This window comes from Phyllopteryx taeniolatus, chromosome 14 (genome assembly GCF_024500385.1).
Source record: "Phyllopteryx taeniolatus isolate TA_2022b chromosome 14, UOR_Ptae_1.2, whole genome shotgun sequence".
NCBI classification, from domain to species: Eukaryota; Metazoa; Chordata; class Actinopteri; order Syngnathiformes; family Syngnathidae; genus Phyllopteryx; species Phyllopteryx taeniolatus.
This window is the reverse complement of record NC_084515.1, coordinates 15,167,799-15,292,682: the sequence shown is the minus strand read 5'-3', so window position 1 is coordinate 15,292,682 and position 124,884 is coordinate 15,167,799. Positions and strand designations below refer to the sequence as shown.

Below are 124,884 nucleotides of genomic sequence, written 5' to 3'. Positions count from 1 at the left end.
TGTAAAAATAGTAATTATTACTTCGGGCCATTTTATTGTTTTTGACTCAGTAATACATAGATACTCTCATTTTTATCTTTGGTTGGGCACCTACTATACCTTTCGTTGAGTAGCTAGTCGGTACCAGCTGATCAGATGTTAAATCCCGTCACTACCAACAGTGATCAGGACCTTTCTCTGCATCATCTTGAGAACTTTACGACCCTGATTTTTCAGGTGTCCACCCTGCAAGGCACCTTGCCTGCCTGTCAGACCACTCACGCCACTGTCAAGCCGGCCTGCTATCAGCCAAATAGTTGTTCGTAAGTGAATTCTGAACAGGCGGGCGGTCGGTGCATCTAGCTTTCTGGCTGGCTAGCTAATACATTTAGCGCCGATAATTATTAATTGAGATAGACGCATATCATCGAGCCGGACTGCGTGGTGGCCACTAGGGAGATTCCCTGGCATTTAGACGCATGATTGACACAACAAAGCGCATCCTGACCTGACCGGAATTTGTAATACCAGTACCTTCTCTTTTGTGACCAGATGTGCATAACAGAGCCAATTTGTGAACCCCCTCTAAAGGCGTCTTTTAGCAGTGTTTGATTAATGAAGCTTCCAGCAGACACAGAGCTGTAGTATCATTTATTTGTTTCTGTCCAACAACAAATGCTAGTCATTTGTTTCACTCATAGAACCCCAGAGGGAAATAAGTGTCTCTCTATGCGCTAAGTGCTCAGCAGTGTTCATTGGCGTTGGCTAACTAGGTGTCTTTATTCGACTTTTTACAGCTAGTTAGACGGAAGATTGTTGGCAATTTTTTCTTGGGAAAACAAAAGAGAGCTGCCAAGAGTGGTCCGAAATAGTAATGATACTGTGGGAGCCCTAAACAATGAACTAAAACTTGGAAGTAATTTCCCACAGGATGAACTCGGAAAATTGTAGCAGACGACTGATTAGAGGCCAAGAAAATTGCTTGAAGGCTGCGGCGTGCTGGCAAGAACGTGGATCAAAATGACCCCAAATGCATTAGGAATTTTTCTCTATTACTGAGCAATCTTTTGTTACTCAGCAGGGATGAATGAAATAATCTATCTCCAGATACATTTAACGGGCATTTAAGGTAAGTGTAGCTAAATAACATTAAGGAATTTCTTTCAGGAAATCGCTAGCTAGCTTATAGCTTTAACAAGCTTTGCCAATTATAAAGTCACTGTTAACATTCTAGCTTTTTTAGGTTTTCAGCAATGTATAGTTACTCAGCAGGGATGAATGAAATAATCTATCTACAGATACACTTAACGGGCATTCAAGGTAAGTGAAGCTAAATAACAGTACAGTATTTCTTACTGGAGATAGCTAGCTAGCTTATAGCTTTAACAATCTTTGCCAATTATAAAGTCACTGAACATTCTAGCTTGTTAAGTAGCAAATGTATTTTCAAAGTCAAATATAGTATGTTTTCTTTTGTAGTGTATTCTCATTTTATATAGTATTTTTCTAACTTGCTTATTATACATTTAATACCCAAGTTATGGAAAGGTTTAGATGTGGATTCAAATTATGTGTGTTATATCGATCTATCTAGTCTTGCTAGCTGGATAGCTCAGGTTTAGTAAGATAGTGATGGTAACTATAGTTGTATAAATTCGTGAGTTGTGTTTTTTTTCTCTCCTTTTTTTACAGGCATTAAAGTATCTTGCAAGGTTAACACCGTAGATGGTAAGAGTTTTGTTTTGGTTTACAGATACTAATACTGCAGTGTTTCCCAACCTTCTGTCATCTGGTAGAAGACCATTTCATTGTTCTGCTTGTCACTATATGTTGCTGGTATAGATTGACGTGAAATTTATCACGTTTTAACATAAAACTTATCATATTAAAATGGGATAAATTTCCCGTTTCAATGGGATAAGTTTCACGTTTCAACGTGATAATTTATCATGTTAAAACATGAAAAATTTTATTTCTTCATTCGAGAAAGCAAAACGAAGCACTTACTTCCGGTTCAGGTTACTGGCGGAGCGCGATGAAGTACATGTCTTCTTTTTTGCGTTTTATCGATCAAATGTTACTTGCTCTGTAACTACGCTGCTCTTCTATAATACTGTAAGAATTAACAATGAGGCCAAGTGATTAAAAAGACGGGAAACAAAGTGAAATTTATGAAATGTGACAACTTATCACATTAAAACTTGCAACTTATTGCGTTAAAACGAAGTACTGAAGGTATTCTTTATTTTTTTTTTTTTTTCTGCCGTTGCAGCAATACGCTTCCTTATTTTTGGCTAACACCTGAAGTGGTGAGTGTATTTTCTTTGCACATGATCTAATACTGTATCTTCTTCATCAGCTAGCTTACTTATTGATAAAAATAGTTTAGTTTTCCCAGCCTTTCACACAGAGGCACCTCTTAAATAAACACATAACATTACCAACCACATATATATATATATCTATATATATATATATATATATATATATATAAAATGAACGTTATTGTACAGTTATGTCAGTAAGTCATGACTGGATGGCGTACAGTTAGCGCAATAGCACATCTTTCAGCTGCGGCTGAGAATGACCACACACGAGCTCAGCGGGAGCTCTTGCTATGTGCACATGTTGCGGGTGGCGCATTTTATGAGTTTTGATGTCGAGAGACTGATGGAGAGGCCAAGGATGCAGACGTGCGAGTCGTCCGTGGCTCTCTGCCTGCTTGCAAAAGCTTTTTATTTGCTTATAAATCACATTAAAAGCACTAAGAAAAATACCTTGTTTAAAGAATAGAGACCCTCACATAAAGGCTCGGTGTTGTGTGATGTCATTTTCATAAAGGCTGACGACAGCGTTTGCATGATGCATATATATTGGTTTATTATCACCCAGTCACCTGTACGCTGTATTATCTCCTAAAGCAAATTGAATTGTGTTATGGAACAATATAATATACATGGGAAAATGATCACACGTCCTTTTCTCGATGAGATGAAAGGCTGGTTGACTTGCAAGTTGTTCTTATCTCAAATTATTCGCACAGGAAATGTAATGTAAAGTCAAAACACAGGCCTTAATGGCATTACATTACTCTTCAGGCAATGTTTTAAGTAACAATAATAGTAATAATACATTTTATTTATAAAACCACTTCACATGGATCGCACAATCTCAAAGTGCTACAATATCAAAGTAGACATACAAGCACAACTACGGTAGATGTAAAGACAGCTACAGTATCTAATAGAAAGGAAAGCAAGGTCGAAGGTAGAAATTTCAGCGAGAGTTTTTTAAAGAGGTACTGTAGGTTTTAAAGCCATTTGTTAAAGTATCCACAGCCTGTGGTGCCCTTTGTGTAAGTTAAATTTTACTGTACAAATTTGTCTTTCTGTTCAAAAACAACAACAAAATAAAAGACAAACTACCCCAAGGAACACCTAGTGGTGTGATCACACTTCCTCTCCACTCCTCCAACCCCAATTCCAATGAAGTTGGGACGTTGTGTTAAACATAAATAAAAACCGAATACAACGATTTGCAAATCATGTTCGACCTATATTTAATTGAATACACTACAAAGACAAGATACTTAATGTTCAAACTGAGAAACTTGATTGTTTTTAGCAAATAATCATGAACTTAGAATTTTATGGCTGCAACACATTCCAAAAAAAGCTGGGACGGGGGTTCATGTTTACCACTGTGTTACATCACCTTTTGTTTTAACAACATTCAATAAACGTTTGGGAACTGAGGACACTAATTGTTGAAGCTTTGTAGGTGGAATTCTTTCCCATTCTTGCTTGATGTACAGCTTCAGCTGTTCAACAGTCTGGGGTCTCTGTTGTTGGTTTTCGGCCTTGCCGCTTACATGCAGTGATTTCTCCAGATTCTCTGAACCTTTTGATGATATCATGGACCGTAGATGATTCAATCCCTAAATTCGTCACAATTGTACGATGAGGAACATTGTCCTTAAACTGTTTGACTATTTTCTCACGCACTTGTTCACAAAGAGGTGAACCTCGCCCCATCTTTGCTTGTTCACCTGGGGGATGTTCCAAACAGGTGTTTGATGAGCATTTCTCAACTTTCTCACTCTTTTTTTTTCCACCTGTCCCAGCTTTTTTGGAACGTGCTGCAGCCATAAAATTCCAAGTTAATGATTACTTGCTAAAACAATAAAGTTGATCAGTTTGAACATTCAATATCTTGTCTTTCCAGTGTATTCAATGAAATATAGGTTGAACATGATTTGCAAATCATTGTATTCTGTTTTGATTTATGTTTAACACGACGTCCCAACTTCATTGGAATTGGGTTGCAGGATGCATTCAAAAGTAAAAAAAATAAAAGTCAAAGTTTTCGAAGAGATGAAAGCACGTCTTCTCCCTCTTCGGCGGCAAATTAAAGAGCTGGTAGACGCCAGAGAGGACATTAGCAGCTTTATCATTTGGGCGCCTTTGATGTTACAGCCGCCGGTGAGTTTGGACATCATTTCACGTCAGCGCTGGTAAAATAAATAAATAAATAAATAAATAGATAACACACATCAAACAACACGCCACATTCCAAATCACATCACACATACACATACGGTCCGAATACAGCTGATTATACCACACATGCCACAGCACTGCAATGCTGTCTGTGACTGATCAGCTGCCAACGTGTGTTTACGTTTAAGGCCTCTGGACTTCTAACTTATTAATACTGTATGTAGCTTACTATAACTGATTTCTACACTTGACAGAATGTTACTTGTCCACATATTGAAAAGTAAATCTATTATAATTACATATAATGAAAGAGTATACGTGTAACTGTAACTGCAAAAAATTTCATTCAAATCTTTGAATTATTGCAATTTTTTGTATCGTCTTTGTGGTTAACTTCATTTTGCACTTGTAGGACAGTAAACAATGTCAAAATTATTATTATTATAAATTATTTTGGCATTATTTCCTCTGGGAAAAACTGTGGTGTAGCTTCCTTAGAATGGACTGTGTTCACCTTTAGAGATTCCGCAGTATCACAAACTTTTTTGTTTACTTTTTGACCTCCTCCACCAAGGTCTTGCTGGGAAAAATAATATTAACAATATTATTCAAGTAAAAACGTGGCGCTCTTGCAGACATCATATACCCGGATAGGAATCTTTCCTTTCGCCTAAGCAGGAACTATGCATAATTGCATTAGGACAACCACAATGCAGAAGGGCTATTCTATTTCCTCAGGGCCTGTGTAAATGTACAGCTTACATTCCTCCACGTTTCACTCTGCACAAACAAGATAAAGACTCTCCGACGCTTGCTCGCCGCTGTCCCACAGTGCAACACTGCACTGAAGTCGGCGGCCCAGTTGGCGGCTCTGGTTTGAATTTGCAGCCCAAGCTAAGAGTCAAAACAGCCTTCGAGCAATAATCTTTCATACCTGGGGCCTATCCCTCTGTATTGGAGTTATGGACTCTGTGAATGGATGTGCAGTAAATATACATTTGCAAGTGTGGTGAAAATCTGGATTCAATCCTCTCAGAGTATATAAGGAAGTCTAATTCATGTATTTTCCATTTGCCATCTAAATCAATAGTATGGGATAATTTATCCTTAAAAGCAGCATCGAATCTTTTTATGTTATTACTCTGCCTTGTAATAAGGAGAATAATGTTTCTGTTGCTGTATGGCGACACCCGCTGACCAATTTTAATGGTAATATTTAATATTGGTGGACCAGCCAGAACACCTCTCATGTCGTGTTCGCACTCGCTAGCATCATTGCCAAGTACTATACAGCGTTGTAGCAAGTACTTTAGCCATAACATGATCAATGTTGCCTTCAGGCCGTGGTGTTATTAAATATGAGTTTGTAGTACTTCCAGTATGATGTATTAATATTACTGACTTAATGAATTTCTGACTTTTTGCTTCCATCTCTTTCGCGCAAATTGAGTTACACTGTTTCCAGTTTGTCATTAAAGCCACCACATATAATACTTGTATCTTGAAACAACAGAATTATTAATCAAGTTGATGGTATAATGGTTTGTAAGGAGGACAGTTGCTCTGCTGTTGCCATGGCAACAATGGACCACCAATTTTAGTATTGTATAATATTGGTGGACCAGCTAGGGCACGGATGAGTCCAGGTCAGGATACTATTTAAAGCACCAATATGTAATCATTTCTGGTTGAAATAACACCTGAAAAATTGCTACACTGACTTTTCATGAGGAAAATATCTGTCATGGCAACCCTGCTAGTCCGTAACATTGTTGGACCAGCCAGGACACCTCTCAGGTTGTGCAAACAATAGCGCCATGGCTAATGCTGCGGTCCTGAGTTTTCCTGTGCAATAAAATAACCACACGTTGATTTCAAAAGATGATGTCATTAGATAAGATGAGTTCTGTTAGCTTGTAGCACTGTTAGCATTTACTAGCTTGGCATCTTTAGCTTCTGACTTTTTGCCTCCATTTTTTTTTTTAGCTCAAATTGATTCATGTTGTTTCCAGTTTACTATTTCAAGCATCAATATAGAATAATTCAACCTTAACGTAGCAGCTGCGAAAATCATCACACAACGAGTCGCTGCAAGAACGAGGATGGGACCTGCGTCACGCTCAACTGCGGCTGCCTTACTCTGCCAACACTACGCGAAATGTTGCCGGTTTGGTGTTATATTTTTGGCAATTTACAATCAATTGAAAATATATGAGCGGTGATCAACTTACCTGATGACCTGGTGAGAAAGGTGACATCACCGTTCGTTCGTACATTGCCACCGGTGGTTTTCCAAGGCCAGCAATATGAAGCCATCTGCATATAGGACAGCACTGTTATAGATGTTTACCCTTGATTTGAAGTAGAGAGCTGTCCAATTCCTTCTGTTTAACTTTTGTTAAATGATTCAGCCAAGAAACTACAGTAAAGTCTCCTTTTGCGCAAGGCTGTGTGAATCCCCCAGCGAGGCTCGTGAGCACGGGGTGCACGTGATGATTTTTCAAAAGATAATTGAATAGTATTGTCAATTACTGTCAGGACATGGAGACAGTTTTAACATACAGTATATGTATATCAAGTGTTTTTTTTGTTTTTTGTTTTTTTTGGAAAACTGCAAATTTCAGCTTTAAGTCTGATTATACCAGTAGGCTGCCAAACAGCGGTAAAGCTGTTTCTGACATTTTACAGTAAACACACAGAGGCTAGATGTGTTTTTGTTGGGTTCTCTCCTTTGAAATAATAGCAACACATTCCCCCCTCCCACCCTGTGACACAACATATGACTGCCATTAGCCCAAAAGCTCCGGGGAGGAGGAATTTTCCGATATTTAAGCAATTGTTCCCACAGTTTGTGGCCATTTGGGAGCAGATGTAATGATTGTCATTTTTTTAACGCGTAGCAGAGGAATTGAGAAAAAAGGCAATATCTGAGTGCGCTGCATGGCTCCCCATCAAGCACAAGCAGCACTTAAAACTCATGAAACTAAATATGAGCCTTTTATTTTCCTGCGTGTCACTTCAAAGTGCTGTTTGATAGGTCAATTTGTGCAGACGTTCTCGTCAAAAAACAGTCATCACACTGATGTCTTATATAATATTGAATAATACATAACTGATTTTCTTTATGGTGTCTTTTAATTCATAGCAATGAATGGCACAAGCGTCAGCATAAAAATGCTGATTTATTTCTTCGAACCATTCTAGAATGCAAATAGTTACAAAAACACTTTGCATAATTCCCCATGAACCAGGAAGTAGTCCACTACTAACAATCAGACAGGAAAACAAACAACAATACAACTCACTTTTCTTCATGTCATTTATTTAATTAAGTCATGATAAAATGACTCCCCTGCCCCAGAATAAAAATAATAATTGCCTTACATCATCCAGAAGTGGTACACGAATTAGAAAACAAACCCAAAAAATAAAAATAAAATGGCGCCCTGCAATTATTTATTTTCACGTTTTATGTTTTTGTTATTTGAATCACAATGGAACCATTCTCCCAATTCCAGAATGTAAACGGTAATAGCCAACCAGGCAAAGCATCTCATGTAATACTCCATGAACCAGGAAGTAACCTACAAACAATTGGACAGAAAAACAACCAAAAACAGAACTTTTGCTTTTTTTTTTTACTTTTGTTAGTCATTTATTTTCTCATATTGTCATTTGACTCACGATCGAGCCGTTCACGTCGAGCGCTCGTCTCCTTTTGATTTGCCATCCATTACGAGCAGTAGCGATAAGTGACATATTAAAGGCAACGTCCTTTCAAATGAAACATCTAATTGGAGGCTATAATGCGATAAAGCAGCGATCTAGTCAGCCTGCCGTATATCGCCGCCGACTTCCCAGTTTGAGCGTTACACAGCAGGGGTGGGGGTTGTCTCTGATCCATGCTGTATTTAAAAGTTTAATTCACAGCTAATGTACTTACACCATAGTAGCAGCGAGCACACCCCACTGGCGCCCGGCCGGCCTCGCTTTTGCAATGAGTAGTGTAGCATGTGGAGTTAATTAGGAGGAAAATCAATGTCACGCTCGCGCAGAAAGCAAACGTTTTCCCGCGCTGCCCATTTGAAAATTAAAGTTACATGCAGGAAAAACGTCCTGATTTTGGGCCTTCTCGCAGGCGCTTTAATGACTCTTTTACAACAGACTGCATCAACAAGGGTTCCAATTTCACCCAAATATTTGGCTTAGGCGCACCGAAAAGCTCGCATGAAACCATGACAACACGCAACTGGAAGTAGAAAATAAATGTTTCAATGTGAGCTTTGTTTAGGAAAAATCCTTCTCTAAACTTTCTGGGAACATGTGAACATAAATACTGTAAGACTTCTTTTTTTTTTCCATCTTATTTTTTAACAAAAACATCCTTGTAGCAATGGAATAACATATATTATGTGACTGCAGGAGGCCCAAGAAAACCATGATCATTTTATCAAAAAATTTTTTCAATGTTCTTCTGGAGAAGTTTACACTTGAAATAAAGTTTTCGGGAATCAAAAGTTGTTTTCAATGTTCTTCTGGAGAAGTTTACACTTGAAATAAAGTTTTCGGGAAAGCACGTCGAGCACCACTTGTTCCCATTGCGCCCACGTCGTTTCACTTTCATAGCGTCTGCCTGCAAGAGTGCATCCGAAATGACATGCTGCTCCTCAGCAAGTCAAATTCAGGAATAAAAAGAGCTTTTCGATTGGAAACTTGAATTATAATTTTTTTTTTTGCCCACCTGGTTGACTTCTTTTGCGACAAGGACAAGAGTTTCTGGAGAAGATTGTGCCGAAAATCACTGGCATCAGATATCGGCGGCTTAGCCTGAAGGTGGCAGTAGTGAGACACGGGTGCGGTTGATCGATGACACCAAGAAAAAACAGACAGCAAATAAACTCCACCAGTGCTAATTGTTTCCGCAGAGCGGAAAGAATGAAATCAATTCCTTTGCATATCGTTGAATGTTCTATTTGCATGTGTTAGTGAGTTGTTTCTGTCGAAATAACATTTGTTTGATAGTTTAAAATTACTGCAATATTGATGCTAATTTCTGTTAGCGTTAAGCTATCAAGACTTATTTTAGCCTAAACTTTGTGGTTCGATTGAACATTTTCGGTGCTTAAATATATGATGTTTAAACGTCCTTTGTTTTGTGTATGTCACAACTTCAACTGAAGCTTGAAGAAGGAACACTTTGCTTCTTATTTGTTAGATATCTGCTAACCGAAAAAGTGCATGCGGCAGAATAGCTAACAGTTCTCCGAATCCAGAATCAGAATCATCTTTATTTGCCTAGTATGTCCAAAAACACACAAGAAATTTGGCTCCGGTAGTTGGAGCCGCTCTAGTACGACAACAGACAGTCAATTTACAAAACACTTTGGAGACAGAAAGACATTGACAAAAAAAAAAAAAAACAGTCACTGAGCAGTAAAGGGTTGCTAGTTATCTGGTATTGCCGGTACCGGTACATTTTTTTTTTTTTTTTGGACAATTGTGCAAAAAGATGCAGAGTCCTCTAGCACTTAGAGCAGTTCGAATGACTAATATTGCAATAGTCCGGTGCAATGACCATTGTGCAAAGGGCGCCGAGACTTCAAGGAGTGTATGTGGTTTAAAGTGACGAGTAGTGCGATAATCTGGGACAATGTTGGTTGTGCAAATGTTACCGATACTCCTCAATCAGTGTGCAACTGGAGCAGATGCTACTCTGGCATGAGTGGCCAGTATATGCAAATAGTGCAGCATGGCGAGACAACTACAGTGAGTGCACGAGTAATGCATAATTGGCCCCACGGAAAAATGACAACGAACTCAAGTCAAAAAATTGCCAGCATGTTGTAATGGAATTGTAGGTTAGCTGTTTAAGAAGTTGATCGCAAAAGGGAAGATACTGTTGGAATGTCTGCTAGTTCTCGTTTGCATTGATCGGTAGCGCCTACCTGAGCTGGGAAGGAGCCGGAAGAGCTGGTGTGACCGTGCGGAAGACGACGATACGGAGGAGACGGACGATGCATAGTGGCAGCAATTCATGCGTGACTGGGGCATTGTCACTGCTCTTGGCCGGTGCGGCAACAGACAATGTGAGCGGGTACCCTCATTAAATTCACCAAAATCACATTAAACCAGCTGTGCCGGCAATCAGATGTGGTCTGAGCGGGCGTAAGTTTAGACCGACTTTCTGCCAGCAAATTGTCACTCCGCCATGTGCATCTCCAAGGACACACCCTCGCTGCGACAGAACAGCCAGCCTGGTGCAGGCCGGTCTGCCAAATTGGCAAACGTGCGCACGTGCTGAGAGTCACGTTTCAAACTGATATGTAATCAATCATGTAAAGTCAAAATGTTCCCAACGGCTTTGATGATTTATTCACTAAGTCCACTTTGATGAGTCACAGCCACACAGGTGACAGAGATAGAGATGACGTGCTATCACGTCCAAGGACGAGTAAGATCTAATTCTCATGATATACGCATTATGGCCAAGTGGAATCTGAAGACTTGTATATCCTATTTATGTTGACGATGGCTCCTCTGTCGTGATTTGTCATCCTTTCGGGAAAGGCGCACTATATCTGGGACAAATCCCTCTTCACCCCTGCGGAAATGAACGAACACAGCTTCGTCCGTGCCGATTTTCCACAGGCGCCCTGAAGGTCTCGCCGCCGTATCTCAAGCGAGCCAGCTTCAAATTTGAATTATGCTGATTAGAGTTCTACTGTGGTCAGAAGATTGCTCCCTCCAAATCAATGCCTGATGAGCTTGGCCTTTAAAACAAGAAAAAGAAAAAAAGAGAGAGCAATTCAATTAAAATTGCAGATTGACGTGCAGGGTTTAGTAATGGTGGGTTGAGGGACTGTTTCCTCATGTGCGTGAGCTGGTCAGCTCTGGATTTGGGCTTTAGGGCCTTTGTGAGCTTGTTAAAAAAAATGCTCTTGTTCACTTTTCCAGCTGTAGCCTTTTCAACGGCGCATTAAACAACAGATACCCTTGAAAAGAGACAACCGGAGGAAACAAGACATACTGCTTACTCTTTTTATTCTCTGGTGACATTTGGATGGGGGGAAAGATAAAAGCAGTTTATGATAACGTCATGGGCCTTTCTTCACGCATTGACCAAACAACAACATCTTGCAGTAGCGAGCCTTACGATATTATCACAATATTTTCCCCACACTAATATCAGAACACGATTATTTTTTAATTTTTCATTTAATTTTTTTTTTTTACACAAACTACCAGGGGTCGTTAGAGAATCATGATACGTTACGGTATCACGATAACAAGGATTGTGCAATAATTCTCTGTAACTATCAAAGGTGGGTATCAGCGTAACTAGCCGAACTATATTATCCCGATATTTTGCCCAAAATAACGATAGCCTCACGATACATAGTATCATGATACAGCAAGTGTGTCCGAACTATTATGGGAATGACAGAGTAACTCAGTATATGATATGACAACTATAAGCTTTATTAAGACTCTTTAAAAACTTTCAGATTTTGGTGGAATTGTGAATCGTAATCATGTTTGTCGTGTCGGAATAGAGCATTTTAGCGCTGCCATGTACATCGTGTTTGCAAAGATTGTTTTGCAGTGTGTCGCTAGCTAGAATTTTAGTGCTGGGATGTTGCTGGAAAAACAACCAGAAATTTTGGTGTGTAACATTTTGTACTATTTCCGACTAAGATTAGTTTGCTGTCTAAATAAGTCAACAAGATCTCATCAGCAATGGGAAGTTGAGCCACATCCACACTAAGTCATAACTCCTTCAGTCGGCGTTGTTCCGCTCAATGCAACGCTTGCATTCAAAGACTCATTCGGAACACTTCGTGTGACAGTCTTCCGAGAAGTCTATAAATTGCTTGGTATTGATTTATAGCAATGGAGGCAAAAGGGGAGGTTGTGTGTTTGCCGATATACGACAATGGCGTGGCAACAGGGCTTCGCAACATTCTGCTGTCCAATGAAGCACGCGTATTGTCAAAAAAAACAAATTGATTGATTGCAAAATTTGTAATAAATGTCGTCAAATACCCATCCTCGTTCCCATATGTTTGTTAATGAATGGAAGACAACCTTTACTCGTCCCACAAGGGGGACATTTGCATATGTGTTCCCACTGTGCTCGTTAATTGATTAGCAAGGTATTATATATCATATTGATCCGTGCATTTTCTATCGCGCTTGTCCTCATAAGAGTCGCAGGGAAACTGGAGCCAATCCCAGCTGACTTTGTGTGAGAGGCAGTGTCGAATGCCAGGAGTGGAGCAGAGAAAACCCTTCACGAGATTCCGACCGTGAACCTCAGAACTGTGAGGCAGACAAGCTAACCGCTAGCCTTATGCATATACAATATACATATGCAGTATATATATTGATATACTGTACTGTATATCGGTTTTGCAGAAGGAAAAAGCTAAGTTGTCGAATTCCAGTTCAGCACTAACATTTCCCTGCTGTGTGTTTTCCATCACTTGCTCACATTGAATCTGTCATTCTGTCTGGAAATGGACGAACGGCGGACAAATGAAACAGGTTTCGGATTTCAGCGTCGCCTTCCACACTCGCGATATACACATGGAAGCAGGCACGAGCGTAAGATCTGGAAGCCTCACAAGAGCCGCATCCATCTTCTCCGACGTCGTCCAGACGAGAAGAAGTTTGGCCATCGGCTCTCCTCGCTGGACCTGTCCGTCACTGTCAGTGTGGCTCAGGCGTGCAGGACTCGTTCTCCCTCTCGGACTGGGCGAGCTCAGTCTCACGACAGACTCGATGTCGCGTCTGATTCCGAGCAATATTGAAAAAGCTGCAACGATGGAGTGAAAAGAAAAATGGAAATGGGCGGTCAGGACAAATTTGCCCAAATCCCACAACTCAGGTGGGAGCACCTCACACCAGACGGGGTGTCACGACAGTGCATGTGCAGGCGCACACTGTCTGGACCACATGTGCAAATTCTATCATGAAGCGCTGAGCTTTCCACAGGACTCTTTCAAATAAACCACAACAGGCACCAAAGCCGGCTTCGCAACCTCCCACAGAGACACGGCGGAGGGAGAGTCTGTGGAGAAGTGAGAGCGGGGGATTGGAATTTAATTAAAGTCTTAAAGCCCCCCCGAGTCAAATATGAGACAAAGGGATGAGGCGCAAATGGAAAAGGGGTGCCTTTGTTTGTCCGCTGGCTACCACAAGAAAATAACTGGCGGAGACGTCTGTGCAAGAACCAGTTCAAAGTTTTTGATGGATGAACAACTGACTGAGGCATTGGCTCTTTCATCCCAGCTTCTTTTAATTATGTATGGAAAGCCCTGCCTTCAATAACAGGCCGCAAGCAACACTGACAAATATAGACCTGATGACACGTCTCGGGCGCCAGCTCAATCGATACACGGGCGGCTGACAAAGTCAAAGAAAAAAAACATAAACAACGGGCAAGGAGGAAGATTTGACCGCTTAAGAGAGCCACGTGACCACCGCCAGCCAATCGGTGAGAAAAACGAGGCTACGTGACTAAATATAGTGAAATGACAAGCGGGTTCACTTCAGATTTGCTCCAAATTGTTTGTGTGCTACGGAAACGCCTGAATAAGATGCACCGAAGGAAATTGTGACGTTGATGTGCTACGCGAAAGCCTGAAAAATAAGCCCGGTGCTCGATTGCAGTGTGCCTGCTACACACGAGCCTGGAACGAGAACAGAACAGAACGACCGCATGACAGCAGTGTGCCACTGGAAAGTCCGAAAAAGGAGCACCAAGTGCCGGAGAAGCGTGACAGCAGCTGTTGCTTGCGAGCTAACAAACTCACACAAATTGTCGCTGTCGGGCGGAAATTTGGTCAAGTTCAAGATTTTTTTTCTCAAATCGATTCTATAGGTCAGTCCCTACATGATGAATCAATCTAAAGACACTTCGACTGTCTGAGGAGTCTTGGTAAGTTCACCTCTTCCTCACGGCGTTATGTCTGTGAAGGTTGAATTTCCCAAAAACTAAGAAATCCTCGGTAGACAAAATCGAGTTAAAATAGATTGGATTTGAGTCTGTTTTGTTCCAAATGGATAGTTGTAATACTTGAGAATGCAGAATGAAGCCCATGAGCCACGAAGGGAAATTTACGTGCGGATTGATTTCCGACCATTAGACAGCCTAGTCAGCACATCGTTGTTGTTTTTTTTACTGCAAAACTCATGGCTCTTAGAGATTGGGAAGATGTATGTAACCACAGCCGTTGAGCTTTGGTTGACCATTGAGGCCTTTTCTCGTTTGATTTCCTGAGAACTAATGGTTTTGGAGATGCGAGGATTCGGCCGAAATCTGATGATCCAGCAAGTTTTTGGCCTCGGTGCAGGTCTTTAATCTTGAATTTGCTTTGGAAAACCTGTTTGTGTTTTCTTTTTTTTTTTATATATAATACGAGTTGAACATGAAAGTCACCGCTTCTGTGTGTTTTCACATTGCCGACCATAAACGCAATTGTGCAGCTCCCTATATAAAAAGAATATGGCCTTGTGATGGCATTCAAAGCTGCTTTTTGGTCCTCAAACATCAAGGGAATTTTGTAGAGGAATCTGCAGAGTGAGTTAAGGGTCGCGGGCCTGCTCCCCATCCGTTGTATTCCAGTCAAGGTGGGGCAACCGGGATGGAAACCAGATTCAACGCTCTGCTGACTTTTCCACCTACAGCAAGGACACTTTAATGCCCTCAGGACAAGTTTTGCTGCTCATTTGTAAAAACTAAACTACACTAAGTGGGGAAGCAGGATTTTTTTTCAGATGAAACCCGGACTTTGCATCGGCGTACCCTGGGAAAAAGCGGGAACGTCTTGGCTTCTGCCTTCACAAGAGGTTTGTCAAGGGGGGGGGAGACACCTTCTGGTGCACAAATCCAGATGTGGGTCAGTGCCAAAAAAATTCCACAATCCTGACTCGCCGAGTCGGGAGGGAGGCTGGAAAACCATGGCCGTGTAAATAACGTCAGCGAATCAACCCCCCCCCCCCCCCCCCCCCCCCTCACGGCAATCCTTTTTCAAGAAGAAACTGGAGACATTTCAGGCTGGGAATACTAACTGCATGTCAAGAAAATACAAGAACGGGGGGGGGGGGGGGGGGGGGGGGGCATCGGCGCTTCAGCCATGATTGTTTTGGGCATCCGTGATGCTAATGAAGCGTTTCCAAATTGGTTGGGCGCACTGCAAATTGTTCCATAATGACGCAGTCCAAAAGTCAAGATGTCTAGAATGGACCTTCTTTTAAGATGTAACTGACACTCTGTCTGGGTAAATACAAAGGTCTCCATCTTCTCTACAGCGTGGGAAAAAGAATATCTGTGCATCCCGCCTCGGATTCTCCTCCCCAAAAAATGTGTTCGGGAAACACCCCGCGCATAAAAAAATAATCTTTGTCAGTCTCTCTCGCAACAAACGTGATGACTTTACTCCCGGCGGGAAGCAGCGAGGTGTTACCCCGGCCAGATGTTTCATATTTCCACGGTCAATGCATCAGAGATGATGCATCACTCAAAAGGACGCCGTGTTTGGGGAGAGACGATTTGAGCGCAAACGGCGGCGGGCGGCGGTGGGAAATGTTCAAGTGAGCCGCATAAATGTTAATGTCGCACTGTGGACTTCATATCTGGCCGCCACCCTGGAGCTTGGCGTTTGCGCTTCGTAAAATAGCAGGTGGGCGACATCTGGACCTTTTGTAGAAGCTTCATGAAATGGATCTACCAAAGATGTAATAATAAGGAATAATTACAGTTGCATCTGGAAAAACGTGTGTTAAAAGTCACTTTTAACAATTTGAGCATGCACACACTCTTGTCAATCGGGCTACATTTGGGCATTTCCCCTCCCTTGCGATTAAATTCAGCAAAGCCCCGTTCCTTGGAGGTCTCTAAAAGATTATCCTGTGGTTTGGAGTGTGTTGAAAATCGGTTTATGTGTAAGCAAGATGTCAGTCGTCGTGCCAAAAATGACCTGTGAGAGGCAACACGATGCCACAGGGCATCCAGACTGCTTGAAAATGACTAAAAGGACAAAAGAGTTGAAGAAATAGAAGAACCTAGGCTAACTGTTAGCGTACTCTATCTGGTAACTAACTACATTGCGTTTAACATTTACGATTACCGCGACCATTTTCCCATCAGACCAGGGAGTAAAACTAAGTCTTAATACCCAAACCTCAGGATGCTGTAATCGATCAGGATTATCTTTTAGACTTTGAGACATCCGCTAATTGGGTCTTTTGTGGACTTAAATCGGAAGGAGAGGGAAAATGCTCAAATTCAGCTTGACTATCGGTACGTGTGTGCCCACTGCACCCAATGTGGTGAACGCGGGTAACCGGCATCTTCGCGATAGGAAGAAATATGGCTTGGAGCTGAAGCGAGGATAAGTTCACGTGGAGATGGGAGGGGAGGGGCAAAGAGTGTTTGAGTTTCTTTGGTGCTTTCGAAAAGTTCTGCAAACAGAACATCATCTAAATGATCCCCATTCACACGGAGCTGAGAACTTGCCTGAAGACGCCGTTTGCACACACAGCCACCCAACCACTTTGCCTCGCAGTCTTATTTTTAATATTCTACTTGTCTTGTATTTTGGTCGAGCATATGTGCTATGAGAGTAATGTGTCTTTGCTGGTCGCAGCAAATGTAAGCGATACCCACGCAACAACCCCCAGCATTTTCTAAAACCTTTTTACAGCAGCTTTTATTTAGGAAGGGCCCCGTTGTGAATGGCTCCTTATGTCTTCCGTCAGTGTCGAGCCATAGCATAGCGAAAGACCCCGAAATGAATGAATTCACTTTGGGACAAATTGTTTTGCAGTCACAAGTAATCAGAGGTCCACCAGCGTCCCAGAAGGGATAGTGGTTTCACTAAGTTCACATTTATCGTCCTTATCAGTTTTCTCATTAAATGTGCTATTTGACTTACTCGACATCCAATGAATTTGTCATTTTTCACACTTGAGAGAATTACATGTTGATGTTTTAAAGTCCTCACTCCAAAACTATGCAATATTTCACGTTGTTACACCCCAAAATGATGAAATGTTTTTTCTGTTCTTCACCTTAGAGGGAGCCAAACAGTCCCAAAGAGCAGTTTGCACAACAGATTAGACTAAAACCAGAGCCAAGACATTCGATATTATTTTGAGAGATTTTAAACATATGTTTTTGTTGTTAAGTCAACGCAAATAGTGCTACACACCAGTAAGAATGTATAAAGAGGCCAGAGCCAGGCATGTCACTACAGATCACAGATAAATTAGTCTCCTGCCAGTAGTAGTAATTGTTGTTTTAGCAGATAGAAATATTAGTAGTATCATTACTAGAATAACATCAATAGTTATAATCATAATATTGAAATATAAATATATAATACATATATATATATATATATATACCATATAAAACATTTAATTCATTAATTCTTTATGATTTACTTTATTCAAAATTATATAACAAAATTATTTGTATTTATTGTTGTATTTTCTAACATTGGCAGTACCGCATGCAACAAACGACTGAAAAAAAGAAACAAATACAAATGTGTATATATATATATATATATACACATATATACATATATATACACATATATACATATATATATACATATATACATATATGTATATATACACAACCCCAATTCCAATGAAGAATACAATGATTTGCAAGTCATGTTCGACCTATATTTAATTGAATACACTACAAAGACCAGATATTTAATGTTCAAACTGATCAAGTTGATTGTTTTTAGCAAATAATCATTAACTTAGAATTTTATGGCTGCAACACGTTCCATAAAAGAGTGAGAAAGTTGAGGAATGCTCCTCAAACGAACATCCCACAGGTGAACAGGCTCATTGGGAGCAGGTGGGTGCCATGATTGGGTAGAAAAGGAGCTTCCCTGAATTGCTCAGCCATTCACAAGCAAAGATGGGGCGAGGTTCACCTCTTTGTGAACAAGTGCGTGAGAAAGTAGTCCAACAGTTTAAGGACAATGCTCCTCAACGTACAATTGCAAGGAATTTAGGGATTTCGTCATCTACGGTCCAGAATATCATCAAAAGGTTCCGAGAATCTGGAGAAGTACTCGGTGAAAACTCAACGCAGTCTCAGGAAGAACAAGCATACTCCACACAGGAAAATACAGATTTCGAACCCGGAACCTCTGAACTGCGAGGCAGTTGTGCTAACCGCTTGGGAACCGTGCTGCCACCACCACCAGACTACGCAAATGTAATTTTTTACGACAAAAAAGGTTTCGAGTGAATTACAGGCAGCGGGAATAGCCGTTTGTGCCCCTTTGACGCAAATAGCGGCTGAATTGAGGCCTAAACAAAGTGTGACATGTATGAAGCGTGACACGGCAACGTGACCGCTTGTATTTACCCGCGTCTCCCTCCCACCGCAGGTTCGGCGCGTCGCCGAGGTTGACGAACTTCCCTGGAAAGTGTCGCAGCCCCTGCCAAGTTTGTGTCACCTTCAGGTACGTGTCCATTCAACGTCCCGCGCTCTTAAGCGGAGCTGGCTGCCACGTGCTGCCTCCACCTATGTGTGGAATTAGAATGACAGCAGGAGGGAATGCAGTCAATGCCGGCCCAAGCACAAGGGCTACAAATGCCAGCCAGGGCCCCTCCCCAGTTTTTGCATTAGCAATGTAATTGCATGCTACTCGTGTTACTGCTCCCTATTCAAATATTTATAACTTTAGACATAAACACAGGAATTGTAATGACTCGAAAGCACTCGATACATGACCGCTGCTACATAGTTTGCTTACATGGTGGGTTGTTGCAACGACTACATTTGAACCTCCAAAGTGGAGCACAAAGCAATTTTCCCCCCGCGAAAAAATTCTGTAAAGGAAATTAATCTGTTCCAGAGTTAAACTGTTGCCATTACACAATCGTATTCTTAACTGTCATATAAGTACATATCAAGAGACATTCACCACTAGAGGAAACTAAAATATTGTTTAAAAAAAAAAAATAATAATAATAATAAATAAAAAAATTAAAAAAATAAATAAATACTTTGAAGCCGGCGAACGTAATAGAAAAGGAACGGGAAGTGATTGTCTGTCAATAGCTAATATGTATCTTTCTTTCTGAGATCTTATTTAAAGTTTGCTACTGGGAAGGAAACGTCAAGACCTTTTTAATTATGACTGTAGCTTCCACAGGGTGTCAAATATCAAACACAATAAAGCAGGTATTAAAATCTCTTTGCTGTCATGAGTCTACCCTATTTGTTTTGCGCTTCAGTACAATCAAATACTGCATGTCACATATCGCTGCACTCTGCGAGGTCTTGATGTCATGTTGTTGTTGCCACTCAGTTATTGCAACGCAGCAATCCCCCCCCAAAAAAAAACAGCCAAAGGCTCTTGTGCGAGTCACTCGATTGCCACGCCAGAGCCGAAACACATCAATGTGTCAAAGATGTCAAATCCGTCAGCATAGACACAACCGCGCCGCACCGACGTTCGTTCATCAGTTCACCATTAAGTGACGAGAAAGTTGTGACACGCAAGCTGGCAGCTGTCACCGCCGTGATTTCATATCGGCGATAAAACATAAGTAATGATGCTATGACAATGTTCGTGAAACTCAGCATTGTCGCTGCTCATTGAAAACGGCGTAGCAGCAAATCTTCTGAGATTTTCATCTGAAAAATTCAGCAATCAATTGAAGTACATTTTATTGATTTGTTTTTGTTTTTCCACGTTTGGAGTTACGTGCGTTTCATGGTGGGGCCACATTTTGCATGTATGTCTACAACATTGAGATGGAAAACATCTATTTTAATGAAAATTTTATCTAACTTGTGTTGGGGGGGGGGGGGGGGGGATCACAAAACTATGACAGTTTTATTAATTATGTGTATCACTGATCGCAATACATTTTGCATGTATTGCCAGTATTTGGAGATTAACCCCTTTTTCCACCAAAATACAAAATAAATATATATATAATGAAAACATTTACTTGTTTCTCAGGAAAAAGGGGGGAAAACACAATAATGAAAAAAAAGTTATTTATTGATTTATTTTAAATAAATAATAAAATGTTGAAATACAGTGGACCTGCGTATATTTGTGGTTTGGCAAATTCAACTGTTCACAGATTTTTACTTTTTACTTTTACTGAACCCTTCACTATTTACAGAAAAACTTGCCTAGTTGTGAGTTTCTGTGATGTGTGTGGGGGGGGGGGGGGAGTCTGAAAATATGTTTCTATTTTCATGGCAAAATACCATCTACAGTATGTTTCTTTATTGTAAACGAACGGGCAGCCATAACCATGCCAAAAAAAATAACAACTTCTAACTCATTGTCCCCCCCCTATTTAAAAAAAAAATATATATATATATATATATATATATATATATATATATTGGCGCTACCAATAATTCTTGCTAGCTAGATTTTTTTTCTCTTTTTAAAAATTCTTTGGGGTTTTTTTTTTTTTTTTTTTTTTAGCTGGGGGGATCACAGAAAAAAAAATCACAATTATGTGTAACTCCAAAATGTGCATGTATTTCCACAGAATTTAATTAAAGATAAATATTTTGGAGCAATCGTCAAATTTTTGAGATTTATTAAAAACTTTTTCCCTTTAAAAAAAAAATCAAGACTTAGATACTGGACAGGGATGACATCCATCTGTTCCATTACATAAAAACAATCAAACATTAAAAGCATCATGTTTTGCCAAAGAAACTGTATTTTCTGGAATTGACGCCAAGATCCATAAACAACCAGTGGGATTACAATCCAAAAAGAAGAAAAACATTTATTTTGTGTTTTTCTGTAAAATGATTTCATATGTATTAAAGATCTAAGTGCGCATGAGTGTGATTTAGTCAGGGGGAGTCCATGCAAATTCTAGAAATGGATTATTTCCAGCCAATTCAGAGTGAAAAGGTTTGTTGTTGTTGTTTTGTTTAATAAAACATTGTTCTCGGTGACTGCTCGTCAAGGGGTTGGTTACCCTGACCGCAGAGCCATAAATAATATTTTACCGCGCGTATCTGCTTCAACCTGATATATCTACCCTTTTAATTCTCCCAGCAAAATCCAATATCTGCATGATCCTGCAGACGTAAGCCAAGTGGAGAGAATACAGATGAGACGGATAGCGCCTCTCATTGCTGCCAGGACCTCCTCCAACAACATGGAAACACACGGTGACCTTGGCTGATTAAACATTCGGAGAAAATGTAGCTTCAATAAAGGTGCTGCACTGCAAAAGGAGATTTTTTTTTTTTTTAATTCCAAATTCAATATTACAATCTTTGTGGAGTGGTATGTATGCATACAATGTGCAGGATTTATAGATCAATGCAGTTTCATTGCATGTGCCCCGTGGGAGTTAATATCATTATTCATTTCAATGACGGGCGAGGGGGGGGGGGGGGGGGGGGGGGGTAAAGATCACGAGTAAAGCGCGAAGACTACCGCCACATGATTTGACAGCAAACAAACTCCACAAGGTTATATAGTGAGCGTCGTGTTGACAAAAATAGACGTGAAACAGTTTAGCCTTAATCCCACCTGAGACTTTTTTTTAGTCCATCTGAGGCGCACTCCATTCTGTCAGCCCAATTTGCATGACTTTATATGACTTCACAGTTGCATTTTGCAGTTTTAATCATTGCTTTTTAAAAAATGTCTTGCGGTTATGTTTGCCTGGGGTGCTATTTAAAAAACAAAACAAAAAAAAAACAAGAAAAAAGTAACTGCGCTACCAGAGGCTGTTTTATGACAACAGAGATGCTTCCTTGTCACCTCTTCCCAATTGTCACACTTGACTTCACACTTTGGGCCTGTCAAAATAAAAAAGTTCTATTACGTGAGATAAAACTGCAAGATAATGTAAAATCCTTTCACTGGCTGCATGGTCGGGTAATGAGGATGTGAGAAACTTTTTGAGGGTGTGGCACTGGAAGTGTGTTTCCTCGAGGAGGAGAAAGTGGTGTTTACTTGGAATGACTGGAAACTTAATGAGATCGGAATTAAAGGGTGTCAAGTCAGCTTTTAAGTAGCAATAAAGTCTAAAAGCAAGTGAAAATTTAGGCCTGACTTTCCAGTGAAAAAGGAACAAATGTAGGGGACTTGTTTATGTTCTCTGGGCTGCTTTGCTGTGCAAGGTACAATAAAATCTCAAAACCTTCTGCGGTCTAAACCGCAGGTCATGGGCACTTCAACATGATAGACCCAAAACACAACAGAGACGTTTCCTTGTCACCCCAAATACCGCTTTTCAAATTGTTAAACGCGACCTTAAGTTTCGGGCTTTGTCAATATTAAAAGGCTGCAAAATAGTGTGAAATCCTGCATGGTCAGGAAATGATGTGAGAGAAAATTTGTGTTTTGTTTTTTTGTTTTTGCGGGAGGCTGCACTGGGAGCGTGTGGGACGTGAGGAGGAGAAAGTGGTGTTTACTTGGAATGGTTTGAAACTTAATGAGATCAGAATCGAACGACATAACATCAACTTTGAAGTAGCAGTGACGTTTAAAAGTAAAAACATGAACAAATTAGGCCCACTTTGTAAAATCTGTTCACGGATGAGCATATTTTAGCATAGCTGTGTGGTCCGTCACCTGCAATGGCTGAGTGGTTAAGGCTTTGGGCTTGAAATCAACTACTATCTATGCTTCTGGCACGAAGTGTCGCCAATCTGCGCAGAGTACATTAAAATGTCAAGCCTATCCAGGCCTCCTGGGATTGCCAGTTGCTCATCCATAAGGACTTGGTGGGGTCTGGAGCTGCACCTGGAGTATCTCGGTTTGAGTCAAAAAGCTCGTTTTGGGTCTGGGGCTGCTTTTCACATCATGCACTGGGTATCGTGTGCAGGATACAGTGAAATCTGAAGTCATGTTTGTCACCTGTGATGGCCAAGCGGTTAAGGTCCTGGTATCCATGTTTTTGGATTGCCAATAGCCTTGGAATTGTTATGAAATATAGAGGAGGTTTGTTTATGCCCTGAGGCTGCTTTTCTGTATCCAGTGGAGGAAGAATTGTGCAGGGTAAAATGAATTCTCAAGTCTTGTTTGTGTGCAGTGATCACCAACCAGTTAGGACGGTGGATTTGAAAACCTATGGGATCTGCCTGCGCCGGTTAGAACTCTGCTCGCAACGTGTTTATTTTAGGGGTGGCAGTAGCTAATCTGGAAAGATTTGGGATTGCGGTCTTTATTGTCATTGCACAGTGTACAATGAAATTGGTGTAATATCCAACATTGGTGTAAAAGAGATACACTTAAAAGAAAAAATACACAAAGTGACACGTCTTAAAATAAGAATAACAATAATTCTATTGTTTTGGTCATTGCAATGTTTCATGAATCATTGTGATGGCTCTGTTGTAGAAGCTACCTGAGTCTAGTTGTCAAAGAGATTCCTTCAAGCCAGATTTGAACTGGCGACCCAAGGATTTCAGCATTACCATAGCTACTACAGTTCTCTGCTCCACCAACTGAGCTATTAAAGGAGATACTGTAACAGTGTAATCCCAAACTCAGAGGATCCCGATGACGGTTCGTAGATTAAACAACAACTGGACTGGTATTTCCTGGAAAATATTCTCTTTTTTGTATCAAGTGTGGAGAGCAGTAAGCCACGTCTATGCGCACCTCCGCCTCTTTCACTTTAGTAGTTGGAGATGTGCTGGTGATAATGGTAATGGTTTAGAAAGTCATTCTGAAGCAAATGTACTACCTATTGTTAGAAAACATGGTCTTGGTTATGTTCTGGGGTTGCTTCTCTACTTCCAGCACAGGGTGTCTTCAGTTTGTACCCAAAGAAATATGTATCAAAACGATCAAGGCATTCTGGACCGGAATGTGCTGCCCAGTGTCAGAATCTGGATCTCCGTTATGTTCTGGGGCTGCTTTTCTACATGTGGGACACGTTGTTGAGTAATTTTATGTATATCGCAACAATATAATGCAAATGTCTTGCCTCACCCCTCGTTCTGGTGAATCCAAGCAAAGCCACTGGGCTTGGACTGATCCGTGGTTTAATTTTCATAGCAGATTGTTGCCCCCTTTGAAGCCTTCACCTACCACATGGTGGTAGTGGAAATGGACTCTGTTAATACCTGGAATATCTTCCCGTCGTGGCTGCTGGGGGCCCCTGCAGCCTCTCAGCGAGATTGGTGAGGAACAAAGAACGAAGTGTGTAAGCCTGGCATACGTCTCTATTCGGCAGGGCTTTATGAGCCTTTCATCCGACGCCGCTCTGATCCTTCTTGGCCGTAATTGCGATGGCGGGAGACACAGGAAGCTCAGCTATGAGGAGAGTAAAAATAAATGACACTCGTATCTTTGGGATTTTGTCGTGTTAAGGATGGCGTGCAGGCTTCCACCGCCTGCTAACTGCTAATCTCTCACGTCCACGGGAGGAATGCTAAGCACCGGTTGAAAAGTGCATTAACGACGATACAGTCGCAGTCACATCTTGTTAAAAGCACACGCAAGCATCTGCAGTTGATAAATATTTAGAGCAGAGGCAGCGGGTGTTTCATTCGGTCGGTACGGGCAACCGCAGGCTGCTGCGTCGATGCCAACAAAGTCATTTGTCACGTACTCAGACAAATAAGACGGCGACGCTTTCGTGCAATGGCACAAAGAACTGTCAGAAATTTGCCGTCTTATTTGAAAACTCACAGTGGAGATTAAAACATCCAGCAGGCGTTAGTAGACAGGATGTAACCTTCACAAAATGAACTTGGATGCTTAGTTTATGATTGCAGTGTCTTAAGTGACCCAAACTAAGGAAGCATGTTAAGAATTCAACAGGAATGAATACTGTAACACTTTTTTGGACATTTGTATGAAGATCTTTGAAAACATCAGAAAGTTGCGGTCAGATATTCAGGAGGGAGATGAATGTGTCTTTCTTTCTTTCTTTCTTTCTGATTTGCTAAAATCATCTTCCTCCAGCAAGGCGTTTTGGCGCCACCTCTTGCTTTGGCATGCACTTGACAACCTGTGCGGACAGAGCAAATAAGCAGTTTTCGAACTTGATTTCGGAGCTCATTTATATACTCCACTCCATGGCACTGCTGTGACTCGCTGCTGTGTTTTATCGCCTTTGGCTAGATGTGTTCAAGGACACAGGGGAAACGAATACTTCAAGACTGAGAGCTCTCGCTGTTTGCGTCGAAATAAGAATTTCCATCAACGTCGCTCTCGCACATATTATTGACACTTCGGAGGAAGGCCGCGGATTTGATCTCAGGTTTAATGATTCCGTCGCGAGTGATTTATGACACAGGCTTATCCGCCACTGCTGCGGGTCCATTTGATGCATTGTGACTGAAGCGATGTTGTCCCGAGGAGAGGTCTACCTGTTGCCTCCATCCCCGAGGCAAAAGCAAAACACCTCAGGCGGGAGCTTGTTTTTCCAACTTCCCCCTGAGTCCTTGCTTACTACACCGCAGCCAACTTACAGGGAATGAAACTTTTGTTGTTCTTTTAAATTATTCATTACTGATTTATGGTACTGTGTTGTTGCGGTAATTATGCCAAAAGTTTTTCAAAAGTGTATTCTAGGTGGGGCCAGGCAATGCGCAGATCTAAATATGGAAAAAAGAAAGTATTTCAGGCGTGAACCTTGACGAAACACTCAGTACTTCAACAAGATACTCTCTAAATTATGAGTTGGGTTTGTTTTGCTCTCATTGTTGTCTCCTGCATCTATTATTGGCTTTTAATAAGGCACAGGTACAGAAAAGTCTACTTTCTGGAATGAAACACAGTAAAAATATGAAACCAATCCCCATTTGGATCAGCTGTAAATTATACACTTCTATAGACCTTTGTGTTCCTGAAGCAGCAAAGGTATTTGAACAATGGCAGTGGAGTTTTGAATGAATTGCCTTTAAATGCCACTACAATGGATTTGAAATAAAACAAATCTATTGTCTTGAGATCAGGCTCCAGATTGTACAATTCAAGAATATTCTGTTTGTTACCCTTCAAAATGTCTAGTAGGCCTTGATGGAGGCAATCAACATAAAATGTCTGCCTCCACCCTGGTGCCGTTTTGCCATGCCTTCACTTGCCGCTTGGAAAAGATGCTCTCGTGCCTTGAAATCAGGCCACTGACTTGCCCATTGAGGAATATTCAATTTACTTGCCTTCTTAAAGCCATGTAGGCTTTAGTGGTCCCCTGGGAATGGAGATAATGGTTGTAGTTCCTCAATACTATTAGCCACATTTTTGTGAAAGCTCTCAAATGAAAGCTGAACGTCTACACTTTAATCACATCTTGATTGTTTGATTTCCAATCCACTGTGATGATGTATAAAGAATAAATTCAAAGACTTCTGGACTGTATTACTACAACTGGCGGGGGGAGTGATGGATTACCTGTCTGATGGCCATTTCCATACTTGTGTGAGGTGAATGCAGTAGTTGTCTGGAAGGCCGAAAAAATACATTCATCAATTCCCAAACACACAGCGGGTTCAAGTTCAAAGTTCACAAAGTCAGAATGCATTGCTGACTGATGCTTTTTTTGCTTGCTTTTTGTTTTTTTACTTCGTTGTGTTAGAAAGCAGGCCTTGTTTGTGATGCCTTTCTTTGTGGCAACCGTGTTGCCTGGTCTCAACATGACTTTCTAAACCATCGCGACCAGCGTCGTGTCTTATCGGCCTCGGCCTCACGCGCACACTCACACGCGTACACAAACACGAGCGCTGGCGAGCTGTGCAGAGCCATGGTGCAGTTTTTAATATTCTCACGGGTCACCAGCAGGACTGTTTGCATCCGCTTTGAAGGATTATATATGTCAGTTCGCTCACTGTCCGGGACTCCAGAGGAAGGACGGCGGATGGAAAAGAGTCGAGGCGAACCCGAGCGCCCCGCCCCCGAGCTCGAGGCGGACGTTTAAAAGAGCTTACTCCTTTAGCTTTCGCTCTGGCTTTGATCTGGCTCGGGCGGCCATGTTGCACGCGGCGTTATCCTCAAATAATCTCTGTCATCTTTTTTTCCAAAATAAGTGAGAAATGACACCACACCGGGGACGTCTGGGTCGCCTCGCTGGATATTTTCACCCCTCAAACGTGAATCACCTTATCTACGGATAAAACACGCATCGCTAAAAAACATTAGAGCATAATGAAATCATTGGAATGTACTGCTCCCAGACAACTTCCTCGCTATAATTTGCTTGACTTGGAATTTCTCATGCGCGCACGACCTGACCGTGGCAGTCAAACAATGAAGCAGTGTAGTTCGGAAAGGGGGCGCATTTTGCGCTGAAGATGTTGTTCGCTGACTTCAAAGGGCATATTGTGCTGCTATCCTAAATTAGCTGCTCGCACTACTGTGTGAGCACGTCCTCAGCTGGCATGAATACATTACAACGTGGCGGGGAAATTGCAGGGCGATGCACTTGTTCGCGTGCAAGCAGACCATACTCGTGGTTATGATGCGATACCACTTAAGGCCCTATCTAAGTTCACCAGACAGAAGGTCCAACAAACTGCTACAGACATGTCTTAAAGGGGACATGTTAAGGAAATTTTACTATTCAATGTCTTGCATACAAATAATTGTACCTGCCTACTCAACAAGTGTGAAATGACACAAAGTAGATTTGTTATATTTGTCTAAGATCTGTCTGTGAGCGTGGCCTTGTGCACTTTCACCCCACTGTTGGGTTGATTTACATAATAGAATTGCACGTGTATTTTACCCAACCACATAACTTTGCCTTAGTAATGTCTGCTAAGCTAAATGCTAAAGGGATAGCGAAACTAGCATCTATTTGGCAGTGTTATAACACTTCACGCAAGGAATGTTTGAAGATAAACAGTGCCGCAACACATGTAGACAGACAATAAATACCTTTTTTTTTCTTTATCCCCTGTAAATAAACGACTAATATTACTGCAGCTTACTGAGTCAACCACAGTGGTTGTGAAACTCTTCATTTGTAGTATACTTCCCCACAGTGTGTGTGGGTGGAAGTGCAGATGGGCTTGCTCAGAGAAATCAAAAATAATCAGATCACAAAAGATTTACTTGCTTGTTTAATTTTACGCTAGATGAGTGCGCGGGCACTGCAGAGACCCAACTATTAGTACATAAGCCAGTAAAATAACAATTTTCCGTAGTCCCCTTGTAAATGGCAAGAAGGCCGTTTTCTCGTTTGCACTCGCACATCGTCTATCAGCTTGTCTCCTGACATCAGTCAGCAGCTACTATTAGGATGTTGCATGTGGTTTCAGGACATTACCCATTTCCTTCTCTGTATATCAAAGCTCGCTCCTTCCCACCTTCCCTCCCCGCTAATTCACTCCAGATGAGCACAATGGGACATTTGTTTCATAGCGAACAGACACACATGTATACAGCCGTGTCAGACAGGCCTCAAACAGCTGGCTTTAGAGCCCCGTGCACCACTTTTAATCACGCATTTGTTTGCGTAATTGAAGGATTTTCAAGCAGATGCGCCAGAGACTCAGTAGGCCTTGCAGCAAAAGTGCTCATTGTTTAATCCTGTCATGTACGTGATATAAATCATGTGTAAACAGAGCAGTCATCCAAGCGAGTGTCAGAATTTATCTGTGGATTTATTATTGTTGAAGGACAATTCTGCTCCTTGTGCAATAGAGTCGTACACCATGACCTGCCAGAAAGACCTAGACACCCCCCCCCTCCCATTTATAAACTAATTGAATTTCAAACAGACATTATTATATTATTATTATACATTGATCGTTATGACCCCCCGTCCCAAATAACTATACTCTATACCAAATTTGTCATTATTTTCCGATGTTTCTTGAGAGCGCAATATTTTGATTCTGTGGGTCCAACAGAATTTGGTACCTGAAACTTGTTATAAAATGGTGGTAGAACCATGTCTCCCAGAGAGGTAATGATGTTATTACGATTAAATACACACATTATACAGGTATATCGGTTTGTATGACAAATGTAATATTTTATAAGGGCCATTCCACCAAATTGGTGCCATTTGCATCCCCAAGAAATTAAATGTATTCATGCACAAGAAAATGAACTGTAAAATATTTTTATTATAACGCAAAGTGTTCTGCACATTGATATGACTCCTCATCCCAACTATACTTTTAAGTTTTTTTTGTTTATTTTTTAAATTAAAAACACACAAAAAAGCTACATCTAGACTAAAAACTCACTCCTGTTACTTTCAATTCTCTTACTAAAAAAAGAGTTTCACGGCAATAAAACAATGAGATAACAAAATGAAATTCCCTATGATTGGCCAGTTCACATTTGGAGTAGTTCAATTTTTGTATTAGACCATGTAAACTCCTCATAGGAAGGCTTGAGCTGGGATTCAATCCCTGAACCTCAGAACTGTGAGGTAGATGTGATAACCACTATCACACCATGCGGCCCTGTGTTAATATCGGGCTGGAAAAAAAGGTTTTCAAAATCATGTGACGTGTATTGGCTGTCTGTAAAAAGGGTAGCCTAAGACGTTTGAGGGCAGCAAAGTCATTATCATCAGTGATGCTGTTCAAAGCAATGCGTCAGTTGCGCAAATAATGGGCAGAGAAAGTGAGAGTGAGCCAAGATGGCTTCTCACTCATTCACTCATTCATCTGAGGGAGAGTAAATGATTCTCTTTGAAGCACGGCCTGGCGCGGAAGATAGAAAAGGGGAGCGGGGGGGGGAGAAGCCAATATGGAGAGCAGCTGGTCAGCTGGGATGAAAATGACATGTTGTTTGCCGGGAACGTAAACAGGAAGGAAGCTAAAACCGGGAGATAAATGAGTGAAAACATGCTGCTTATAAGGGGTGTGTCAGAAAGGTTCCAGGACTGGCATCACAAAAGATATATTTTAAAACCAAACGACAAAGTACAAGTTTTCCCCTTGGATGTAATCCACCTGGAGTGTAACTCACTTTCCCAGCCTTCTCTGCCACACTTTCATGCACTCCTGGGAGCATTTTTTTTACTTCGAAACGGGTCCCCTTGATGACCTCCATGACTCCCATGAGGGGAAAAGCCAGGAAGTGTTGGATGCTCAGGGCAGTTGTCCTGCCACAACTCTTGCCTCTTCTCACACACTGAACGAAGCAAACGCTGCAGAATCTCTCGACATGCCGGCTGATCGTCTGGCCCACATTAAGAGGAAAAACTCATAGTTTGGATTGGAAATACATCTTTTATGACACTTTCTGACGTACCTGGTATTTACGGTAATATTCCAATCCACCATCTTACATGGATTTTCTATGGAAGACACGCTGACGTTGTGTCAGAATAACTACACGTTGGTAGTTTATAATTTTGGCTTTAGGACAAAAATAGAAACCACCTACGTAACTGTAAAAATTCACAGGACGTGACTCACGTGTGAGTTGCATTTGTTAAGAGGAGCATATAATTCATTTAAATGCAGCTAATGATAAAAGATAACAGACGGACAGGAAGGATAAACCGTTTTTTTGTTTTTTTGGGAGGTTTTTTGTTCACAATTGTGCAATGGGAATCTGCTGTCCTCTTGCGGAAAAGAGTCTAATTACATCTCAGTCATTCTTCAGTGAAAGAGGCCAGTGGGGACCTCCAAAGTCAAACAAGTGAAGAAAATGCCTCAAAGGCCAAACAAAACTTCAATCAGCAGCTTTGTGTTGTCTGTGTTTTACTTTTTCTTTTGCTTTTTTTCTTTTTTTTTTTGTGACACCACCACAGAACGGTTGCAGAGATGGCAGAGAAAAAGTGTGTTGATAACCATTGAACAGGAAATGATATTGCAATTAAATGTCAATTGAATAGACATATTCATACTGTATTACGAAGCAGTTACAGTAATCCCTCGCTATCTCACGGTTCACTTATTGCGGATTCAGTGCATCAGATTAAAACCAATTTTTGTATTGATCAGTGTCGTGCAGTTACTCACCTGCACGTGACAAATGGTCTCTTACTCTTTGCAGGAAAACAAACTTTTGAGTATTCTTAACTCATACATTTGGTAAATCACAAATTGCCTGAGGATACAAACAACATGACCCGAATGCCACTGTTTAACACACAAGCCAGTTTCATGAAATAAGTTCACAAATACCTAGTTTAGCCCGACGTATAGCTAATGCACACACACATAACAATATGAACAGGAACAAATGCAAGTAAAGAGAAACATTTAGCTTGATTTTCTACAATTACAGTATTGTAGTAAAAAACATCACCGCAAAGAATTCTGGAAAAGCAGCAGGATCTGCCGGCCCTACTTCCCATACTGCTACATCGCCAGGACCGTCAGTGTGAGGCACGGTACCCAACGCTTAAGGCAGGAAATTGCACGTGTACGTCACATTCTCATAGCTTGACGTTCACAACACTCAAGCACAGTACAGCCACCTTTAGTGTTCGTGCTTGTGTAGTGTGTGTGGCTGGCGACCTCAAGTGGACAAAAAGAAGACTTGCACTTCTCTAAAGTACCATTTATTGGCATTTTCTGGAATGTAAACTAATCATAATGATAGCACGAAAATGACTTGAGAAGCTCACCAATACCAACAAAGTATTTCCTGTTCCTTCTCTTGTCATGTGTCTGAGGCATCTTCAAAAGGTGAAGTGGTATTATTCGAATTGTATTATCCAGTGGTTAATTTGCATGTACAATTAAGAGATTTTGAAAGTTGTGACACGATCCAAGGTGGGGAATTTGTGAAGTTATGACGAGATAAACAAGTGCGCTGGAGAAGACGAGGAGGCCTGCTATCCAGCGGTAAACACAAGTCACGGCGCACTTTATCAAAGGGTGACATTGTGATGGCACTTCCATCCGTCACATCTGTGATAATTAGACGCGACATAGCTGTAGAGGGGGAAGAACTGACACTGCGACAAACTCATTTATGACGTCTTTATTTATCAGCAGAAATAAAGTTTTGTTGATTTTTTTTTATACAGGATCAAACCGCATTTTAAGGTTGCTGAAAACGTCAGTCAAAAAAAAAACATCATCCCTTTCCTTTTGATCATAAACTTTATTTTTTATGCTTTAATCCAGTGATTCTCAGTGTGGCGCGTGCACCCCCTCTAGTGGTATGCGAAATAATCACACAATGAAATGTTCAAACTGCACATGTTATAGTGGCTCAAACCTTTATTTTAATTCAGTACAGTACATTTGTTATGGACAGTTCAGTTGTATTTAACTTTTAAAAACAATAAATTTGCATTTAATTTCATAACAGTTTGTTTTCAGATATTTATTTTGGTACAGTTTTATTTAACTTTTGTTTGAGCCATTATTTAAGTACAAATTTTCAGTGGCTTACAATAGTAAATATACTTCTTAGGAATCAAACTTCTGCCTCGTTTTTTTATGAACACACTATGCTACTAAATTATAATGTTCATTATAGTGGTGCATGGAGAGTATTTTTTTTCGTTAGTACTTGGTGTAAAAAAGTTTGAGAACCTCTGGTGTAGATGATGTGTTGTATGTTGGTTCAAATGCATTCCATTTGTGGTTTAACTTATGTTTACACTTGTCTGACAGTGTTCATTTAATTCAGATGTATCAGTGAGTAGATTATTGTCATCCTTAATAGGTTTTACATTTGATTTGAACAGTGGTTCTCAAACATTTTGCACCTAGTACCACTTAAAAAAACACAGGGTTTGACTTGTGGGGAGGGGAAAAAAGGGGGAAAACTTTTTTTTTGGGAAGCAGTTGTGCAATGATTTTCAATCAATGACTTGGTGGAACACTTCCCCACTTGGACCTTGTGCAGAATTATCATTGTTGTGGGTGTTTAGGAGAAGACGGAGGGCATTTTTAAAGGTACACACACACATTCTACTGGCGTCAACAGTCGTTAAAAAAAGAGTTAAGCGAGTCATGTTTAAAGAAAATGTGATTTTGGAGTAGGCTATAGTCACCAGTAAGAGCAAACGTGTGGAGTTTGTGCCGGAAGAGGGGGAGCCGTCCGTCCGTCCATCCGTCGGGGCGGGCGGGCGGTGAGCTCCAACAGTGACCGCTAGCTTCAGTTCATGTCAGCCACACATTAGCCAACCGAGCCGTAGTGGGACCCTTCCACGGGGGTAGGGGGGAACAAGGACGCCGGGCCGACAGATGAAGAGTGGCGACCGCTGCTGCTCGGGGACTTATTCAAAGCACACCGAATTATTTGTTTTTGTTTGATTTAAACGCGATTATCGCCTGGTGCAGGGAGGCTAGCTAGCTAGCTAGCCAACCAGCCGCCATCTCCCCCCCTCTCTCTCTCCCTCTTTCTCTCTCTCTCTCTCTCCCTCTCTCTCAGTCGGGAGCGAGCGCCCGTGTGTCTTCCGCCATGGGGAACGCTGCCACCGCCAAGAAGGGCAACGAGCTAGAGAGCGGTGAGTCCGGCATGTGTTCGCCTTCGAGCGGCTTTCGTGGTTAGTTTCGTTGGATCGATCACGAACCTCGAATGTGCAGCTAGCTAGCCTAGCCTAGCCTAGCCTAGCCTGCTAGCCCGTGGCGCCACCATAACTCTGAGGGCCATCTGTCACACGCCACTTTTGATTTAAATAACAGCCAGCATTTTGAGGTTACGCGTTATTACACAGCGTTCGCTCATGTTCGTTTTGTTGACGCAACAAAGCTAGTCGCATCAGGACCACCTCGGTGGTATAACTGAACCACTGTAGCCTCGTTAATGAGTACCATGAAGCAAACAACAACAAAAGAGCAATGACAAAAACAAAGTGACGACACGTGTCAATGTGTTGTTTCAAAATGACGACACGTGTCAATGTGTTGTTTTTACGTGACACTTGATTTGGAATAAACCCGACCCCCGTCATTTCAACGCCCCTTGATTGTTGGAGCACTTCAGGGCCTCTTTCTATGTATGTGTCGTCACTTGGCACGTCGTATTTACATGCTACACATACATCAATCACTTCATCATCTGTGTTGTAGATGGATTGGAACGGCTCAAAACAAAAAAAACACACACACACCAGTAATTGTCGTGAAATAGCTCTAAACTTCTAGGGTGAGGTTTAGTGGATCTGCCCCTGGGGGCTCCACGACCACATTTTTATTCTGGGCTACATAAACAAAGCTCACTGCACAGCACAGTGACCAAATATGGCCAAGAAATGACAAATGCCCTCTCTTTGCATTCATAAAAGTAGTGCTGCACAAACTATGTCACCCCACCCATTCTACCATCAAGGTTCAACATTTGGGAGGCGCACAACTCATCGTTGACCTGAGCAGGCTCATCATCAGACCTCCGTCAGAGGATAAGGAGCATTACAAGCTTTGAAAGCATTGACGTAACTTGGCCTAGACCGGTCGGTGTGAGCGTGCTCTTATGCGCTCAACTGGTCAACATTACGTTAGCAGACATCCCTGTCAACTAAATCATCTTTTCTCCAAGCAAGCTTGTGAAAATAAGGCGTTTTTCTGTTTTATTTGTGCTTCGGAGGAGGCAAATCTTTTTACAAGTATGATATCTTATATTTTATGCCTCAAGTCATAGAATTAGGAGAATCGAGTTAGTGAGGATAAGCGGTACGGCAGATGAATGAAAAAAACATATTTCATAATTTAAGAGTGAAAATAAATTGTAATATATAATGATGTAAAACAAGAATAATCTGATTATGAAAATAAAGTTGTACTATTATGAGAAAAAAAGTTGTACCGTGTTAAAAAAATGTACTGGTAATATTACAAAAATTAAGTCAGAATGTTGTGATAAAAATGCTGCATTATACTTACAAAAATGTAGTCGTAATATGCCTTAAAATATGACTGATACAAGAAAAAAAACACTAATATTATGGGACCTAAGTCACAATGTACAACAAAAAAGAATAGAAAAATGTAGTCCAAATGTTGCGGGGGAAAAAAATCCTTAAATAATAAGGAAAAAGGCGCAATGTTGCGAGAAAAAGACATATTAGAAAAATTGAGTATGAAATTATGAGAAAATTGTAATATTATGACAATCCAGCCATAATGTCAAAGGCATAAAATTAGAATTTTACAAGAAAAAAGTCCCAACAATGAAGTGGGAGTGTTGCGCAAAACAGTTGTAATGTTGTGAGAGGATTAAGACATAATATTACGAGAATAAAGTCACAATATCAGAAAAATTCAGTTGTAATGTCTCAAGAATTAATTTACAATACACTATTATGAGAAAAAAAAAGTTGGAATATTAAGAGAATTCAGTTGCAATATTACAAGAATTCAGTCATAGTGTCACGAATAATGTTTTGATAATATTTACTGTCTAGCTTGTTTCGGTACAATAATTAGATTACATGGTTGCAATAAAAGGTTGTACTATTACGAGAATGAAGTCGGAATGTTGAGAGAATAAATGTGCTTATTTTCTCAACGTCGACCTGCTGACAAATACTTCGGAAGTTGTCATTACGATTTATTAGCAGTTTGACGAGCGACGGCATCAGTCAACGTTTGTTTCCCAAGCATGGCCCAATGACAGCTAGCTCCTCGGCACTTAAAGCTTTCTCAGCTGACACGGTTGGCCCCGGTCGCAGATTTATCTGGAGCGCAGCCGCTCTGACGAGGAAACCTGGTTACCCACAGAGCTGAATACACACAAGATTAGCTTGTGTTTTACAGCGCGCGTACGTAGCTTGAGCACATTACATTAACACGTTGACATCATTTGTCATCCGGTTACAGGATGAGGACACTTTCTGTGCAACTTGATCAGATCATCAGTTAATATGTTATGCTTTGAGGACGGTGTACTTCTCAGACTAGTTACACATGTCCTGCTTATAATTCTTAAAATGAAACAAAAAATACACATACAAATGCATTGTTTACCATAGCCGAAGGAGTGAAACCGCTAGGTTAGCCTCTGGTGTTCGCTTCGAGCTAACTAGCCAGCTGCTAACAAAGCATTTCTTTAATGTCAGTAGGAAATTTTGAGGTACCACAGTACAGGGCGTCTTCATTTTTTCGACCGTCTCGACGATTGAGGTTTCAGTGTTCAGAATGGCGCACGATTAACCAGCTTGCGCAGCAGTGTAAGAGTTTGTGGTCATGTGGCACAAGAAGGCACATTTGGCTACCATTTACTTGTTTTAGATGTATTTCCTTGGAGTGTTTCTCGTACAAATATTGACTGTAATTATGACTTGTGTTAGTGTCGGTTAGAGACTGTGTGTTCAGACTTGTGTACAAATTTGGGTTACGTCGCCACCTTAGGAACTGAAGTGAGTCCCCCTTGTATTGGATAACATGTGTGTACCTATTATTATGACTGGTGATTTCCCCCCATGGTTACAGTTCAACAATTTTTACTGCCATGAGAATGAGTTATTGTTTTTTTGCTAACAGTCAATATTAGACAAAAGTACTCTTTGATCTATGGAGCAATGAATACAATTTCCATTTATTTGTAGGTTTTGTCTGTTTTCTTACTTTTTTTCCTTTCAAGCCTTTGCCCGTATGCCCAGCTGGTCTCCTGCATAATGTCAACTTTATTTTCATTTTTGTCGTCATTACATACCGTATGTTTGTTGTGGTTTTGGTCTACATAAACTCTTGTCTTCTCTTTCTCTCTTCTGTGTCATTCCATCCGTGTGGTGGTGGGTGATTGTTCCTGTGAAAAATAAAACACCCTCGGTGATCAATAGAGACGTTTGGTATGCACAAAAAAAGGAGATGAGCCTGCAAATTTTGCACGCGGGTCTCATTGTGCGACACTTGCTCGATGTGCTTGCTGTTATTGTGTGCTTTGATAATAAGTGTGTCTTTTTGTTGTTGTCGCACACATTCTCTCAATCTGGATATCTGCTGTGCTTGCCATACTTTGGTTTGTCTTTGCTTACAATTCTGTGTTTTATAAACCTTCCCCTTTTAAAAAAAGTGATGCTCAGAGAGAAACTTTCCTCTTTGAATGTTGTTCTTCCCTTGATTTGAGGCTACTAAGTACCAGAAATGTGACTTCTTTACCTGGAATGCGTCACTCGTCTTGCCTGTCTGTTTTTGTTTCCGTGTGTTTGTGTCATTTAAACAATTAATATCCAGATGAGAGTTCCCCTTACAACCTGATTTTCCTTTGCCCCTCTGATGCGCCTCATGTACAGACTTTTACCATTCCTACCTTTAAAAAAAAAAAAAAAGCAAGTGTTTTAATGTCTGTATTCCAAAAAGAATGTCTGCTAATTTTTCTTTTTCTTTTTTTAACCCTCCATAGTTAAAGAGTTTCTAGCCAAAGCCAAAGAAGATTTCTTGCGGAAATGGGAATGCCCACCACAGGTCAGAATGCTGTTTAGAGTAACTCAATTGATAAATTGCAGTGGCATGCAAACATGCTGTTCCCTCCCCGCAGAGCACGACGTGCCTCGATGACTTTGACAGACTAAAGACTCTGGGGACTGGCTCGTTTGGGAGGGTCATGCTTGTGAAACTCAAAGGAACAGAGCAGTACTTTGCCATGAAAATACTGGACAAGCAGAAGGTCTGTTTTATTTATATAAGGCTGTATAAAGTGTTGTCAGGGTTTGAGGTGGAGCAGCATACATCTAATGAGATCCAATACAAAAGCTGTGTCAAATAAACACCATACCTAAATTGTGTCACTTCAATTTTGAAGTCACTCAAATGTCAGTTCAGTTTTTTTTCTACTGGCCTTAATATTAGGATCTAATCAGATTTGTGTGTGTGTGTGTGTGTGTGTGTTTATGGTACATGCAATTTGTCCTTTATTCATTTGTGCATTGTTTTTTTTATTCGATTTTAGACACACTTTAAGAGTTATACATTTGCAGTTGTCATGCTCTTCCTAAGTTTGTGCTCAGTGCAGACATTGGTGAAATGTCAAATTGTTTTTAGTCTCGTATACGCGTGCGCTTTTGCACATGCAATTATGGGTATTTTAAGTTTTAGAAAAGATGACATGACCGTTTTTCAAAAATGAAAAGGTCAAATGCGGGTCCCTGGCCGAGACTGGCTTAGAAACCCCTTTTATACGTTGTAAATAAATAATATTTGTATGCCGGGTGGTGGGATCATGTGTGGTCGTCTCATGCCGTCCAGTTCTAGTTTAACAATATGTTTATTACTGTGAGAGGTGTTTCTTGTATCTACATGCAAATATTCCAAATATCTCTGAGCATGAAGCAGTAATAAACATATTGTTCATGTCTCTCTGACCGTGTCCATCAAAATGGAGCTTTTTGATCCATCGCTTGTCCGTGATCTCGCCAAAGTGTGCGGGTGTACCTAATGTTGTGGCCAGAGTGCTCCGCCAGCTTTATGAGGACATTTTCTGACTTATTTTTTTGTTTTGTTTTGTTTTTATGACTCAGGTCGTGAAACTTAAACAAATAGAACACACGTTAAACGAGAAGAGGATATTACAAGCCGTCAGCTTCCCCTTTCTTGTCAAACTTGAGTATGCCTTTAAGGTAAGATAGCCTCCTTCATTTCACTCTTTTCAGCTTTATAATAAAAGATATTGACGTGATATTGTTGTTTTAGGACAACTCCAATTTGTACATGGTGATGGAGTATGTTCCCGGAGGCGAGATGTTCTCGCACTTAAGACGGATCGGGAGGTTCAGGTGAGGCCCTCGGAGGAAGAAACACTCACTTCAAATCTTTAGTTTGTTTTGACTGGTGGTTTTGCAGGTATTGATTTATTTTTATTTTTTTAACACCTCCACTTTCTCCGCAGCGAGCCGCACGCGCGCTTCTACGCCGCCCAGATCGTGCTGACATTTGAGTACCTCCATTCGCTAGATCTCATCTACAGAGATTTGAAACCCGAGAACCTTCTCATCGACCACCACGGCTACATTCAGGTGAGCCTCGTGCGCGGCCATCGATATATCACGGCGGCTCTTTTGTGGCGGCTGTTTCCTCACGTGCCGCATTCACTCTTTTCAGGTGACGGACTTCGGATTTGCCAAGCGCGTAAAAGGCAGAACTTGGACATTGTGCGGCACACCGGAGTACCTGGCCCCAGAAATCATTCTCAGCAAAGTACGCCATTTTAGAAATGTATTCAAACCTCCATATTTGAATGGAAGACACTTGTAAGCCATATATATATAAAACAATCAAATGAAAAACGGTAAGTACGGCAGTAACTGAGCCTGCCTTCTTGTGCCCTGTGGCCCAGCAAACTAGTTTGTGAGCTCGAAATGACGTATGTCGAGACCACCGTAAACGGGGGGGGCCTGAATGAATTTGGCTATGATTCTCGTATCCCCGTTTCTTTCTAAGCGATGTTCATGCTCAAAATTGCATTTTATTTTTGTATTCAAAAACAGTAGAACCTCGGATTTTGTTCGCATTCCAAAATGATGTATAATTTTGGGATTTCCAACAGTCCTGCAAGTGTAAAAAAATAAGTTAACCACCCTTAATATTAAAACAAACAAACAAAAAATGAACAGAACACTTTTAACACACAGTGATGCGTTCACATGTCATCTTTTTGACAGTCTTGACATGATTTTTTTGTCAACATTTATGGTGACTTGCGTAGCTTCCTGTCTTTATTCTTTTTCCATTTTTCGTCTTAACACCCCATGTTGAGGCTGCTCAGTCTTTTGGAGTAAGTGTGGCGTAAAAGCACCAACAACACTTAGTCCTTTGAGCACTGACAATTTGTATTTATTTTAACCTTTATTTGTCCAGGTAAGGCAATTGAGAGCAGATTCTCAGGTATTTGCAATGCTGACATGGCTGCAGACAGCAGAGTAAAACAAAGCAAAATAAAAGCAAATACCAATGTGTTGCCCGGCAGCGGTTCAAGGTTTTGTGCGACTTGAGAGCCATTTTTTACGAAAATTGGATGACCGTATTGTCGTTCAAAAATAGAGGTTCAGGTCAGTGTAACTTATTATTATCATCAAATATCCTTAATTTGAGACTCTTGAGCAATTTGGGGAGGCGATGAGTAGAATTTCTTTTATTTATTTGTATTTTTTTATCCCTAGAGTCATTTGGTGTGATTATTCTTTCAGGGTTACAACAAAGCTGTGGACTGGTGGGCCCTGGGAGTCCTCATCTATGAGATGGCGGCCGGCTACCCTCCGTTCTTCGCTGACCAGCCCATTCAGATCTACGAGAAGATCGTCTCTGGCAAGGTAGGAGCGTAGGGGTGTCTTTGGTATTAATGTTGAACAACGGAACGACTTTGTTCTGTCTTCTCAGGTGCGCTTCCCCTCCCACTTCAGCTCGGACTTGAAGGATCTGCTGAGGAACCTGCTGCAGGTGGACCTGACCAAGCGCTTCGGCAACCTCAAAAATGGCGTCAACGACATCAAGGGCCACAAGTGGTTTGCCACTACGGACTGGATCGCAATCTACGAGAGGAAGGCAAGACGCTATTTTCTGCCATTGTAGCATTCCTGCTGGCTAGATTACACTTAATGAAGTGCAGGGCACATTTTACACTTTGGTGTTACATCCCATCGTTTGCGACTACACTCCAGCAGTGGATTTGTCTATATAAGCCACTACAGGGGGTCCTTTATGAGGGCGTTCCATTCTCATTTGGTCAATGTAAGCTTCATTTGTACGCCGTGTTATAAAGGTGGAATTTTTTATATACAGTCCTTGTCATCAAACATGCGTGCCTCTGGACTGTTGATGCAGATGTGCTAACCACTAGCCCACATTGCTGCTTGTAGAAGAATAACATTGAATGAATAATTATGTTGTTTTTTTTTCTTTTTTCTTTTTACTGTGGCAGGTGGAGGCCCCATTCATACCAAAGTGCAGAGGCCCCGGGGACACCAGCAACTTCGACGACTACGACGAGGAGGAGATCCGCGTTTCCGTCACGGAAAAATGCGTGAAGGAGTTTGCCGAGTTTTAGGGACGTGACGTGATGCGTGACGACAGGATATGTCAGGGAAATAAAGGGATCTTTGCACTCTTCTGAGGACTTTAAGGAAATTAAGCAAAGGCCAGGTTTCCTCCCTCCGTCCTATCCTTGCCACTTGTACAACACACACAGCTCAATGGGGTTGCCATGATCCTTTGGTGCCGATTACCTCTCACTGTCACCTACACCTGCGTATTAAAGCAGACTCACCACCTTTTCTTTTTTTAACCGATCCACTTTTTATTTTGTACTTTTTAAAGGAGGTAGTTGTCATCACCCCCTTTTTTCAATGGACAAAAAGTAAGACGAGAGGGGATGGACTCGTGTTCCGTTCTTGGCCCGGCTTTGAGAAGTAGCAATCTTCATTTGCCCCGTTTTGTACGACGCCGAGTGTTTCAGAGGGCAACTAAACTGAGTCTGCTCGCTTTCTTTGGTTTTTGCCTTAGAAAGAGCAAAAGCATCCTCCTCGGTATTCCCGACTCCAGACGCTGAGAATAAGCAACCTTGTTACATTATTACCCGTGTCATTTGTTACTCTGGTTTTTGTCTCAGTGTCTACTATATTAGTCATATTTTTGTTTTGGTTTTTTCCCTAGATTTCAGGTCTCCCTTTGTTTCAATACAATGTGACTGATGTACATTTAAAAAGTGAAAGGAAATCCTTTTGGGATTTCTTAAATTTAGTCTAAAAGGTGAGATGGTCAATGTGAATAGTGTTGGAGCTTTGCACTTCAACGTGGTTAGTGAAACCTTTAAGGAAAAGAAGTACAGACTATTATCAGTTATTGATTTTGACATTTTAATAAACAGAACATGAAACTGCAGCTCTCTCTGTTACCGGCCGAGAAGTTTTTGTTTCATTTTATTTTTGAGGAATGTGGATTGCAAACTTATTAGGTGTGCAAATTTGACCGCTTTGATTTCAAGGTACTGTTTTTTCTTCACCGTACATTGACTACATGAACTGCTCCTTTGTATCACATGTAACCCTGTTCTTGTTCAGCTCATTCATTACATTATACGTATATGCATTGTTTCATATGTTTTATTTATACACATTAGAGATGCTATTAAATTTATTTTTAAAAGTGTTTCATTTGTGGAGTGTCCTTTGATTAACGTCACTGTAGTTTAAAATCTTTTTATGTGAACTCTCATTTGTGCGTAAAATATGGGTTCCGTCATACAGCTGCAGCTTTTGTCTACTGACTTTCCATAGCCGTGCCAGCGGAAAGCATTATGGGTAATGTAGTTCTGCAGTAGGCATGCACGTGTCCCCTTCCCCTTTCACCGCCTGATCTCGGGAGTGGAAACATGGCGGGTTTGGAGCTGCTGTCCGACCAAGGCTACCGTCTGGATGGACGCAAAGCCACCGAGCTTCGCAAGGTTCAAGCCCGCATGGGTGTGTTCGCCCAGGCCGATGGCTCGGCGTATTTAGAGCAGGGAAACACCAAAGCCTTAGCGGTTGTGTACGGACCACACGAAGTAAGTAGCACCGGAAGTTAGCCCCTGTGCTAACTTTTGCTCCAAAGATGCAACGTACTCGAGGAGCGCAAACACTTGAAAAGAAAGCTGTTGGCCGTTTGACAACCATATAGTCTTGAAATGGGAAAAAAAGATTCATTTAAAAATATTCATCAAAGAAACGCATATATTGGGTAAATAATTCTAGCGATAGCAGATTGTCGTAATTTGCCGTGGAAATGTATATAAAATTAATATTTACAGTACAGTATAATGGAAATAGTTGTCATTTATATTTATTTTAATTGAATATTTTCACTGTATCTATATATTTAGAATTTTAATACTAAATTATATTTGTCACTGTATATCTATATAATTCTTATGTATGATAACTAATATTGAAAATAAAAATACATAATTTATACAAAAATTACATTTTAAAACTAGTATAATGAAATAAGTATTTGTAATATAATATTCATTAAAACATATGGGTGGACAGTCAGCACCACAGTTGATGACAACCTGACACCATAAAGATATCTTATGTATTCATGTTAAAAATGATAAAAATCAGCAATGACAATATAGGAGAAAATCTATTAAAACATCCACAAGTAGATGAACTTTGCTCCAAATCAATTTAAAAGCATCTTTTGGAAGTTGTCTTACAAATATTTCTCCATTATCTTAAAAAAAAAATTTAAAAAAAAAATCCCGATTGATTGGTTGACATCGAAGCTCGTTTCACCCTTCAGATGCGAGGTTCCCGCAGTCGGACCCTTCACGACCGGGCCGTCATCAACTGCCAGTACAGCATGGCCACGTTCAGCACGTCGGAGAGGAAGAGGAGGCCGCACGGCGACCGCAAGTCTACGGAGATGAGCCTCCACCTCAAGCAGACGTTCGAAGCCGCCGTGATGACGCAACTCTACCCGCGCTCTCAAATAGACATTTACGTCAAGGTAAATGTACTCCCGTGAGATGTTGTTTTTGTATTTTCCTTTGAATGCATTTTTTTAACAGTTTCCAGGAGTCTCAGTTGCATGCTCTGTGCCACGGTTAAGGAAATATATCACACACCCTGTTTCTATACTATCCTTTATGTTATTATTATTCTATATAATTGTGAGCGCAGCTTTCGTTAGCGTGACAACTGGGGACGGAGACTAACAGAGGCTTCATCTCGCCAGAAAGTGTATAAAAATAATTTTCACTCATGGAGACAGCAGTTCTTACACTACATCGTGTCCCAACCTTTGTTAAGTCAAGGCACATGTTTTAGTTTAAAATTCAATTTGCCCCAATGTGTCCCCTTTAAGTGAGTGTTAATATGATTGTTGTTGTTTTTTTCCCCACCAACAGATTCTCCAGTCAGACGGCGGCAACTACAGCGTGTGCGTGAATGCCGCCACACTGGCCGTGATCGACGCCGGCATCCCCATGCTGGACTACGTGTGCGCCTCCACCGTGGGCTTCGTGGACGAGACGCCGCTCGCCGACCTTTGCTACGCCGAGGAGAGCGGCGGCGTGAGCTCCCTGGCGCTAGCGCTGCTGCCCCGCGGCGGGCAGATCGCGCTGCTGCAGATGGACGCCAGGCTGCATCAGGACCACCTGGAGGCCATGATGGACGCCGCCATGACGGCTTGCAAAGGTGTGAGCAAGGTGCTCGACCAGGTGGTGCGTCAGCACCTACGAGAGGCCTCGCTGGCCACTGGAGACTGACACCTGCACTTGCTTGCTTATTTTAGAACAACAATCTTTGACTTTCCAGGACTCAAACATGTGGAGAATCAAACAGTTTTCGACATTTATGACCATTACTTTTCCACAAAATGCCATTGTACATTATTGTGTATATGTGAAAAACAATAAATGTGTGCTTTCTATGATTCTACAGTTATGGCCCAAAAACCAACAACACATGCATTGGGGGGCGAGGGTTCAAATCCCGGCCCCGCCTGTGTGGAGTTTGCATGTTCCGGTTTCCTCCCACATCCCAAAAACATGCGTGGTAGGTTGATTGAAGACTCTAAATTGCCCGTAGGTGTGAATGTGAGTGCGAATGGTCGTTTGTTTATGTGTGCCCTGCGATTGGCTGGGGACCAGTTCAGGGTGTACCCCGCCTCCTGCCCGAAGATAGCTGGGATAGGTTCCAGCACTCCCGCGACCCTTGTGAGGAGAAACGGTTCAGAAAATTGATTATAGCCCCGCAAGCTATGCCATCAAGGGTAAATATAATTTTTGAAAAGGTCCCCCAAAGCGGCCGAGAAGGCCATTAACGATTACCGGATGTTGGTCCGCCATGCTATTGCTCCGTGTGGAAACAACGAGAATGCAAGCAAGTGTGGTTTCTATGAGCGAACGATAAGCTTTCTTCCGTCGGCGGCTCTGACCGGCGTTTACACTGGGACAGGGTAAATATTTTGCATTTAATCTCTTAAAACATCACAAAACATTTAAGCGAGTTATTCACGAATAGTTTCGTGTTCACGCTTGAAAAACTAAATGTGTCGTCCCTGTGCTGAAGCTAGCTAGTTAGCCGGGTGCGGGCTGTCAGAAGTGCCAGAGCTAGCCCTAATATGTCTGTTTCATGTTTATATATGTATATTCAGATGTGGTCTTATAAAATATGTTTGTCGCAGTTTTCATTCCAGAGCACCACAATGGGACTCATATCTGATCCCAATCAAAGAAGGGCATTGATCAGCCTGCTCACTCGCCTCAATGCTCCAATCTGGTGTGTTTATGATCTCCAGTTCCTCAGTTTTGCACTTACATTCATATCCGTTGCATTTATTCATGTTCTTCTTCCTCTTTTTGAGGAGCTCTATTTATAATTAGAGGATAAAATTATATTAGATAGATATATTGAAAAAATGAATTACATTCCCTTAAAAAAAAAAAAGAGAGAAGGCCTACATTGCCAAATGACAAAGACATAAACTACACTAAGAGGTGCACAATATATAGGTATTTATAGAAATGAAGTTCAAAACTCATCCTCATTGCCATGCACTGCTTGCACTAACAGCATGGCTGTGATCAGAGATGCACTAGTTTACAAAAAGCAGACAGTGATTCTAATGTAGCGACCTTTCCGGCCCCTCTAGCCTTTTCCGAAAAGTGATTAGTGACTTTATTTCCTGCTAAGAAACGGACAACATGAAAGGAAAAAAGTCTCACACACTTTTACGGTAAAGCAATAGACATGGAAGGCAATCGCAGTTACTCACGCCCAACCCTGCCAATTGCACATTTCTATTTTGCAAAAGAAGGCCTCACCTCTACATCTCTGTGAGAAAAGAGAGGGGGTGCAGTGATGTCATTTCTAATGTCATGCATAACTGTCTCGGGATTCCAAAAACTACAATTGACATCATTTTTATTGGTAAATCTTATTTTTATATAATTAGTTAGTTATGGACGAGTTTAAGAAATACATTTTACCTTGTTGATAATTAAATATGCACACATACTGTAAAAGCCAGCCCTTCTTCCATGAAAGTCACCTACAAGCTTTTTTTAATAAGATGAAGTGGCATACTGTAGAAGTTGCGTGTTCGAAACAGAGCTGTCCTTGAACCGTTATCACAAGAATAACCAGACCAACAACTGGCGATAACATCGTTCTTCTTCTTCCTCTCACCCTTCGTTCACCTCCTCCAGTGTGCTCTGCTACATGGTGGGCGTGGCCTGGTTCATGGGTTTGGCCTTCGAGCCGTTCACCATGCGTACGTACATGTCCGAGAACGCCATGGGCTCCACCATGGTGGAGGAACACTTCCCGGCCGGGGAGAGGGCGCTGGTCACGGCCAGGGAATTTGCGGCGCAAAAGAAGAAAGCAGGGTAAGGCGAACGGCGTTGGGATGGATCATGGGTGGCCCGCGCTTTTGTCGGAAGCAAATGATTTGTTTGTGTGCGCTTTGCAGCGGGATGCCGGTGAACTGGCTGGTGAAAACCATGCAGGATCGAGGCCTGGAGGTGTTCACGCAGAGCTTCTCCCGCACGCTCCCCTTCCCGGATGAAAACAGAGAGAGATTTGTAATTCAACTCTTCTTGCACGTCTTCTGAGTTCAACTCTCACCACTCAACTTTTCTGCCGCCTTTTTCCCATCAAGTTGGTGAAAGGTACAAATGTGTACGGCATCCTGCGGTCTCCACGAGCGCCGCGGACCGAAGCCCTGGTGCTGACCGCGCCGTGTAGCCAAGGCCACGCCAACAACCAGGCTGTGGGGCTGCTGCTGGTTTTGGCGCAGTACTTCAGAAGTAAGTTCCGCATAAAACTATGAAAATGTCAACATCTATTGTGCAAAAAGTAAGCCTCAGTTGCTAGCTCAGATTTTTTTTTAATGACCCTTTTTTAAAGCAGTCATTTATGTGCACCATTTGGGTAAAAAAAAAAAAACTGTCTTGCAAAAATATTTAAAATTTCTTAATTGCAGTATACTAGTTATAATAAAATAGAAATTAAAATATAAAAGAGAAAATCATTTGATTATATATGGATTTTATTTTATTTTTATTATTTGGATATTAGTGTTTGTTTCCTCATGGAATTGTTTTCTCAGTAAACAGAAGACCTCTGCCAAAGCAATTTTTGTAGCAGTTTGTTTTGTATTTTGTTTATTTTATTTGTCAGAATATATATATTTTTTAAAGAACACATCAAAAGGAGGACTTCTGACAAGGCAGAACAGTCTGCTACATGGTAGAGATAAAAAAAAAAAACATTTTAGAATTTTTTAGAATGTTGCTTAGATTATGTAAAAAAAACTTTAAAAAAAAAAATTTGTTTTACAAAATATATGTTCTGGTTCCATTCAAATTAAAAGAAATTGGCGAGGAGAAGTTCCTGTAAAGGCAGAACATTAGCCCATTTTTTAAAAATTTTTTTTACCATTTTTTAAAATCAAAATTAGCTTTAGTTTGTTTCTTAGAATATTATTTCTATTTTGTGGTTGTATTCAAATAAAGAACTTTTAAACATAACAAAATATACATTTGAAAAATCAGTAGCCCCTTTATATATATATTTTTGTTTGTTTTGTTCATGTTTTTTTTTAAAGATTATTTGTAATTTGAGAAATTTGTTTTTCCCCCTCAGTTTTTTACCCCCCAGAACAGTCCATAGCATAATAACAAAAATCATCTAAAAACTCATGCCACCTGGCTAACGTCTTTTCTGTGGTGGTAAGGTGCATTACGAAGTGCCGCTGCCCAACAACCGCACGCTTTTTCCTCCCCGGTGGGTCACTGCCCAGCTTGTCCGCAATGCTCGCGGACTGCAACAAAAAAAAAAAAAGTGAAACTAAACTCATCAAGTCGTACCTTTAGCTGGTTTTGCACACAAATGAAAAGAGCCATGCACAGTTTGGCGGAAATACGTTTTTCTGTATGGTCATTCAAATGAAATGCTGACTTCAGATTTTCACACCAAAAACCTTGGTACCTTTCCTCTTAATAGATCAGGTGTACTGGGCCAAGGACATCATCTTCCTGGTCAATGAACACGATCTGATCGGCATGCAGGCCTGGCTGGAGGGATACCACCACACCAACACCACAGGTGACCGAGCGTCCCTCTCCTCCTCGTGCACACCGCCGGTCCAACTGTCAGGCTTCATCCACGTCTTCCTCCGTGCAGGCATGCACTGGTCGCCTCTCCAAGGCCGCGGCGGTTCCATCCAGGCGGCGCTCTCTCTGGAGCTCAGCAGCGACGTGGTGACCAGCCTGGACATCGTGCTCGAGGGGCTCAACGGGCAGCTGCCCAACCTGGACCTCACCAACCTCTTCTCCGCTTTCTGTCAGAAGATTGGTGTCCTGTGCACCATCCAGGGCAAGGTAGGAAAGCTGCAAAAATTCTTCCAGGAATTTCCCCTGAACTTCATAAACAAGAGCATTCAGTATATAGGTTTGCATGTTAGATAAAACACACATTTTATTGTTCTAGGTTGCCTTGCCTCACCTGTAAACTCATCCATTTTCCCCACATAAAAGAATACACACGAAAAATATTGAAATGAGCAAAAATCCAGTCAATCTGATTTGATTCCAAATGTGTGTATGCAGGGTCATAAAACTATCATGTCAAGCTGTGTTTAATCCATTTCTGATACAGTTTGAACATTTGAAAGTAATGTAAAAATAAATAAATAAATAAACTAAACTGCATCAGGGGGTGACTTTTTGGAATAATATGAAACAATGTTACCATACGATTAAAATTTATGTGAAGTGAAATTGGAGTTTCAAACAAAATAAAGAGAAATGCGTTGAAATGACAAGAAAAGAAGCAGACTGGGCATAACAAAACAGTGCCACAGCCCCTGGGAACATAAACATGGACGCCCGCATTTTAAATAATCCATGAAATGTTTTGTCACAGTTGCAGAGGAACGACTGGGACAGCACGTTGGGCTACAGCCACGCCGTACAGACGATGATGCTGATGGTGCTCAAGCAGGCCAGCGGCCGTCCGTGGGGCGACCACGGGCTCTTCATGCGCTACCACGTGGAGGCGGTCACCATCAAAGGCATCAACAGCTTCCGCCAGTACAAGACGGACATGACCACCGTCGGCAGGTCTGTGTTACGTTCCCGTCTCTTACCTCACTTGATGCTTACACTTGTCGAAAATGACACATGAAGGATAAATGTATCAAATTTGTAGGTTTGAGCTGAAATAGATGCTCACGGGTGCCAGGAGACGTGAAGCCGTTGAAACTCATTCACTGCCAGCCCTCCCAGTTACAATGGATATTTGACTTCTATCGCCGTCAATGGCAGTGAATGTGTTTTAAAATGGTGTTTGTGTTTTGTATTCACTAAATAAAAAGATTAGTTATATACAGCTCTGGAAAAGAATGGAGAAACTACTGCAAAATTCAGTTTATCCCCCTGTGTGTGTGTGTGTGTGCCGCTTCTAGGCTCTTGGAGGGAATGTATCGCAAGCTGAATAACCTCCTGGAGCGCCTGCACCAGTCCTACTTCTTCTACCTTCTGCCCTCGCTCTCCAACTTTGTTTCCATCAGTTACTACATGCCAGCGTTCGGCTTGATCTGCGTCATCTTGCTGCTGCGCGTATCCTTCCTTTCAGTGGGGTAAAACAATAAAAAAAAAAAAAAGCTAACAGCAGGATTCCTCGCATGTTCAGTTTTAGTCCTTGATTGAAACACAGGCTTTGGATCTTTGGGTTCAACTCTCGCCGCCTCCAGCGACACAAGACGGCGTCGCCAATGCAGAGCAGGTTACCATGGCTACACGCAAGACGAGTTTTTAAACTCTCCGTCCACGTGAATGTACATTATTCTCCTCCGATCAGTCCAGTCCCGGCGTGCTGTCCGTGCTGACCCCTCTGGTGATCAGCCACCTGACCGGGGCGGCCCTCTACGCGCTGCCCGTCCGCTTCCAAGGGATGGCGGTGGAGCACTTCCCGGTGTCTGAGACGGAGGCCGTGGTGCTGACGTCTATCGCAGTTTACACGGCCGGGTTGGCTCTGCCTCACAACACGCACAGGTGACATCAGACCACGATTCGTGACCACAAAAATTCTGGCACATTTTAAAATAATGATTGTAATGTCAATGTCATTTAAAAAAAAAAAAAGTGCATAGTTTATGTAGTATTTGATTAATATATAAAGTATTGTTAGAAAAAAAAACATACTATAGCTTGTGATGTTACTATTATCATTACTATAGCATTAAAAAATGATAACATACATTGTGATACTGCTTTTATCAATACTTTTTCAATAATAAAAATGTCAAACTGTATCAGAAATGTTCTCTCTTTTCTAACATAGCATAAAAAACAACAATACCACACTTTGTGATATCAGTTATTAATACTATATCGTTAAGAAACAAATGAAAGCCACACATTGCAGTATCACAATACTGTATAACTAGAAAAATAATATTGCAATATCATTAGCGATATTGTATAGTTGGAAAGAAATATTTACCATACACTATGATACTGCTATTATTGATCCTGCATTGTTTGAAAAACAAATGTATACCAAATGTTGCAGTACTGCTCTTATCAATACTGTATCGATAACAGGTAAACATTTTAATATCACTATTATTGTTAGTGTATCGTTAGAGGGGGGAAAAGGGAAAAAAAACATAACATCGCTGTTATTGACACTCTGTGGTTATGGTTAGCAAAATATACTATTCTTTACTCGGTTGCACTCTTTATTCTTTACTTTCTTTGACATATGACTTGTTGATAATGTATCACTAGAAAAAAAACTAGCAAAAACAAAATATCTCTTGGTGATACCGTATTGTAAAAAAATAAAAATAAAATACAGTTCTTTCCAATATTGCTATTATTGATCACGTATTGTTAGAAAAATAACTACTGTCGTGTTACTCCGCTTTCGCAGGCGAATGTCGAAGCGCGAAGATGCATTCTCTGTATACCGTACTTTGCAATGTGGCTATTTCGTCTCAGACTTAATTGACATGTCTCAAGTCGTCATTTTCACTTGCTGTGTGTTCGACAGACTTGTTTCCGGCGAGGGCACGGAGCAGGGCTGGAGAGTTTTGAAGCTGGTGGCCGTGTTGTACTTGGCCGTGCTGCTGGGCTGCACCGCCCTCGTCAACTTTTCGCTGGGCTTCATCCTCGCCCTCACACTCGTGCCCGTGGCCGCCGTCGTCACGCCGCACGTCCCCAAGTAGAAACGCCCGCAACGCGCCTCGGCCGTCTTTTCTTCGAACTGACGGCTTCCTCTGTCCCTCAGGTTCCCGATGGCCGTTTTCACGGTGGTCCTCAGCCCCGCCTGCACGCTGCTCTTCTCCGTCTTCGCCTTCCGCGAGTTGCAGGAGATGCCGCTGGGCTTCCAGGACAGCTGGCTGCTCTTCCTGTCGGTCATCTCGCAGGGCATCCTGGACCACGAGCTGTACGGCTCGCTGGTCTTCCCGCTGGTGGCGCTGCTCGTGTATCCCTGCTGGCTGCTCTTCTGGAACATTCTCTTCTGGAAATAGACCACGGACAAGCCTTCAACAAAGGTGATCTCAGGTTCTTCTCCCACCAGGTATTGACAGTTAATCCACTGGAGGAATGACTGTACACTTTTTTTTTTTTTTTTACGTTACTTCTGTTAGGGCTGGGCATAAGTGTCAATTGATTGCTTGAATCTTGAAGTAATGGAGGCAATAATGGAGTGCACCACTTAGCTTCAACCAGATTCAGTCCCTACGAGTTTGCCGTTTGAAGAACTTTCCAAGATATGTGGAAATAATTGATTGTTGCTCATTTATTTTCCCCTTAGTCAATATGGTAAATGTATTTAAATACCCTTATTTGTATTAACAATTCCTTAATTTACTGATCTCCAACAGTGTATTTATGCAAAAAAAACAACAACTGATGAATGTCTTTATGTATGTTGTTTTATTTGGATTTAAGAGATGGCACATTGGAGGGTGGTGAGTTTTTTTTTTTTTTATGTATATATTCTTGTTTTGATACTTTGTTTTGCTTTTTAAATGATGAATTTGCGAGTGGCTTTAAAACAGGATGTTGACTTAATGAATTCATTTTTTTCATTTTGTAAATTTTTTCTCAATAAGACAGCCATGGTGGTATGATGCATTGTTTATTCAGCTAACGTCATTTGACTTTTTACACAGTAATATGTACTGAAAACATCATTCCGTCGCTGTCACAACTTGAGGGAATCGAATAAAATCAAATCAGCTACTAAAATGTACATCAATTATGAATCCTTTAAAAAAAACACGCCCATTAAAATAGATTTGTAAAGAGTAAACATCCTCTCATCTCCAACTTCACAGTTTTGCCCTGACGGAAATCTAACGATCCCCACACCTTCCGTCACCACCTCCCCTCCAATAAATATAAGGGCCTCTTTTTTTTTTTTTTTTTTTTTCAAAAATGAAATTAAAAAGTAAGAGGTGTGGCTAAACTCAAAGCATCTTGTGGAAAATGGCCGAACTCTCTTCTCCGGCGTCATGCTACAGTGCTTTAAATGTCTCCAGCAGCCAATCGGCTGCCGGGACTCTCAGTGCACTTGACAATCATCGTGGTGTGTGTGTGTGTGTGTGGACAACGTATGGCAACACCGGCGTAGCGCGTGGGGGCGGGGCAGAGGGAAGAGTGCGAGAGCAGACGGCGGCGACGGGCGGTCAGCTGCTGGTTGAGGCCGGCTCGCCGCGCGCTGCCTGCTGCGGGGCGTCGGCGGCGGCGTGTGCGTCGGGTTTGGCCGTAGCGCAGATCTCGCAGCCCGGACGAGAAGGCTTGTTGATGAAAGTGCATGAGGGACACGCCCACTCCGTCTACATGAAGCAGAGGATCATAAAATGTTAGGGTTAGCAAAGACTTTCCCAATCGTCTTTCTGCAATGTAGTTCCTCCCTCGGAGCCCTGTGTACTCGAACAAGCAGCAAACTGAAGAAACAAATTGACCCATTTTAGGCCCACAACCTACATTACATTACCCTCGCTTAACAATTTGATGTCGCAAGTAAAATCCCTAGAACACTAAAAGTAATTATTGGGGGGGGGGGGGGGGGGGGGTTATTGTCAAGTTCCAAGGAAAAGAAGCATGCATCTCCAGTTTAAAAAAAAAATAAAAAATCTACACATGTACTGCATATAATTGTGTACATTTGTTATATAAGAATGAAATCTACAAAAAATATACGCATGTATTATTACAAATTATTACATACATATCTATCCAAAGAAAAGCAAACATCTCCAAAGACTTTTAAGTTAAGAAAAAAACGAAAACATTTTTAAATATATGCATACAAAATATTAAAACGATGGAATACACCATAACAAATGTTTTTATTCAGACAGTGACAATATACGCATTTTCTTTTCAAGAGTGGTCCAGAAAGTGTGTGGTTTTGATGGTTACCTGTGTTCGGGCAGCTTTGTTGTTCAGCTGCAGGTGCTCCATGTCAAACACAACCTGGAGGTCAGCTGGTTTATCGCCACCAACTGTGAGAAAAAAATAAATAAAACTAATTAATAAGAAATACTGAGTGGTAAAATAACCCCATTTTTATAAAGGTTATAAAGGTACAGGCAGCAATGAAATGCAAACATCCAAGCACACAGAATAGAAACATCATGGTCAGTTGCTGATAAAGTATTATTAATCAGGCCTAATCCCGGTCCAGACTTTGAAATGTTCAGCATCGTCCTATATAACTGGCGCAACCGTGTGCGGACGCACCCTGGTTGCTGTTGGGTAACCGCGGCGGCAGTGTGCTGTAGCCCCGGCGGTCTTGAGATGCGGGCCCGTTGCCGGACAGAAGAGGCGGGGCGGACACGGCGCCCTCCAGGTCCTGCTGGAACAGCTGTCGGGTGATGCGGGCCTGGCGCGCCGAGATTAGGTAGAGGTACGCCGTGTCGCCGTCGCGCTGCACGCCGTAGGAGGCCAGCGAGCGAGTGTCTGCGCACAGACACTGACCCATCACCCAGCGCTGCACGCGCGGGTGAAAGCTGTACTCCACAAACACCTGCGCGGAGGGAACGGCGCCGCTCAGTGATGTTCTTTGGTTTTGTTTTTTTCTTTTTCTTGTTGTGTTGAGTTGGAACCTGTTGTTTGAGTGAAGCCACCGTCATGTAGGGGAAGACTTTGACGGTGAAGCAACAGGAAGAAGAGACATCCTCCACCACCACAGACAGACTGCAAGACATGTTTACGGGACAATTATTGATTATTAATAACCCTCAATGACTTTTTAAGATGCAACGGAACCTCCAACGTGGAACACAAGTAGGGTTTCAAAACGGGGTTAGTGTTTAAAAACGGGAATTTGGGTTTCAAAACGAGGTTAGGGTTTCAGAGTACGGTTTTGTAAAAGTGGTTAGGGGTTCAGAGTAGGGTTTCAAAACAGGTTCAGTGTTTCGGAGTAAGGTTTCAAAACGGGGTTAGTGTTTCAAATTAGGGTTTAAAATGGGGTTTGGGTTTCAGAGTAGGGTTTCAAAACGGGATTATCGTTTCAAAGTAGGGTTTCCAAACGGGGTTCGGGTTTTAAAATAGGGCTTTACAATAGGTTAAGGTTTCAAAATTGGGTTTAGGCTTCAAAGTAGGGTTTCAAACTAGGGTTTCAAGACAGGGTTAGGGGTTTTAAAGTAGGGTTTCAAAATGGGGTTCGGGTTTCAAAGTAGGGTTTCAAGTCAGGGTTATGGTTTTGAAGGAGGGTTAGGATTGCAGATTAGGGTTTCAAATTGGGGCTTTAAAACAGGGTTACGGTTTCAAAACGGGGTTAGGGTTTCAGAGTAGGGTTTCAAAACGGGGTTAGGGTTTCAAACTAGGGTTTTAAAGTAGGGTTTGAAAACCGGGTTAGGGTTTTAAAGCGGGATTCGGGTTTCAAAACGGGGTTAGGGTTTAGAGTAGCGTTTCAAAGTAGGGTTTCAAAACAGGGTTAGTGTTTCCAAATAGGGTTTCAAAATAGTGTTTCAAAACAGGGTCAGGGTTTCAAACTAGGGTTTCAAGACAGGGTTAGGGGTTTTAAAGTAGGGTTTCAAAACGGGGTTCGGGTTTCAAAGTAGGGTTTCAAGTCAGGGTTATGGTTTCGAAGTAGGGTTAGGATTTCAGAGTAGGGTTTCAAAAATGGGTTGGGGTTTCAAATTGGGGCTTTAAATCAGGGTTACGGTTTCAAAACGGGGTTAGGGTTTCAAAGTAGAGTTTCAAACTAGGGTTTTAAAGTAGGGTTTGAAAACCGGGTTAGGGTTTCAAAGCGGGATTCGGGTTTCAAAACGGGGTTAGGGTTTCAGAGTAGCGTTTCAAAGTAGGGTTTCAAAACAGGGTTAGTGTTTCCAAATAGGGTTTCAAAATACTGTTTCAAAACAGGGTCAGGGTTTCAAGATGGGGTTAGGGTTTCAAAGTAGGGTTTTCAAGCACCAAACCCCCCCCCCCCGGATTGATCTCTATTTTTTTTATTATTTAATCGTAATTTTTTGGTTTAGAAAATGGAGCTGTTGCAAGTGTCTTGGAAACAAGAATATTAATTTTCCATACTTTTTAAGACCTGGAAATTTTGTATTTATAAATTCCATACTTTTCCATATTTGCGTAGGGAACCTGTTATTTTTTTTTGGGTGGGGGGAAATCTTAATGAAATATTTCTTAAAATCTATTCAATACACATTTAAAAATAAAAGTACCGTATTTTCACGACCATAAGGCGCACTTAAAAGTCGTAAATGTTCTCCAAAAACTAAATCAATAAAAGCTTCCCAATAATACGGACGTCAATGCTCTTCGGTTAAGGAATGCAACCAGCAAGGTTAATTTGAATCTTGAGATGCATTCAAAAATGTAGTTCATTAGCTTTCTGAGACTTTTCTTCTGAAATACAATATCAGATCTTCATCCAACCTCTTTTAGTGGAGTCCTTGGTGGTCTGTCACACAGATCTGGACTTGTCTTGCGATACCAATGGGATTATGTTGGGGTGGCTTTGGCTCAGTAGGTAGAACAGGTTCGAATCCCTGCTACGACTGCCCGCATGTCGAAGTGTCACATGGCAGCAGTCGCCCAGTGGTTTGTGAATGTGAGGCTTTGTTTAGCGCTTTGGGCACTGTGATGATGTAGATAAAGTGCTTGATCAAAAAATAACGTGAGTACATTGTTAAATACTTCAATAAAGTACAATCGAACTCAGTTTTGCTCCCGCTGCCTTTTTAAAAACATTGTTTTAGCGTGCATGCATGCCACCGTATGTTTTACCATGCCTGCGCCCAATAATACGGTGCGCCTTATGGATGTGTTAAATACAGAAATAAGACCCCCGTAACTGAGACTGCGTCTTTTAATACGGTGCGCCCTATGGTCGCGAAAATACGGTATTTAATATTTTTAGGCATTCAATCTATTTTATTTTATTTTTTTATATAAAACTAAAATAAAATGATTATCTTTTAATCAAATTCCAAAGTTTTCATGTTTACTTTTGAATACCTTACCCTGCTTGAGGCTTCCTGTAGTCTAAATCCAACTCAAAGTGAATCGGGAAAAAACGTGGAGCATTAACAGAATTGATTTGTGTGTTCCAATTCGCTGCATACACGTTATAATCGACTTTTAACTGCTCCACAAATTCCATTTTGTCGCATTTCATCCGCACACGTCTTGTAGGATGCGTGTACCTGATCTCCCCGGTGGCGTAGTTCTTCTCGGCCGGCTGGATGCTCAGCGCCGCTTTCTGGCGGGCCAGAGCGGACGCGTGCTGGGCGGCGGCTTGGGCGTCGCCTGCCTCCACCGCCTTGACGAGCTCCAGGCAAAGCTCCTCTGAGGCAAAAAAAAAAAGAAAAAGAGCTGGCGGCACAATGAGGACATTTGTCAGGGTGTTAAGGCTACCGGATGTTGGCGACACGCACCGGCGAGCGGCAGTGACGTTTCCGTCGCGGCGTCGGCGGCCTGCGTGTGCTTGCCGCTTCCTTCGTTGACGGCCATGTTTGCAACTGTCGGAGATATTGAAAATAAAAAGCGTCACGCGTGCTCGTCGACGTACGTCAATGTCGGGAAGGCGGCGAACCGACCCCGCCGGGCCTCTCGCAGAGACGACGTGACCACGGTGGCCCACTCCTCGGCCTCGCGGTCGCAGCGGAAGGAGAAGCGGATGAAGTCGTGGGGCGGCGCCGTCAGACGCATCTCGTGGCAGCGCGCCGACTTCACCTCGTAGTGCACCGAGCGCAGGTCGAACTCCACCAACTGAGGACGGAAAACCGCACCGTGACTCACGGTGCATCCACATTCCTCAAATTGTGGACAGCAGCGTTTCGTAGTGAGGAGATGATCACGATGATACCGGATTTTTTCAAGTAGCATCTGTGCCGTAAAATGAGTTCGGCAGATGTGCACATTGTCCAATTTCGCTTCATTGATCCGAAATATATATTTTTTTATTTACTCTAAGTAATAGTAAATATCTGCTAATGGGGGAATTCACAAATTGAGAATATACGAGGAACAATGCATCTTTGTTCAGCGTGTCTCTATGCCAGGAATGTACAGGCAGAACAATGAAATGCTCTTCTGGTCACGTACCATTCTGCCGTAGTCTCAAAGGTGCCTCCTTTTCCCAAATATGACCTCAAAGCACCACTTTGTGGGGTCATTTATTAGTTTGTCTAGATTAGATTTTGAGAAGGCTAGGCAGACCCATAGTGAAACTTTTTAGAATTCTTCACTTATTTTATGGAACCCTCCCTAATTTGGTTTGTCATATGAAGCAATATGTCTAAATTGCATACATTTGTCATTAGGTCAACATGGAATTATGTTTTCCACATGTGTGTGTTTATACATATGTATAACTCAATTATGCAACAAGCACATTTTTGATTACGTGTTTACATTTCATCATGTTTTGTTATTTTTTTATTTGTGTTAAGATCAAATATGTGGTTAATTACAAAATAATGATCTATGGTTTTAATCCACCTTTTTTAGAGGAAACATCCAAGGGTCCTGTTGATGTATTCATTCAACATTTTAAAAAGTAATCAAATGTAATTAGTTATACGACTTTGAGACACCAATTGAAATCGTTACTACTATTACGTTTGAAACAGGGTAACTTGTAATCTTAACCAACTATATATATATATATATATAATATATATATATATATATATATATATATAATATATATATATATATATATATATATATATTATATATATATATATATATATATTATATATATATATTATATATATATATATATATATATATATATTATATATATATATATATATATTATATATATATATTATATAAGATAAATGTTGACGTTGAGTTGACACGAAGCAATATGAAATCTCACCACGTTGCGGTTCCCGCTGGTGTCCCGCAGGGCCAGTCGAAACTCTCCGGCCCGGCTCGGGTCCATGCTGAGCTGGAGGCGCAGAGCCTCGCTGTCGGCTCCGGGCAGGCACAAGGGGCGGATACCGGAGTGGGACACCGACACGCGGACGGACATTAAGACGGTGCTGCAGCAAGCCGACGAGGGAGCCGACCCGGCCCCGGTGTCGCAGGCTCCGGGCTGGGAAGAAGCGAGCAACGAGACCTGCGGAGCCCAGCCGCCCGAGCTGAGTGCCATGTCGCCGCGGGGACGCGAGGGGCTTGGGAAGCCCGGCGAGAGAGCGTCAGCGACTTCTTTTCGGCTTAGAAGCTCCACCGATGTGAGGGAAAAGCGCTTCTGCTCGCGGGCCGGTCGTATTTGTCCGCCTGCCCGGCAAATTGTTCCATTTCTACCCGAATCCCAGCCACCGGTTACGGGAATGAGAGGCTAAACAAAACAGGAAGTAGAAGCGTACGTACGTCCGAGATTTCGCTCCGTCAAGAAACAACGCGAGATTCTTCGTTGGTGTTCGTTTGTGAGCGAGAGTGCAGGTACTAACAGTGCAGAAATCAATATTACTGACAACATTTCATGAAAAGTAATATAATCAAAATATATGAAAACAGTCATCTTCTGTATTGATATTTAATTAGGCTTTTTTTCTGTACAAATAAAACTAACTAAAATGCACTAACTGAATCTAAAACAATGAGTAATAAATATCACTACTTCTGATAATTTAATTATTTCATATTACATGCATTAGATTAAAATGTATATAATTCCAAAGCTACAGTGGCGCTATAACCTTATGAAGCAAAACTAAATCCAAAATAATTCAAAATGAAAAATAAAAGTAAACGTAGTTTTTTTTCCAGTGTCCATGTTGATATTTTACTATGCTTTTTTATGTCAAAAACTCAATAAAATCAACTAAATCTAAAACCATATAATTAAAATAATAATAATTAATAATTAATTAATAATCTAAATCTAATTAATTAATAATCTAAATCTAATCTAAAATAACCAGTAATTTAATTATCCATCATAGTTAATGATAATAATAAAAATGGTCATAAACAAAACAAACTAAAATTAAGTACATCTAAAATAATACAATTATATCCTAATAATTGAAACAAATGTTTCGCTATTTTTCTGAGCCTTTTGTAGAATACTATGAATAATACCTAAATGTAAGCTTTTTGTATTTTTTTTTTTTTTTTTTTATAGTTGCTGCATGTCATATCAACCACAGTAGCCGTATCAAAGTCCCTGAATAAATTCCCAGAGAACAAAATCGACGAGCTATATTTTGGTGATAGTTCAACAACTGACGAGAGTTTAGACTCAGCGAAGCAATCCCCTCGCTACAATACATAACAGAATTTCAGTGAAAATCAAGGATCAAAAAACGTATAATGTTTAACACCTTGCATCACTTCAACTGTTGGTGACATATTAACCGTTTCTACTTTTGGTTATGCAGTAAAACATGCAGACTGACAGTGATACCTGTAACGGTGACGAACCACAGTTAAAATATGAACCAAGGGGTCAATTTGTACCCAATCAAGTTAAGGCCTTCAATACAAAACCCAAATCATCCCTGTTAATAAAGCACACATTTCCTCCTGCTAGGTGTTTAACTTTAACCAGCAATCCGCATCTGACACGCACACACTTGAACGGCTGAAGAGGAGCTGCAGACATGCAGGAGATGAGCGCCCATGTGAGGACCAACCAGATGGCGGCCCTGACGGAACGAGCCGTTCGCATCAAGCGCATGCTCGAGCAGGTGAAAATGCTGATCAAAATCTGCAAAATGTGCTATTGCTTGTTGTTTTCCAACCAAATGTGGCATTCAGGGAGTGAAGAAGCCCTATAAGGATGTGATAGACGTCTCCTGGGGTGACCCACACATGGCCGGAATGAAACCTCTCACCTTTGTCAGACAGGTATCAAGGACAGATGATGACAATGCATCGTTTCAAGGCGTTGATCCGAATGTGTGTGTGCACGGTGGGGCAGGTGCTCGCTGCTTGTTGCTACCCACAACTCTTGGACGGTGACAACCTGCCCGCAGACGTCAAACGACGAGCGCAGAAGCTGCTCCGCTGCTGTGATGGCGGCAGTGTCGGTAAGTGGAGAGGAATCGTGAATTTTCACTGCTAATACAGTCAAACCTGCATTTAACGGACACTGATTTAACGGACCCAAAAAAAATAAATTATAATAATTGTGTCCGGTTAGAACTCTAAAATACCCCTCCCATGCACCGGTGAGGTAAGTTTGGATGAACTAATACTTTTCAAACGTGTTAAAGCTTTTTAAAATATTTATCTACAATCGTTTTGTACTGTACTGGGTGTATTCAGGCCAGAAAACAGTTGTCGGATCCATCTCGCCCAACACCTATAAAAATAGACACATAGGGAATGAAGACGCTGGTTTCTTTTGCTCATGAGGAGGACGTATGTGAGATTGCTCAGATCCAGTCTCCCATCACGCTCTAAACAATCTCCCCCGATGCGCCTGTATTTAATTTGAAATAGGGAGGTATCTAAGTTACAAGACATAACACACTAAGGCGAAGACATGAGACCAACACCGGCCACGTCCTTGGTCAAGGCGCCCTTCTCTGACGATTCCCGCTGAGTCATCTTCCAGAAGGCGAGGTCAGCAAGCAACCATCAAAATCGTCCATAATACTAATGCAAGCTAAGCAAATAAATGAAAACTTCTCCAATTTATTTAACAAAAGTACAAAACAATAATTTTGTACTGTACTGGTGTTTTTAGGCCATGAAAAAGTGTTTCAATTTAATGGACAGATTTAACGGACGACTCCACCTCCCTATTAGTCTGTTAAATCAAAATTCCACTGCATTGGACCCTTACCTATTTGTGGTCCAGGACCTGCACTTTCACCCATTTGTGGCCTTTTTTTCCTCATTTTTTGTCTTTTTTTTTTTTTTTTTAGGTGTGGGGGGACTCAACCCCCGTTTTTCATGAAATAATTGGCATCAATCAGTCACAGATGTTCGCTATTCACAAACGGGCCCAGTCCCCACGACTTGCGGGGCTCCACTGTAATTCTCGTTTGAAAACTACTTTCCCCATAGAAAACGATGCAGTGTGAACTCATTCAAATTCATGAAACATCTATTAAATTGACACGCCATGTTTTAAGGTAGCATCTGCTTTGTTAAATTAATAAGTGTATGTGCAAGTTTATAAAAAAAAATATGAATTGTCAGAATAAAGTAGGTAGTAGTATGTTGTTCTTTGATTTGTTTTGATTCAAATGGGAAATTATGATTCGGGATTCGTTTATTTTTTTTGTTGTGTTTTGTTTTCCAGACAAACTCGCGAGTCAATTCGAGTCACCATTCATTTGTACCTCTACTTTAGATGCTCATTAACATGAAGTCCTACAGTATTTGCAAAAAAAACCCCCCAAAAAAAAAAAAAAAAAAAAAAACTCGTTTTTGGTCCTTTATATCATTATATGAGATTATATTCCCAGTGTAATTGCATGCCTGGTTTGTTCATTAACTATTTTTAAAGTGAAGCACATTGTCACTATTTTTCGAAATGTGCTATATAAATAAAATTCTAAATATAATTTTATCTGAAAAACCCTTATCAAGGGCTTTAATTTTATGAGTCAGTTTGGTTTGTTGCCCGATAGGTTGTTGACTGTGTACTGGGGAACTTTACTCGAAAGGAGTTTCTTTTTTCTTTTTTCAGGTTCGTATACAAACACAGCGGGTATACCGGCAATAGTGGAAAGCATCGCTCAGTTCATAAGCCAACGAGACGGCGTTCCGGCCGATCCCGAGAACATTTGGATCCATCCCGGCTCCCAGATGGCGCTCATGGTCTCATTTACTCATTCAGTTTTGATCACACCACACTAGAGTATGGAGGTTTTGTTTTAAATCAAAGTTGAAGCAGTCATTTAATAATAAAAAAAGATCTCACTAAATATACTTTTTAATTGATTAAATAATTGAAAAACTTGATTCAATAAAAATACAATTTGATTATCAAAAACAACATGAAATATGTCAGTTGGTCCTAAAATAAATGGGTTCAGTATAATTGTTAAATATTATGTTTGACAATTTGATTAAGTAATACACAACGGTAATTAATGGTGGTTTAAAATGTCTATCATAATTTATTTTATTTTTTGTTGCACCAACTCCTCCATAATCCATGACTAAAAATGATATCATTGAATAAAACACATCAAATAAATAAATGCCATTCAACATATAAAAGGTTGTTAAATATATAAATTGGTCTCGATATCTATATTATATTTATTAAACAGGTTAAATATAATATATGGATATATATTAATATAATAATACATTTAATAATTTGAATAATATTAATATTATTGAATATGTTCTAATAATATTTGATTCAATTAATGTATTTTATTATTTCACAATTTAATGATTTATAATTATTTTGGGCACAAAACCCGTCATATTAGATTTAAACAAAACAATTTACATAAAAATGTCATTTAAAAAACTTTTAATAAAAAAAATCTAAAAGAAATATGACTAAATAAAAAAGGCCATTGAATACATGGAAAAGTCCTGAAATATATAAATTATTTTGGTAAATTCCATTAGTTCAATATACATCTCACCAAAGAAATTCAATTCCCTTAAATTATAAAACAAATCTATTAAATAATAAGAAAATATAATGAAACAAATCTATTCATAAAAAAGGATAAAAATGATTTTACCTATATTCCTTAATTTAAATACATTATTATTCAATAATTGTAATAGAAATGTACAATATTTTAACATTTCAAAATTCAAAATTGTACATTACGATGAATTATATATTAATGGGCTTCATGTTGATTTCATTTCCCTGTATGATGAACTACTAGAACATCTTGACACTGTTGGTGAACAGCGAGGCGTCCCCCAAGAGCGGCGTGCTCATGCCGGTGCCGGGCTACAACACCACCGCCTTGTCTGTGAAAACCATGGGGGGGGTGGTGGCCCCCTACTTCCTGGACGAGGAGCACGGCTGGGCGCTGCGGGCGGACGAGCTGCGTCGGGCCTTGACGTCCGCCCGGGGCGCGTGCTGGCCCGTCGCTTTGTACGTCATCAACCCGGGAAACCCAACAGGTGGGAACGTCTGAACGTGAACGCGCATGGATCCGTGTTGTTCAGATTCGTCTTCCCGCCATTTGTGTTTCTCAGGGCACATCCAGAGCAGAAAGTCCATGGAGGAGGTCATCAGGTTCGTTGCAGAGAACAAACTCTTCCTTCTTGCCGATGAGGTGAGCTTCCATAAAGTAGAGCAATTGTGAAAATAAGGCATGTCAATTTTCCATAATCCTTACACAGTAGAACCTCTTAGCAACTGAGGTTTCAATTTTGAACTTCAAACCTCAGCACGATGAGCAGGGGCGTAGAACCGAATTCGTCCTTGAATGGCGACATGCAAATGAGTTGAGTGACGTCACCCCCACAGGTGTACCAGAGCAGCGTTTACGACGCCAACACTGAGTTTGTGTCTTACAAGAAGGTTTTGTGTGAGCTGGGGCCTCCTCTGGCCCACACGCTGGAGCTGGCCTCCTTCCACTCAGCATCCAAAGGCTTTCTGGGAGAGTAAGCCCGCGATCATGCACAAAGGCTCCCGATTGGCCCGTGTAGCCACGATGCTCTTTTCCTACCAGGTGCGGTCTTCGAGGAGGCTACGTGGAGCTGGTCAACATGGACCCCGCCGTCATGCCGTACGTCCAGCGGCTGTTCCATTTGGCCAGCTCTCCTCCCGTCGCCGGGCAAATTGCGTTGGAGGTGATGGCAAAGCCCCCCCAGCCAGGAGATCCATCGTACCCGCTTTACAAGCACGTGAGTCCGACATTGTCCAAAACGTACGAGAGAAACGTACACTTCTTCTTCTCACTGTGTGACATGAAATCAGATGAAACTTCCTGTTTTAGGTCAATTAGAATGACCAAAATTCTTTACATTTCCTAAATGCCAGAATAATGAAACAATATTTTTCATTTTTTTCCCATTACTTTCTGACGTTTACTTACAGTAAGATTACCTGTGCTATCCTTTTAAACAATTTGGGAAAACCCGCATGATGATGTCATTTCTTTGGGAGCGTTAATTACAGACACACCTGTGGGTGTATTTGAACTCGGCACACTGCTCCGTTGTGTAACATCATGGGAAAGTCCAAAGAAAGCAGTCAAGATATCACAAAGAGAATTGTGGACTTGCACAAGTCTGCGTCATCCATGGGTGCAACTTCCAGATGCCCGCAGGTGCCAGGTTCAACTGTTCAAACAATTACACACACCATATGAATGTCCAGCCATCATACCACTCAGGAAGGAGACGCGTGTCTCTGTGTCCCAGAGATGAACGTGATTTGGTCCCAAATGTGCATATCGACCCAAGGACAAAAGCAAAAGAGCTTGTGGAGATGCTGGGTGCAGCTGTTCGCAGTGGGTCATTATCCCACAATTATGGTTTCTTGTTTCCGCAGGAGACGGAGCACATTAGGAGCACGCTGGTTGACAACGTGAAGCGAGTGCTACAGGTTTTCACGCGACTGCCTGCGGTCAGCTGCCAGCCGCTGCTCGGAGGAGGCTTTGCCTTCCCCAGACTGCATCTGACGCCCAAAGCCGTTCACAAAGCCAAGGTCACATTACCTCGTATAACTCACTTTTAAGCAAGCACGTGAATAGACAGCTTTGGGGCAGTTTCTCAAGCTCCAAAAACGGCAGCCATGACTCCATTTATTCATTAAAAAAAAAAAAAAAAGTTCCATCTGTGGATGTCCCTGCTTTTAGGACCAGAGACCCCCCCCCCCCCCCCCCCATACAATTTAAAACACTTCCCAGATGTCTTAACATCACTCATAGAACATTTCAGAAATCAGAAGATAAGAGTTACTTGAAAACCAAACTCTTTGTATTCAAGACATTGAAATGTCCCCTTCAACGCTGCAATGTTTCAGGAAGCGGGCATGCAACCTGACATGTTCTACTGTGCCAGACTGCTGGAGGACACCGGCGTGTTCGTCAGACCGGGCTGCGAATACGGACAAAAGGAAGGCACCTACCACATCAGGTTAGGATTCAATTCCACCAGGCGCTGCGAAGGCCCTCTTGGAATCACATTATTGTTCTTTCAAAAAAATTATCACCTCTCTGGGGGCCTCAACAATCATGAAAACGTACCAATTTTTGCACATGCACATTTAAGGGGGCCCCAACACGAACACCAAAAAGTTACTCAGTAGCGCCCCCTGGAAATTTTGAAAAAAATACCAACACTGGTTTTACAGTTAAACACAAAATTGCGTGTAGCCACTTCTTCTTTTCCTTTCGGCCACAGCGCGTCCTCCTTCCCCGTGTAAGCTTATCTCCTGCATCCTCCTCTCGAACATCAACTTTCCTCCTGTCTTCCCTCACGACATCCATCAACCACCTCTTTGGTCTTCCTCTAGCTCTCTTGCCTGGCAGCTCCATCCTCATCATGCTTCTACCGATATACTCACTATTTCTCCTCTGGACGTGTCCAAACCATCCAAGTCTGCTCTCTCTAACTTTGTCTCCAAAACATCGAACCTTGGCTGTCCCTCTGATGCGCTCATTTCTAATTTGATCCAACCTGGTCACTCGGAGAGCGAACCTCAACATCTTCATTTCGGCCACCTCCAGCTCTGCTTCCTGTTGTCTCTTCAGTGCCACTGTCTCGAATCCGTACATCATGGCTGGCCTCACCACTGTTTTAGAAACTTTGCCCTTCATCCTAGCAGAGACTCTTCTGTCACATGACACACCTGACACCTTCCTCCACCCGTTCCAAGCTGCTTGGACCCGTTTCTTCACTTCCTGACCACACTCACCATTGCTCTGGACGGTTGACCCCAAGTATTTCAAGTCCTCCGCCCTTGCTATCTCTTCTCCCTGTTGCCTCACTCTCCCCCCACCACCCCTCTCATTCATGCACATATATTCTGTTTTACTTCGGCTAATCTTCATTCCTCTGCTTTCCAGTGCATGCCTCCATCTTTCTAACTGTTCCTCCACCTGCTCCCTGCTTTCACTGCAGATCACAATGTCATCTGCAAACATCATGGTCCACGGGGATTCCAGTCTAACCTCATCTGTCAGTCTATGCATCACCACTGCAAACAGGAAGGGGCTCAGGGCTGATCCCTGATGCAGTCCCACCTCCACCTTCAATTCATCTGTCACACCTACTGCACACCTCAAAAATGTCCTGTATTATTCTAACATACTTCTCTGCCACTCCAGACGTCCGCATGCAGTACCACAGTTCCTCTCTGGGTCCTTTGTCATAAGCTTTCTCTAGATCTACAAAGACACAATGTAGCGCCTTCTGACCTTCTCTGTACTTTTCCATCAACATCCTCAAGGCAAATAATGCATCTGTGGTACTCTTTCTAGGCATGAAACCGTACAGTTGCTCGCAAATACTCACTTCTGTCCTGAGTCTAGCCTCCACTACTCTTTCCCATAACTTCATTGTGTGGCTCATCAACTTTATTCCTCTATAGTTCCCACAGCTCTGCACATCACCCTTGGTCTTAAATATGGGCACAATTTCTCTTTCACCTCTAGGTCACATTCTACCTGTGGGGCATAGCCACTAATCACATTATACATTAAAAAAAAAAAAGTCTCAAGGACCTATGCCAGCAAATGAGTAGCTATTTTGGTCTAATTACTCGTCTTGATTACTATTATAGTGCATTAACATGTATTATAATAGATGTCACTATTTTTGTCATACAGGTTTTGCATCATGACACCTGCTGACGTCATGGAGGAACTTCTGAGACGCCTCAGCACTTTTCACTTGCAGTTCATGAAGGACTTCTCATAAATTTGATTCCAAAAAAAAAACAATGTAGTTACCTATTGAGGCCAAATAACGCCATAAAAGCATCATTTTTATATCAATGACAATAATGCTGAATTTTGGATTGATCCTGTCAGGGAGGGATTCATTTAGTTTTAAGTGTAAAATTAAGGTAACAACACACTATTTTAATGATTGACACCAGCGGTAAAAGTAAAATTAAGTTAACCACTGTATATTAATAAAACAAAGTAAAAACACTGTCAGGGGTATTCATTTAGCAATGTGTGCAAGTATAAAAATTAAGCAAAAAATAATATATACATGTAATTTTAAAAAGCAATAAAACAAGTATAACTAGCAGGACACATTTGCCATCACTGCTACCTTCTGTGGTGTCGGTCACAACAAAGCCAAAGAAAAAGCAAAAGTTCCACAAGATGATGGACAATGGTTTGAATTTTTATTCTGGTTGAACTCCACATCGTATGAGCTTTGGGGCATTCAACTGTATATAAGATAATATAATTTATCAAAACAACATGATAAACATTTGACTTTTTATAAGTCATTCAATAGAATACATGAGTTTGCACAATCCAAACAAATGGATTTCTTCAACACTACTTTATCAGGTACCGATTCAAAAAATGTACTTGCAATAATTAAACAAAATGAGCAAATAAACAACTGCAGTGTGGTTCGTCAGCTCTGTGCATCAGTCCACCTCGCTATCATTTCGAGTCCACGGGTTAGCGTCTGTGTTGTTGAGCAGCTCCACAAGCAGTGAGATGAGCTCGCCGTCCTGGCCCGAGTGCACGGCGGGGCCGGCGGGCTGCCTGAGGTTGCGGCGCAGCATGGCCTGGACGGACGTACGCAGTTCCCACAGAAGCTCCCACGTGTCGGCGGACAGTTGGCAGCGTGCCAGCGAGCGGCCCGCGAGCGCCACCTCCACGTCGTCTCCGCTCACTGAAAACACAAGAGGAGATAAAATAGTAGGTGAAAAAAAAAAATACTCACAATATTAATTTTTAAACCTTAAAAGAAAACAATTGCATGTATAATTTTCAACTCAAAAATTTTCAACTATTTAAAAGAATATTTCTAAGAAAATTCAGATCATAACATCATAAAAACTACATTAAAAAATGTAAATAATAACCTAAAGAAAATACTTGATAATCATGATTATTATTTTCATGAAAGCCATCTAGTAAAAAAATAATTGCGTAATATGGAGAAGAGGCAGGACGCGTGTTTCATTGCCTTGTTAATTGTTCGTTTAAAATAATAATAATAATATTGTTTTCATAATCAAAATAAACATTCCAATCCAAATCTAATTAAAAAAAATTAACCATCAAAAAACTACTTTCATCCCCTCAAAAAATAATAATAAAAAAAAAAAAAGTACAATTTAACAGTTTTTAAAAAATCATTTTCAACTAAAATAAAATTAACGGTAAAGATTCAATTTAACAGTTTTTAAAAAATCATTTTCAACTAAAATAAAATTAACGGTAAAGATTCAAGCTTACCCGTCTCTGCGACGTCACAGTCTGTGAGCAGGAGCAAGGCGAGCGGATGGACCGCTGACGAGTCGCGGATGAAAACGGAGCCGTTGGATTTGACGGCGCCAAAGAAAGTGAGCCATCGACAAGGAAGCTCGTCGTTCCCTCTACAAATAATAATAATTTTAAAAACATGTCAAGGAAACGGCAACGTGCTGGCTGTCCTTTTTAAGCGCGTCGCACCTGTTGACGGAGGAGCGGTGAAGCAGGACGCCGCCGCCCAGTGAGCGGAATGACAGTCTGTTGGGACGAAAGCGGCCCCCTTTGGTCACAATGCCTCGCTTCACCTAAATCGGAAAACGTTTTTTTTTTTTTTTTTTAAACATTAAATAAACCTTAGAGATTTACGCTTATCTAAAAATAAAATTTAAATAAATACAATCAGCATTGAAAAAATAATTTTCAGAAAAATAAATAAAACATCATTTAACCCCCAAGTTGCTCAAATGAATCATTTAACAAATATTCATAATTTCCCAACAAATGTTTTTAATGAATTGTTTTCAAGTGGTGTCATATTTCAAATATTAAAATCCAAAAATACTTTCTCAAAACTCAGCTGTAAACAGCGTATATAATAGTAAAATGCCCATATAAATGTCAATATAAATACATCACAATATTTAAAATCTTTTGAGCTTATGATTCTGCGCGTACCTGGATGAGGTTAGGATAGAGTCCTGCCAGCAGCACGGCCTTGAGCATCTGCTCCTGCCCGCTGTGCTGGTTGACGAGCGATGAGGGACGTTGGCACTCGCTGGCACGGGACACCAGCTGAGCCTCGTGCAGGTTCTCGCTGAACTGATTGATGAGACCTAAAGGTAGTGGCGATAACTCAAGTAAAACTTTGGGTTTGTGTAAATATGTGGGACTAGCTACTGACGAAGCGCACGGTGGTCTTGGACGAGCTATGTTCATTAAATATTAGATATATTGTCCAACTTTATTCCTGAAATATCCAATACTATTATTTAACTTTACTACTTTAAAGTTGAAGATGATACCATTGATGAAGCGCAGGCTGGCCTTGGACAAGCTGTGCTTCTCCAAGTAGAGGTCTCGGTCCTGGCGGTCTCCTTGCTGCTGAAGCCTCCTCCAGCCCAGCACGGCGCGACTGAACGCCAGGTAGTCGCTGCAGCTGGAACCGCTCAGACTCTCTTTGACCTGACGACGACAGCAACCCAAAAGATCAATGTTGGTTGATTGTGACCTTTACCCTCGTCCATCTCACCTTGGCGACAGACGCTCGGTTCTGCAGGCTGTTGCGGAAAGGGTCTCTGGTGAGACAGGCGGCAACGGCCAACATGGGCAACGTGCACCGGAACATGGCGCCCAGCACCAAAACTTTGCCCAGACGCGGGTCACACGACAGCGAGGCCACGCGCTCTCCCAAAGGTGTCAGCGTTTCCGATTGGTCCAGGACGCCTGCACACAGCAAACAAGCAATTATTGTTTTGCAGTTTTCAGCTTTTTGTCCACACCGATCAGAAAAACAGATTTGAGCCTTATGGCTCACACTTTATTCTCACACTACAACTCAATAATAAATAATAAATAAATACTACTTTATTCACATTTCTCAAAAATATGTGTTGCAGTAAGACAATTTCATTCAACCAATATTATCATCTTTGTCCTCATAAAGACTAAAGGAAAATAATTATTCCCATAATGTTCAAGATTCTTTAACGCTGCATTTTTTTATGGAAATATAGCCATAATTGTTTTGTTTTTTTTAAATAAAACTACTGTTGTAATATTTCATAAATGCATTTTTTTTATATGAGTAATATTCAATTTTTCTTTTTAGCATTTATACTTTGTCCTAAAAATTCTACTGTAGTAATATTTCTCTCATTAAAAACAATTTTTCATTGTCGTTTCCAAGCCCGTGTGACCCCGTCGTTTTGCCCTTTTCTCTGTCTTACAGTTTGGGTTTTAGCACCACGTGTTGCTTTGGCATGCACTTAGACATCAGAAAAAAAATGGTTTTAGTTTATTATTTTTAATCATTCTAGTTATCTACCAGCACAAAATCTCAAAAGACTCACCGATGTCTTGCAGATTTCGGACGGCGTCTGACACAGCTGCCTGTTCGGGGCTGTCCAACACTTGTGATAAAAACTCAACCGCCTCCATGGACACAAGAAAAAGCGATAACTCAAAATGATGAATGCATTTAGCATTAAAATGACACGGCATTTCGGAACTACCTTTAATTTTGGACTGTGGATTTTGGCCTGGACCACGAGGCTCTCCAGGGGGGTGCGCAGGATCTCAGGGATGGGGAAGGGCGTCATGGCGTCCAGTTGCTTGCGTGGGAACAGATGGTAGGACTGACCCGGCTGACAGCGCCCCGCTCGCCCTTTTCGCTGCGTCACGTTAGATCGGGATATCCACACCGTGTCCAGACAAGACACCTGACAACAGTAGAAATGACCTCAGTGTGCCACAAATCTTCATCTAAATAATTCAGCTTTTGTTTTTAATAACACAACTTGATTCCTGTAATATTTAAAAAAAATATATATATATTTGTATTTGTATTTTTTTTATTTGTAATTATAAACATTCTTTAACATGACTTCATTCATACAAAATAGATGTAATAGTTGCATATTGTTTCTTCTAAAAAATACAACCATGGCTGTAATATTCCAGATTCTTTAACTTGACTATTTATTCATAAACATACCTGGTTGTTGTATATCCAGATTTGTTTTTCTCAAATGAGTAAAAATACAACAAAGTAAAAATTACTATCCTTGCAATATTACACTATTTAGAAAAAACAGTATAATATTGCTGTAACATTGAAGACTTTTGAAAAAAATGTATATTTACAAAAATATGGACTTATATTGCCTCGTAAAAACACAAGTTGGTTTTAAAAAAAGCTTTGTCGCATGACAGTAGTCGTGTTGAAAAAGCAGCTTTTCTTCCACATGCACTGGGTCAAATGCAAATGTCGTGTACCACGTCTTACTTTAGTGCGTGGGTCGTAACTATGCTCCTTGTGTGTTCCCGCATCCACCACGTGAACAACGTCGTCGATGGTGATGGAAGTCTCCGCTATGTTGGTGGCTAGGACAATTTTCCGCTGGCCCTCTGGGGGGCGCTGGAAGACCGCCTGCTGGTCTGCCACTGACAAACTAGAGTGCACTGACATAAGAAGTAGAAAGGGAGATGTTCATTTTTTGGGGCATTTTCAAAAGGTGGACATTTTGTGCTCTTACGCGGCAGGATCATGTGCGAGCGAGAAGAAAATTCAGGCTTCATCTGGAGCGCGTCTTGAACAGTCTTGATGTCCTGCCACCCAGGCAGGAAACACAATAAGGCACCTGTGGAAGGAGGGACATTTGAAATTTGAATTCAATGAATTGCTGTAAAGTTGGGTTTAGTACCTGGTTCTCCACATCTGTCGATGTGCTCGATGACGTCAGCGACGAGTTCCAGATCTGGACTGACTTCATCGCTTTGCCTCTGTAGGTGGCGGGGGGAAATAAAAAAAATAAAGAAGTGTGTGAATCGCATTGTATGGACTGAAGCCGCACTCCGCCAAACAACAACACAATGGCGACTAAAGCGAGCAGCAGCAGAATGAAGCGAGTGACATCTAAGTTAAAGCCTGACATTTGGGCTCATTTTGGATTCCTCTGTAACTCAGGAAATGGGGGGGGGGGGAAGGAACTGGAACCACAATACGCAAAACCAACACGAAAATGCAGTCTCCAAGTCGTACACAGAGTTAAGACAGCCGGTTCGGCAGAAAGAGCGACTGACCCCTACGTACGTAACCATCATTACCACCACGACTCATTTCATTTCTAAAGAGTGGTAATTAAACTCTTAAATCAAATTACCACTCTGACAAGATTCTTTAACATCACATTTCCTTGCAATAACAATACAACCGTTTTTTTTTTTTTTTTCCCACAAATTTTTTTGTGTGCAAAATGTTTAAAAAAAAAAAAAAAAAAAAAAAAGTGTTTTAGGATTCTTTAACATGACTATAATTCATCATACAATTCCAATTTTACTATCACAACATTATGAGTATAAGCCACCCAGCCTCACCGCATTGGTGGACTGTTCGCTCTTTTCAACAGGCGAGGGGCGCCCCATCTCCCTCAGCACGTCCTCCAGGTATCTGTCCCGCACGGGGTGCATGAATCCGGGCACCTTGACCACAGGACATCCTCCAAAATAGCGCGCCAGCCGCTGGTTGTCTCCGGTGGCGCTCATCAGCACCACCCGCAGGTCGGGGTTGTTAGTCATGCACGAGCGCAGCAGCGCCAGCAGGAGGTCCGTGTTGACGTCGCGCTCGTGAACCTCGTCCACCACCACGTGGCTGATGCCCCTCAGGGTGGGGTTGGACTGCAGCTTCCTCAGGAGGACGCCCACCGTCAGGAAGAGCAAGGCTCCGGAGCTCTGCTCCGGCGGTCTGCTCTCAAGTCTAACCTGCACAGAGGAAGTGATAATTATTCGTTAACTGGATAAGAGCTGCCACTATGGAAGAAATTGGTATATAGGTATCGTTTATGCATTTGATATTTTTGGCCTAAATATGTTTTTTTTATAGATATATATTATTCATCTGCCCTAACGTCTGCAAAAAAACAAACAAAAAAAATAAAATAAAAAACCAATCATTCTAATTAAATTTCATGATAAAAATACATTCATTGGCAATGAAGGACATTTATTGATATACATTCAATATTATATTATTAAGATGCATTTCATTTTAATATATTTTTATCATTTTAATATTGCTATATTCTAATTATTTTTGGACATCCAACAAGGAAGTTTGCTGTTCAGGCGTTGCTCTATACCTATGCAGACTTGAAATGAATCTTGAAATAATCTGAAAAAAAATCCTTTGTATTTTCTACCATCCAAAACAAATTTTGATATAACAATTTAAAAAATAAACAATCATAAAATGATGAATATTAATTTCATTTTCCCCATTGGAAATGGAGTACATTTAGTCAAATTTCCACAATGTATTTCTTTTCATATGTATTGTATATGTAACGTATGGTTTCATATGTATTTCTTCATTTTTTTTATTGATAGATTTTTGTTTGATTATAATTGTTTAATTTTCAAAAACATATTTTTTTTAGATATTTATGACTATATTTTATGTATTTGTATTTTTTTAAATTTCTTTAAAATATATATATATATTTTTTTTTAAATAAAAGTTGCTTGTTTTTCAAGGACTAAATCACAATCACAATATGGAAATTATTATTTTAAATAGAAATAAAAAAATAGAAATAGAAGTATGACTTTCTTAAAAGAGTAAGGACAGTAACGAACGGTCACCTACCTGATACCCCACCGAGTGTTTGAGAGCAGGGCCCATTTCCTGGGCCACGCGATGGGCCACCGACACGGCGCTGATTCGTCGAGGTTGCGTCACCAGAATGTTGCAGTCCGCACCGTGTCTCGCAGTCACGCGATCCTCCAGAAGGAAACGAGGGATGCGAGTGGTTTTGCCGCACCCGGTCTCGCCTGCGATCACGACCGCCCGGGAGTCGCGCACGGCCGAGACCACGCGCTGCCGGTGGGCGTCCACCGGAAGCTCCGTGCTCAGGCCCTGCCTGGCGCTTTGCCACTCCTCTTGCAGGCGCTCGTTGATGCGCCGCGCTTCCTGCGGAGACCGGGGCCTGTACGGTCTCCCCGTGATGGCGTCCAGCGTCAAGTCTTCCTCTTCTGCTCCTTCCTGGTTGACAGCATCGTCCTCTTCCTCGTAGAGCTTCTGCACTTCTGCTTCTACCGGATACTGTCATCAATACAAGAAGTATTTTAATTCATTTCATTCATGCATGAATTCATTTTATTCTAACAATAAATAATACTTTAAATATTATACACCAAGTATTTTATTCAATGAAAAAGCATTTACACTTTTTCACCCTACTATTTTACAATAAATTAACCAATAATATTGTTAGCCAAGTCATTTTTTTAACGTTTTCTGAAAAAAAACACACAATAATCCAGTTGCCTTGATTCAACATTTGTGGATTAAAATGACGAGTGAGAATCTACAGACCCGAACAAAACAACTTTTTAGCAAGCGCACTGGTATTTTTTTCATTGAAATTGTGCCAGTAAAATAAAAATTACTGAGGCATGTATAATAGTAGTACATGCTGCTGCCTTTTGTCACAACCCTGGATTTAAAAAAAATGTAATGAAATAGATGGGTTGCTAACAAAACTGTGCCAAATACATCATGCGACTTAGTCAATGCGGTGACCCAAAAGTCTCAAAAACAACCAATATTTTTTCATTATTTACCAAATATTTATTCTTTTGGCTCAAACTGGAAACAACACACTTCCACTGACCTTTGCAAGATATTCCCTCAATCGCTCTTCCAGATACGTGGGAACTTCAACCCGGAGGGGACGCCGCTCGCGTTCTCCCGCCTCCCTCACCTTGGCCCCGTGGTACTTGGCGTGGGTCAGTGGGTTGTTGTTCTTATCCAGCAACTGAAGCTCCTACACCAAGCGACGTGTGATGAGCTTTAGTGCGGTTGTGACAAAAAGTGAGAGAATTGTACACGACTCCTCACCTTCAGTTTCACGCAGGCGAGAGCCGCCGCCCGCTTTTCCGCAGTGACTTTGTTGCTCGCCGTCGCCGTGAAGGTCATTTCCTGCGGCCAGCGCAGGGTCAGCTCGCACGTCTTGAGCTTGCCGCCTCTCGTCGTGAACCGTATCAGCTCCTGTCGTTAGCGCGCGACAAACATCACGTTGGCACGAAGCGTAATTAGCTCAGAACGGCAGAAATTATACGCACTCACTTTGAAACTGTTAGACGACGTGGCCACCTGGACCACCCTGGTCAAGAGAACTTTGGGATAAGGAAAGAGAGAGAGCGCTTCAGATATGTCAGACTCATTTTCAGGCGGCGGCGGTCCCGATTCGATCCGGGCAGCGTGGACGCCGTCAGTCTGGGAGTCTTTGTCATCGTAAAGTGATGAACGCACTCCTCCTCCTCCCCCCCTACCGGATCTCCTTCTGGGTAGCTGATTGTCTGGACCAATCACACCCATTTCCTTCACAGAAGGTAGATAAACATTATGCAGGTTACACACACACACACACAAGTAAATGGAAGCAAAAAAACTAAAACAAAAAGCAATAAGTGATATTGGATCATTTTTCACAGTTGACCCTAGTAGCGCACACATGCCGAGTGTGGGGTCTCACATTTTTAATGTGTGTACCTTGCTTGTTAGTAAAATACTTTTTTTTTATTGAACCCAAACATACTTTGAGCTTGTGGCAAGCGGCAGCCGCGGCACTTCGCTCTGCGTTGACTTTCTTGGAGGCGTAGCCGTCCTCCTCGATCTTGCAGGGCCATAGTACGGTCACAGTGGCTTTCTACACAACAACCCGAGACAATAACGTGAGGATAACACACAGGACAATAGCCCTAGAAATTCCAAGAATGAATTTGTCCTGACCTTGACGCCCGCTTCCTCAGTGCAGGTGTACTGGATGAGATCGGACAGGTCGTTGACTCCCAGTGAGCGAGCGATGGTGTTATTCAGGAGACTTTTGGCGTCTGGGAACTCTTCCAGCAAGTTGGCGCCAATGTTTCCTACGCCGTTAAAAAAAAAAAAAAAAAAAAAAGGAATTTAAAACGTAAAAATACTAACAGTCGTAAATATTCAAGTAAAACATGGAATGATGCGAACATGCGAGGGGTATAAAGACGGGGGCGAAACAGGCTAATCAATGTGATGTTTTGAGGCACGACGGTGCCCTTGACGTTTGTAGCGGCTAGCCGCTCCAGCTAGCTCGGCCGTGTCACTCACCTCGTTTAGAGTGGAAACGCGACGTGTCGTACGGTCGGAAGCTGGCCACTTTTGTCCCACACCAGCGCATCCCTGCGCCCAAGTGTGACGCTGCTGGGACTCCCGTCTGAAGACATTTGCCTAGGTTGCACAACGCTCTCAGGCGCACGAGTAAAACGCCGGGTGGCGCCATCTTTAAACTACAATTTCTTCTTTGGTGCTAATGCAGTCAAAGTGCAAAACGGCGACCCCTCTGGCGACTATGTATGGAAATATTTTATATTTTCATTCTATATTTATTTTCTTATTTTGGGAAAATAACAAAGGACATTTCTAAATCATGCTCTGCTAGATTTGTAAATGTGTTGTTCTTAATTTAATTTAAAATGGTGGCTGTCAAACTGTGCTACGTGGGCTCCCTCTAGTGGTATGCGAAATAATCAGCACACTGCATATTGTTTACGTGTCTTATTATTATTATTATTTTTAATCCAGATTCCAGAACAGTACATTTGAGTATTTTGTTTCCAATTTTCCCATATTTAAGGGCAGTGTTTCTCAAACTGTGGAGCATGTTAGTGTCTCACAGTGATATTAAATAAAGTGTCCTACATCATAGGTCATTGTGTCACTTGATATAATGCAGCCACATTGACATCATGCAATGTGAAAAAGTCACTCAACCTGTGCATGACTTCATGCTATTTTTTTTAAAAAAGTCGGGGAAATATTTCAGTCGGGGCTGAGTTTTTAAATATGGAATGTGACGGACCAGAAATGAAACATTTCGTTAACTGTGTAATGTTATGGTTTGTGTACAAATGTAACACCGCCACTAGATGTCAGCACTGTAATGAAGGCTACTGTACTGCCAACACCGTTACAAATAAATAAATGAATGAATAAAAGGCAACGTTTCAAACGTGACGTAAAAAGAAAAAGAATATACAAAATCTAAATTAGGTAAAATGTTGCAACAAAATAGGTTCTATTTTTGAATGAATGGAAAAAAAAATACAAACTTCAGTAAAATGACCATGATTTGGCCCAAGATCAACACTTTTATGCTTTTGAATGTAATTTTATTAACGAGGCTCAGTTTGCATTTATTGATTTATTGATTTATTTATACATGCTGGTTTTTGCTCTCAACATAACTGAAAAACAGAACGTGCCTTACATTAATTATAAAGGAAGCTCTGTTTTTAATGTATTGACTCAAATAAAGTTAAACAGAAATCATTCCCTCAAGTTATAAAGTACATAAATAGAGATTGGTGTTTTGCTAAACGTTTTTTTTTTTTAAATACTCAATGTCAACATAAGATGTGGTTTAAATGATAAACAGTTTGTTTAAAGTGACTGAGAAAAGGCCATCATGACTTGGAAAAAGAAAATCAAAAATCTTGCACATTTGTTCCCTCCTTTTGGCATTCTATGCTCTATTTCCTGGGAAAAGAATGGAAGGGAGCACACACCTGGAAACATCTCATCACTTTTCCTCAAGCGTCTCCACGCACATGAGAACCAGAGGGTCCGCCTCAGTTCTGGCGTTATCTGCAGGATGGGCACGACCACAGGCGTTGACACCGTATCTCATGGCAACGCAGGGTGTAAAAAGGATTGTGATAAGATGCAGAATGGAGAGACGAGGTGCAAGCTTCATGGAGGACAATAAAGATATAATGCATCATTCTCTCATTTTAGTCAGGAGGAAATCAGTATCAGTGTTTATCATTGGGTTCCCCGCAGCAAAAAATATTTTGATTTGTCTGTACCTATCATAAAATAATCTATTTATTTACACAGTACGTCATTATGTATTACGTCTGTTTGTTTTGTCCACTCCCTGGCTCTCTTCTGCCCGTCCATTATTTATTATATTTATTTTTATTTTTTTAACTTTTAATATTAAGGCCACTACTGCTACTAGTATTACAATTACTGCAGTACATATTTTTTTTCTTGACCCTTTCGGGCCACTTTGCATTTTTAACATTTTCCATTTCCAAAATGGCCTCATTGTATAAATGTGAATCCAAAATGACATTTTTTTTTGTTTTGGAAATCAATAAGTAAAGAAAAGAAAGAAGGTCCCCTGAGTCAGAAAACAAATAGCGCTATACCTCAAAGCTGCCGCCGTGATGTACAGTGACTCTTCTGTTCTCTGTTTTCTATAATCTCAGTCACTAATGCGACAATGTTAAGGACGAAATTCAGGCATGTGCAGAAGGTGGGTGGGTGTCTGTGTACAATTGGGCGGTGGTCCAATTTTCAATTATTTGGCCTTGGCAGAGGTTTGAGCTCACTGGGGCTATGGTCATTCTTAAAAGTTTTATTAAAAGATGTTTTTCTTTCTGTAATATCAGAATACAAATCTTTACAGAGCAAACTGAGCATGGCCGCCGTGCACTATGAAGGCACGTCGTGTTTCTCACACCACGTACCTCGATGACTCTCCTTTAAAGCGCGGACAAGCCGCTGCACGCTCACATGCAATCACGTGCAATGTGTCTCACACATGTCATAACACTTCACTTGAACATGTGCTCAGACCTTTAGGTTCAATGGCCTCAGTGAAGCTGGATTGAGTTGCACTGAAATGTTGCTAATGCCCTTTTAACTCGCTCATTGACTGTTTAGGTAAAGTGAAGCAGGAATTTGTGTACATCTGCAAGCTTGTTGAGTTGTTTTCTATATGTTGTTGCTTAGCATTGGTTGATTTGCTTGACATCACAGGCGCTTCACTCCCAAACAAACAACAGCGACCTCTCGAGGTCCCCGCAAAAAAAAAAAAAAAAAAAAAAAAAAAAGTGGGACTTTTCCGGACTCCTGGGGAAGTGCTGCACGCAGCGCGGCCGACGCCTGAAACAGCAGAAGCGGCGCAGACGCAGCGTCAGCCTCCAAAAAAAAAAACCAAAGCCGCAAATTATGTCTGGAACATGGAAAAGATCATGTGGCCCCCGCAACCGGCCCGAGCAGGGGCGGCGAGAGGGAGCCACTTTAGCGGTACGGGGTTGGGATTGGACGGATACGATTCACATTCCTTCTCCAAGGATGTGATATCAAGACAAGGTCAGAGCGAGGCTAATGCACGAGACGCTCGAGCAGAGGGAGGAACGGAAGGCCTGGTGGCGCTAAACTGAAACGGACGAAATTCCTTTCGTTTATTTCGATTGGGCAGCCATTGTGAATAATTGGCAAATAATCATACGCCATTGTGTAAGGCGGCAGTGATCGTGAATTGGTGAAACGAGTCGTTGCAGTCATTGTATGACACGTACATTGCGCAACTATTGACGGACTGCGCTATTTGTAGTCGTTCAGTTTCATTCTATCGTGCAGGGCGGCTGTTACCATGAATAACTAACGAGGACCGATCGCATTAATTCAGTGAAACAGTAAAACATGGCGCATGCTTGTACCCACGCATGGAATATTTTTGTATTTGTGCACTAATTTTAGTCATTCTGATTATTTCTATTGCTCTCGGTGGCAGTTGTCAAGAAAAACCGCTGAGAGGAGCCATCCCATGAATCAGATGACACATGCTGTATATTGAAGGTGCATGTGTGCGTGCATGTCTGGGCATGCTGAGGACTTTTTGGATGGTGGATTATTTCTAGTATTTCTATTTACAGTATTTCCATTGTGCATCTATTGGGCTGTTATCTTAAATAACTGGTGAGAGGTTTAATCGAATAATCAAATGCTCCCAGAGCACTTGTGGTTCAAAGCCTTTTTTGAACTAGAATGGGAGGTAGAACCTTTAGTTATCAGGCTCCCGTCCTGCGGAACTATCTTCCTGATGCAGACCTGGGAAGACAACGTCTCTCTGTTACAGCGTGTACTTATACTTTCGCTTCTAGTCAGGGATGACTCAGGCTAGTCCTGGCTCATCTCTTAGTTCTGCTGCTCTTACGTCGAGACTGCCACGGGATCTCCTTTAATACGTTGACTTACGCCGGGGGGCCCAGAGGCTGCCTGAAGCTGAAAGAACCTCTCAATTCTTGACCATTTTTTATTATTTTTTAAATTCATTCAAATATGGCAGGCTTGTTAACAACACTCTTCTCCGCGGTGTGTCAAATTTACAAACATTTATTTGGTCACTTTACTGCAGCTTTATAATTAAGTTTTAACTCGGCAAAATCACATTAACTGGAATTATGACTTGTTAAACTGTCTATCTATCTCAAACTGAAGTTACGGAAATCTACAATTGAGTTGCAGTTATCCGTAATTCACAAGCAGATGTCTGCAACTGAATCTGTAATGGCAAACCCGCATACACATGGCGGTTGTCATGAAAAACCGATGATCGCATGACATATTATTGCCTCTCTGAACTAATCTGTTCCAAACTTCCATGGAGCGTCTCTCTATTTTAGAAGACGAACTCTCCTGGCTTTGACTGATGATGTGAGTCAAGATAGCTGAGGTTGCGGCTCGGTGATCATTGTTTTTCAACTGATCTTCAAACCTCTTCAAATCCCATCCAGTACGAGTGATGACTGAGCTGGATGAGGTCGACGGTCACATGCGTTTGTGTTTCAAGCTTCCTACCGCCACAATTTGCGGAGTCAGGGATTGCTTGCTGAACGCCAAGCATTAAACCAAAGTTACAATCATGCATCACTTTTCATTTCTCCACAGAGCAAAAGTTGAAATATTAATGGGGATGTTTTTTTTGGGATGCTTAGACCCTCTTGAGGAAATACCTCAAAGTCTACCAACATCCGACGGGCAGCACATTCCGTCTGTAGACCTCAAAGCCCAGAGGTGCCTCGTCGTAATTGCTCAGGAATAAAATCTGAACTACTGAAAGAGACTCGACTTTACGGCACCTTTTGCTCCTGCTCGGGAAGGAAATCAAATGCGGCGGTTCTTGGATGGATCTCTGATACTGGCGTCAGAAAATCTCTTTTGCTAGCACCAGGGGACAAACAGGAGACACAAATTGAAGCAACGGTGATGATGGCGCAGTGGCTCCTGATGTGGAGAATAGGATCTCCATTGTTGGATGTGCATACTTTATAATTTTGGACAACATCCATGTTGAATGAGCGTCAGCTATACTAATACTCTGTCCAGAGTTTTGTGTGTGTTTTTTTTCCCCAAAAGTACGGACATTGTTTAAAGACAGACACAGTTCTCTCAGCTAGGCTTATTTAGCCTCGTCTTTTTAAAAGCCAATGTCATGGAGCACTGAGTGGCTATGTAGACAGCTACATTAGCTTCCCGTGCTTGCTAGCTAGCCGCTGGTGGGTTAGCGACCATATCCTCTCATGTCATTTGTGATTGAAAGCTAGGTTGTTATATGTATATGTGTTTTGTTTTTGTGTTACTTTTCTGAAAGGACGACCAAGAGAAGAGAATGAGAGCAGCTTTTTGTAAACAAAGGACACATAAGTCCGTTGACAAGTGGTAACGCTCATGGCTGAAGATGACTACTTTATTACGATACGTCACTTGTGATCCAAAGGTTGAGCGGTATATGTGTGCTATGTTTTAAGAGGTGGAAGTTTATAGGGTGTCATTAGTATGGAGACCCTCCTGACACACTGGTGAGATTAGCGAAGACATTGCCGCTACCATCTACAACAGTTATGACAGCTCTCAATTCAAAACATAGGAGCCCGTGAGGACCCCACGCTTTTAACCCACATTGGCGGCTGGGAGGAGGATGGGGGCCGAGTTTAAGAAGGGTGTGGGAATCAATTATCCCACTCGAGAGACATGCAGGCCGGTGGGTATTGCACCGGGATTAGTGTCCATTCTTGTCATGTACTAACAAACCCTCCCGCTGATCTCCTTAGAAGAGGCAGGTATTAAGAAGCCTCCTCACAGGGAGCCCAAAGGCCTCGAATCCCTATGTGGGAGTGAGTGACAAGCTAATAATGTTGGAGGGGGAAAAGGGGGTGGAAATGCATTCCTGCGCCTTCAAGTGCTCACCTGTGTGAAATCTCCAAAGAGCTCAAAGTGAAATCATGCAAATCAAAAAAGCACAAATTTGACTTTACACCACCATCTTTTTTTTTGTGTTTTTTTTCTTTAGCATCTTGTTCCCTATAGCAACGTACCCATGAATGTATGGGTCTGAGACATTTTTTAATATATAAATAGTGGGGCAACTGCTTAGGAAGTTTATTCATTCCAAGAAATTGCACATTGCAAATGTTCTCTTTCAACATTACTTGAAAGTACATTTACATTTAATTTAAAACATCCCAACCTAAATCCAAGTTTAGCAAAAGCAGCTACAGTACTTGTTGCTAGCCAGAATACATAGGAATAATAATAAGGCACCAATCTCTCAGACAATCAAATAATACTAACTTTGCTGAAATATTATTTAAAATTTCCCAATATATATACAATTTGTGCAGCAACATTTTGTCATGCCTTGAAGGCCAGCCACTTGTTGCTAGGCAGATTCGTAGGGCACTATTACTAAGACGCCAACCACTCGGAAAGGGGACATTTACATATTACAAATTTCTCTTATGTTTAAATGAATTTATGATTCAGTTATTTGCATTTTAAAAATCCATATGTGAATAAAATGTGCAGCAACATTCTGTCACACCTCGAAGACCAGACACTTGTTCTTAGGGCACAATAGTGAGGCACCAAGCACGAAGGAAGGCCACATTTACATATTACTAATTTATCTATTCATAAATTCAATTCAAAAAATTCCAACTCTAATACAACATTTGCTAGCCAGTTGGTGCAACAGTGTAAATCAAACAAATTAAAACTCCAAGGCAACCACCTGTTGCTAGGCAGAATTTGTGGAAGCAATTTATTGATCATGCTCTGAACCAAAAAACAGGAGTTCAGAACATTGTTCTTCCAACTTATTTAAAAAAATAATAAGAATGAGGTGGGGGGCTGCGCTGCCCCACACCACAGATAAGGGACAGAGAAAGTTGGCATTTGTATTTCTATACATTATAAAAAGAATTGAAACATTACTCTGCATTCCAAAAAAAGAAAAACCTATTCAAGGATCAAAATGTGTTTCTTCACGACCCGACTCGATCCCATAACCTGGCAGGGTGAGCGCGGCACAGGTGTGCGGCTGGCGCGCTCCCAAGTTGGCAAACAACCTACTCCGTGTTTACGTGCCACCACTCAAGTGGTGTGTGCGCGTTCACACAAAAGATGTCAGGCGGTAGGTGAGCCAATGAAAGCTGTTTACACAGGCCGTGAGGGAGCCTTGTCCCCCGCATAAAGCTGGCAAACGGAAATGTTATCTATGAATCAGAGCCCGTGGCAAAAACAAATTGTGCAATTACGCATTCTTTAATGGCTGCTCCCTCCACTGACCATGTCAATGTGACAGCTGAAACACGCATCGTATTCATTACTCATCCAGCTTTTATAATAATGGAGGGCTTTGCAAACACTCTTCAGTTCCTTTCGGGACACCGTCTCGTGTGGAAGGGAGCCAAAACCTGAACACAAAAAAATCAAATAAATCAAGATGGGAAAAAAAAAACAGAAATAAAAATAAAGTAAAAATTAATGTTCAACATAAACTGATAAAAAAAAGCTACATTGAATAATACAAATATGACATAATAAAAACATGAAAATTAAATAATTAAAAATAAATGAACATATATATATATATATATAGGAAACCATGTGAAAAAAACATAAACAAAAAAACAGGGATTACAGGCATTAAATGTATAGAAAATATGATATGAATTGTCATGTCTGTGTTAGCTACATGCTTGGTGGGGTGCCGTGTGACGTCGGCAAGTCTGTGTGTAAGTGTCTGGATGTACAACAGCAATGTTGTAATGTCGAGGGCATTACATTAGTAAGTGTACTGTGAAACTTTATATAAACACTTACAAATATGCAATATAACAGGGGTGTGAATTATGTACTGCAATATCGCAGGTCTGTCTGGATTGTAAAAAGAAAATAAAACAAAAAGAGAAGAACTTCATATAGCAGGATTTGAAAATAATCAAATTATATAAGACATCCCACTGATACTAATAAGTGTTTTCTTTATTACCTATAACAAAGTTTTGGTTTTTACAGCCTTTAACAGCTCAGCATATCTTGACCTACACTGGATTGCTTTTAACATGTTTAATAAACAAAAGGTGAAGACTATCAAGTTGAATTTGCGGAAATGCGTTTGGACACCGGCACTTTTAAAACTCATGCTACTTGCTGTAGTGAGAGTTGCACAATTCATGGCTCAGCAGTTTCACACGTCATTCTGCTAATCCTCAAATTGAAAGCGGTACCAAAAGGGCTAAATATTTTTCATGAGCGGGCCTGCCAGCAAGTTCAGGTTACTCGCAGGGATGATTGATAGCTCGCCAGTGCATCTCAATGGATGTCAATGTGACAAGCGATTACCGGGTTTCGTCTCTAAGCTCTTGTGAAATGGCTCGCGGTCGTGTGTGTAGTTGCCGACAAATTTGTGAACTGCGCGTGAACCCGCCTGACTCGCATGTGTGCGGGCTTCTCAGGGAGAGCCGGGGTCTCGTTGAGTCTAGAACGGGACTGATACTTAACCTGGCTGCCAATCTTTAACCCAAAATGGACTCAACGCGGAGCCCCGTCTGTCTTTTTCAATTGTGACATCGACTCGGCTGTGTTAGACTAGTTTGACATGAATCTCAGCCACATGTACTGTACGTTTAGTACACCAATGCAGGAACCAGTCTACAATGCTTCAAGGGAACACATTATGGTAAACTGACTTTTTAAGTGCTTGTGTACAAGTAGTTGGTTCTCTGGCGTAACGGATAAAGTACATCTTTTGCTTTCTGCCTATTTCTGAAAACGGGTCTGTGAGCGAGACCTTCGGCATTTCGCCGTACTGTTACTTAACAATGGGGCTCATTTACATAAGCGATGCCCCTGCTATGACGTCTAAGACAAAAGGTAAGCAGAGCTGCATTGACTTTTGTTGGATGAAGAGATTAACGCAAACTTCAGATGAGCAAAACATACTAGATTACAAGTTTCGACACGGTTTGTATCTGCGTTTGGTGATGTGTTAACCAACAACACAGCTTTGCCTCACGACAATCCGTTTAGCGTAATGCTAACAAGCAATGTAAAAAGCCACAGGCGGGCTAACAAATAGCATCGATGTCATGGTGTTATAGCCTTCAACAGATATTTGAACAGAAACGGTGGAGCAAAACATGTAGGCGGGGCGATATAACAATACTCACAGGTATATAATTATTTGTCCTTTGCAAGAAATTACTAATGTTACAGAATCTTTCTGTGTCAGTCATGAACACTTCTTCGTGTGTCTTTGTGTCTGTATTATATTGCTCTTAGGTGGCCAAGGCACACACACCAGAAGGAATGTCCATTAAATTGAAGCAAAACGTGGTAAAAACTTGTTAATTCTTTACATTACACTATTTAGTTATGCCATTACTGTATGTTTTATGAAGTACAATATTTCAGAGTTATAGTGTTTTTTTTGGGGGGGGGGGGTTGGGGGCTGGGGGGGTGGGGGGGGGGGGGGGCTGGAAGAGATTCATTGGCATTTTCATTCATTTCAGTGGGGGAAAGATGATTTTGAGAAACGAGTGTTTTGAATTACAAATTTAAGTTTTATCTCAAGACACCACTGCATTTCATAGTGCGGTATAAAAATGTCTACCGTCAGACATATTTGAAAGTTAGTTCAAGCACTTTGTAATTGTTATTGTATTCATTGGAATTCTTTGGACTTTATTGAAAACTGGTTGTACTAGCGAATACAGTATCTAGGTCATTCGGTATTTGTCCGTTGGATATTTGCATTTTATTTTATTGTTATTTAACTGTTTTCAATGTATTGTGTTTTTGATATGAAATATGTATTTTAATAATAAATGGATAATAGAGAAAATCATCATTCATTACATGGAATTTCAAGGAAAAATACTAAATCGGGATATACAGTAGTAGTAGAAAAATTTCAAGTGCACCCAACAGTATTGTAATGTATAAAAACATATTAATAACATTTGCCCTCCACATAACAAACATAGAAAACACGACTGTTTCGAAGCTATTGTCCTTCCTTGTTCTTCTTCTTCTGCGGAATTTATTGGCGGTTGGCAAACCAGCTTAATAGTGTGTTACCGTCATAAACTGATGTTGTCCTTTCAAGCGCAAGGACACCAATACGAATTGACGGTGGCCGGATGTTGTGAAGTTTTAGTTAGCTGAGTTAGCGGTGAGCATCTGAAGCACACTCGTCTCCCATATGGTTGCTTGTATCTCAAGACAAGAAATCGGCCGAGCAACGGCTCGTATCTAGAAAAACGTCCAAGTCGAGGCACTCGCATCTCATGGCACCACTGTATATCGTTGACGGGATATAAAATTACCTAAATCGGGATATAACATTTTGTCCACATTGCACCGCACTAATTTAGATGTAAAAAACACACGGTATTGTGTTTATTTGTAATCCAAATTAGGCCTGCCAAAAACATTGACCAACTTAAAGCACATTAGCTTCACCCCAGCTATGGTAACCTTTAAGGGACAAAATACAATATACCTGTATATTAAAACAACAACAACTGCTGATTGTTTTTCTTTGCGTTATTCTTAGACACTACAACATGATACATTTTGATAGTGACATCTCCCCCTCTACCTCCCTCCCTCCCTCCCTCGCTCTCTCTCTCTCTCTCTCTTTCTCTCTCTCTTGCTGCTGGCAGGATGGGAGGAGCACTTCATGTGCTCTATGTATAAGAAGAGTGGCGCGTCCAGCTCGGGGCTTCACACAGCTACTCAGGAGAAACGAAATGATCTGCCCTGGAGCCGCAGCAAAATGCTGGATGGACACCTACTCCTGGGATGGTTATCGTTCACACTGGTAGTCCTTGTCTTCAACTTGCCGCCACCCAGCGCAGCCTATTTCGGGTGAGTCAAGCTGTTGTCTACCTTAATTGTTGGTATTTAATTGGAGTGGCATCAGTCTTCCAAAATGACATTTTATATTTGACTAGTAACTCCTTTAAGCATTTGTTATAAATACATTTCTGTTTGTTTTGTATGCCAAAATAAAACAGATTCAATTTTTTAAATAATAGAAAAAATTCCTCAATTTTATATTCTGTCTCTCCACAGTATAGTCAATCTGGCCCTAAATGATTGACAAACTATTCAACAAATCAAATGAATAACATTTCTTCGTCAGGTGTTACGTACTTAACGTGCGCGCACATTGAGTGACACCACAACCAATCGCCGGCGCTGCTGTCATGATCCGTTTCGGGCCAGTGACTGATCGGCTTAAATAGAAGCCCAAGTCAAAGTGAGAGGAGTAACGCATGCGGACACGAGTGAATTGGTTAATTTGACACATAAAGCATGCAGAAAACACAGCGTCTGCGTCATTATTATAACTGACATTGGAATGCTTTTAATATGACTGAAATGTTATTAGTCATTTCTTAAAAATACTGCTTTACAGCAAAAGTTAAGTGACAATTGCTGTGGTTGCAACACTTATGTTGCAAGTATTGCACATTGAGTACTACGCAGTCAACATGCATGCGACAACGTGGTAGCATTCATTGGATAGAATTAGTTTGGAAAAGTTATCTCAGTACGTTTGAGTGGCGGGCGGGATTGTTTTTGCTCGTAAAAAACAAACAAAACATATACTCAGTCGAGTGCAAAAAGGTGAGTGTACATACATACCCGCCTCAAAAGCAACAGCTGGTAACAATAAAGCCATCTGACTGACTGCACTGGACTGGTGGTGGCCCAAACGTCTGCTGCTGGGCTTGCACAAAAAAAGAGAAATCCCCCTCACCCCCCCCCCCCCCCCCCACCCAATCCAGCATAAACATCACACACCTCAGGCTGCAGGAACTATTTTCTTTCACAGCCATCGCTCATATGAATGAAAAATAACAGTCACGGAACGCTCACGTCAATGTTTCATGAGAGTGGAGGGCAAAGGTGCGTGTCTGAGCACAAGGAAAGTAGGCTGTAAGAAGCGTGACCCACCATGACCTCCGATTTAACACTAGTGTCAACCTAAAGTGCCCAAAAAGAGTCGATTATTCAACTTTTAGGGGGTACAATGACTTGTCACGGGATACTGTGATTATACTATTAACTTTTGCAGCTTGCGAACATGCCTTTATTCTTTTTGGTCCTGGTGGATGTACACAGTTAGGATCTAGACCAATAATGAGCAGTGAAGATTGTACAGAAATTGACTTCTGATAAGCCAGTTTGTCACCTAAATCCTGTCAAAAAAGAAAATATAAAGCCTTAAACAAGTCAAAGAGACATTTCAGGTGAAGCATGAGCCACATCCCGATAGTTTTAAACAAATATACAAGCCTCTCTGGTTTGGTGTGGTCAGGAATAGACTGATAGTCAATCTACTAACTACACCAGGGTTGGGCAATCTATGGTCCGTGGGCCATATACAGCCCACAAGAGCAATTTATCCAGCCTGTAATGAGATTCTAAAAAACAAATAATACCTCACAGGTCTGTTACAAAAAGAGCAAATTCCTTTGAACCACAAATATGCCAAATAATCATTGGATTCATATTTTTTTCATACATTAAGTATGGCCATTGGAGGACATGAATAGTTCACCCACCTCTGATCTGCACGAGTATATCTCATTAGACTACTGGGTCAACTAGGTGTCTGTTGTTAACCAGGCCAAAAACTCAAAGGTATGTTCCCAAGTTGTAAAAGTCAGCGGTTCAAAATCAGCCACCCAAAAATGTCATTTTCTGTGTGTGGTATTCCAAATGGAGGGCTTAGTACGATTGTCGATTTGCCGGTTGGCCTTCTACTGTATTCACGTGCTTAAAAGAAGACATAGTATGCTTTTTTTCCCCAATTTAAAACAGTTCCTAGATGTCTTATTAACACGTACAGTATGTGACATTCTTTTGTGAAAATACCCCAAGGATCAAGTATTAGAGCATACTTTACACACTGTATTTCTTGTCTTGCTAAAATAAGCCGGTTTGAGAGAGCATTCAAGTGAGCGACTGTATACCTCACCACATATCCTGTTGGGCTACTTGCGAGTCTGACTTTCGTTGCCATGATGACCGGGGGCGGAGCTTGAACTTTGCAACTAGAGAGGCTTTAGCGGGCCTCCTCTTGTCATCCCGCCGACAAGTGTATGCCAAAGACCGAGCTGAATCTAAATGGCTGGATTTCACCGGCAAGAGGACAAGAGCCAGCAGCCGACCGAGTGTGCGATGTTCGCTTCTATCTGTAAGCCCAAAGCCCATGTAAAGGCAACTAAAGCACTCGTGGCAGCAGCAGTTCCTACACTACACTGCGCGTATGTGGCGCATGGACGCATCACCAAACGCAGACTTCTGCCATGAAAGCAGGAGTAGCAGCATAGCACCTGAAATTGCACTTTTTGCCCGCTCAGTACGTAATCCCGCAGCCTAAACAAGCACGCAGAGGTCACGTGGCAGCGCAGATTCCCGAGTTGGAAAGGTGGGCTTGGCAGGCATGCCAGCACTGGCGCTCGCATCACCTCTAATGGCCCTAATGTTCATGTATATTTACTCGCTCTGTGAGCATTTGTTTTCAATTGCCTCTGTGGGTCTGCTGTGTGTCTGCGGGAGGAAGCACGTGGTCTTACAACACCGGGTCGAATATGAATGAGTTTGGGTGAATGATTGAGCCCTGAAGCCCAAGAACATGAGACTGAGGAAAGACCTCGCGCAGGTGACTCAGATGCCAAAAAAGTGGTCGACTGCCCAGAAATTCAACACCGGTGTCACACCGGCTCAGTCCGGGACAAACAACACCAACCTGCTGGAATAAATGTTCCTCCACACGGGGGCCTCCCGGGTACTGATTTACTCAAAATAGAGGGTCAACGTTGCATACTCAATTTCCAGAGTGCGGTGGAGCGTAAGTGAAACATAAACACAATCGTCTCCCAGCCACGGTCTGCGCGGCCGAGGGCGGGGAGGGATTCCTGGCGTAGTCGGGCGCCCGCTTAAATTGTCATCCTTTGCCACAAGAATGCGAGCGCTCCTTTTCCTTCCCCCTGCGCCTGTTGTGGCAGGTGCTCCCTCTCCCGCTAAATCCGTTATCACTTGCAATCGGAAAATGTCTGTGGGGGCTTCATCTCTGAAGGACGTGATGGCGCTCTAAAGGCGTCTGGAATTGGTTTAAATGTCCAGAAAGGCATTATTATTATTATTTTATTTTTTTTACATTTTGTGGTCTTGTAAACTGCGCTGGATTGCGAAGAGGCAATGGTTTGTTTTTATTTAGTTCATGTGAGACAAAAAAAAACAAAAAACGTCCAGAGCTGGAATCACCAATCACAAGAGAGCCACAGTATCCGGCATAAGCAAAAACACAGGTCTATTACTTGCCATTGAATTGATTACCTTGATGCTTTTCTTTGGAGTAAATGAATACTGCTGAACACTACATAAAAATGGTTTCAATCAAATCGTTCATTATGTGTATTTCAGCCAGGCGTTGCTCAAAGATAAAATTCACTAGACTACATTGAAAACACTGGGGGCAGTACGGTAAAAATAGTGGTTAGTTGAGAGGTTGCAGGTTGTGGAGTTTGCATGTTCTCCACGTGCTCCCGTGGGTTCTCTTCGAGTACTTGCTGTCACATTCCAAAAACATGCATGTTAACTTGTAAAGACTCAAAATTGTCCATTGGTGTATATGTGACTATGAATGGTTGTCTTTACGTGCCATGCAATTGTCTGTCAACCTAATCCAGGGTATACGCTCAATCAGCTGGGCTGGGCTGGGCTCCAGCCCAACAGCAGCCCCAATAAGGACGAGAGCTCTAGAAAATGGACAGAGGAAAAACTGGCTTAAACAGACCACATATTAAAAGCACCTCAAGGAACAGCCAGGTAAAGCAACAGTGGGTAATAACCTGGCCTGAAAGTGTTAAAAATAGTTGTGCTGACATACTGGCTTGTCAAAAGGACTATACACACTCAGCGGTTGCCATGCTATTACATTTGTACACCTGCCTGGTTACTATGTTAGCACTAGCGTCATTGCTAACTCCTGTTCCTCAGTTTGTAGAAACACATTTCAAATGGTATTTATCAAGGTATCTTGTTCCAACACAGATGAGTTGTGTTAGCGCAGCAGGCCGTTTTCTTTCTGTCCTCAATCTAGCTAATTAGACGTTGAGCTAGCTTCATAGCTAGCTTAAAGGCTTGATAGCAATATATAGCTATCTTGCGATAGATGCTTTTATTATCCGGTAGGAAACCCCTTATCCTCCTCCATTCCTGATGTTTTTGTTAGCGTATCATGTTCTGACAAAATGTGTGTTTAATGGGGCTTGTTTTGTGCAGTTTCCTGCATTACTATTTTTTTAAGTTACCCCAAAACAGAGACAAGTAGAGTTGAGTACACTTCCAAACTGTCGGGGTAGGCAGCTAATTATTCCTTACTATGAGTTTGAAAAACATTCTGTCATCATATGTTTCTGCTTTTGTTTTCTTTGCCCAGTTACGTCCAAAACTAATCGGCGAACAAACGGGTCTAGGGATGATTCTGTAGTGTTTTCATCACAGTTCAAGCAGTGTTTAAAAGTCACTACTGCCATGTTTCATGTTGTCATTTAAAAGGCTTTATTACATATAAACATTTCACGAGCCGGGTGTGGGTGCCGCCGTCCCTTCCTTCTTTTGCCTTGTGGTGGTTTCGTAGGGAGCTCTTGGATGATTACGGCTCATTTGGAGCGGCGGTGTTGCCGGGCAGACAGTAGTTGGCGGGTGGCGTCTCATTACTGGGGCCTTAAAGGCCGATTAGGCCTGACGTGTGGCAAAGGCGGGGAGCGCGGCTGATAGGCAGGGATTTCCCCACTTCATAGGATATCCTGTGGTTTGAGCCCCACCTCAAGGGGTATGGCTCTTTACCCAGCAGATATGATTCTCTCAGCACTTGTGTACTGACATGACTCAGAACTGAGAGCTTTGATAGCGGACAGCTTTTTACTTCTTCTTTGATACAACTGGATTTTCATTACCCTTTGATTGCCATCCCCATGTAGCAGCCTGCTATGCTAATGGGTGCCACGAGGCCACTTTGCTATTCTTCCTCCATTATAAAGCAATCCAACGTAACACAAGATATGCTAAGTTAAATGCATTTAACAACCAAAAACACATAAAAACAACTCTGAGTATTTTGTGACTTATTTTCTAATACTGTAATCAACACTGGAAAACACCAGGAGTTGTCCATTTATCCATCTATTTTCTTTACCGGTTATCCTCACTAGGGCCGTGGGCGTGCTGGAGCCTATCAGAGCGATCATCGGGCAGGAGGCGGGGTACACCCTGAACTGGCTGCCAGCCAATCACAGGGCACATAGAAACAAACAACCATTGGCACTCACATTCACACCTACGGGCAATTTAGAGTCTTCAATCAACCTACCACGCATGTTTTTGGGATGTGGGAGGAAACCGGAGTGCCTTGAGAAAACCCACCCAAGCACAGGGAGAACATCCAAACTCCACACAGGCGGGGCCGGGATTTGAAACCCGGTCCTCAGAACTGTGAGGCAGACGCTCTAACCAGTCGGCCACCGTGCCGTTCCTGTTTTAAGTCAGGAAAAATCACAAAAGTTGATGCGCTTCTTATTTTTTTTAAAGAGGGAAGTAATGGCCGTGCTGAATGCTTCTGAATATTACATTGCTCAGGAGGGCTTGTGAATGTGTTTGGCCGCGCCACATCAGAGATAGTCGAGCGTCATCGGCCCACCAAAGAGACCGCGGCGAGGACTTAAAAATAATAATAAAATAGCCAGCAGCTCCAGCTGTTGGAGGCGTGTTGCGCCCGTGCAGCGTCACAGTACACGGCGAGGAAATTCCCGTTGATGTCAAACTCTCAATGGGATGACGTTTGATGCTGTTTGCAGGCCAAGTCGTCAAAACTGTTAGAAAAGTAATCACGACTAAGGACACTTTCAGTGCTGGGCCATCGTTTGGGATGTTGGTTGCTTGCATTTTCCCCATGAGTAGCCTTCTTTAAGGCACGTTGGTCCATTTTCCCTCTGTAATCCCAGTGTGAGTTAGCTGTCATACAAGGGTTAAAAGAAGCTAACATATATCACATGTTCATAATAAAGATTTTAACTAAAAAGCCCTCACACTGTGTGTAAAAGCTGACATTTTCCTTCATAAAAAGAGGTTTACCACTGCCAATAGTAAAACTCACTTGTGTTAAGTATGATGACGCTGGAGTCATAACAACCCTTGTGTAGTTGCTCATTCTTTCAGTGTCTCAAAAAAGCCAAAGAAAAAGCAAAAGAGACAGTTAAGAGAACATCTTTCTGAATGTTCTGAATTCCTGTTTCCACGCCTGTGTGATGTTGAGCAGAATAATGCTCGTGCCATAGCTTAACTTCCCAAAGCCACGTTTGTTTTCGTCTGATATTAGCTTCTGAAAATGTAGTTGTCGAAAGCTGCCCTTTTCTCTGAGTGCAGGCAGGCGGAAAACTCTCATTTTTCAGCCACTAAGGAGTGACTGATTCAAACAGCTGCTGTTGTGTTTTTAATTCTTGTAGTCTTGCCTTTAACAACGGGAACACGGTGTTCCGAATCGCGTCGCATTCGCGCTCACTCAGCAATACCGGCCGAGTCCGGGAGTCTCGCTTCTGGGCCCAGCTGGTGTCGGCGTGTGTGAGGTGCGTCGGTGCGCTGGTACAGGCCTGCCCTGTGCCATGGCGTGGGCTGGAACACACGGAGGGGCTGGGGTCATGAGTCGCGCGGGACGCCGCCGTTCGCCCAATCTGTGCCAGTCACACAGTGACCATAACAGAGGCGCTGACCTTAGAAGCACACAGCACTTAAACCTCTTACTATGCCACACACTCCCATTCCCAAACTACCGCTGCGCTGGATTAAAGAACCAGCCTCTGCTGTGCCTTTAACCAAAAAAACAAAATAAATAAAAAATGTTTTTGCCATTGAAGCTTGGGCGTGAGAATTGTTCTATTTAAACAAGAGCTTATAGCGGCGGTGGTCTGCCAAGGCCTGAGAGGACCAGTGAGGACAGCAGATGACATAACTCTGGGTCACATCCTGTTAAGTCATACGAGATAGCCGACTTCCACTTTGTCTCACACATTGTCCTGATCATGACTCAACTCATCGTGACACATAAGCTGTCATGCTACTGCACTCTCAGGGGATTCATTTGGGCGCCAATGTAGCATGTGAGCTTTAGCCTCCCCACTGCAAAAAAAAGTCTTCCCAAAACAGCCCCAAAAGGCATCATGTTGAGTCATGCGAGCCTGCAAAATGAATTAAAACGTTACAGCAAAGTTTCGCTATATTAAGCACAAGCGATGGTGGCACCACTAAGGGTGCATGAGGGCACACAGCTTGCTTATATTGGGCAGATGTTCCTGAACTTGTGAAACTAAATAGCCTTCAACAGAACCGATGAACCCCTTCTTCCCTTACACACCTTAAAAAAAATGTCAAAACACAGAGAAGAGTTTTGTTTACAACTCTGCCAAATTGGCAAAGTCAATACAAAAATCAACAAGTATACAAAATGAGGCTTCAAAATTGTGAAAAAGCAAGTTTCTCAAATACTGCGAACTGCTCAACGGTCAGTCAAATACCACTACCACGACCTGTAAAAATTGATAGTGCTTCTTCTAGCATCTTTCTCCTGCCTACATGTTTCAGCCGTGAAAATGTATGAGCCACTTCAAGGGGATGTCAAAACGTGGCTACATTTTAAACGTGCGTGTTCTTTATCAGCTGCTGCTTAAGTCTACAAAGTCAAGTAAAAAATATTTTGAAAACGTTGCATCTACTCGCTCATGGGGGTCGCCATTTTTAGGTCTTTCGCGAAAATGTGATGCACATCAGCCCATTCCTGCCTGCTTTATTTACTCGAAAAACCAAGGCGTTAGTAAATATTCAGCAACGACAAGCTACGTATTCAACTTAATTAGATAAATAAATCTGCATCATAAACCATGATCACAAACGTCATCGAGCCGATCTGGATTTCTTCTTGCGCATCTCTTTCCTCTTCGCTACACTTCTTCTGCTGCATGTCTTCCATCTCAGTCATGGGCGCAACAGCAGCTGCGACGTAACTATAAATATAAATATAGCGAACCCCGATTGTTGATGAATTATTCCGTCCAATATTAATCAGAGTTCCGTAGTTTGACTAGTGCTGGCACATGCAATGTATTCTTGCTTTAAAGAACAAGAACACTAAAACGCGCGTGAACGCCACAATGTAGGAATCCCTGGTTGATGTACAGTAGAATATCCCAAACATTTTAAGAACCACATCACCTTTAACACCCTGAAAGAATTAGAACACCCCTTGAAAAATGGGGTGTTCAAAACAAAGCCATTGCTAGCCATTGAAGGCATTGTGTTTTGTCATGCAAACCTGCAAAAAAAATGTCACTTAAAAACTGTGTATTATTATACCAGACCGCTATTACACTTTGACGCAGCCCCTGGACCACAACGTTGGGATTTCAGTTTTTGGTAAAATGGCTTTCAAAGCATTGTCCGCCACCGCATTCCTACAAGCTCTGGCATGGCCCGTGCTGCCACACACCAGATGGCAATTGGGCGGGCAGGGTGGTCTGAAGTTCATCCAACATTTCCATGATTTGTGTGCCACCCAAAAGAAGGCAGCAGCAGCAGCAGCAGCGCGAGAGTCGAACGCCTTCTCATGTGAAGTTATTGACTAAGGCCCGCACTTTTTAAACAGGCGCAAGCATAGGTGCTCCGGGACACGTGGACGTCTGTCGTTGTTTTCGCGATGATGTTTTTGTCTGGAGGAGGCTTCGTGTGGAGCCGATAGCTTGGCGGAATGATTGACATTCGTTTAGAGTAATTGACCAGTGGGAATAAAGGGAGAGTTGGGACGAGGAAGAGGGCGGGCGGAGGGAGGAGGAGGAAGAGGGCGGTTACTTGTGATGGGACCAACCCGCAAGTTGATGGAGAAGTTGTAGGGTTTGCGTTTTCATTTTATTTTTCTTTGGCAAGGTGCAATCAGCTGGTGACTGATCAGCTGTTGATTGAAGTTGGTAAGTGCTAGTGTGTGTATAAAAACATAAGCATATTTAGCAAAAAAAAGTATTTTTTCGAATACAACAAAAAATACAAAAATAAAACATTTCTTTATATATATATATCCCAAAAATCTATGTAATAGATATATTACAAATGTAAATTGAATATAATTCATATTATAGTTAAACAATACACAATTTACTTTATAGATGTCAATATCTGAATATCTATATATTCAATATTTTTTGTTCTACACAAAAAGAAAATACTTTCAAGTCAATGTTGGATTAACTATGATTTGTTGTATATTAATGTTTGTATTGTCATTATTATTATTCTAACATAATTGAATTAAAAAATTCATCTGCTTTTTAAAATTGTGGCTATTATCCCTGCCAAGGTAATAGATTGATAGATTTTCTATCTATCTATCTATCTATCTATCTATCTATCTATCTATCTATCTATCTATCTATCTATCTATCTATCTATCTATCTATCTATCTATCTATCTATCTATCTATCTATCTATCTATCATCTACCTTTTCCATTGGCAGGGCAAATACAAAACGAAAAAACAAATTTTAAAAGCAGTTAAATAGTAAATCTAGAGCAAACACTCGCATATTTTCAGCCATATTGTATGCTGAACTTCATTGCTATGTCATAATAAATAAACTACAATAAATTGTGTGGAACACATTATAAAACGAGAGGTGTTACCAGAAGTACCAGCCGAGGGTGACTTCCAGAAAGGGAGTGATGATGGGGAAGGTCAATGAGGGATGGAGATGGAAAATGTATGTAGAGTAAACGTCACGGCCGATGGGAGGTGCTGACATGTGGAGAGAAAGAACTAAACAAACTAGCAAGTGATAGTCTGGGGAGGAGGTCCTCAAGGAGTGTGTGAATGGAAAAACAAAGCTTCACCAACTTTCTTTTTTTTTTTTTTTTTAATACATCGGTGTTATATTCCGTGTGTAACTTCTGTTGCTGGGCCAACACCTCAAACAAAAACACCTGAGGGAAAACGCTCCGGGATGTGAAAACATGGCGAGATGTTGTGAAGATCTGAGCAGGCAGCAAGACACCACTCTGCTCTAATCGCATGAACATCTCTTGCGAAGAGGCCGCGTGTGTGTTTTGAAAGTCGAATTTAGTTTGTCAGCCGTCAGATGTGGCGGCACGTTTCTACTCTATTCTCTTTTTCCTCCTAAAATGAATGTTACTCGTGGTGAAGAGTGTGTCGATGCGAAGAAAATTGCACGTGGTGTATTATTCTACGACTTCAAAATGCCCTTTGTATACTGTTGGCTAGCGAATTTCACTTAGTGGAATGTCATCCCACAGCAGTGTGCGAGCAGGATTAGCAGAAGGTGTCAGGTTTTTGTGGGTAATAAATTGCAAAATGTCATGTTTGGTAGATTACTAGATAGATCTCTTATGTTGTAAGAATCTTTCTTGCCCATAATATGGTTGGAAAGCCTGATTTGATTTCTCTATGTGGAATAACATCCCACAGCAGCGTACGATCAACATGGTATCAGGTTGTTATGGCCAAGAAATTATTTGGTACCTTATTTCCATGTTGTAAGAGTGCTTCTTTTGTGGATACATTCTTTACTGTTAGAAAGCCTCTTGTGGCTTACCACAGCAGTGTGTGTCCATCATGAGGACTTGTAGTCAGGCTGGCCAAGAAGTTGTGTTTGGTAATTATGTTCTAAGAATGTCACTTGCCAGTAAATGACATACTGTTGGAAATCTGGTTTATTTCTAAGAGTCCAATAATCTATGGTACCCCTTCAGTAAGGTTGTTCCGAATGTTTCCAGCCCAAGACCCACATTTGAAATGTGGCTCTTTTCTCAGGCCCAAACAAAAACTGACCAGGGACCTGTTTTGGGCCACAAACATATGTTTGGGAAACCCGGTCCAACTGTTTGTTTGTCTGCATTAACCAACCACAAAGCTGTGGACAGTCACAATAAATATTGCGATAATTTACAGCTCCTGAACATCCATTTTTTTTTTTTTAAATCTTGCGTCCAGTATTCAACCCAGTTGTGTGAAAAAGGCTGTTTATACCCCTTAGTCGAATGCCATCCCACAGCAGGCTCCACGTTGCTTGTTAAAAGTACAGAAGCGAGTGACAGACACAGCAGCGTGTGACTGAGTTGGTAATCTGCATGAGGAGGTGGTAGCATGCTGGTTGCAGCCTTGTACGCTTCTTTCACGCTCTACTGAGGCTCTTTCGTAAAAGAATCAGTTGTAAACTTGACAATACGTCTTGTGTCTTCCTTTGTGTCGATCTGTCGACGCTAAAATGATCAAGATTTCCAGAAATTTCCAGAAATTCCTATGGGATCGATAAACTATCCAAACGGCAATTTCGGAACTTCCGAAGTTTATATGCGTGCGCACCGAGCCAAAGAAGTGTCGTCAAAAGAAGACCTCTATTTTTTTTCCAGCGTTCCTGCGCATTTGAGCGCCTGCTGCCATCATACATGTTTTCCCTCTGTAAGTATGCCGGGAGAGCGACCGGTGTCAAGACCTAGCTTGCCAGATTTCCATTTCAAAATCCATAGCTGTCAGACGCCTAACTGCAAGGCAAAAAGGAAACCATTTGACCCAATCCGAAAGCCGATCCCCGATGCCTCGTCCGCGTTCGATTGTGCCGCGCGCGTTCCCAGGCATGCCGCGCACACGCAAGCCTTAAGACAATATCGCGTAGCATATGGAAGCCATTAAATCCGCTGGAATGAAAGTGAGGACTCCGGGGGAAACACTTCAGTCGGTTATTTGACTTAATAAAACAAATCTCTCGTTAAAGAACCCTGGTGACTTTCGCCCTAGCGCTGATAGTCTCGTCTGAAAGGCGGTAATGACATTGCAAGTGGATCGGTGTAAGTATTTAGGAATATTTGACTTCCTGTTTTCTTGCGTTACTCTCACTTAACTTGATATACACACGTATGTATGAGGATAGGCTTGTGAATGGTGAGCAGCAGTTTTATCAGAACAGGACACGTCTGCATTAGAAGAAGGGCAAATGCACTGCAAATGCCTTCGCCCGACGAGAGTTTATCAAGCGAATGCTTGTTGAGCTTTTTGATCTGATTCTTCTTTCTTGAATTTGAACAGAACATTGAGGCAATGGCAGCTGTCAATTTCTTGGGAATTCGACTAAATCTTTCGTGGAAATGTCACAAAAAACAAAACAAACAAAAACAAGAACTGGAGATGTCATCAAAGCAGAAGCAGTGTTTTGCAGCTTTTACAGCGGTTCACTTCTTTTTACAGTTGAGAATCAAGAGGACGTATTCAAAAAAAATATATGAGGCTCATCTGTGGCAAAAATTCATCTTCATTGAAGTGATGACTGTTTTATTTATTTCTCCTTAACTTTTTGGATTGTTTTAAAAACTTGAATGACAGTTAAGAATGTTAAATATGACCCCAAATGTTTTCTGATGGGGATAGTTTGATACTGGAACAAATTGCGAATGTTCCCCTGCAATATCGCGGTTTGTCGTTTGTTGTTTTTTTTAAGCGATCATTTTGTACGAGTTTTTCCAGTTTTTTGTTTTTTTTTGTAGTCGCCTACAGTGTGATGAAAGTCGATGTTTTTCAGCACAGTACAGCGGTCCCCAAACCTTTTTTTGTATCACGGAGCTGTTTACGTGAAGACAAATTGCAACTGGAGAAAAAGAAAAACAAATGATTTAGAACACAACTCACGATTACACTGAATGCAGTCGTGGTAATTAGTGGGAGCCCTGCACGTCTCTTTCATCTTGTGCTCCATAGCATCGTTTTTTTGTAAAACTGGACATCTAAGTCTTAAAAAATTAAGCATTTTTCTGTTTACATACTTGCATATTTGTGACTACTGGTCTAATTTGTGGGTAAAACAATACCACACGCTTGTAGCAAAGTACAGTCGTATGCCGTGTTAAGGGAAAGTGTTGTCAAGCGACACGTTTTGTGATGTTGCTGCATGTTGTGATATGAATAACACAGTCGATCATGATCACACAGTTGCTAGTGAGGCCAAACGCTATTCTGGTCCAAAACCATCTTATTTCCGCGCCGTTGCACCTGCACAGATGTATAAAGACCGTGTGGCTTTATTATGCGGACATTTCGCTGATCACAGAGCATTATAATCCCACGACGGCAGCAGACGGGCGAGTCCAAAGTCCTTTTAAATTGGTTGACTCGAGGACCAGATGCCTAACGCACGTGATCAGTGATTACCGTAGTCGACATCAAGCTTTAAAAATTTTGTAAAGTCAACTCGTCGATTCAACACCTACAAGCCATACAGTATGTTCTGGACATTTTCTGCTTGCATTTTATTTGTGTTCAAATACAGTTCAGATGAATTGAAATAGGTGAAAATATGCAATGTCCCGGAATGTATCGTTTTCCACGCCAGAGGTTCCACCGTAACCACGCAGCTATTCACTGGCAGACTTTGGTCTCCACGAGTTGTCATTGAATCAGCAAAGTTCAGGACAGAATCAAACTTATTGGAGTGTATCATTCGATCCAATACAGCATTCAATGAAGCGTAAAAACTCCTGCAGTGGCACTCACTCCAAACACGTGTGCCTTTGTGACTCTCTGCAAATCCATTTATTCCTTGGTTTCACTCTAAGGGTGCAAAGGCTGCCAGAGATTAGACATAATGAGCAGCTCGGCTGCCAATCCCGTCAGTCGCCGTCTGTCGTGTCCCCTCGTGTGTGTGTGTGTGTGTGTGTTTACGCACGGCGACCTCAGAACGGTGGTCTTCGGGGGCCTGCCAGCTCTGCGGCGGGGCCTCGCTTGTTTGTTTTTGTATACGCTTCCCTTAAATAAACTGAGGAAAGGAGTGTGAGTGCGCCACATGTTCTGTGTGCAGCTGCAGCGTGAAAGATCCCGAGTACCGTGAATTCTCTCTGTTTGTATGGGGATTCTATAATGAGAGTGTAAATCCTGCGGTCTGGTCCTGTTTAAATCTAGACAACACAGCTGCGAATGCGCCCCTCCGCTGTATCGCAGCATATTAACATGCTCACTGTCACATTGCCTGCTTGCTGTTGTTTTGAAACTCTAGCCATCGCTGCTCAATTTGGGATTGTTCTCGATATGGTCCAGAAGTATTTGGACAGGAACAGAGCCATAATCTATATGTAATGTAGAGCAATGATGAAAGTATATTAACCCCCATTAACCCTCCTGTTAGGCTGCGGATCAAATTGACCCTTTTGAGTTGAGATGAATAAAGGTCTTTTTCTTAAACTGATGCCTGCTCCTCTCCCATCAGGAAGAAGAGGTAAGTAACTATCGTTCATACACAAATGCCGAGCCCTTTTAACCTCCATTGCTAACCAAAACAGTGGTTAACTGAATAAACACGGCCGGCCGCTATTTGCGCAACAGATACACAGTAGATTAACATCAGCGCCTAGTTTGTCATTTAAACAGCCTCGTAACCCATAGCTAGAATACAGTAGTCATATTTTATGCATTGTATTCCACATATTCTGCCTAGCAACAAGTGCCCGGGAATACATGATGCGTGTCCACGAAAAGGAATCCGAGCAATTCCGATGATCGACGTCACAGCGTCTGCTGGATAGTTACCCTTTTATTTCTGTTATAAACTTTTATATTGAGCCTCCAGTGATTTGTGTTCTCTGAGCGATTTATAACTCTGCCTTTGGAAGAGAAATTGGAATTTTAAAAGGCACCAGAGAGTGCGAGAGAGCACTGGAGTGTTCCTGGTATGGAAGCGTACCTAACTGGTTGGTACATCACCAGTTTCTTTATAAAAAAAAAAAAAACTCCTACTCATTCCCCCCTTTTTGTGTGCGTGTGTGTCTGTTTTAGGCTGACAGGTAATGAGCCGCTGTCTATCCTGCCACTGAACTCTCTACCGGAGGAGAGCGTGGGCCGGGCCCACTACAAGCTGTGCGACCGGCTCAAACTGGAAAAGAAGCAGCGCAGGATGTGCAGACGTGACCCGGGCGTGGCGGAGACCTTACGAGAGGCCATCACCATGAGCGCCTTAGAATGCCAGTATCAGTTCCGCTTCGAGAGGTGGAACTGCACCTTAGAGGGGCGCCACCGAGCCAACATGCTCAAGAGAGGTACGGGATAGGTTCCTTCGCTCTCTGCATCCATTTTCTACGGCACTTGTCCTCATTAGGGTCGCGGGTGAGCTGGAGCTCCTCCCGGCTGACCTGCGCGAAGGAGGGCCTGAGCCAAGATTCAAACCCAGAACCTCTCGACTGTGAGGCGGACCTGCTAACCACTCGCACACTGTGCAGGATGTTTAAATTAGCTGGAATTTAAATTGGGCTCAATTTAAATTATACTCAACAACCAAATTAGCAATTTGTAATCTTTAGAGTGTATCACAGTTGGTGAAGAAGTAGTATAATTTTGTACAATAATATTTCATTGGAAAACATACTTATTTTTGGATAATGTGGAAAGGTTTTTGTGAAAATAATGATCTCAAATAGTGTCCGTCCAGCTTAATATACAGTATGCCATACGCTTGTGCATCAAATAACTGCCTCCATCAAATAAACCCCTTCCTTTTCCCATTTGGATTAAAAACAGATTATTATTATTATTATTCTTCTTGGGAGGATTTGATTGCTGTGCCCATTTGAACTGGACTGCTTCCCAAAACAGCAGCACCAGTTAATTTCTTGTGATATGTGGCAAAGTTCCGATAGACTGACATGTGATCGCTCCACAATATTTGTGCTTGTTTTTTTCCATTTTGTTAAAAACTCTGGTTTTACTTGATACGAAATGCAATGTACTAGAAATCTCGTTTGATGTGATTTAAAAAAAAAATGCATTCCTACAAACACTTTAACGGGCATCACCTCTTCTATAGAATAGTATATAACGCTTGTCTCCAAGCTATTTTAAATGACTTATGTTAACCCTCCTGTTATGTTGCAGGTCAAATTTAAATCTAAAAGAAATCTATGCATGAATAAAATGTGTTTGAAAATTGCCCCATTTTTATTATACAGAACAACAAGGTTAACAACCTGCATGTACAGTAAAAAGCAGTAAAAAGTAGCAATCGATGGATGACATATGCTAAACAATGATCTATTTGCTTCCCCAAGGATTCAAAGAGACCGCCTTCCTGTACGCCATTTCCTCGGCAGGACTGACGCACGCCATGGCCAAAGCGTGCAGCGCGGGCCGCATGGAGCGTTGCACGTGCGACGAGGCGCCCGACCTGGAGAACCGCAAGGCGTGGCAGTGGGGCGGCTGCGGCGACAACCTGAAATACGCCAACAAGTTTGTCAAGGACTTTCTGGGCAAACGCTCCAACAAGGACCTGCGCGCACGCGTGGACATGCACAACACCAACGTGGGCCTGAAGGTGAGCATTTGATTTGGCATTTTTTTTTTTTTTTTTAATTATTAGATAAGGTTGTGGAGTTCAAAATGATCAAGAGGGAAAATATCCCAACATAGTTGTAATCATTTGGACCCATCTCAATCTAATCTGTCTTGTTTGAGCATCCTAAATGCAGGCACACCCCTATGAGGGTCCACATTTTTCCTCCCGGCAAATGTGATTTATTAGCTGAAAAGATTAAGACAAAGGTAAATCATTTTTATACGATGACTTGGCTGTTTCAAATTGTCAACATAAAAAAGTCATACAATAATTTTAGCGCAAGTCTCAACTTGTTTTTTCTACTTAATGAGGGCAATTGTGGTTAGCATATCTGCATCGCACACAAAATGTTCCGGGTTTGAATCCGGCTCGTATGTAAAATACATAAAAAATGTCAATCATGCATCATAGATGTACTGGTCGACCGGCATTTGTGAGTGTAGAGCCCGAGTCCAACCACTGGTCGAGAAGCTCTACATCTTCACTGTGAGGCAGACATGCTAACCATGCTGTCCATCATATGAAGGTTCAAACTTGAAGCTTTGGGGCTTATTTTTCACGCAAATCTTTGTTTTTGGGAGTGTTCAAATTTCAAGGTACCACACCAACAGCATTGAATCATCACAGTAGGAAAAAAACAACAACAACAACAACAACAACAAAAAACCCAGTAGTGACCCTTCCTTTAGTTTTCAAAACAGTTCAATTATACATTTTCTCACCCTTTCAAAGTCTTCATTTGTCAGTATTGTCTTATCAGATGTACGGTGTAAAAAATATGTTGGCAAGATGAAAAAAGCTGATAGTTTAAAATACAAGGACAGTTGTAATCGGTGGAGCCAAAGCAAACTAAAGCATTGGAATGTGTGCCTTTCTGCATATTTGGGTTGAAAAAGAACTACACTTTACCCCAAAACAGGTGGCCCAGACATCCCATTTGAGCCCTTCCTTTGCAGCTCGCCTCTCCAACTGTTTTCCCCTGGGGAGCTTCTATCTGCGATTAAAGATTTACAACATTGTTTTTTACCTTTTTTTTTTTTCTACCACGTTTTGGGATCAATTCGCAAGAGGACCGTAGTGGAATGTGCTGGCCCGCTCACCCCCCCCAAAAAGCTGACCTATCGCATTTACTCGACCTGTTGCCGTGATGAATGTGCACTTCCTGATCTCTTTCGCAGTCGCGGCGGAGAAACTGAGGTGCTATCCAAAAACCCCTCATCTGAGACAATGTGTTATTGTCATTGATCCGTAGACGCTCATTGCTTTTGACGGTTCGCGGTCAGATTTTTTTGGGCCCGGGGCACGAGGATGCGAATGCGGCGCTATTTATTTATTTTTTTTAGCTTATGACTATTTCGCTCCTATATATATATGATCGTTTTTCTCGTAGTGATGGAATGATTACCACACTTGAGGTCGGCTCGTACCTTGGCTTTAAAAGCATCGGTACTGTATACTGTCAAAAATTTGCAGGTCTCGAAAGAAGAACTCATCTAACGTCCACCTCCCACTTGTCATCATTATAATAATAGTTATTGACTTTGATTAAAATGCCATGTGTGCTTATTCACTGCTGCATGTATGAACCCGGAGACTTGTATCAATAAAGAGGCACCTTCATCTTCCGAAACCACAACAGTCCACCCACTAATGACAGACTCCCTTTAATGTCTCATTTATTCATTTTCTCCAGCGCTTATCCCGTTCAGGAACCTGGAACCAATCCCAGCTGACCGAAGGGCGAGAGGGCCAGGCAGTCTGACTTAAATCAAATCGAACTGATCCAAATACCCCAAGGATTGAGAATTAAAGAAGACTTTACACACCCTATTTCTATATAAAATACGTTTTCCCCATTGAAATGGCCTGAAATGCAACTAATCCGTTCCAGCCCCAAAAACCACCACAATTTGTTGTTACACGTTTTTTAATAAAAGAAAAATAGCACAACATTGTATAAAAACATAATAAAAGGGCAAATAAATACATTTCTTAGAAAGTGTAATTACTGTACATAGCTGGCAGACGTGTGGTAAACAATAGCTCACCAGTGATGGGGAACTGTGATTTCCTAGGAATGATGAAGGAGTGATTGATCATTTGAAAACACCTCCAGAGATTTAGAGAAATAAATTGTTGTGTATGCTTGCTACCTTGTTAAGTCATTGTCGAACATTATTGTGAGAAATGGTTCATATGATCAGTACTTTCACATAGGTGAATATCATTCATTATTAATAATAACATAATAAAAGGTGGTTTGTGCAAATTTGTTGTTTCAGAAATGTCTATCCCACTTTTCATTAATCAGGAACCAAGAAGCAGCTCTCAGTTTCAACAAAGCTTGATGACCCCTGCTGTAGTACTGTATGTAGTCTTTGTGTGTTGGATGTGTGCATTTAAGGGGCGTGGCCTAGTGAGTGATGTCAGGGGCTGGAGTTGGACTCGCTCTTTGAGAGTGTTCCCATTTTGCATTTGCGCGTTCGACTGTTTGTCCAGTAAACGGATAAAAGTGTATGGGGGCATTAAAGAATCTGGATTGTGCCACTTCTTTTCACTGCCCACACTCCACAAAGCAGGAAAAAAATTACCAACCAAAAACTCATAAATTTGGCCACTTAAAAGTCACGTTACAAGCTAAGCTCGTGAAATGAATTCGCCTGGTAAGTGCTGTATTTCTGGTGTGCAGGTGATCAAGGCTGGCGTGGAGACCACCTGCAAGTGCCACGGCGTCTCCGGCTCCTGCACCGTCCAGACCTGCTGGAGGCAGCTGCAGCCCTTCCACGAGGTCGGCAAGCACCTCAAGCAGCGCTACGAGACCTCGGTCAAGGTGGGCAGCTCCACCAACGAGGCCACAGGGGAGGGCGACATCTCCGCCACGGGCCGGAGCCAACAACATCAGCAGCCGCCTCCGCCCCTGCAGGTCAACGACCAGATCCCCCGCACCATGGACCTGCTGCACATCGAGGACTCGCCCAGCTTCTGCAGGCCCAGCAAGTACTCGTCGGGCACTGCCGCCCGCAAGTGCTACAAGGACATGAACTGCGACGCTATCTGCTGCGGGCGGGGCCACAACACGCAGAGCTGGGAGGTGACGCGGCCCTGCCAGTGCCAAGTGCGCTGGTGCTGCTACGTGGAATGCAAGCAGTGCACGCAGAGGGAGGAGGTGTACACCTGTAAGGGCTGAACGCCATCACGGAAGTGGTGACACTGATAAGCACTTTGAGGGATTTTTTTTTTGGTTTGTTTTGTTTTTTTTTAATTCAAAGACCAACTTCTTCTCAGACAACTGGGTGAACATCTCAAGCCTTGAACAGACTCTGCTTACCAAACAGTTCTTTTCACGTGCAAGCATAGCCAAGAGACTGAAGGACGACGCACGTGTGTTTGTATTCGGCGACGGGGATCCATTGATGACTTCCAACAAAAAACAGACAGGGTGTTAGAACTTTACACGCACATATCTACGCGCGCACACATTGTGTGTTTGCATATGCATGTAAATAACTTTATAATAACGTTATAGATATATATATATATATATATATATATATATATGTGCATATATATCTATATTGTAAAGACATTATACAAGCCACTTATCTAACTTTATGTTAAAACAAACCACTAAACTGCACAGACGCTTTGCCGTTTGCGCGACCGTTCCCGCCGGTTGGAAGCTTTAAACGAGGACTTCTCCATCACGTGGCGGGGAAAACAAATCTAAACTTTTTTTGTTGTTGTTAAGTAATACATACATTTGCAGCTGTAAGTTGCATTATACACTTAACTGGACGCTTTATTAGGGACACCTGAACACCCAAGAGATCCAATACAAGAGCTGTATGTACAATTGTGCTGTAGAACCAGCTCTCAAGTGTGACACAATGCAATTCTGCATTACCAACAGCAATAATAAACAATGTTAAATAAATACACTATGGGAATTATGGTCGGGCTATATATTTTGGACAAGTCCACATGAGAACAGTTTGGGGGTAAAGTTACCTTTTCTGTTCCCTGGTTTGAATTTGCGCAGGTGAACCTAATATTGTGACTGATGGGTGGATGCAAATGAGGAATACAAATACTGTACGTCCCTCTGCCTTCATCCGAACAACATTCAGGGAATGACTGGGACCACTACGACTGTTTAGGGTAACCATCAATCATGAAGACGACAGCGGTCTTGCTAGAAAACTGTGGATGGGCGTAGCCACCATACGATTACCATTGAGCCATATTCCTCATTTGCATAATCAGCCAGTCGTAGTAGACCGTGAAGATTAAGGCTTCTGTATTGTCTGCACTTAGCTTCTAGTAATCGTCATCTATAAGATATCCAGTATATAGGAACTTGTGTATGCCTTGTTTGTGACTACTGAGTGAGGGGGGACCCAGCTTTGTATGACAGCCTTCGTTCCCACACTGAAGGCCAGAAAGCCCCTTTTTGTAAATAGGTTTCTTCTTCTGTGGTAAAAAGGCACATGTTCAACTATTGTAGGCAACAAGCTACAGTGGTACCCTGCAGTTCATCCAAAACTGTTGCCATCGTAAAACTTTAATTAACAGACAATGTTTAAGGTCACATTTACATTATTAACTGCCATACAGTTAACAGGACACATATTACTTTCTCCCTTAACTCACGCAAGAATTACATGAAATCAACTACTGATGATGTAAAACAAAGCTCACTCATTAATGATTTGGCAGCTAGCACGAGAAGCCAATGTAGCAGTCTACATATTTACTAAGTGCTCATTGTCAGACATGGATAACACTTACGTTTCGATCACAAGTGACAAGCAGCTAGCACGAGAAACTAACGTAGCAGTCTACATCTCAACTCAGTACTCCATGTCAAATGTAAAACATTTAAAACGTAACGAACACCAATTAAACGCCACCTTTTGTTTATAATTGACAAGCATGTGTCAGCTATCAAGTTGACAGCTAGCATTACAAGCTAATGTCCAAATGCATATATTTGACCCAAAAATCAGTTTTAGGGAGTTAGAACTTCAGGGTACCACTGTACAGATTCTAATCATAGATACTGCACCATGCAACCGTGGTCCAGAATTTGAAGCATTTCGATAAGCAAATAAAAGACACACACAGAAGTTTGCACGCTACATGCAAACCATAATAACTATGCAGCGCAAATGCCTGCTTGCCACAGCACACTTTTGGTATGTGCTCAGCCCCCCTCCACCAAGAAAACACCGACTTCTCTTGGCTGGTGAACCCGTTGAAGACAAACAGGAATACCAAATGCCCACTGAGTGCATTCTTTTGGCTTTGTTTATAGATTGTACATACGGAGAATGATGCGGCAAAAGGATGCTGATGTCATAGCACATTCTCAAAATCCAAAACTCTGCACTGTTTAGTTAGCAGTAGACCATGTACAAAAAAAAAAATCTATTTTGTAGAAAAAAATAAATTATTTTTTAAATATATTATAAGCATGTGTTGAGTGTAAATATGACTACATTGATTTGATATCCTGTATTTTCTTGTTTGTTTGTTTGTTTGTTTGTTTATTTTCAAGACACATGTATCCATATGCAAACTTGCTGTTTTTTCAAAGCACTAACAAAATCCTAACAAATCTGTATTCATGTGCACCATCACAACAATATTTCCATTGGATTTGATCTGTTTGTATAATCGACTATTTTGTGAAAAGTCTTTATAGATTGTTGTCACTTTTACAAGTACTTTTTGTTTTTGTTCGGTTTTGTGCCTTTCGTGCACAAGACACACACCCCGATACCAACACACCAACAAGGTTTTTGTCTTGTCTTATGGGAACCCTAAATTATTGTCCTCTACCTCATGTGTATAGCTCGTAGATATAAGCAGATCACAAGTGACTGGTAAGAATGTATTTAAGTTATTTAACATCTTTGTATAACAAAGGCGAGACAAGAAATCTGAAATAATAAAAATGAATTTTTTAAAATTATTTTCACACATTCATGGTGAGTCATTTGGGTTTGACTGACGATATACATATATAGCCATCCATCCATCCATCCATTTTCTGAGCCGCTTATCCTCACGGGAGTGCTGGAGCCTATCCCAGCTATCTTCGGGCAGGAGGCGGGGCACACCCTGAACTGGTCGCCAGCCAATCGCAGGGCACATATAAACAAACAACCAGTCGCACTCACATTCACACCTACGGGCAATTTTAGAGTCTTCAATTAAACTACCATGCATGTTTTTGGGAAGTGGGAGGAAACCAGAGTGCCCGCAGAAAACCCACGCAGGCCCGAAGATAGCTGGGATACGCTCCAGCAGCCCGAGACCTGAAAATGGATGGATGCATATATATATACACACACACACACACACACACACACTGTATTTTGTATAGTATTGACAGTTTCTATAAATGCGACGTGACAGTGGTGGTATTAAGAGGTGGATTAAGTCGGGCAAGTCCCCACTGAAGGCCCAGGTAACAAATGCGTGGCATGCCGATGACTTACAGCATTCTAATATTCTAGTATGCTAAAAACTGAGACTTTCTCTGAATGTTATCAGTAATATATATGACAGACACATTGTTGCGTTTTCACAGTTTCATGCCGGATCAAGATCACTTTGCTTTGACGTCTTCGTGTACTCGTCACGGCGGCCTCCCTCTGAGTTGTTTTTTTTCGACCTCGGCGTCAAACAAAGTCACCGTGAAATGAAACACATGACTCATCTTTGGCTTTTTACACAGCGCTCAGACATACATTACATTACTATGCCGGTGGGGGAAATTACCCCCGTCCTGCAGCGCTATTATTAATTCAACATTCCCCTCCTCAGCAGGCGAAGGGGAGATTTCGGGGAGTTTTCTCTCTCAACAAAATGTGGCTTATAGGAATTTAAATGTTGAGCTTTACCAAAGCAAAACATAATTATTGGATATCTGCTCTAATACGGGAATAGCAAATCCCCATGACACGTGTACCTAAATTAGCAGCTTCGGGAGCGTCTTCGCCGGACTCCCCCTCACTCGCTTCCTGCCTCCCCTCCGGTACCAGGCTGCTAATACGAGCTGCAACTTTGCGGTGCGCTGTAATCCGACAACGTTTTGACAGCTGTTACCATGAAGGAAGTGGGCGCAACTCAAACACACACACGCACACGCACACACACGTGCACACACGCATGAAGAAAAAAACTGAAGGAATCTTCAACTTCTTTCTGAATGTTGAGATAGTTTTATGGAGGAAAAAAAAAAAGCGGCGGAATGTTGTTATTCCAGCGCAAGATGTATGTACGTGTGGCGTTTTGCTGCACTGCGTTTTGATTGCGGTCTTATTACTGAAACGCTCAATCATGACTGTAGAGCTTGAAATGCCAAAGATACAGCTGTGCACAGATGAGTTTGGTATTTTGACAAATTACACAGAGTCATACAAACAAAAAGTAGCTTTTTTAAAAAAAAAAAATATATATATATATTATTATTTAGCTCATATTTGTGAGTATTAGCAATAGATAGTGCAAGACCCAAAACCTGGGGAACTTTTTCCTTGAACTTAATCTCAACCTCAGTTACAAAAAAATGACATTACAGGCAGAATAGTGGAGTATTTTGACAAATTCCTCAAAGTATTGCAAGAAAAGGTAGCTAGCATTATCATTAGCGCAAGGGCAAAAACCTGGGGGACCTTATTTCTCACAGAAATCTCAACCCCGGTAAAAAATATATCACGTCAAGGATATGTTTCGATGTGATTCTTTTAGCATAAGTGATGTTGGGAAAACAATATTGTGACATTCATTTTAAAAAAGGGCTATTTTATATGGATAGTTTCTGTGTGGCTAGCATGATTTTAGCCTGATTTAAATGAACTGAAATACAGTTGAAAATAAGACAAAATGATCAGACATTTGAGATTTGGTAATATCTGATCCTTTGTCTTAATTATCTTAGTATTTTGACCACCGTACATCTTAATTAGCCTATTTGGCGCATTTCTCATGTATTTACTAGCATTTGCATTCGCGAAAGGACGAACTTTATTCATTCCCCAAATTTCAACCCTTGTCACAATTACATCACCTCTCTGGTAAGTTTGATCTTATTTATTAACGTAAGTGATGTTTAAAACAATATTGTGCCACTTATTTGACTAAATGGGAACTACCCTACGTTCTGTGTAGCATGGATGATAATAGCCCCTCTTATGAAAAACTACCGCATTGTTCAAATTTAGCTTACATTTACAAATATTAGCATTAGTTAGCTTTAGTAGTTGATAATTCCTGTCACAATTGTCACCTTGCAGGCAATTTTTGCCTGAATTAGTTTGGTATTTTGACAACTTAGATTCTTCATGGCGGCACGGTGAGTGACTGGTTAGAGCGTCTGCCTTGCAGTTCTGAGGACCGGGGTTCAATCCCCGACCCCGCCTGTGTGGAGTTTGCATGTTCTCCCAAAAACATGCATGGTCGGTTCATTGAGGACTAAATTGCCCGTAGGTGTGAATGTGAGCGCAAATGTGCCCTGCGATTGGCTGGCAACCAGTTCAGGGTTTACCCCGCCTCCTGCCCGATGACAGCTGGGATAGGCTCCAGCATGCCCGCGACCCTAGTGAGGAGAAGCGGCTCAGAAAATGGATGGATGGATAGATTCTTCATTAGCTTTATTTATACATTTACTTGCATTAGCATTATTTTGGAAAGGACTAACCTTAGTCCTCCAGAAAAGCTCAACTGCTGTCACAATTAAGTCACTTCAATGGTAAGTCTGAAAGGAAGCTACATTCAAATTTTACTAGCAGTTTGACGTTTTTTGAATCGCCGCAAAAACAGTGATCGGCCACTCATGAAAATAGTTGCCTACGTAGCTAACATGATGTTAACGCTTCCTGCTAGGTAATCTTACACAACCAAATGAGACTAGTTACGTGAAATAAAAATGCAAATAAATCACAAGATTCTCTTAGAATATTCATATTTAGTCATATCTGGGCCAATATCAAACAAATGTTGCTTACACAGCAAAATGAAGAGAAACCCTATCTGCTTTAGGGTAGGGGAATCACAGAATAACGTGATTTTTTTTTTTCAGGCATTATAATTGAAGTTCATATTAACATAATTGTTTACTGTTAAAAACAATTGATATCATGTGAAAGATTCCGTCCAAACAATTATGACTTCGGACTTCAAACTGGCAATCCAAGCATGAGCTAAACTCTCAAGGAGGGTGAAACATATGTGCTGACTGCTATGAAAACACCTTAGCTCATGCTGTAGGTCTTTTGGAACTCATTTGTCTTTTCTTTTCTGAAGGCAGGGAAACAAAGTGACAAAAGGTCCACCTGAGGAAAGTGTGCAAGGAGTCCGATGGGTAGGTCACTTCCTTATCTCCTTCCTGTGTCCCGCCTCAAAGCTTTGCCATGTTTATGGCTATTTTTGATTGTCATCAGGCACCTGTCAGATTTAAAAAAAAAAAAAACAACAACAAAAAAACAGCAGTGATAACTATAGAAGAGCAAATGGAACTTACCACAGCTGCTCAGTCAAATCTCAAAATGAAACATGTTGATAATGCCTACACAAATTAATTTAAACAATCAGATGCTAATTTAAGTGCCATGCAGCGAAATGCTAACTGTAGCCTAATGGCTACTCCCAACGCAATGCCCAGAGAAGCATGCCAACTGTTTCCCATTGCCTGTCCATTACGTGTCTATCAGAAATCTTCAAAGGGTGAATAGTTTCACTTCATATTCATTTTACATATTTAGGTTGTATTTTATAGTTGCTAACATGACAACAGTATTTTCTTTGGTTAAACTTTGTTTTGGAATTAGAAAAAGTTCCACCAGCAACACGTTCAATTTCGAATGTTAAAAATTATGAAACAGCAGAGAGGTTGCGCTAAATCTTAAGTGGCCTTTGAGATAGACGATAGGCCGTAAAAACAATTTCTCACTGGAAGAAGCGAACAGCTCCGTTTTGGACGACGCCCACGAGGGACCGCGTCTTTAAGGGCCTCCTCGCAAGCCGGGGCCGGATAATGGAGGTTTTCAACACTCACTTGGAGTCATAAAAATGTCCGCTTCGCATGACAAAGCTCGTTTTTCACAATGCTACGTTCCAACTGGAGAGTTCCATACACGTAAATCGCCCAAGTACCTCGAAACACGACAAACAGTCTAAATCAATAAATAATAACGCCGCATGTGGGTTCCCCGTATTGGGCCGACATGCTAGGAGAGGCTCTAGAGACTCTATTGTGGTCTTTCAAAAAGGGGGCTGGGGTGGAATCAGAGCAAACGCCTGTGATTTTGGCAACGGAGGCTCAGGCGAGGCTGCCAGCAGAGGTGCAGGGTTAGAAACATTTATATTCACTTCCTCCTATTACTCCATTATTCATCCTAATCTCCATAGACATTAGTGCTTTAACCTGTCTAACAGAGCTAGGACACCACGATAGACGTCTTAAGACAGATCCGTCGGATGTACTTAATGGATATACACTCCTTTTAGGGATCACTTAAAGTGGACATGTTATGGAAAATTCACTGTTATGGATACATGGGATTTTTTTTTAAACGGTGAAAACGATGCACAATTTCCTGTCATGGCTATTCAATACTACAGCTACAGTTTGTGCAATCGACCTGCCGTCAACAATTGTCAAAGTGACATTTCTGTCAACACCATCCGTTTTATGCATCGGTGATGTATGACTTTTTAATTACCCGAATAAATCTCCCAACAATGTTGATGCTAAAACAACACATGAGGGATGTAGCAGTGCGGGATGACCTGGAAGTTTCTATCAGCAGCTGTGCTGACCCTCAAGCCACCGCACACGCTGTCTGGCAGGGAAATAAGTTGCATGTTGGGAGGGGGCTGGTTGATGAAAGCCTGGGGGGGGGGGGGGGGGGGGGGGGTTTACAGAGACAGCAGTGAAGTGGATGTCCAGCTCATGCCTCAATTCTGCCGTAAAGATTCCCCAGCTGTCCTCGGGATTAGCCTGTGAGCTTATGTGATTAGGATACATGGCACCGGGTCTAGACCCGGCGCCTCTGACCCGACGACAATGTAGAATGCGGTCGGACGGGAAGACAGAAAGTGGCGGGTGATGCCGCTCGAGACTGAGCATCTACAGTACATCATGCATGTTGTTAGCCTTAAATGCTGGTTGAATTCAGAGTTGGTGTGATTTTGAAAAACAAAAACAGGGAAAGTGACATGACAATTAATGTGTTCTCGTCTCGTCCCAAAACCTTTACTAACTGCTGAAAGGGAAATATTTTTTGGATGCCCTGCGGAATTTGTAAATTAACAGTCTCTAATTGTTTTGGTAAAATATTACCAATACTCCTAATCTCAACTGGTCAAATGTAGAAACAGGACCTGTTCTAAGAATCCATTTCTTACCTTTCAATCATGATATCACCATAAGCAAGAAGACTAAAGGGCAAAGATGTCAGAAACCAGCCATCCAAAACCATCAACAAAATGCTTGGTGAGAGCGTTAAAACAAAAAAGATACACAAAATAACTTGTCAATTGCCCTCTGGAACTCTGGAACAAGATCTTACCTCGGGAGGTGAGGATGATGAGCAAGGTGAGGGAACTGCCTCAAAGTATACATCTAGAAAATGTTCATGATCTGAAGGCAATTGGGACCTCAGTCACAGAGAAAACGGTTGGTAACACATTGCGCTATAATGGACGGAAATCTTGCAGTGCCCACAACGTCCCTCTGCTCAAGAAGGCATATGTACAGGCCTGCCTTTCGTTTGTCAGTGTAGATCTTAATGACTCAGAGAAGGCTTGGGAGAAAGTGCTGTGGTCAGATGAAACCAAAGTTTCGCTATGTGACATCAACTGGACCTCAATCAGTGGGAAATAAGCCATCGCCAACTGCGTGAGAGTCGGCTATGTGAACCACTGTGTGTGCGACCTTAGAGCCTCCGCTTTACTTTCCCCTACTTTACTTGCCCTCATGTTAGTTAGCATGTATAATAAGGACCACCAATGAATGTTTAATAAGAAACAGCGATGCTAACACAGGAACTGTACATACCTCTTCCTTCTACCTAAAATACACTCTTTGGCTTGGCAGTGCTGGGCATGAGCGACCATGTTGAATGACAAAGAGTGTGTCAGCGTAGTGTTGGCGCAGGCCTCGCACAGCTGCACATTTGCCCTGCTCCACCGTACCAGACGCTGTGGCAGGGGTTCAACAGTAACGCTGACCTCATGTGTCACAAGCGCACGGCCCGCTGACTGCAGGCACTGAAATGACTTGCACATAAATTAAGACGTGTGCGCTTCAAAGCAGTATACACACACGTACCGACAAATTTGAACATTTTCCCTTCCTTTTGATCAATGCCAGCAAAGGGCCTATTACGGTATGTCTCTAAAAGACTATTCTGACCAATTATTCTGTGGTGCACGGTGTGTTAAGGGTTATTTTTCTTCCCCGATCTGCTCAGAATACGGTCAGGACCAACAATCCTAAATGTTAAACATATTCCATTTTTACGATGGCAAATCCTGCGTGTGTGGTAAAGACAGACTTTGGCAGATCCACATGTTTGGGACCACAATCACGTTGTGCAACACCTCAGGGTGCCACATGAGAGCTCAGTTCAGCAAGCATAGAAAAAAAACAAGGAACTCAGCGAGTGGGTACATACACTGATAATCGGGTGGGATTTGAACCTGATTTTGCCCATCAGATCAAAGTCAGCAGGCCTGATTTTCAGATTTTTTGAATTTTCTGATTTTTTTTTACCTCTAAAAAATTATCCTGAGTAATTATCCTGTGGTGTGATGAGTGTTATGTGATTTTTTTTTCCTTTCTCAATCTGCTAAGGAAACGGTCGAGGCCAACAATCGTAAATGTTAAGCCTGTTTTATATTTATAATGGGAAATCCCGACATGTGTGGTCAACGGCAGACTAATGGACTCTGTGATTGTGACATTTTCTGTTTTTGGTGCTTTTTTTTCTCAACACCAAGTTCGGCCGATCCATAGACTAGACATGAAATGGAACGTTCTACTACAACTACTACTACTACTACTCTATCTTCTTTGTATTTTACTGAAGTCTGGATGCCCTGTGGCAGCTTACTGCCTTTTACAGGTCAGTCTTGGAACTACGAAAGACATCTGTGTTGGTCATCTCAAGTACACCCCACACCATAAGAGTAGTGAGCACACGCTTAACATTTTCAGTTAAGATGTTAAAAGTTTGTATGCGTGGACCCCGGGAGGGAAAGCAACCTGCTTGTGCATTCATCACTGAGGAGATTAATCCGCTCCATAAATGCAAGAACGTTTGCTTCAGGTCGATTCCCACCCTTGTAGCTTTTGTGAGTGGCTAAATGAAATCCCTAAAGCATGGCAGGGTTTGGTCGAGGGTCCGTCAGCGCATTCAACGGGTGCCTCTCGGTGGGCCCACAACAAGGACTGACCGCTCACCATTTTGTGAGAATCTGGTCATTTCTTGGCCCAAGCCTCGAGATTAGCGTTGGTAGCAGGAGCAGCGGTGCTGTATCGGAGCGAGTGCGCTAGCGTGTTTGTGTAGTGAGGTTGGGCTAAATAGCTAATCCATTGATTTAGTTGGGGTTAACACACTGGCCAGAAGCCAACAGAGACTTAAGTCTCAATTGGAGTCGGTTAGATACATGGAGGGGAGATTGTGGGAAAGTTGGAATGTTGCTTTTATTGGACAAAAGGGGGAATTTGAAGAGGAAATTCAAATAACAGTCTGTGGTCCTTTATTTCTTCAGACTAACTTTTGTTTATATTTTGAGACAATCACAAGTTAATCATTCAATCTTTGCTCAAAATAATAAAATATATAATATAATGTAAATTAACGCTGAATGCCAAAGGTGAGCCTCATGCAAGTTAAATGTTTTCACATTCTTAACTAACGTAAAAGCACAAAGACAATAATATGTTATATATGTTATATATTAAATGCAGCCCTATGGGGGGCACAAGCCAGTGACAACTGTAGGCCGGTCCCAAGCCCGGATAAATGCAGAGGGTTGTGTCAGGAAGGGCATCCGGCTTAAAACTTTGCCAAACAAATATGAGCGTTCATCCAAAGAATTCCAGGTCGTGGTCCGGGTTAACATCGTCATCGTCATCGAATTTCCACCGGCGCCGTCAACCTGCGGGGCGCCGGTGGAAATTCAGCGACTGTGGGTCGAAGTCGAAGACGAAGAGGTGGAAAGCGGGTTCTTCGGCAGAAAGAGAAGAGGAAAGCACAGAGCCTAGAACTGAATGTGGGGACTTTGAATGTTGGGACTATGACAGGAAAATCTCAGGAGTTAGTTGACATGATGATTAGGACAAAGGTTGATATATTGTGTGTCCAGGAGACCAGGTGGAAAGGCAGCAAGGCTAGAAGTTTAGGGGCAGGGTTGAAATTATTTTACCATGGTGTAGATGGGAAGAGAAATGGAGCCAGTTTTATTTTAAAAGAAGAGTTGGCTAAGAATGTCTTGGAGGTGAAAAGAGTATCAGATCGAGTGATGAGGCTGAAACTTGAAATTGAAGGTGTTCTGTATAATGTGATTAGTGGCTATGCCCCACAGGTAGGATGTGACCTGGAGGTGAAAGAGAAATTCTCGAAGGAGCTAGACAAAGTCATTTTGAGCATCCCAGACAGAGAGAGAGTCGTGATTGGTGCAGGTTGTAATGGACATGTTGGTGAAGGAAATAGGGGTGATGAAGAAGTGATAGGTATGTACGGCATCCAGGAAAGGGACTTGGAGGGACAGATGGTGGTAGACTTTGCAAAAAGGATGCAAATGGCTGTACTGAACACTTTTCTTCCAGAAGAGGCAGGAACATAGGGTGACCTACAAGAGCGGAGGGAGAAGCACGCAGGTGGATTACATCTTGTGCAGACGATGTCATCTGAAGGAGGTTACCGACTGTAAGGTCGTGGTAGGGGAGAGTGTGGCTAGACAGCATAGGATGGTGGTGTGTAAGATGACTCTGGTGGTGGGGAGGAAGATTAGGAAGACAAAGGCAGAGCAGAGAACCATGTGGTGGAAGCCGAGACAGGACGAGTGTTGTGCAGCTTTTCGGGAAGAGGTGAGACAGGCTCTCGGTGGACGGGAGGAGCTTCCAGAAGACTGGACCACTGCAGCCAAGGTGATCAGAGAGGCAGGCAGGAGAGTACCTGGTGTATCTTCTGGGAGGAGAGGAGAGAAGGAGACTTGGTGGTGGAACCTCACACTACAGGAAATCATACAAGGAAAAAGGTTAGCTAAGAAGAAGTGGGACACTGACGGAGGACTAAAGTGTAATGGAAAGGTGATTTGTGCTGTTGTTCGACCTTACCTCATTTCTCTTCTAATGTTCTCTTCTGCTCTTTTTGTAGAATAAGTGAGGCAAAAAAGCCAAAGAAAATGCAAAACACATGCAGTAACTTTTTCTCACATTTTTTCTCTCTCACTCTCTTTCTCTCTCATTAAAAAACAAAACAAAAACAAAGACAAAGTGAAACACATCCAAAAGACGTACTGAATTAATCCCTTGAAGGTTTGATGCTTGTTTTTAATCAACATTTTTGGGTCCAATTCCTAATTGTACACTTTGAAATTCCATATTATACAAAAAGCAGTACAATTTTGTAGCTTTTCTAGTACAATGCAAATTGTACTAACGAGTATTGTTGCCATGGCAACATAAACCCCAAGAACATCAGCGATGAGCTAATTTTCAAGATAATGGAACAAGGGGGCGCATTGTCAAACTGCCTGACCCGCGAACAAGATGCACAAATTCTTGGAACGTGTTAAAACAGGATGGCGTACGCGCAGCCGTCCGGGGACAAAAGAACATTCCTTGTGTCAGTGATACTAGTGTTTTTTCAAGCCCGCGTTTTCAATTATCTTTGCAGGGCTCGTTGAGAGAGACGAGCGAGATTATCACGAGAGTAGGAGGGGGGACGAGAAACACACTCATTACGCAGGACGGCTATTTGCCGAGTGGCGGGACATGGTCCTCCACCTCGACTTATTGAATTATGGAGGAGCTGTCAACAGGTTGAGCGAGCATGCTCTTCGCCCCTTACACTGGTGTTAATCAACACGACGCAGCAGCTGTCAGCGTGAAAGGGTGCCGTTGCTCGGGGTAGACGAGTGCACCTTGCAGGGTCACCCCCCCCCCCCCCCCACCGCCGCATAACCCCTCAAGAAGCAGGCGAGTTTTAGCCAAAAACATTTCCGAATATGTGCTGATGGATGACTGTGCTTTGATCGATGGCCTTTCCCAATTAATCCCCGGGTGTAACTTCCACTTAAAAATAAACATCTCCCTCAAATAGACATCATAGATGCTACCATTCATAAACGGACATAAAGGGCCCTGATTTCACGGGGCAGACCGGTGTTGGTAAATTCGTAGACCAGCGCAACCTGACAGATCCGACAGTGGGTGGGCCGCGCGCCACTGTGAGTGTGTTTACAGCTGACTTCATTTACCGCCAATCAAAGCGGCTCCTCTCATTATCTTAAATGTGGAAAATATACATAAATAGTTTATGGAGCTAAACTTATATCATATAATATATGTATAGTATTACTTATATCATTTCATAGATGTTATGTTTCACACATGGCGATTTCTGTTGGTAACCAAAACAGCAGCACCTACCAAGACACGTAAACAGATCAATAAGTGGATGAACGAATTTACAATATGTGGCGATGGCATCTTTACAGTTGATTCCAATAGACAGTGACACGTGGTCGATCCGCAGTGTGCGTGACATTCCGAGTAGCCACCCAACATACTATTAGTCCTTTTTTATCATTTTTATTTACACTACAGTTAATACAATGTTTAATATCAACCCTAATGAAGACAAAAATGTCATGAAATAAGAGGCCTCTCCCCAGAGTAGATGCCTCACCCCATTTGAAGTCATTATATGAATACGGAATATATGTTAATTATCATTTCATTTGAAATATAATTGTAATAATTAATAATAATCATTATTTTTATAAAATAATTCCAGTATAAACTAATTACACAGTACAGTTCATAGTGGTGGTCACATTTCAGACCCACCCACGATAGGCAAAAAAATCAATGATATAGAGAGACAATATGAAACCATTTTTTTAATAGTTTGAACCTTAAACTCCTCTAACTATCTCCCACAATATGTATATATGTATGTCCCTCAAAGTATTTCAACCAAAAAATGTTCACTTGAAAAATTTGTGATGTAGCGGGACAGCGATCAATGTAATATATATCAATATTTTTTGAATAGAGCTTTTTTAAATAGAGTTCAAAGTGTACCTAATTAATCAGCCTCCACTCAGATTAAATGTAGTACATTAAATCCATAATTTCTCACTTTTCACAGGGGAAGTCACACTTTGACTCTTAACTGGCTGCAAATGAATAACACAAACACACTCGCGCACACACCTGATCCGCCTGCATGTAAGCTGCAATTACTCCACTTGTCGCTTCGGCCAAAGAACACAATTCGTTATGAAGCAGGTGTGTTTTTCTCTAAAATGACCTATGGCACTTGAGTTCAATGCATACACACACACGCACACACTCAAGCGCACACACATGTACCTATTGCCTCCTGAAAGCCTGCACAGCTGTCCTCTGACATGCTTGCTTTCCTTTCTTCGTCAGCATGTGTTGTTACAGGTTTGCTGATTGAAAAAGCAGGACACTGTTTGGGCAGAAAGCAGCTTTAGACGTTATTCTTGCAGTATAAGAGTTTACTTATGTACTTATAGATAGGCAATACGCAGCGGAACCCCAAAGGTTGCTACAAACCATTCCGGGATGCTGGTCAACCTCGGATTTGTTGTTGGTATTTTGAAACAACCGATTTTTAAAATGTTAGAGACCTAAAGCATGTAAATAAATAAATACATACATACATACATACATAAATACATAAATAAAATTGGTGGTCTACTCAAAATGACTAACACATTTTTGAATGTGTGCAAATGCAGGTCTTCGGTGGCAAAATCTTTACCTTGTCAACTTTCTTGTGGCGAATGAATGGAGAGACACGTTATCCAAATGCTCAACACAACCACTTGCTCGTCTATTTATGTCCGACAACGCAAGCTTCAGGTCGCTCTCGCTCCCGAATTGGCTATCGTCTTTTTCCTCCGTGGCTCGACGCAACATGGGGTCGTGGGGACACACACGTGTAATTGCCAGTGTAAATATTGAAGAGGTTTAACATTCACGATTGTCGGCCCTGACCATTTCCCGATTAGATAGGGGACAGAAAAATGACAGGACTCAAGTGGACCATTATCAAAATATTACACTTAACCAGTCGCTGCCGCACACCAAGCAATTGAGCACTGGACAACTACCGACACACTGCTACGGAACGACTGTGAACATGTATGGGGTTATGAGGCTCCACATACAATACACTAAACTGTATATTTTTGTTTTTTAACCACAAAAACATGGTGCTATTGTCAAGAAAGAAGCAGATATTTTGAGAGGCTGTTGACAATGATCGATCGCCCCATTTACTGACCCAATATAGTTCAGTATCACACTAAAAACACTACATACTGTCGATAATGGATAACTGGAGGTCAGATCATGTCGAACAGCAACTGAAACCTAAGTCGCCCCGAGAGATGTAATACATGTCGATGTGCTGTATGTAATACATAATGAGATATAATAATACAGAAAGTTCCCTCGTAGTGGGACAATAAACATTCAAAACTGGACCTGAAACCGATTATTAAACTGTAAGAGACCCCATAAATGACCAGGAAAAATTGACAAGCGTGCGCTTACTGCTCTCATAGTTTGTGGCGTACTCAAGATAATTAACACACATCAAACACATAACAATATCTCCACCCACAATCATGAGTCTCCTCCCCCATAACCAGATGTTTCTTGTAGTACCACGACTGACCTGTGAGAGCCAGCATGATGTTGCCACAGGGCATCCAGACTGCAGGAAAATACAAAAAAAGGAAGAAAGAGTAGTAATAGAAGAAGAAATACAAGCAGCCGGAGCCTGACCGTTTATTGCGAGATGATCGGGAATGAAAAATCAGTCTTAACACACCCAACACCACAGTTTACTCTCTCAGGATAATGTTACAGAGACATCTGATAATTGAGCCTTTGACCGGAAGGGGAAAAAAATGCTCAGATTTTGACCCTGGCTCTGCGTGCCCTGCTTAATATGAGCACCGTGTATTGACTATTAGGACTGGTGGCATCCCAGTGTCACAGATGTCTTTCTAGGACTTGGCTTCCAGTTGACTGGCTAAAAAGGCAAACGGATTTGCCACCTTCCCCTCCTGGTACAATGTGTGAAAATGATCACTTCACAGTTTGAAAAGGTGTGTCAATTCAATGTTGTCTTGTTGACTGGGAGTAATGTGGCTAGCAGATGAATGCGCGGCAGGTGCTAGGTGTCTAGATTGGCAGCGGGAAGGAGTTCATACAGTAACTAATTCAAAGAGCAGGTGCATTTTGTGCTAGTTCTAGTTCTCCCAGGCACCTGATTATGTAAAAAAGTCCAGAGAAGCTGTGGAGTAAAAGGACACGCTACCTGTGGAATGCCGCGTTTGCCATGTTGGACGCTTTTCTTTTTAGTGCTAATGTAATTCCATATGTTGTTTTTTGGCTTGTTGAAGTGATATAGGATGACTTGGCAGGAACTGTGGAATAAAAAAAAATCCTGACTTTGTTCTACTTAATCATAAAAAGCTGTGGCGGGTTTGGCTTCCTTTGTTGATACAGGGCCAGCGCGAGCCAAGAAACACAATGAAATATTCTTGAAAAGTCCGTGGACAACACGGACGGGACGTCATCTGATATTCTGTGATGTTGGGATAATGGCTTCTGACCTTGGATCTTATCAGCTTTGAGCTGATAAAAACTTAATGAATCTAAAAGTCGACACAAGGTTGACTGGTGAAATGTGCTGATATAGCAGCCCTTTCCCCAATTTTTAAACTACAATTGTGTAATTTTAATGTATTTTCCCTTTCCCCAACATTTTATGCAGTGCACCCCTTTCAACAGCGTTGGCACACTGCCTCAATCACACCCCCACCTCCCCACCAAAAATACAAACAAGCATGGAAACTTGATCAAAACAGACAAATGGCAAAAACAGGCTAAACATTTATAATTTTCATACCAGATTGCTATTACAATCTTGCGCACCACAGTTTGGGAATCCTCATTAAAGACGACTGAAGACACATTTTACATTAATTCCCAAACATGACATGAGATTGACTGGTGAAATGCACTGATAAAGCAATCTTTCCTGAAAGTTTTAGGTCACGCACACCCTACAGCATTCTGCCGCATCCCTCTCCTTAACACAAAGAAATGGCGACAAAATACCTAAAACCATCTTGAAATATGTAAATAT

At 41.7% G+C, this 124,884-nt stretch overlaps 7 protein-coding genes and 1 long non-coding RNA gene across 18 annotated transcripts; 5 read left to right on the top strand and 3 right to left on the bottom strand.

Moving 5' to 3' along the window:
• Positions 1-3,417: 3,417 nt before the first annotated feature.
• On the bottom strand, positions 3,418-13,968 carry LOC133488856 (uncharacterized). Of its 2 annotated transcripts, XR_009791761.1 has the most exons (4): positions 12,970-13,968; positions 10,424-11,248; positions 9,220-9,305; positions 3,418-4,489 (listed from the first exon to the last, which is right to left on the bottom strand). It is a non-coding gene; the product is annotated as an uncharacterized LOC133488856 (long non-coding RNA). The 2 variants fall into 2 exon arrangements; XR_009791760.1 differs by lacking the exon at positions 3,418-4,489 and having other exon boundaries at positions 7,767-9,305.
• Positions 13,969-14,044: 76 nt separating this feature from the next.
• prkacbb (protein kinase, cAMP-dependent, catalytic, beta b) lies at positions 14,045-42,426 on the top strand. Of its 6 annotated transcripts, XM_061797299.1 has the most exons (13): positions 14,045-14,418; positions 18,902-18,976; positions 21,563-21,678; positions 33,688-33,854; positions 37,691-37,752; positions 37,826-37,954; positions 38,805-38,903; positions 38,977-39,059; positions 39,173-39,299; positions 39,385-39,480; positions 40,470-40,592; positions 40,660-40,824; positions 41,201-42,426. In XM_061797299.1, the coding sequence occupies exons 4-13, from the start codon at positions 33,809-33,811 to the stop codon at positions 41,324-41,326; spliced, it is 1,056 nt and encodes a 351-aa protein (XP_061653283.1). In that variant the 5' UTR covers positions 14,045-14,418; positions 18,902-18,976; positions 21,563-21,678; positions 33,688-33,808; the 3' UTR covers positions 41,327-42,426. The 6 variants fall into 6 exon arrangements, with proteins under 6 accessions (XP_061653283.1, XP_061653284.1, XP_061653285.1 ...); XM_061797300.1 differs by lacking the exon at positions 21,563-21,678; XM_061797301.1 differs by lacking the exons at positions 14,045-14,418; positions 18,902-18,976; positions 21,563-21,678 and adding an exon at positions 33,284-33,300.
• A 169-nt stretch (positions 42,427-42,595) lies between these two features.
• On the top strand, positions 42,596-44,701 carry exosc4 (exosome component 4). Its single transcript, XM_061797304.1, has 3 exons — positions 42,596-42,820; positions 43,561-43,767; positions 44,168-44,701. The coding sequence occupies exons 1-3, from the start codon at positions 42,650-42,652 to the stop codon at positions 44,525-44,527; spliced, it is 738 nt and encodes a 245-aa protein (XP_061653288.1). The 5' UTR covers positions 42,596-42,649; the 3' UTR covers positions 44,528-44,701.
• Positions 44,702-44,989: 288 nt separating this feature from the next.
• gpaa1 (glycosylphosphatidylinositol anchor attachment 1) lies at positions 44,990-52,709 on the top strand. Of its 3 annotated transcripts, none has more exons than XM_061796936.1 (13): positions 44,990-45,219; positions 46,472-46,651; positions 46,735-46,846; positions 46,924-47,071; positions 48,270-48,371; positions 48,450-48,646; positions 49,191-49,387; positions 49,732-49,885; positions 49,983-50,051; positions 50,127-50,320; positions 51,324-51,494; positions 51,561-51,828; positions 51,925-52,709. In XM_061796936.1, the coding sequence occupies exons 1-12, from the start codon at positions 45,095-45,097 to the stop codon at positions 51,802-51,804; spliced, it is 1,893 nt and encodes a 630-aa protein (XP_061652920.1). In that variant the 5' UTR covers positions 44,990-45,094; the 3' UTR covers positions 51,805-51,828; positions 51,925-52,709. The 3 variants fall into 3 exon arrangements, with proteins under 3 accessions (XP_061652920.1, XP_061652919.1, XP_061652921.1); XM_061796937.1 differs by adding an exon at positions 45,448-45,542 and having other exon boundaries at positions 45,082-45,219; positions 51,561-52,709; XM_061796935.1 differs by having other exon boundaries at positions 44,993-45,219; positions 51,561-52,709.
• LOC133488714 (ranBP-type and C3HC4-type zinc finger-containing protein 1-like) lies at positions 52,403-58,910 on the bottom strand. Its single transcript, XM_061796941.1, has 8 exons — positions 58,635-58,910; positions 57,346-57,517; positions 57,184-57,267; positions 56,953-57,094; positions 54,394-54,484; positions 54,029-54,314; positions 53,708-53,790; positions 52,403-53,118 (listed from the first exon to the last, which is right to left on the bottom strand). Exons 1-8 carry the CDS (start codon positions 58,908-58,910, stop codon positions 52,969-52,971), a joined length of 1,284 nt encoding a protein of 427 aa, XP_061652925.1. The 3' UTR covers positions 52,403-52,968.
• Positions 58,858-68,252, top strand: LOC133488713 (alanine aminotransferase 1-like). 3 transcript variants are annotated; one of them, XM_061796939.1, is made up of 12 exons: positions 58,858-58,992; positions 60,297-60,453; positions 60,524-60,613; positions 60,687-60,795; positions 62,409-62,539; positions 63,583-63,826; positions 63,902-63,981; positions 64,176-64,312; positions 64,381-64,555; positions 65,205-65,360; positions 65,679-65,791; positions 67,486-68,252. In XM_061796939.1, the coding sequence occupies exons 2-12, from the start codon at positions 60,367-60,369 to the stop codon at positions 67,574-67,576; spliced, it is 1,413 nt and encodes a 470-aa protein (XP_061652923.1). In that variant the 5' UTR covers positions 58,858-58,992; positions 60,297-60,366; the 3' UTR covers positions 67,577-68,252. The 3 variants fall into 3 exon arrangements, with proteins under 3 accessions (XP_061652923.1, XP_061652922.1, XP_061652924.1); XM_061796938.1 differs by lacking the exon at positions 58,858-58,992 and adding an exon at positions 59,065-59,203; XM_061796940.1 differs by lacking the exons at positions 58,858-58,992; positions 60,524-60,613 and having other exon boundaries at positions 60,315-60,453; positions 60,614-60,795.
• dhx30 (DEAH (Asp-Glu-Ala-His) box helicase 30) lies at positions 67,984-77,186 on the bottom strand. Its single transcript, XM_061796933.1, has 19 exons — positions 76,970-77,186; positions 76,616-76,752; positions 76,422-76,532; positions 75,950-76,204; positions 75,722-75,871; positions 75,495-75,647; positions 74,468-74,923; positions 73,201-73,584; positions 72,528-72,606; positions 72,360-72,464; positions 72,110-72,285; positions 71,337-71,543; positions 71,175-71,256; positions 70,355-70,548; positions 70,128-70,287; positions 69,781-69,938; positions 69,307-69,410; positions 69,091-69,230; positions 67,984-68,521 (listed from the first exon to the last, which is right to left on the bottom strand). The coding sequence occupies exons 1-19, from the start codon at positions 77,139-77,141 to the stop codon at positions 68,271-68,273; spliced, it is 3,474 nt and encodes a 1,157-aa protein (XP_061652917.1). The 5' UTR covers positions 77,142-77,186; the 3' UTR covers positions 67,984-68,270.
• Positions 77,187-87,675: 10,489 nt separating this feature from the next.
• Positions 87,676-110,417, top strand: wnt9a (wingless-type MMTV integration site family, member 9A). The gene is made up of 4 exons (XM_061798051.1): positions 87,676-87,871; positions 102,895-103,154; positions 104,160-104,422; positions 107,133-110,417. Exons 1-4 carry the CDS (start codon positions 87,684-87,686, stop codon positions 107,628-107,630), a joined length of 1,209 nt encoding a protein of 402 aa, XP_061654035.1. The 5' UTR covers positions 87,676-87,683; the 3' UTR covers positions 107,631-110,417.
• Positions 110,418-124,884: the final 14,467 nt, after the last annotated feature.

Bases quoted from the DNA above. Each gene is read 5' to 3' on its own strand.
- prkacbb (XM_061797297.1), top strand. From the start codon at position 37,156: ATGAGCCTGCAAATTTTGCACGCGGGTCTCATTGTGCGACACTTGCTC. The intron at 39,060-39,172 runs GTGAGGCCCTCG...CTTTCTCCGCAG, and splicing joins AGACGGATCGGGAGGTTCAG to CGAGCCGCACGCGCGCTTCT. The intron at 39,300-39,384 runs GTGAGCCTCGTG...CACTCTTTTCAG, and splicing joins ACCACCACGGCTACATTCAG to GTGACGGACTTCGGATTTGC.
- exosc4 (XM_061797304.1), top strand. From the start codon at position 42,650: ATGGCGGGTTTGGAGCTGCTGTCCGACCAAGGCTACCGTCTGGATGGA. The intron at 42,821-43,560 runs GTAAGTAGCACC...TTCACCCTTCAG, and splicing joins TTGTGTACGGACCACACGAA to ATGCGAGGTTCCCGCAGTCG. The intron at 43,768-44,167 runs GTAAATGTACTC...CCCCACCAACAG, and splicing joins AAATAGACATTTACGTCAAG to ATTCTCCAGTCAGACGGCGG.
- gpaa1 (XM_061796936.1), top strand. From the start codon at position 45,095: ATGTTGGTCCGCCATGCTATTGCTCCGTGTGGAAACAACGAGAATGCA. The intron at 48,372-48,449 runs GTGACCGAGCGT...TCCTCCGTGCAG, and splicing joins CCACCACACCAACACCACAG to GCATGCACTGGTCGCCTCTC. The intron at 49,886-49,982 runs GTATCCTTCCTT...ATTGAAACACAG, and splicing joins GCGTCATCTTGCTGCTGCGC to GCTTTGGATCTTTGGGTTCA.
- LOC133488714 (XM_061796941.1), bottom strand. From the start codon at position 58,910: ATGGCACTCAGCTCGGGCGGCTGGGCTCCGCAGGTCTCGTTGCTCGCT. The intron at 57,095-57,183 runs GTGCGTGTCGCC...TTTTTGCCTCAG, and splicing joins AACGTCACTGCCGCTCGCCG to AGGAGCTTTGCCTGGAGCTC. The intron at 54,315-54,393 runs GTTCCAACTCAA...CCCTCCGCGCAG, and splicing joins TGGCTTCACTCAAACAACAG to GTGTTTGTGGAGTACAGCTT.
- LOC133488713 (XM_061796939.1), top strand. From the start codon at position 60,367: ATGCAGGAGATGAGCGCCCATGTGAGGACCAACCAGATGGCGGCCCTG. The intron at 60,796-62,408 runs GTAAGTGGAGAG...TTCTTTTTTCAG, and splicing joins CTGTGATGGCGGCAGTGTCG to GTTCGTATACAAACACAGCG. The intron at 65,792-67,485 runs GTTAGGATTCAA...TTTGTCATACAG, and splicing joins GAAGGCACCTACCACATCAG to GTTTTGCATCATGACACCTG.
- dhx30 (XM_061796933.1), bottom strand. From the start codon at position 77,141: ATGGCGCCACCCGGCGTTTTACTCGTGCGCCTGAGAGCGTTGTGCAAC. The intron at 76,205-76,421 runs GTATGTTTGGGT...CCTTCTGTGAAG, and splicing joins CCGCTTGCCACAAGCTCAAA to GAAATGGGTGTGATTGGTCC. The intron at 71,257-71,336 runs GTAGTTCCGAAA...GTGTCCATGGAG, and splicing joins TCCACAGTCCAAAATTAAAG to GCGGTTGAGTTTTTATCACA.
- wnt9a (XM_061798051.1), top strand. From the start codon at position 87,684: ATGTGCTCTATGTATAAGAAGAGTGGCGCGTCCAGCTCGGGGCTTCAC. The intron at 103,155-104,159 runs GTACGGGATAGG...TGCTTCCCCAAG, and splicing joins AGCCAACATGCTCAAGAGAG to GATTCAAAGAGACCGCCTTC. The intron at 104,423-107,132 runs GTGAGCATTTGA...TCTGGTGTGCAG, and splicing joins ACACCAACGTGGGCCTGAAG to GTGATCAAGGCTGGCGTGGA.